Source organism: Gastrolobium bilobum, unplaced genomic scaffold (genome assembly GCF_033153095.1).
Source record: "Gastrolobium bilobum isolate Gb01-03AN ecotype WA unplaced genomic scaffold, APGP_CSIRO_Gbil_v1 utg1383, whole genome shotgun sequence".
Lineage (NCBI taxonomy): Eukaryota > Viridiplantae > Streptophyta > Magnoliopsida > Fabales > Fabaceae > Gastrolobium > Gastrolobium bilobum.
This window is the reverse complement of record NW_026899537.1, coordinates 421,619-565,797: the sequence shown is the minus strand read 5'-3', so window position 1 is coordinate 565,797 and position 144,179 is coordinate 421,619. Positions and strand designations below refer to the sequence as shown.

Genomic DNA, 144,179 nt, shown 5'->3' with positions numbered 1-144,179 from the left:
CCTAAAGTTTCATATCACGATCATTATATTTTTGTTTGATCTTTTGTTGGATAATAATGTGTCATTTATTATTTTTTATATTAAAATATTTGAAATATTTATCTTTCTTTTAGATATTTGAGTATGTTTATAATCTTTTAATATAAATTATAAAATTTTATACATTTATCGGGTCATGCGGTTGAACCAGTGACCCACTGGTTGAACTAGTGACTCAGTGACCCAGAATCTCGACCGGGTCAATGAGCGGGCCGGTTTTAATAACATTGGTTCCAAGACCCAAAAAGAGAATCATTTTTCTTTTTTTCTTTTTTTCATTTGCTACTCTCAACTCGTTCTCTAAAATTTTTTTGAAACAAAATTAAAATACAAAAATTTAATTATTATTTTTTTAGAAATCCAAATCCATTTCCCCTTCATCTTCCTCTATCGCCTAGCAACCCCTACTGTCCTTCATCTCCAACAACCACCGACCTCCATAACCACCATATAAGCCAGCCATCACCTCCCATCTTCATCGGCGAACCATATATCCACCACCGTGCCCAACCAAACCACCATCGACAAACCTCATTCTCATTGGCATATCACCATTCCACCTTTCATTGAAACCCCAAATTAATATCATCTTCTCCGCCACAAACCTCCACGACCACCACCAATTTCGTTCGATCAAATCCCACCAAAACCCCAACCCTTCGACCACTAGCCTCCACCACCGCTGAATCTACAAAACACCCACCACCGACCCACAAGCAAGTCTCTCACAACCGACCTAGCCATCTCTCCTCCCCTTTGCCAAAGTCATCATTGTCTTCCTCCATCATCCTGTCATTAACCCTACCAACCAATTAAGCACCATCGCTTGCAAGCCATAACATCTCATCGGCCATCCATCTCTTTCTTTCTCTCTTGCCCATCGATGCCGACAACCACATTTATTGGCCAAGCACCTCGGTTGTATTGTGTTATTAAACGTAATTCTGATTCTCAGAATAAAAAAAAAATATGATAACAAACGTAATTCTAATTTTTGAAATAAAAATTAAATGTATGCTAACAAACGTGATTTTGATTCTCATAACTCTTCTAAGGTATAGAATTAGAAAAAACTGTTTCATCTCAGAAACAATGTTAAGGAACTTGAACGTGTCCAATATAACTTAAAACATTGATGTATGGACTTTCATCAGCTTAAACAGCTGAATTGGGATATTAATGAAGAAGTTTAATATAAAATTATTAATGGAGGAATTACTTACAAGATTAAGTTATTAGATTAAATTTGTTGCATTATACCATATTATCCATTCTTCAAATTTAATGAATTCTTGAATGAAAAGTGTTAGAAAAATGTAATATAAAATTATTATTGTCTATCAATAATCATCCATCTTACAAGTAATCTTTTTTTAAAGAATTTTTTTAAGGGAAAAGTATTTCTCCAGTCACTGCAGGGATAAAATTATCTCTAGTGAGCTCAAAACGACGTCGTTTTGGAGTTATAAGATTAAAAAATTATAATGATAAGGAAAAATATAACCCTGCAATATATTAAAATTATAAAAATACCTTGATTTTCATCCCAAAACGACGTCATTTTGGGCTTACCGGAGATAACTATCTCCATTGACTCGGAGAAATCTTTTACCCTCTTTTTAAAGCATGTTTGTGTGAAAAAAAAATTATGATAATTTAAAATCTTTTACCCTCTTTTTACTCACTATAGCTAGCCACAAGCTCAATTTAAAATATTATTATTATTATTATTAAAAAATCCAGTAATTTGTAATTGCATGATTAAACCAAGAATGTGACGGAAAATTTTCCTTCCTCCTTTTCAAAAGTAAACATATAAAAAGTTTGGATCAGGATCATTTTACACCGTTGTAAAATTAATAAGTTTTACACTACATCTCAGTCGTTGATTTCCGTGCATCCAATGGTTACGATTTAGGAAGTCATACAAATTAATTAATATTAATTAATCATTAATTACATTACAAATATCAACCTATGATTTACGTCCATCAACGGCTGAGATGTGGTGTAAGACTTATTAATCTTACATTGGTAAAAGAACCTCCCCAAAATGTTTTTCTATTTTTTTAATTTTTGGCAATGCAAATAGGGAAAGGTTATACGTACAACCTATTTTTGTTTACAACCTCTTACAATCATATCTTAACCGTTGATTTCCGCCAATCAACGATTATCATCTATTGTGATTAAATAATTAATTAATAAATTTAATTTGCGAAAATCTTAACCGTTGATTGACGGAAATCAACGGTTAAGATATAGTTGTAAAAAGTTGTGAACGAAAATAGGTTGTAAATATAACATTTCTGTTATCAAAAAAAAAAAAATATAACATTTCTCATCCAAATATATAAAAAGTGAAATAAGAAAACGTGTGTAATAATTCGTGATGGTAATTAGGTTATCATAATTAATTTGGCAAATTTGAATAGTCAAGAGATCTCTTTCATGAAAATTTCATCAATACTGTCATAGCAGTGAAGACCGTCTTCGGTGGATCGCTATCACATGACTTTTACAGTTCCACCACCTACAACACGTTATTTAAAATGATGTTCTAAACGGTGCTATTTCAACAGCGTCACCCTTAATACAGTTCCGATTGAAATTCAGGGAGTAACGCCTAGCAACTACAGTTCATGTGTTTCAATTTCCCTCTTTTTCTTCGTCTTCCTTTCTTTCACTCTCTTTCCCTCGGTGTTGCTTGTTCTCAATTTTGAAAAGTGACACGTAACACATTTTATGTCATGCCATAGATACAAAAATTGTGGAATCCACATTTTTTTGGTTTTTTTTTCATTAGGACCAGCACCTTTTTGTGTTCTTGACATAAGATGTATATATCATATAACATGACACTCACATTTTTCAATAACAATACCCTTGAGATATTTAAGAGTGATTGAGTTTTAAATTGATTGGTTATAATATAAGTGAAGACCATATATGTGGGATCATACATAAATTCAACCATTTAAGATTTTAAGTTGAGAGATAGTATTTGGCTTACTTGTTATGATTAGTTTAAGTTAGCCTATTGGCAGTGATCAACACTAAGTTTGACTCGGATTAGATGAGTTAATTATTTGGGCCTGGGCATTGAGGTAGTACTTAACCCTAAGGTATTCCAAGAGCTTCCATTGAGGAGGAGCATAACTCACAAATGAGAAAAACTTCCACATTGGTCATATGGTAGGACCATGAACCAATAGTTTAAGGTTTCTGACCCAATTGTTATGATTAGGGGTGTTCATCAACCGATTCAAACTGTGGTGACCGAACTGAAAAATCGATAACCGAATAAACTGAAAATTGAAAAATCAAAAATAAAAAAAAAAATCACAAATTTTAATTGGATTGGATTGGATCGATTTTTGGATGAACCGATCCAATCCAAACCGATTCAAGATATTAATTTCCCTCTACCTACTTGGGTCTTTCCCCAATTATAGCACAAAAATTTCTAAACCCAAGATCCATTGGGTATCAACTAAACTACAAAAAAATCTAGTTACATCTCATCAACAAAATTTTATCTTTGTAGAGTTTCATATTTTATTGTCCAAAAAAAACTATATTATAATTTACTAATGCTTTTGTATTTAAAAAAATTAATTTACAAAGTCAATATATACAAAAGATGCTATTTGTATAATAATCATGAAATAAATTTTAGGATTTTCAAAAAACCGAAAACCGATTCAATCCAAACCGAAAAAATTTGGATTGGATCGGAACGGATTTGAAAAAAAATTCAAACCAAATGTATGATTATATGATCAAACCGAAGGGATTGGATTGAATGATTTTTGCTTCCAAAACCGATCCAATCCAAACCGCGAAAACCCCTAGTTATGATTGGTGTAAGTCAAACCGTTGTTGATCGAAAGTCACCTAAAAAAAAATTATGACAAATTAATCAGTGGTCTTATATAGGCATTTTTGTCCGATAACTGATGATTAAGACAGATTACCTACTAGTCATATGAGAGCATCCATAATAATTTATAGATGACATATCATTTTACTAACCACATAAAACGTGTTTCGACAAAAGAAAAGTGTCCAACCTAAACAAAACGTTAGGAAAAGGTTAATTCTAGTACTATTCAGATGAAATTAAAAATAAAACAGTTGAATTTGTGAAAGCCAAGTGAGGCTATGTATCTTAAAAATTAAAGTCACTTGGATGTCATTTTTAATGTTCTTCACGCCCATAAGACAGGGCCCGCAGTATTTAAGATTCCTTAACGATAAGTATCAAACACCAATAATTTACCTTGGAGGTGCACATGATAAGGACATGGAGAAAAGGAAAAGCTAGTGAAGGAAAGAAAAGGGTTCTTCAATATATGATCATGATGTTTTCTGATTCAGAATGAGGTTACGACAATGGCACGAGACAATTTTTGCTGTGTAATTGAAAGAAAGTTGCTCATTGGTGGGTCTACATATGAAAGGAAGTAGTACCTTTCTTAAGATTGAGCCGTGGATGCTGTCTCCTATTTCAACTTTTTGGTAATCAATTACGCCAACAGAGCAGTGAAATGAGTCATGGGGTTCTGACAGATAGTGGACAAATCGAGACTGTGAGGTTTGAAGTGCAGATTTTGAATATATATTAGGTTGCTAGTAACAAGCTTTTGTTCATAGGTATGGTAGCCATGATGGAATTCAAGCACTTAGTAATTGTTAAGTTCAAGGAAGGTGTGGTAGTTGAAGAACTCACCAAAGGGATGGAGAAGTTGGTCTCGGAGATTGATGCTGTCAAGTCCTTTGAATGGTATGTTTTCTGCATTTATTTGTTTGGTCACTCTTGTATAGTTTGGAGAAGAATAACTGCTTTGAGAGGTCAAAAGCTAGAAGCACTATAATAACTTGAATAGGGTTATATTAACAAACTTTTTTTTACAAATTTACACACTACATTATGTCTGACTGGTAATACTTTACTCAAAAGTGTATTACCGGCTAGACATAATATAGTTTATAAGAGTTTATAAACAAAATGTTTGTAAATATAACATTCCCCTGATAACTTTAGTAAAATATAAGCCCAAGCAGTTAAAGATTTTATATTTCTCATATACTTACCATCATATTATATGCTTGCATTTGTGTTAAACAGGGGAGAGGATATTGAAAGCCTAGATGTGCTGAGACAAGGTTTCACTCATGCCTTTTTTATGACATTCAGCAAGAAAGAAGACTTCGCTGCATTTCAGAGCCATCCAAATCATATTGAGTTCTCGGCCACATTTTCAGCAGCTATTGAAAAGATTGTGCTGCTGGATTTCCCATCTACTCTTGTCAAGGCACCAGCATGATCCTGAAGATATTCCAGCAATAAAGATTGTGTCTCTTAAGAGTTAAATCTATTTAGTGTGTGTATGCTTGTGTCCGCTATTTGTAGTAATTTAGTTATGGGTTGTTTGTTCCTACCAGATCTCGTGCAATTTGAACTCGTGGTGTGACTTATGAATGATAAACTCTTTTTGCCTTCTAGTTGATCGATAGTTCTAGGAGTTTGTATTTGTTAATGCTAATTCCCACTCGGTTTCTACTTCATCTAGTGTGTATTATTAGCACATTTTCTGGGCCCATAAAAAATAAAAGAAAACCAAACACTCATAATAAGCTGTATAATAACAAAACAAAACAAGTAGATTTAATATATTTATACAGTCATCACTTAATTCATTTTTATTGAATTAACCAATGTGAACCTTTATTCTCACACTTTTTTCTCAATAAGGTTGAAGTGTGAGGAATGTGTAGTAAGCACAATACTGAGAAAATATCATCACCACTTTTAAAACCTTGTAAATAGGCTATGCCCCAAGTCAACAACTGCATCTTCCCCTTTTTGGTTTCTTAGATTGATCAAGTGAACGGTTCTGATTGACAACAAATAGCTCTGGTCAAGGCGTTCATTAACTTCTACAGAATAACATCACTTGCCTGGCCTAAAAGAGCCTAAACAGAAAAGCAACCTTAACAGGGAAGAGAACGAGAAGATAATCAATGGTGAGGAACATGCATAGCTTGATAATACAATTATTTATGAAGGATGACAACAAGTCATATTCCATGCAAAAAAAGCAAGGCAAATCACAAAAATAAAAGGCCACAGATTCCCACAAAAGCAATATATGAACTTTTTGAAGTGGAAAAAAAAAAAAAAGGTAATTAATCAGCCATGGGGTCAATTTGGAAATCCATTTTGTAAAGAACCTTGGGATACACCATCCCAAAAGCTAGCTCAAAGGGTAGGAGTGTCCAAGTCCTTATAAACTCCACATTAGTTGCTCACACAATCAATGTGGGACTATATATCTCAACACGCCCTCTCACACGAGAGCCCATTGGGCTTGAAGAGTGAACAATGGAACAGGCCCAGCTTACCTGTGCTAAGAAACGCCACAAGAGAACGTGGGGGACGGAGACTCTGATACCATGTAAAGAACCGTGGGATACACCACCCAAAAACTAGCTCAAAGGGTGGGAGTGCCCAAGTCGTTATAAACTCCACATTAGTTGCTCACACAATCAACGTAGGACTATATATCTCAACACATTTCAAAATAGTAGATTCTCGAAATTCCAATATTATGCCTTGCTATCTAGTATCATCCTGAGAGAAGAAACCCCACAGGTTTCAAAATTTGATAATTCAAGCATCTTTTGTTGCATTTATAGAGAAAAGGGGTGAACATGAAGCCATTCAAGAAACTCTATTTAGGCATAAATGTGGTTTGCATTCCATCATTCAAGAAACACATAAGGCCTAAATCACTTCTTCTTTTCAACTTCTCAAGTTGAAGAGTTTCCATTCCACCATTTATGCAAACATGCACATGCTTGCATAAATGTGGAGCTGCTGCTTCAACATCTTATAGGATTCACGAGCAAGAGAAAAAGCCTTATGCATGTTTCGTTATTGAAGTTCTGCAAAAAGTGGATAAGGGTTTTCATCCTGAACATTTGAACTGCTCTCATTACAGCTGGGTACATAGAAGTTCTTCAGGTGGTGAAGTTAAAGGATATGAGTTGGGAACAAGGATGTTCCTTGACATTCCAGATCATGTACAGGATCTTTTTAAAGAGTGTGAAAAGCCTTATGGCAACTATGGTGTTTGGTTAAAGTGTTTATGCCACACAACACACTGCACTGTACCTTGATCTCTGACATGTATAAAACTTTTTTCTTTTTTTTCTTTATTTTGCTTCCATTTGTTTAATTTATTTTGATGGCTTGGTGACTTTGATGATGTTTTTGAAGAAGAAAAGCTCATCTCAGAAAGTGGGTCCATAAAATCTGTTGTTAATGTTTTTTTTCTCTTCAGGGGTGTTTGGTTCAAAAGTTTTCAAAATTTTCCTATCTAAGTGCATGTAGCAATCTCCATTCTCCTCATTTGGTTGAAGGATTCCATTACTTTTAGCCATCAAACACACTTGGGGGTGTTTGGTTCAGGAGATATTTTTTTTACTAAAGAAATGTAAATACAAGGAAAAACATTGGAAAGTAAGTTTGGTAGAAAAGTTTAAAAGAAGTTGTTTGGTACGGTAAAATATTAGTGGAGAAATTGGGTTAAATATGCTGAGTATATGTTTGGTTGAAAATAAAAATTTAATAGGAAAATAGATAAAATTTACGAAAGTAACCTTTTTTATAAAATTTTGAACCATTAGAACATATATCACAAAGGGGTATTAATGTCACTATCTTCACTCACTTTTTTTCATTTCTCCAGATTTGACAGAAATACCACATTGGAAGAAGCATTCTTCAACAGTGAATTTGTCCATTTTTAACACGCTTTTGTACTTAGATAGCATTACTTTCTTTCATTGGTGTAGTTGCCTTCTTCATGGATGTCTAACCAAGCTTCTCTAGGGACTGAATTCATAGGTTAGAGACTTAAAGAGTACTTTGTTTATTTATTATTTGCTGTATGTTTCATAAAATTTCAAGTAATCTTTCTATTACAGACCCTTCCCTGATAAACCACTATACCTCTAATTCACATAGTGTGCCTGTTTTTTCTTTTTTGGTTACAAGGAGAGGCCAAGCCCTCCAAAATCTTCATAAAACCAAGTTCAGCATGTTGTTCATATTAAAATTGGGCTTCTGAATAGCAAAGTTCTTGGGCAGTTGCTAAAGAGTTGTCATATTGCTATTAAACTTGGGCTTATTATGCTGTATTGAGTCTGGGTCAATGAAATTAGGTTCAATTTGGAGTGCTGAGTAATTCATGCTATTTCAGTTTTCTTTTTTCTTTTTTCCTTTTTAGTGCTTGTTGGAGGTTCTAAATTAAAAGTAGAAAAGGAAAAACACTCACTAATTATCAAGTTGATAACCACAAGGCCTAGTTCTTTTTTAATGTTTTGTGCGTTTTCTCATATATGATTCATTTAAAGGCTTCGCGTAAAAATAACAATTTAAGCTTAAGCCACCCAAAATTAATTAAATACAAAGGAATCAGGTTTATTTAATTAAAGAAAACTAATAGAGTGAAGTGAGAGAGAGAGAGAGAGAGAGAGTTATTTAGTTTCTTTTAAAAGAAAAAATATGAACCAAACTATAATATATGATACATGAGATAACAAAAAAAAAAAAAATTACTCATTGCTTTAAAGAAAGAATTAATGCTTTAAAATTAAAAAATTAACATGATTTTAAAATTAAGTGTTCATGTTTTATGGTGCTAACTGCTAAGAGCACAAAGTCAAACTGTTTATTTATTATTATTATTTTTTATAAATACAAGTACTATTTATTACAACCACTTACTAAAAGCAGAAATCAGTGCACAAAACCGAGCACATCTTGTGGGCTAAGGAAGTACCTACTCTCTTATTAAAAATGAAAAAAAAAAAGGAAATATATATTTTTTTCCATATTTGGTCAAGAATGCCCTGACTTTTTTTCTCTACGACTAATGCAACTAAAGCACAACATTCAGCTATGGTACGACGTATAAGGCATGATAGTATAAGCTTATACTATACGTTATGATATTTTCAGTTATTTGGTGTGACCACCGTATAGTATAAGCTTATACAACATAATCCCTTAATACATCAAAACGATGTATAACTTAATCCGGCCTAAGGGTGAGAAATAAGACCTTATAAAAGATTGATGTATTAACATCGTTGACCAATATAATTCTCAAAAATTAATATATTATTTTAATATTAATCTATTAAAATAAAAAATTATTTTTTAATATATTAATTTTTAAAATATTGAATATTTTCTTTATAAAAATTAATTTATATTTTGGACACACTGATCAATAAATTTTTATAAAAATTAATATCATATGATATTTTTTGAAGAATTATATAAATTTTTTATTAAAGGATATTTTTATTAATAATATTTATTTTTATCATATATAGTATTATACAGTGCATTACCAAATACTAGATGATATTATCTTATACAATATATTATTTTATACAATACCGTGCCAAACGCTTGATAGTATTAAAATTCAATCAGACCTTATACTATCATGTCTTGTACTATCAAGCCTTATCCTATACTATGCACCAAAGATGACCTTAGTAATAGTAAAGATTGACAATGTGTAGTGAGTAACGCACACTTTATTAGCTTCACGATTAAGAGTAGTTAAGAGCATTTAAGAGTTTGACAACCGACGAAGTAACACATACCGAACACAACCTAACATGCAATAAGCATTATAACTACTGTATGATGGGATGATCCTAAGTTGCAAAAGTATATAAACATGCTCTTAAATAATTATATACTCAGTCAAAGGACATAATTGAAAGATGATACCCTGCAGGTAGATACCTATTACCTAACACATCTTTGCACTTACTGAAAACAAAAGGGGAGTGACTAAGTACAGAACAGTAGAAAATAATAATAATAATTGTCTATGTTCTTTTCCATTTATTCCAGTATAAACCCTTATCTTGCCCAGAACGATCATTGTTCTTGCCTATCCATGCAACAGGCGGTGCTTGTAATCATTGATTTTTGCTAGTGGACTTGAGGATTGCAGGGACCAAGGAGTCACAAACACATGTATAGGGGTCCAAGGACAGAGGAATAGACCATCATGGTAGTGAAAGGTTACACCACGCCAGTAAAGACAAGAAGATTATTTAAAACGTTTTAAGGTTGGTTCGAATGATTTTGATATGAAAGTGACCCAATAACCTAGCTTAATTATTTTCCTTCTAGACCTGTTCATGCCTAAGTGCTCAGTAAATTGCTATAAGTTTGATTACATTTAAATATTTATACCTTCCGAGTACTTGTCTATATCAATGGATGGTTATCATGTAAAGCTTTTTTAGCAACGTTACAGTTAACAGCTACAAACAAAATTGTAAAGAGCGAAGGAGAATAATGTGGTCAAGATATTGTTCATTGGTAAGATTCTCAACTTTATTCTCCTATAAAGGCTAAAAGCAATTCAACTATGCCAACCAAAATCTCAATTTCACTTTTAGCAAATCTTCACCGATATCCATGTCTTAACTCCATACTCCTTTCTTACAAAGGAAAAATAAAAATAAAAACAAAACTTCGAACATTTTTGTACTTCTTTTCCTCATGACCAATTGACCATGCTAATCTTTGGTAGAAATCCAGTATTGAATTGAACACTACTCAAGGAAAAATGCAGAGAAAGAAAGGACACAAGCACAACCAATTTTTCTGTTACAACTAAAATATCTGCAACTTTAATTATTTTCTTTGTTTCCTATGATAAAAAATAATAATTAGTATATATCCTTTCAAGAATAAAGGGAAAAAAAAAAGAGTTAAAGCAAGAACTAAAAAACAAAAAATCAAAAAAAAGAAACAAGAAAAAAGGAGTTAAAAAAACTAAGATGAACAAGTTCCCTTATCTGCTCTTACAGGCATAGATCAACAAGGAAAATTCAACTCTATCTTTATCTTTCAGTGTGCTCTTCTCCTCTAACCACAACCTGCTATCCAAACCGCTCCTTGTCCTGAACATGAACACTGCATACCCAGAAGCAGGGTTGAAAAACCAGTTATGAACATCCCACAGCAAATCAACCAGCAACCCATCAACAAAAATTGTCTGGTTACCCCTGAAGTTCCATTGCAGCCTCTTCACACGAATCACTGTCTTCTTATCAATACAAACCGACAGAACAGGAGACTTCAACCCTTCATTTTCTCCACTGCATCTGATCAAAATGTCGTGCAAAGTGCCAGTGTCACAGAACTGAGCCTTAGTTGTGTAAAGGGTATTTCCTGAACAATGCTCTCGTCGTGATAACAGTGATACTTTAGCCAAAAGGGTTCTAGTTTTTAGCTTCTTGGTCACAGCTTCTTCAGCCATGTCACCAAGAATCAGACCTAGTTCTGCATCAACGAGAATTGCAACATAAAACCCATCAACAGGTTCAGGACCAGTGTCATACTTGGCATTTGAAAGATCCCAGAAGACTTCAACCTTTGACTCATCAGATTCCAGCAATTTGCTTCCTTTCTTCTTTCTGAAAAACCGTGAATTGGTGTTGAGTCTGAAAGCTGCTGCTACTGGTTCTTCATCGCCAAAGCTTATGGTGAGTCCTTGATTGGAGTGACTCTTACACCAAGTTACTGTGATCAAAAGCTGCTTTTGGTTGGAGATGATTGTTTTGTAGACAGAAGAGACTGAATTCTGAATTGAAGGTGCAAGGTTGGGAGAGATGCAAGCGTTGTTTGAGTAGCTAGAACATGAGGAATGTGATACATTCACTGCGTTCTCGCTAAAACAAGAAACTAAGTCTGATACATTCATTTTGCATAAAGATTCTTCAGAGAAACTGGAGGTAAAGATCTGAACTTTTGGAGCAGATGGGTAATGGGTGCTTTTTGTTTTCGGGTTCTAAGAAGAAATCATGAGTTCTAACGATGCTGGAGATGATGGCTGCATTTTCAAGTGTCTTCTTGGCTTTCTGAAGAGGAAACAGAGAAAGAAGAAAAATCAATGAAAGGAGGAGAGCCTAAGGCAAAACAATCTTGTTTCCTGACAGGACCATTACCATTTAACATGACACACACCTATACCTATAATAATAATATGCATCTTATCATAAGGAAAATAATAGAAAATTTAGGTAGAAACATACGTGGTGTGCTTTTTTTAATCTGTTTTGCCAGTTAATACTAGAATTTAAATGTTGTAAAGGAAGAAGAAGAAAAAAAAAAAGCTTACCCAAAAAGTTGATCTACCTCTTACCCTTATATTTCTTTTCAGCAGTCATAGTTTAATTTTGCACATATATGTATTGGTGATTATTAAGAATCGCAATAAGGAGAAAGAGTTATCCTAGCTTATGAGAGACTAATATCATTGATGAGTTCTGCTATATTTTCTGGTTTACAAAGCAACTAGAGAACTATTGAAGTTTATTAATTATACCAACTAGTGGTAGTTCAGTTGGCGCATGAGAACTGAGCAAGTGAAGGTGAAAACATGTGTTTGGGACTCCCTAGTATTATTTTTGGAAGGGATTTAAAGCATTAATCCTTGACCCACCTCGAATCGGACTAATCGCGAAGCGATGAACCGATTCGAATATTTCCAAAAAAAAAAAAAAGTCTATTAATTATTACACTAATTTCTTTAAATTATTTTTCGAACTACCAAAAAAAAATATTTTAAGATATTGTTTCTGAGATGTTTCTTTCATTTTTTTTTTCTTTTTTAATCTTTGAGAAGTGGTATTACTCGTATTTGCCAAATATGGGTACGGCTTAGCTACCTTCAACGCTTTGCTGATTCAGCTTATTATTTAGCAACGCTAACCACTTGGTACCAAAAAATATCAATTTTGTCAGAATGTTCTACTACGTGTCGGACTATGATTAAAATTCATAATCCTTCTAAATTTAAGTCTCAAGATAAAGCCCAATTTTCTGCATGAGTTGGTAAAGCATCTTGAAAACGCTTGAATAGATAGGCTAAATTTTCCAAGGACCCATCAACCGGAATCAAACCCCTCAAAATTTGGTAGGGATTTGGGACTTTTGAGATTGCCTGGTACCAACTTGGGGGATCTTCCAAAGGGACCATTGAAGCCAACAATGTAATGGGATGGAAGATAGATTTATGGTTCTTTTTCTTTATGATGTCAAAAAAAATTTGTTAGGAAATGTTATGTTTAAAAATTTAATTATATATTTTGAGAAATATAAATAACTATGCGTGTATTCTCCGAAATACATATTTAAATTTGTAAAAGTTTATAAATAAAAAAATTATAAATATAATATTTATTTATTTTATTATAACCAAAGAAATGAAAAGAGCAGTGTGGAAACCATGAATAAATGTTGGCCCACAAAATAAATTTGCCCTGTAGTGTAGACCCACCAACTCCTACTCCCAATACATCTATGATTAAAGGCACGATACGTGCTAGACATGGTAATGACTTTCCCTAATGTTTCCCAACTATTAACTCTCGATGATAATAAAATCCTGAATAAAATATTTAATATCATTAGAATGGAGTGTGTCTACTATTTTAATTAGTTGTACTCTACTTCTTAAAGACAAAATATAATATGGTTGCAGTTGGGAAAGAAAAGCATTTCAATGAAGGGTATGTCACATAAGAAAATTTTTATTTTTTACTTTCATTTCGATTTCCGTGCTCTATTTTTTTTCTTTTTAAAAAAATAAAAATAAAGTAGGTTCCATTATTTGTTGTGAGAGTAAGAGAGAAGATTTATCTTATGTCACATAAGAAAAATAAAACCTTTTAATCAATACAAGGCAATGAATTATTAAAGCTTTGGTCTACAGTTTCAAATTCCATCTTCTCTTCCTCTCAACCTCCCTTTCTTTTTTGTTTTCTCCCATCAAACTTCCATCATGAATTGTGAAACCTAAGCTATGTAGTGTCACTAAATAAAAGATGCCCGAAAGGTTTTGGAGACAGAAAAAAGTTTCGTGAAATTAAGGTTTTTTTTTAGTAATATTAAAAGTATCATCCGGCCGTAACCGAAGATTAATTTCCACTCGAGCACTGTTAGACCCCCTTTCGAAGACAGTTCTTCCAAATTCTTTTTTTTTTCATTTCTAGGACTCGAACTCAAGACTTCTGATTAAGGGATCAGGCTCCTTATCACCTATGCCAAAGAAGTTTAGTTGAAATCAAAGTTTTAGCACGAGGTGAAAATAAAAATTAGAAAGTAAAAAAAGAGTACCCTCGCAGATAAAACAATTTTTAAAAACAAGTGGGCATGATTTGTAGATTGAAAAACTCATATGAAGGTACAATTGAAAAGACTGCAAACTATTTTCAAAGCCTGAGAAGTGAGAACTGAAAGAACATATAGGTCTTATGCTCTGATTAAGTTTTAATGCTAGAATACATAAGAATGTAATCAGATGAAAGGTAATTAAATGAGGAATAGGTAGGAATAGGAATCTGTCATACACAACATAAACTGCAAAACAGGGGCATCATTACTTCACTGTTGATGTACAAGTGTGAGGGTATTATTTTTGGTGTATGGACCCCCCAGTAGGTCTGGTCCTGGAACATGCCCAGCTTCCTCATTAATCATCAAGTATTATATTTTTCATCATGAATCAAAAATTCAAGCTTGCTTATGGTAAACGAAAGGATTCTGTGTGTGTAATTTAACCTCCACAATCACACTGTAAAGTGTAACTAACACACACACACACACACACATAAACTTCAAATATTTCGAAAATGAAAAATTAGTGAGAGATTGAAGCACATAGCTACGTGGATTTAGTTGATAATTTGGAAGAAAAAGTTTTTTGTTAAATAAAAAAATAAAAAACTAAAATACAAAAGGTGAATGAGAACTCATGCTTCTTTTTTTTAATATCCTGGATTAGAAAGAAGGCATGCTGACTTGACTTTTCAATTTTCCTTAATAAAGTAGAATAATCATATTCCTTCCAAATTATATAATGTTTCTCTGAACAATTCAACTTTTAATAATGTTCCTGCCTAGTTACAAACTGCATTGCAATTCAACTTGCGCTTCAAGCTAGCTGGAGTTGCCAAATGCCCTCACTTCTGCTATCTATTTACAAACCGCATTGCAATTATATTACTTTTAACAAGTTTATTCTATGGTCTGATTTAGTTTTTTTTTTTTTCCTCTCCTTCCTAAAGAATTAAATTTTGTAATGGCTTTGAAGACGAGTTGGATCCCATTGTTTTCCGCTTTCTCTTTTGATGCTAATTTAACACTAGCTGAAGAATTCAAAGTATGACATACAACTAAACTTGAGGGTGACAATTCAAGAGAGATAAAGAATCCAACTGAAAAGGAAATTCTTGTGTCTTGGCCTTATGCAATGCCAAGAAATTCTCTTCGGCCTAAAGTCCTTGGAGGTCATCTTTTACTGTCAAAAATTGCACAATTCCATTTGAGCTTCTTTTGTTACATACATGAGTAATTCTTAGGTATGCAAACAAATAATTGACATATATGAAAATATTTTTAAAACTATGTATATTTATAACATGACACACAATAATATGCATGTTAACAATAAGTATGATCAGTGTTATAGAAGACCATGTCTCCTTAAGAAATTTTTCATGGAATATACCAGGTAGCAATAAAGTTCACATCTTAGCTATAAGTATTAGCGGGAATAATGGGAATTGATGGTTTGAATGACCAATTAGGCCAGCCGGCCAAAAAGTTTTGAACTTGATCCAAAAGCAATATTAAATACTGCGTCTGCATGTTAACAAGTTGCAACTGATGACAATGATAAAGATAAACTATCTCATAGTCAACTCTTTCTCTTGATTGAGTACAAGCTGCAAAACGAATGACAGAGTGCCCCTTTGTTTTCTAATGTGAATTTTATTATTATCTTCATCTATAAAAGTTTAGTCATATTCTTTTGAGGGTTTTTTTATCAAAAGATCTAAATTATCGATCATCTTAATCTCATATGTTCTTCACTATACATCTGTATTTCTTTTTTCGCTGAAGTAGAAGAAGAACTGGCCCTAATTCTTTTTTCGCTCAAGTAGAAGAAGAACTGGCCCTAATGAAATATATATATATATATATATATATATATATATATATATATATATGGAAAAAGTACACATTATATCCTTTTTAGTTAAGTCCGACCAGTAAGATATAGTTATAACAATAAAGTTATTCTTCTTCTTTTTTACTCAGACATTGTTGGTTGATATGCGGAAAGAGAAAATGCAATTTTTATATCTTACTAGTCAGACTTAGTCAAAAAAAAAAAAAGTAACTGTAGACAATCTTATCTCAATAAATGATAACCGTTGATCGGTAAAAATTAACGGTTAGGATTTGGTGTCAAATTTCAAAGTTTGACATCGGTATCAAAGGATCCTGCCTAATACATATAGAAATAGGATCCTTTGATACCGGTGTTAAATTTTGAAATTTGACATCAAATCATAACCGTTCATTTCCATCAATCAACGGTTATCATTTATTGGGAATCAAACTCATTAATTAATATTAATTCTCAATAAATAATAACCGTTAAGTGGTGAAAATTAACGGTTAAGATTTGATGTCAAATTTCAAAATTTGACACCGATGTCAAAAAATTCTGCGTCATATATATGTAACTTAAAAGGGCTTAAAATTTCTGCAGCCGCCGTAGATAATACTCTCTACAACTAACATAAAAAAGTGGGCCCCACGACATTTAAATAAAAAAACAAAAACAAGAATCTGGACGCGGATCCTGACTAGCTGTAAGTGCAGCCACGGCAAAAATTATTTTGCCAAGTTAAAAAATCTTTTAAAGTTTGGCAGTTGGCTCTCTTAAAGAAGCATTGCCCTTTCCATGTGAGCCAGAGCTCATGTGCCAGTTACCATAATTGCGCACAATTGTTAAGTACAAGAATCATACGTAAATATAACTTCAAAAATATTCTATCGTGCTTTATTCAAGAGAGTAATTCTATTAAACAAAAAACATAGCTTTTAAATTTATGCTTGTCCCAATATCTAGAACAATCTGTCTTTTAAAAATCATCAGAGCAAAAAGCTGTTTCGTTGACTGTACCATAATGCTCTGAATTTGATGCAACTTTGTTTTAACATTATGGTTATTGAAGTACTAAACAATCTTTAAGTTATTAATGTTAAGTCACGTGGACCTTATGCAGTACAATTTAATTTATATGAGCTTCGTATTCAATGCTGATGGCCGATACCATGGCTATATGCTTCACGAAAGTCATTGTCCATATACTTTTACTGGGAAGGTTTCAGCTATAGGCCCAAACAAATTGCTTAGTGCCCAGGACACCAACTTAGAAAGCAAAATTAAATAAATGTCCGTGTATTTGTTATATGCAATATGCAATCTATAAAAGTTTATAGCAGAGGAAAAAAAACTTTTGCACTTTTGGTAATAAAGAAAAGCGTTTCCTTCAAACAATAAACATGGCTAGCTAAAGATATACGTTTGTCAGAAGCATATTACCAACATGCTTTGGGTACTAACTATGATTTCTGAGAGGAGAACAAGCAAATGTTATTTCTTTCATTAAAAAAAGAAAAAAAATAAAAGTGAATTCAAACCAATACTGTCCCGGCTGTAAACCAATAAAGTGAACCGAACAATCAGTTTTTTTTTTGTCATAATCAGATGAAAGAAATGTTTTTTTTGTTACAGAAAAAATTTCTGTAAAAGAGAAAAAATTAGTGAGATCCATTTATTTTAGGGAAAAGTTCACCAATGCACCTGTGGTTTACTTCAGAATCACTTATGGTACTATAATTTTTTTCTTATCACATATGCCTTGTGGTTTGTAAAAGGGTATGTTTTTTATCACATATACCCCTGTGGTTTCTTATTTTTTACAAAACACAGAAGCATGTGTGATAGAAAAAAAATCACAGGAACATAAATAATTCTGAAGCAAACCACGAGGACATTGATGAACTTTCCCCTTTATTTTAATGTGAATGTGATAGAGAAATTTTCTTTATAGCAAAAACAGAAATATTAGACCATCTTCATACATGCTGCTTTTTTTTATTTGCATTTGGTAATTCTTTGTATTGGAACAAACAATTGAAAGTATTCATATGCTACTTGTGTACTTGGTGATCATGAGAAGATACCAAAGTGAATTAATCAACTCTCAGTACGGGTGCCATCCTGAAACTAACTGTGGAATAAGTAATAACAACTATTTTTTTCTTTTCGTTGCAATTCTTTTGCTGATATTTTCAGACATTGAAACTTATAGAGGAAAGAAAAATGATGACAAGAAATATCATAAACAAAATAAAGGGGCCGAAATTCTCAACCAAATTTTCGATTATCTTTTTTCATAAATTTTTTTCTTTAAAGAGTTCATAATTTCCAAGCCAAGATCATATATAGTGGTGGGTCCCGACGGGTTCATTAAATATATTTCCTAGTATAATTGATAATCAAGACTAAAAAGACATCCGATCTACTTAAGCATGTGCAATTTTAATCTTCCAAGCTAATCTCCTTCAAAGATGAGTAAAAAAATCAATGCACTAGCTACATAATAATGTCTTTATTTCAAAGAATATTAAAAAAACATATAGACTTTGATGGACTTTGTTGTTTCTTGAAAGTTTGGTGAAAGAGTCCCTTTTTTTGTTAACAGAAATTTACATTAAATCTATTTGATGAAAATGATACTTAAGAATTCCGATGAATTCTTTAATTCTCAAAAGAACAAAAGAAAATCTATATATCATACCTTACTCTGTCGGCAACATCAACAATCGGTTTCGTGTGATTAGACGGAACAAATGATATATGAAGCCATTGAATTTGATATGTATATTCTTGAGGACCGACACTAACACGGAATACGGGATATGACATGACACGTTAATTTTAAAAAATAATATATTTTGACACGTTGTGATACGTTTTGATATTAAATAATATTTTTAATATATATAATATGATTTATATTTAATACATATAACAATTCATAATAAGTCATATAACCAATCAAATATTCAAATTTCATAACATAAATAAAAAAATAAAAAATAAGATTATACCTTGTTAATTTTTAATGTCAAATTTAATAACAGAAAAAAATTGATTTATAAATGATTTTTTTTATTTTTAGTTAATAAAATAAAATTAAGACTTTAAAAAAAACGTGTCGGAGCATGTCGGAAAGTTGACCATGTGTTCTAAAATGTTGACCGCGTGTCGAAATGTGTCGGAGTGTGTCCGTGTCAAACATGCATCTTTTTTGAAAAATGTTGTGTCTGGGTATCTAAGTTCTTAACAGAGTAGCCAATCCATTAGTTGAAATATATATATATATATATATATATATATATAGGGATAAACATTTTTACATCAACTTTAGATAAGGTTATTTACAACTACCCAAAACTTTAGATAAGGTTATTTACCACTACTTGAAAATTACGTCGTTTTGATTAATGAAGGGTGTTTCTGTAGTTTTAGGTGAATTAGTGAAGGGTGATTTCGTAATTTTGTTTTTTTTTATCATATACATCTTACTGAAACATCCTTCATTAATCAAAACGACGTAGTTTTGGAATAGCTGTAGATAACCTTATCTAAAGTAACTGTAGAAATATTTTTTCCATATATATATGTATATCACTCTGAAAGAAAAAAAAAGGCGTTTGGTAGAGGAGAAAAAAAAACTTATCCAGGAATCTCAATTTTCAGAAATATGATAAAAATATTCAATTTACGATAATATCCAAAAATTAAAAATTTTAAAAAATTCAGTTTCCCGAAAATCCTAGTAAGAAAAAGATTATGACAGGAGTGATTTATGTTTCAATGGATTAACACTGTAAAAAAATTGAAGGACAACTAAAGATTCAGAGACTTTAGTATTTTAGGCTCTGTTTGATTTCTATTTCATAAAACAGTTTTCTTGTTTTAAAAATAGAAAAACAAAAAATCTTGTTCGCTAATTAGTGTTTTGTAAAAGTAATTCTGGTTTTTAGTTTTTAAAACTAAATTTACAGAACACATTTATCATGTTTTGATTTTGTGTTTCCATTTTTTACTCCCGAAACAACAAAAACAAGGAGAACAAGAGCTTCGTTAATGCCATAATGGTAATTGTTTGAAAATGAAAAAGCAAAAATTAACATTGTGCCACCTCATATAGATCTCAATTACAAGCTCCGGTAACCACACGATGTGTTCCTTTGGTTTTTGGTCTACGATGTGTTTGATAATTTTTTCTATTTTTCTGCTTTAAAACCACATTCTGGAAACAAATTTATCAACCAAGTTTTTTTGTTTTTTAACTTTTAAAATTATTTTCAAAAGAATAAATGGATCTTTTTCATCTTTTATTCTACAAAACAGTTTCTAAAAGTTACTTTACAAAATAATTTTAATAATAAAAAATCCATAACACAATCAAACAGCCCTTAGTCTTTAATTCCTTAAATAATTTTAGAACATACAATTAACCCAAAAATCAACATGTACAATTAAAATTTTTAACACAGTTTATATTTAGACTAATAAAGTCGAAATTTTAATTTTTTAGAAAATTGACTGATTTTTTATAACAGGTCCAATTCTCAAAATTTAAGTGAATGAACCACTTTGGCGATTTTCTAGACTGGGAAGAAGACCACCGGACAGTTCAATAAAGAAATGAATACCAAATCGAGACGCCTTAGTTACATTATTCACAGAATAAGGCAAATTTAGTATTCAAAAAAAAAAAAAGAGTCAAATTTGCCACTATCACATACACCAACAAACTATGTCCGATTAATATTAAGATAACAAAAATTCACATTCCTGCAAGGTGTTAATGTTTTACGAGAATCAAAGAAGTAATGAATTAGCTGATTTGATTAACAATTTTCCCCCAAACACGATCTGCACAATTCCCAGGTCACATAAGAATGACCTCTGATCTTTAATTCGCTTAATTCTCCCATGTATAACACTTCTACTTATACCAGCCGTATTACACAAGGAGCAGAAAGATAATAGTAAAATCGAGCCTTACCACAAAAAGCCATAGATTAATTAATGTTATCTTCTTTACTTTCACATTGGTCCAAAGGGAGTGATCTAATTCTACAACTTGTATGTAACTCTCAATGATACCGTGAAAGTTATTTCAAAGTCAATATAAAAGTATAAAACATCATTAGACTTATCAAAGTTACAAATTTACAATCATGTAAGAGTGGCAGAATTTGAAGACGGGCAAAGACATGTAGCAAACCTGCTCAGCACTTAATCCAAGAAATCTGAATTTCAAATCTTAACAAGGAGAGAGATAAAAGGGGGGGTTTCAAAAAAACTAAGCACTCTAATAATTATAGAAGAGGATTCCTCGTGTGCGCATTACCCACTACTAGATTGGGCTGATATAGTTAGCAAATCTCCCTGTAATCAAAGAGAAACAAAAATGTCACATGCTCAACAATCCCTAAATTCTGAGGACACAAGCTAATCCATGGACCTAAAGATTTAATCTACACTTAAATTCCTAACCTCAGCAAGGTAATCTCCCATTAGTTCTGTTAAGAATATTATTGCGCATTGGGTGGGTGAGGATCTTTTTAATGAGTTATATTATTCTTTAACACACACCCTCACACAAGAGCCCTTTGGGCGAGGTGTGGATATTGCACAGGCCCAAATTTTTTATTTACGTTTTTCTGCTTTTTTTTATTTAATTCCACAAGTGGGGGATCCAACTCGTGAGTTTATGATCACTAAAATTCGGATACCATATTAAGAATCACTTCGACCCAAAATCCACAAGTGTGAACGTCTTTTTTAATGATTTATATTATTCAAAAAAACAATGGGGATTCAAATATTGTATTCTTACATTCTCCAAACATAAACATCGCGCAATAAGCCCTCTGTTTAATTACTCAAGCTTATGGACAACAACATAATAAAAAGGAAAACATCATCGTCATAATTCATCAGTTTAATATTATTGTACAGCTAAAAATTAAATATTAGTATTACTATACCACTTGAGAGTGTTCAAGGCTGTTATCAATAATCAAGAGAGAAAGATAAAAGAGAGAGAGTGTGAGAGAGACCTTGGGTGGAGGTGCTGGAATCGCTGGGAAGCTTGGAAACAAGGTAAGCGGATGCAATCGCTGTATGCAAGGGTTTGAAGGAGCTCAATTCTCTTCGGAACAATCTCGGCGTAGCAATAGGGTTCTGGCGAGGAGTGAAATTCGAAGCACGCAAAGAGAAAGAGGGTCTCCTTGCAATCGAAGCTCTGCATAGTGTGCGCACCATTGTGAATCTTCCTGCCATTGTCATTCAACCTTGTGTTGGAGCTTCAACCGATTCGAACCCTAAAACCCTCTGCAAAACCCGCGCCACTCCAACACTCACTGAAGTCTGAACCTCTCCTCGAAATGGGCCCAGCCCGGCCCGTGTGACAAGCCCGCAACTTATTAATACAAAATTATATATTTGTAGGATTCGCTTTTTCTGCGCAGATAAGTTATCTGCAGTAAGCTCAATACGACGTCGTTTTGGGATTGAGAATAAATGCAGTAACCGCAAAAATATTTTTCCAATATTTTTATATATAAAAAGTTATATTTACAAAAAAAAAATTTACAAACTCAATTATATATTCCAGAAAATAGACTCCATTAGAAATGCATTCTGGCCCTAGGAATACATAATATAATTTGTAGACAAAAAAATTATAAATATAATGTACATTTTTTACATTATCAAATAATTTTAGCCATAAAATAAGTTTTTTTCCTAAAATTGTCTTTTTAACTTTATTTTTTTCAATTTTCATTTGCGCAGAAAGCTTTTACATATACAATGATTTGTTTCACACAAACTTCTTTTAAAATGAAAATGAAATAAGAAATAAAAAAATAAAAAAAAGGAATGCATATCCCTAGTATGCTTTTTACTACCGTCATAGAGCAATATATTAGACCAAGAAGCTCAGCATTTTCCAATCATAAAATGATCACATTCTCAAGTTTTTTGGTTGTACAACAATCACCTCACAGAATATGCCACGTCCAAGGAGAATGAGATGACACAACAAACGTTTACCCAAAAAATTTGTTTGAAAATCACATCGTTCACGTTGATGATCACAAGGCAACTGGTAATTTGGACCTTACAGGTAATTAATCTAGCAACAAATATTATAAACCGGCAAAAAAAAATAAAGTGCAGCGTTGATAGATTAATCACTCTTCCATGCGAGGATTCTCCTCTGATTGCTTTTGGGAAACCTTGACTTTGATCTTTGGTAAAGTGAGAGATGAATCCTGTTGAAGCACAGAAGGAGCTTTGACCATACTGATACCCTGTTCCAACTCCCTCGCTGCCTCCCTCTGCAGCTTTTCCTTTTTGCCTTTCATCCTATTAAAGGTTTAACAAAATGTCACCAGAAAGCCAAAAGAAAAAACACCATGTAAAGCATTCCAATATATATACAAGGGTGGAGTCAAAGAATGACCTATTCTTATGGTGTTTCTCCTCCCTGCTGACTCTGATCTTATCAATCTTAGGAATGGCCTTGAGGACATTCTCCGCAAGATTCCTGTCATATCTTTCGGGCCTGTTTCGCTTTCTCTCAAACTCAAAGGTTGAATCCTAAAACAAAATATAATAGTTTTGAAGATTGTCCAAACCAAGACAATTAAATTTAATAGATATCTAATACCAAGATAATTACCTGTGTCATATCCTTTCCATGCACTCGCCGATATGCCTTGGTCCATTTTACTTTACGAGGATTCCTCTTCATTTTAAAGTTCTTGTGGCATTTAGATCTACAAAACCGAAAAATCTGCACAAATTGGTTGTCAGGAATCTGAGCTACAAAGGCCATGTAATGTGGAGCCTCACTTTCATAAAACATTTAATCTCATCTGATCCAACAAGAGAAATCAATTACATAATAATTCTCTAGAAGCATTTACAGAAATGGATAACCACGGATGGGAGACAAATTTCTGGGGACACGGTAGTGAATTTATTTATTCATTTATTTAATATTTATTCTTAGATAAAAGAGGAAATTCATTAAGATTACGTGAAGTGATTACAAAGAGTTAGGAGGAAAAAAGGAATGAATTTCATTTTACCTTAGCATCATTCCGAACGAACTGGATTCCATGTCCAGGGTATACGGTTGAAGAACAAAACCAGCATTTCTCCAATCTCATTGTGCCTCCAGACTAGAACAGTACTTCACTAGAAGAAAATGGTGCAAAAAAGAAAACAATAATCAGGTACAAAAAATTATTGCACAAGCCCCCCCAGACGATATACTAAGAGACACGTACGGTTAGCACCTACTTATATCATCAAAGTATGCAAGCAGAAATCTTATCAGTAAAATAAAATAAGGAATCAATAAAATATCAAACAATGCAATAGAGTCAACAGGTATTAAACCATTATCATGTGCAATAGAAATCAATAAGTGAACAAATAACATCCATTCCAACCTATCCTTCAAATAGGAAAACACTGCAAAAAACTAGAAAACTATGCTTAAAAGAACTCCAAAAAAGTTACAGAAAATTAACGAAAATCCCATATGATTAAATAAAAACAAAAAGTCATGTTTAAATTAATTACGAAAAACTTATTAAGATTGAATAAAACCAACATACTATATCAGCCATGCAGTCTTAAAAATTATAGTAAGCATACTTGATGCAATCCTTAAGTACTGATTGGAGACAAAAAAATAATAATTGCCATCTGCTAAATAATATAACTCTTATTTTGGTTGTGACTCCAACACTTCAATTATTTGAACTGTTGCTCAATCACACACTGTAATCATGAAAGGTTTGTACTTAAAATCTAATATCATATGTCAATTACTATGAAGCAATGGTAAATGCACATCTTTTTTGCTCCCTTTGATCTATGGAAATGTATATACTGTCTCTGATACTCTCTGCCTCAGCACCTTAATAAAAAAATCATATAGCCCAACATCAACATCAACAACACCTTTATCCCAAACTAGTTGGATCGGTTTCCAATGAACCCAAATGAAAAGCAAGAAAATATTAAAAAAAATTATATATCCCAAATGCCACCAAATTTTCTGAGCTGAAAATAAAGGAAAAAATAGAGACTAAGGTGTCCATCTTGATGAAGCTTCTACTGCTACAATGATGGAACGTCCACCCATACCATCTAACTCTTCGGATCATTGTTATTCCTTCTAAGAGAATATTAAAGGCAGTATCTTCATTACTGGATTTGATTCCTATAAAGTGAAGGGTGTACTTTAGAGGGAAAAGTACTGAGGAGTTATAACCCAAAATTGAAAAATCAACTGTTTAAGATTGTGAATTTGTGATAACATACATGGACATATATAACAAACCATAAAGTTGTTAAAAATCAACAGTTATAACTCTGCACTTTTCTCTCTAAAGTGCACCCCTCACCCTAGAGGGGCTAAATTCCTGCATTAGTATGATTCTACTATTATCTATCCTACTTAGCATCTTCTCAACTTCAATTATAACATTTTAAAAAATGTTTATGTATATAATGATTCGGCCATCTAAGGAAACCAATATAACATTCCACATATTTAAATTTCCAAACTCCACCTAAGTTAGCCACACAATCCAACTAACTATAATTTTGAGGCCAAGGCACCAACCACAGTGGTGTTATCATAATTTTTTTCCTTTCCTTAGTTTCTTTTCTTTTTTCTAATACTATCGTTTGAGCCATGGAAACACCTCCTTCGCCAAACACAAACACTGGGTTTAAAATAACTTGACCCAATTAGAATTAAAATATCAACGTTTTTAGAACTTTGCACTTACATCACTGATGCTGTTTGAACTCTTATTCCGCCCACGCCACGCCTTGTGCCAACAACTCCCGGTGGCGGTGGGTTTAGAAGATTCAGAAACGTATGCGGAAGAGAAAAACCCTAAATCAAAAACCCCTTTAATTTTGTTTTATTAATTTTTGATGGGTTTCGGGTTAACCCGTTCAGCTAAATTAACCCGAATATATCTCACAGGTCTGATTTAATAACCGAACCGAGAAACCGTACCTTCTTTCTTTTTCTAGCAACTGGGCATTCCCAAACCCACTCAAACGAAACTTATATATTAAAAAAAGGGAAAATTGTTTGTGATTTTAAATGACAGAAAGTTATGTTATTTTAAAAAAGATATAGACACAGAAAATTTGAATTTTAAATTAAAAAAAAACTACCACTTTCTTTCTCTCATGATTTCTATTTTTTTTTGTATCTATCTCTCTCCTAAAATGATATAACTTATGTCATTTAAAATGACAAACACCAAACCCTTAAAAAAATTCAAAGCATCCAAGGGGCCGAACTATTATAGATGGGCTTAGTCCAACTTCCATGTGAGTATGCAATAAAATTTCACAAGTTGACAATGGCCCATAAGGAAATAAAATTGAATAAACAGACAGGACATGGCCAGTAATAATAAGACCACAAATTTTCATGAAAAGATAGAAAAGAAAATAACATAGCAATATGATTTTCTTTCTAAGAAAATTCAATGAAAGGCTATACAACGTATATTTTTTTGTCCCATTTTTTAAGTATTTCTTAAGGATTGAAGTGGTTACAGAAATGGTTACCCTTATTGTTGTTATTTATATTTATAGATCTAATTCAAAATAGATATTAGATAAATTATTTTTACACGTTATCTTGTACACATTAATTAATTGTATAAAGTTTAATATGAAATGTAGTCCTGTGCCTAACGTGGACGCCATAACTTAGCACATTGTTCCATTTCAATTTTGATATTCATAAACCAAAATTTACAAATCATTTTTATATGAATTAATGATATATGAATTTTGAGTTAACAATTTATATTGTTTGATTGATGGAAATTAATTACTATCCCGTTAACCATGTACATTGTTCATTATAGTTTTTTATGTTATTAACAAATATAAAACTAATGTAAGCAAAATGGTACTAACATTCATTTTATATTCCATTTTTACCTAAAACACCGTCAATCCTTCTTCTTTTTTTTAATTAACAGCAGAAGATGAGATAAAGGTCGAATCATAATGAATCAAGGAATTTTTGAGTTTGTCGGTCTAAATTACCAGAATTTGGATTCTCTTGTATAAAAAAGTGGTAATATAATCATATATTAATTACAATCATTTATTTAAAAGTTATATATATTTTTTATCTTATTATCAATAAAAAATTATGATCAAATAACATTACCATTTTTTGTATCAGGGGATTCAAATCCAAATTACCTAATGCTTACAAATTTGGTGGGTCAACTAATTTGTCAATTCAGTTTAAATTATTGAAATAAAAAATAATAATATATTCTTGAGTAATATATAGCTTACAGAATAAAATAAATAAATATAAATAAATCTATTAAACTCAACTAATTCAACTACGGGCTCAACTAAGTTCAGTTAAAAAAATTACACTTTATTTTTGTGAATCAGCTAATACATTTTATCAAACTTTAAATAAATCTAATAAACTCGACCTAATTTAAGAATTTGTAGTTTGCAAAAAGGGTTCATTTGTTTTGCAGCAAGACAGAAATCATAGTATTTTTATTATTTTAATTTATTTCATGATTATTATAATTTTTATAATTATAATATTTTAATCTTAAAATGACATTATTTTAAAAATAAATACAGATAATTTATCTCTAATAACTACAGAAATATTTTTTTAAGCCAGAAAGTCAGTTACATTGAATACCTGAAAATATTTGTTGTCAGATTCGCACAACCTTATATTGAGATTAGTTGGAATTAAATAAATGGTCTATTTTACTAATTAAAGAAAAAAAAACATAAAAGGTCAAAAAAAATTATTTAAAGAATTGAAATTTTGTTTGATATGACAATATGACATTTTCTTTATTTTTTTAAATATAAACTTAGAAAATAACTTGTTTTATAAGTAATCATGGTTCCGATTTCCAGACCCGTCCAACGAGCACAGCGTAAACAAGAAACGAGAATGTGCTACAGAGAGAGGAGCGGGTTTGGGTTGGGTCATTGTCAGACAGAGTTAGACCAACTCACAACATAACTCCGTCGCTTTCATCCTCAAACGGCTAGTTGGCGTTTGGGTATTATACACTGTGCAAACAAACACGCTCTTCGAACCTTCCAAAATTAGCCGTTGCCTTCTACTATAGGAGTCTTTGCACCATTCCTCCAGCTAGCATTTTGTATTTTCCATCTTACTTTTCTTTCCTCACTTGTCTCTATTTTATTATTTTTTTAATGATTATGGTTCATGATAAGTGGTAACCTGTGAAATGAGGCCCACCATGACTTCATTTTGTATATGTCTCACTCTCACTTGTGACATGCTTGCCCATCATTTTTAGAAATTTTAAAAAAAATGGTAATAATATATATTTTTTATTAGTGAGTGGAATTTTATATTGATGTCACTAAATAACATATGCCTATTTTATTTTATTTTTTATTAATGAGCCCGACATAAATTTTATCTATATTCAGCCCAAGACAATAAATTGAGTGTTTATTTTATGATCTGAGATGGAGTATTGAAACCGATCTTCTTAGGATTCAATTCAATATGTTTTAAGTGAATCTTCTACCATGTGTTACCGTGGAAAATAGGTTGGTGATAGAATGAATCAGCTATGGGCGTTTGATCAAGGAGAAATTTTTTGAATACTAGAGAAATGTAATTAATAGGTGTTGAGATATATAGTCCCACATTGATTGGATGAGCAACTAATATGGCCTTTATAAGGCCTTGGGCACTCCCACCCTTGAGTTAGCTTTTGGGGTGGTGACCTCAAGGTTCTTAACATGGTATCAGAGCCCCACAGTCCCCCGCTTTAAAAAGTGGAATTAAAATAAAAATAAAAAAAAGCACAAAAAGGTAAACCAAAAATGGGTCTGTGCAATTTTCACGCTTCTAGCCTAAAGAGCTCTTGCGTGAGGGGACGTGTTGAGATATATAGTCCCACATTGATTGGATGGGCAACTAATATGGCCTTTATTAAGGCCTTGGACACTCCTACCCCTTGAGCTAGCTTTTGGAGTGGTGACCTCAAGGTTCTTAACAAAAATGGTTGGAAAGTGAGTTTGGTAGGAAAATGTAAAAAAAATTGTTTGGTTGAAAAAAAAAAATACTGGAAAAATTTGGTAAATAATATAAAGTTTATGTTTGGTTTGAGTTAAAATATTGATGGGAAAATGAGTTGCAATTATCAAAATAATCATATTTTTAAATTTTTTGAATCTCATCATGTGGTGTCTATGTTTGATTGTGTGAAGAGTACTCTCGTTCAGTGTCATAAATCTATCAGAAATTGTCACATCATTTTAGACTATTCAAACCTCTAGAAATTGCCTCAGTATTCATCGCACTCTGCTTCCAGTTAAGATGAAGGATGAAGGTAGCTTTATAAGAGGGTAATTTTGGTAGTTATGGTGTCAAATTTTTTTCATTTACCTAGCTTTTGTGAAATACCACTTTGAAAGTAGAATTTGAGTACCATGCATTTTATCAGATTTTCAAACAATTATCAATGACTAGGCAAATCACTTAGCTAGAAAAAGTTTTTTAATACCATGTACCAAACATAGACAATCCCAAATGCCAATCTAATATGTCTAGGTAAATTTCTAGAAAGCTGCTACCAAACACAACCCTAATGTCTTGTAGCGATACTTCCAAATAAAACAGCTCATTCAAACTCGACTTATACGTGAACAATAACACTTGAAATATAGGATGTACTGAATGACAATGTGTGCGTGTAGAAAATTATTTCCAAAATCATTAGTTTAGAATCTCAACTAATTTTTTCTTCTTCTTAATATTATGATTTAACGATACTAAAAAAGAAGAGATAAAATAGGCATAAAAAATGTAAATCTAATATTCTATCCCATATAAAAAATATAAGGTAATGATTTAAAACACTGTTGTAAAACCCGGCATGACCTGGCCGGGTCGACCCGGAACCCGGTGAACCGGTCATCAGACCGGTTCGGGTTAAGCATTGGACCGGTCATGAATCGATCCGGCCAAACCCGGTGACCCGGTCGGATCATGCATTTAAAAAAAAAACCAAAATTATTTCATCTTATAAAAAAAATATATAACTCATTCTAAAAACTTTTTGTATTTTTATTTGTTAGTATACTCTTCTACAATGACCTCTTAGTTTCCAATACTGAAGCAATTTGTGGAATAATAAATTAGAGAATGTTACATATGTCATTTTATTGTAGTTAAATTTGAAAAATATGAGTTCAATGTCATTCAGAAGTATGTTTATGAGAATTCTGAGTTGCAATTTAAATTGACATAGTAATAGCATGCACTTTTATTTATTTATGCTTCATGATTTTTAACTTATTTAGTGAACCTTGTTTAATTCAGTTTAGATATGAAGAATATAATTGAATTTATATGTTCATATTTATATATATTTTTTTATATATCTATACTTATCCGGGCCAACCAGTGAACCACCGATTCGACCAGTGACCCAGTACCCCGACTGGATCGATGCACGGGTCGGGTTTAACAACACTGATTTAAAAGACCGCAACAAAATATCTTTTTTCAAATTTCTTATTTATAATTATAATTAATGTAAAATTAATTCTAATAGCACTCGCTTAGCAACTAGATAGTAATTTTTCGAACCTTATGTCAAATTTAGTTCAGTCAAATATATCTAAACACAGTCACAATTGTTCTTAGCAGTGACTAGGACGAAATCTTTGTGGTCTTAAGCCCAAATGGCAATATATAATACCTCTGGAATAATAATGCTGCCACCAACGATAGCTGGTCTTTGACTCCTTGTTATGAAGTTTACAAATTCCTCATGATCATCAGCATGCAATTAACGAATTTAGATATCATCGTGGGATTGAATCCTCCCAAAATATACGATTAAACCATTATTCACCTCCTGCGTGATTGCGCCATAAATTACGCAATGTGGGAATCCCTTGATGCTATCTCTCCGTCCCAAAATGTCTCACCTTCACCACCAATTAATTTGAAGCTCGTTTCTTATACGCTTTGACACACTGTTTCAGCCTTTTGATTGGACTGGAAACAAATTTGACTAGACGGGAGTCATTTGGGTAATCCACATCCAAGGAAGGCATGTACTTTGTTTATATAGATTTAATTATTCTTTATTAGTAAGTTATTTTTAAATTATAGCTTTCATTGAGGTTCTCTCTGGACTTGAATTAAAAATTATATAAATAATCTCCATTAATGGCCCCCTTATTAGAGCACTTGCTTATCATACACGTTACCTAACCATACTTGTTGGCACACATTTAAGATAGTTTGAATGAAAAGCTGGTGGAATTGGCTACGAGTCTTTTTCCGAGCTTTTATTTTGTTTAAGGCTATCTATGTCCTCATCCATTCAACGAAGAAATCAAACTACCAATACTTTGGAGCCTACAACATTTCCCATTACCCTTAAACCCCAATAATCGTTAAGAAACAAAATTTTTAAAAAAAGAATGATAATTTCACATCCACATCATTTTCCTTAGCATAAAATACATATTATCTCACATTATGAGATTCACTTACTGCATATGTAAGTATTGTACATTTACATTATATGAATCAGTTTTCCATGGAATATATATTTATTTTTTTTAAATTCATTTGTTAAATCGTATAACATTGTTATGATGATATAAAATAGGAAGGATATATTTACAACCTTTTTTTATAACCACTTACAACTATATCTTAACACCATTGATTTTCGTCAATCAACGGTTATCATTTATTGTGAATTAATAATTAATTAATGAGTTTAATTTGCAGAAATCATAACCATTGATTGACGAAAATCAACGATATTAAGATATGGTTGTAAGAGGTTGTAAAAATAAGGTTGTAAGTATAACCTTTCTCTATATTAAATATAAGATATATTATTGTTAAGTCATGAAATTTATTTATATTTTCAAATATATTACGTATTTAAATTCATCAGTTAAATAAATTGAATTTAAAGTTGATAAAAATATTCAATGAAGTAACGGAAATTATATATATGTATGTATCTATTGCTTTAAAGAAAAGTGCTTGTATTTATTTACCAAAAAAAAAATGGTTGTATTTGCTTCCTTAACAATTGTGAAAGTATATTTTTTTAATAAAGGAAGGTTCCTCCAATTAAATTCAACTAATCATAAGACTTTATGTCACCTTTTCATTTACTTTCATGAAAATAGATAGAGCTATCAATTCAATGTCTTCCTTTGTGCATTTTTTAACAAATTATTCTATTGTGATTTTTTTCATTGGCCGACACTAAAGGTTTCCCTTCTTGTTCTTGAGAAAATTTTCAAGACTTTGTCAACAATTTAAAAAGAGGTTGCACACACACAACAAAAAAAACAAAAAAAAGAGGTTGCACATATTAATTATATAATTTAATAATATATTCACATATAAGTTTAATAGAAAAAAGTATGGTTATTTGAATTTATATAGGCGAGAGCTCAATAATAACTTGCATATTATTTTTAGGATTTTTTTAAATTGAAGGTAACACTATTAATTATGTCAAACTTGATGATTTTTTTTTTGTAATACTTCAAGCACCTCAAAATTATTCTCTCTCAAACACATAACCTCTAACAACAAACCTATATAAATTAAACACTTCTATAACTAATCAAGATGATAGTGTCAATTTTCAAGGCGTCCAAAGTTATGTTTTCCTTTTTTTATTTTTTCCAAAGCTTTAAAACAAACTTTTGTGATTTATTCTGTTGGCTTTATCGAATAGAAAACAAGGTCATCATTTCATTACTATGGTGAAGTTTTCATTAAATATATATAAAGTCTTTCGAGCTATCTTCATCTTTGACATCTTCTGTCAATTTTTTCGAAAATGTAAAGAGAGTAAAAACAAGTTGAATCATTCAAGAATTGATTCCCCCCGCCCCCCTTTTACAAACATGCTATTATTCTATCGTTCTATCCTTTTCTTTGCGCTCTGTGGCACTCTCTTTTTTAAGCTATTTAGGTGCAGTAATTTAATTTAATAAAACAAGCAACACTCTAATTAAAAGGTCGTTGTACAAACGACATTTAAACTAATATATACACAAAAATATGAAAATGATTAAAGGATAGGGGATGCGAATAATTGTGAAATATCGGAACTGATTCGTTTCAAACAAGTAATTAAGATCAATATATCAAAAATAAAAATACACGTCGTTTTTTCTCACCACTGTATATTAGTTGAATTAGTTGGCAATTCAATTGTTAAACTGCTTATATCATGTAATCATGTATGAATATGGACGAGGGAAAGTGACGAGTCATCCTATATCAATGCCATAAAATAAGTATTTGCAAACTCAAAGTTTTAGCTTTTTATCCAAACAAAAAATATGTACAATAAACAACTTGACGTGTTTTACTTTTGACTAATGTTGTTATAATTGCTAGAAATTGATATTTAACTGGAACAACGAGTTATTATTTGAAGATGAAAAGTTGGATAACTATACAAGAATTTTAAATTTTCTTCAAATTAGGAGAAGTTCCAATAATTAAATTAAAAATTAATTCAACCATTAATTTGAACTGAGCACAATGCACTTTTGAATAATTTAAACTCATGCAGTCTAAGTAGAATTCACCCACATTCACCAAATATTCTAAATATTTAGGAAAAAAAGTATAAAGAACATCATTTTCTTTATGGCTATGAATGTTCAAAAGAAGCATACATAATTCATAACATGCAAATATAGTGTACAAAAACTTTTCGTAATACTTTTTTTTTAAAGAAAATTACTATTCATATATTTAAAAAACAATACTTACCCGGGCACTTTTTATTTATTAATATCGTATTTTTTAAGTTTGTCAAATTATTTTTAAGCTCTCAATCATAAAAAGATTATGGCTTGATATATCTCGTAATATCGTAATTATTATTCAAAATAATTTAGACGATTTTTTAGAAAAATATTTTTTTTATATTTCATGATTTATTTCTTCATTTAATAAAAATTTATAATTTATTATAAATATAAATATAAATTATTTCTTTATAACTTATATTATAGGGAAAAATGTTTCTGCAGTTACTGCGGATAAGTTATCTGCATTTTTTCCAAAACGACGTAGTTTTGGTATTGAAATATTAAAAAATTATAAATATAAAGACTATTATAACCCTAAAATAAATTAAAATTACAAAAATACCATGATTTTCACCCCAAAACGACGTCGTATTGGGCTTACTGCATATCACTTATCTGCAGTAACTGCAGAAAAAACGAACCCTATATTATATCATGATATAATAAATTAATACGATTTTCATATTATTATTTTCTTCCATCTTTACTTAAATTTCTATAATTTCAACTGATAATATCAAATTAAAAAATATGGCAAAGCTTATCATATAATTTTCATAATAAACTTTAGGTGCATGGGTGTATTTGAAATCTCATACATGTTATTTTAAGTTTAAAGTTTCTAAATTTGATTGAGAAAATATTAATATTAAAAATAATTTCATTTAGTCCCTAAGATTAAAATATTTGATATCTCTCCTAAAATATAATAATTTAATTTTGATTAACCTTATAAAATCCTGTTTAAAGTTGTACTAAAAATACAATAAATAATTTTTATCTTATATATATATATATATATATATATATATATATATATATATATATGAAAGGAGAGGTTATAGTTACTACCTGTTATTACGAAATTTTAACCGTTGATTTTCGTTAATCTAACGGTTGTAATTTATTGGGTCATACTTATTAATTAATTATTAATTTAATAAATTATAACCGTTAAATTGACAAAAATCAACTCTTAAAATTTAATAATAAGAAAAAAATAATAACTATAACCTCTATAAAAACATAATAAAATGTTGGCGAACTCGTACCAACACATATAATATTTGGAGTAGAAGATGAACTATTTTGCAATTCTAAGAATAAAAACAAAAATCAATTATAAATCTTTATATTTAAGTGCAATAAAATTTATCAATTAAGTTATGTGACACCATTTTCATATATATATATATATATAGGGCTTATCATTTCTCAAGCTGCTTGAGACAATGTTATCTCCGGTTACTAAATCATAACCGTACAAAAATAGATCAATGGTGATAAAGGAAGAGAGAGAAAACATGAATCATAACCATTCAAAGATGAATAAATTAATATAACGAAATAAATAAATAAAATGAAGTAGTTTTGAGGTGGTCGGAGATAACATTGTCTCAAACAACTTAAGAAATGTTTTTCCCATATATATATATATATATATATATATATATATATATATATATATATATATAAGGAATGATCCGTTTATAATTTTTAGCAAATTATACTATGTACTTTCGGAAGTACATAATTTAACTTGTAATATTTTTGAAAGTAAATAGTATAATTTGTATAAAAAATTTATAAATATAACCCTTTTATATATATATATATATATATATATATATATATATATATATATATATATATATATGGATAATGTTTTCCTCCTTTCACATGATACAATCAATTTTTCTACATACACATAAAATTAGGTCCATTAATTCTTTTATTTTTCTTTTATTTTAAAAATAGTGTCCCCCACAATTAATTATCTCTATGACATGACCTAAAATTTTTCTACAACATAATACTTGTTTTTCCCAGTATATATAATATTTGATAGTTGCATAAAAGGGGTGTTAACGGGCCGAGCCGAGCCGAGTTTTGGTCTTAAAAGACTAAGCTTGTATTTAAATGTGTCAGCCTGACCAAGCCTGTTACCTGTTGTAATATAATTATCGGCCTTTGGCCTGACTTATTTATAAAAAATAAAAGCCTGATTTAGACTGTTTAAAAAAAAATTACAAAATTTTATTCAAACATAATATACAATCGACAACACTAGTAATTTCATAAATACTCATAAATTCAATGTATATCCAAACAACATAATATAGAACAAAATCATTTCAAAAAGTCTGTTTAACCAATAAAATAGGATGAAATAGATTGAGGAGAAAGAGATGACTATTACAAGTAGTATAAAAAATAATATACTAGGCCAGCCTGAGAGGCTCTAAGACCGAGCTTTTGAATTGGAGACTGATGCCTAACTTTTATACAAGTTCAAGCCTGCTGCCAACAATTAATTTTTGACATGTAAGTTCAGACCTCCACGAGCCGATCCAAAGACGTTGAAAAGTCCCTGTTTTGTTTAGCAGCACTCAGTTATACCATCGTTTAGCTATTCTCGAAGCAAAATGAATAAAATGGATGGCAAAAAATAAATTGTTTAAAAATGACATATTAAAAAATGGATTTAATCAGCCATAATCCACAATGTCACTCCGTTAAAGCAGGGGCATTAGAAAATCTCGGGATTGATTTTGTTTTGTTGCCATTAAATTTTCTCACGCTCCAAAATCCAAACGCTTGTCAGTGACATCAGCACACCACCGATTGTTTCGGGAGCGAAGAAGATAACCGAGGGAAAGAAGCATGACAACAACTGAAAAGTCTGAAAGAAAGAAAACAACCAAACAGAGAAAGGAAAATAAATTAAAATTAAAATTAAAATAATTAAAAATAAAATTTGACAACGCGGTTTCAGCTCCTCTCCCCTCTCCACTAATATTTGGTTATTCTTCTCACTTCACTTCTCACTGCACATTTATTTTCTCTCTCTCTCTCTCTCTCTCTCTCTCTAACGCCGGAGCTTTCTCTCTCTAACCAAACCCTAGACCTTCAGTTCTGCACTGATCAGATCTACAACTACAACCATTCAAGCTATGCGTTACTAGTTTCGTTCTAAATGTCTGGTTCCGATGCCAAAACCCACCAACGTCCGGGACCATGGCCGCCGGCGTCCTCACCGGACACCAAGGCAATGCCGCCTTCTTCCTGGGCTAAGAAAACGGGCTTCAAGCCCAAGTTCTCCGGCGAGACCAATGCCAGAAACTCGGGTCAGATAAGCTTGCCGCCCAAGCCCAGAGAGCCCGACACTCAGGTTGATCTCGAAGCGGGTCGGGCTCGGACACTTCCGCCGGCGAACGGTGTGGTCCACCGCGAGAAGGTTCCACCACTTCCACCGTCTAAGGATCAGGTAGCGAAGAAGCGCAAAGACTCTGATGGAGTCCCCAAGAGTTCGGTTCCCAGCACCAATGGCCAGGCTACGGCTGTGCCGGCGGCTGAGCAGCCGTCTCAGCCGCCGCGGAGAACGGCGAGGCACGAGGAAGTAGTGGATGCGTTGCCGCAGACTGTGGATGATGACGGGTTCGTGTCTAGGCATTCGCATATGAAGTATGAGCTCAGAGATTCACCTGGTTTAGGTAAGATATATGCTTATACTTTCTTCCATGAGGTTGAAAATTTTGATGCATTGTTGTGATTTTTGTTTATGGATACTGTAGTTCCCATTGGTGTATACGGTATCCAGCATTACGTTTCGATATTAGGTTCGTTGATTCTCATTCCGCTTGTCTTAGTTCCTGCGATGGGAGGTTCTCAGGTAAATGATTTTCAACTAACTGAATTGGTTTTTTTATTTATTTTTATCTTTTTGGGGGGTGAGGGGTTATGTTTCGTTTTTGTAGCAAATTTGTTGTGTGGATACTGTTTTCTGATGTGTTAGTGGATATAGGAAGAAACTTCTATGGTGGTATCAACTGTGCTCTTTGTGTCGGGAATGACTACACTATTGCATACTACTTTTGGGTCCAGGTTGCCCTTGATTCAGGGCCCTTCTTTTGTTTATCTGGCTCCGGCTTTGGCGATCATCAACTCCCCAGAGTTTCAAGGATTAAATGGAAATGTATGAATTTCTTGCCATTTCTGTATGTTTTAGATAATGTTCATTGTTGTCTATATCATGGTTCCAATTAACCAGAGTTTTTGGTCTTACAATGGTTTTTTCCATTGCTAGTTATTTGTGAGATATCATGGGTTTTGTATATTTTATTATAAGTTTTTTGATGGAATAATTGAAAGTAAGATTGCTGATAAAATTTCTGTATCAATTTACAGAGATTCAGACATATAATGAAGGAGCTGCAGGGGGCTATAATTATTGGATCAGCTTTTCAAACTTTACTTGGATATACTGGACTTATGTCTCTGTTGGTAAGGTAAGATGATTTTCTCTGCTTATTTGTTTGTCTTTTTATTCTTACATGCTTCATTGTTTCATCAAACAGCATTTATTCTTTTGGACTGAGGCAATGTATAATGTAGTACTAACTGCTAAAGGTTGAGGGATTCAAGGAGAATAATCATAGGAGATAATGCAAGAACGATGTGAATGAGAGCAATTAGGAAAAACAAAATTACATAGTGCTTTATAATATTATATGTTGTATACTTTTAAGTCATTTATATATGTTTTTGAAAGGAAATGATATATTTTTCATTCATTATTAAATAAAATTGATTTTTAATAATTATTACCCGTAAGAATTGATAGCTTCCTGTTACCATCTAAAATGAAGATTAAGAAGCTGAGAGAATTTTTGCATGGACACATGCTATGTTTTAATTAGTTTGATATGGTCACTTCTCATTGTTCCTTCCAAGTCCCAACCCATCATGTGCACAATTCCCCTTGATTTAATTTTGGACAGTACAGAGCTAGTTTCCGTGATTCCATACTATATTGTCTGTGTAATATACAGGAATATTACACAGGAATTTTTTTTCTATTCTTTGATATAGTCAATAACTGTTGGTGAATCATTGTCTAGAATGAGGAATTATATGGGTTATATAGAAAAATTGTGAGAGATTAATTACAAATGAAACCGGCTATATGTGGTAGCAGTCAGGAGGGGGTGTTGTTTGGAACCCCCCCCCCCCCCCCCCCCCCCCCCCCCCCCCTCTCCCTTGGCCTCCTCTTTGAGTGGCTTCCACTGCACGCCCACCTAAAGATTCTTCCAAACACAGTTAGTAGTCCCCCTTCCCCTCCACCTGCTACATCTAGTATTCAGATTGCATTCAAAATTTCAAATGGATATCATATGCCAATATTAGTCAGATTGTTGTGAGGTTCAAAACCATTTCATAGGTGTCAAATTAATGGAGTTACAGCAACTTTTTGTAATGAAATAAGCTGTATTTCTCACCGATTTTGGCAAGTGTCTTGAATAACTCTTGCTTGGGCTAGCTGTGATAAGTGTGTCTAATGGTACCATGTCAGAGGATGAGATCATTTTTATGAGGTTCACTGGGTGTTTTCTCTTGGGGATTGTGGTATTCCTCATGGTTTAACCACTTTAGTGTCTGAGTTGCCTGAAATAAAAAAATTATGTTTCATATCTAATTTTTCAGGTTGATCAATCCCGTGGTTGTATCCCCGACTATTGCTGCAGTTGGACTTTCATTTTACAGTTATGGTTTTCCACTAGTTGGTACATGTCTTGAGATCGGTGCAGTACAGATATTAGTGGTTATTATTTTTTCCCTTGTAAGTTTGTTGAATTCAAGTTCTGTGTCTATGGTATTGATCATTGCACTGTGCTAACATACTTAATCTAGTCTTTCTTGCTTTCTGCAGTATCTTCGTAAGATATCTGTTCTTGGACATCGCATATTTCTAGTATATGCGGTAAGTTTAATGTTATACTTCTTATTTACTCTTCGGTAGTGAACGTAAAATTCTGTGATGTAGCAAATGATATCTGAAGTGTGATGTTTTTTTTCTTCACCTAACTACCAGGTTCCTTTGGGTTTGGCAATTACTTGGGCATTTGCTTTCTTGCTGACTGAAGCTGGAGCCTACAGCTACAAAGGGTGTGACTTAAACATACCTGCCTCAAATATGGTTTCAGAGCACTGTAGAAAGCATGTTTCAAGGATGAAGCATTGTCGAGTTGATACTTCTCATGCATTAAAATCATCCCCGTGGTTTAGATTTCCTTATCCACTGCAATGGGGTACTCCTGTCTTCCACTGGAAAACGGCTCTTGTGATGTGCGTGGTTTCCTTAATCTCATCCGTGGATTCGGTTAGCTTCTTGTCTTTTTCTATTTTGTTTCCTGGACTGTATTTGTATTGACTCTGAATATGTTGATAATTTAGCTTGATTGTATTTAGTAAAACAAAGTGACCATCTTCTGGGTCTCTTACCATCTTTATAATGTCCTAGCAATATTATATATGAAAAGCTGTTCTCTTTCTTACATATGATAAAAGCTTTAATTAAAATTATGGTTTGGACCTAACAAAATTATATATGTTTCATAAATGATGGCTTGCATGCTGGACAGCTGGAGTGAGAAACTTGAATATGATATTCACTTCAATACTAATGTCACTTCATTTTAACTGCAACCTTTGACATCAAAGGGTAAAAATAGGTAAAGAGACTGAACATAGGCATATAGTTTATCAGATCCAAAGTTAAAAATAATAGTTGCCAACTTGTCTTATTGTTTTCATTTCACCTAATCAAATTAAATTTTTTCCATTTTCTGTTTTCATTTTAAGCGGATACCAACTGTAAGGAAGAGTAATATAGTATGGGTTCTTTCTGAGGTTAGGAAATCAGTGCATCAATGACACTTGTAATCACTATGCTATATCAAAATTGAAATTATATTTCTTTGGACCTTTCTCTAAATGCAGGATTATCTAATCACTGTACTCTGTTGTTAATAGGCCTATGGGTCAAGATAATAGCAGGCCCATAAGAGAACCCACAACAAACAAACCCACATATGGATTATGTGAGGAAGAGAAGTGGGGCCCAAGGGAATCATCATGAGAGAGTTGAGGTGGCTGGTCGTTAGGAAATGCTTGCCCAGCTTTCTGTTAAATATAGGTGCAGGGGGTGAGTGCTGAGAGACCGTTGTATTGAGTATTATTTTGTTATTTTGGGAATTAGTAGCTTGTTGCCCTGGATAGGAGGTTCTGGTTGTGTTGTCTTTCTGCCATTGTAACCCAAGGAAATTCCTTTCTATTAGGGGGACCTTCTCTTTAAATTTGTAAATAATACCTTACGAGTTTACATTTTCACTTTTGAATCCATCAATTGTGTTGTTGATATTCATTTGTTTTAAACTTTGAAGGTTGGCTCGTATCATGCATCTTCATTATTGGTAGCATCCAGACCTCCAACTCCCGGAGTTCTTAGTCGAGGAATTGGTTTGGAAGGTCTTTCTAGTGTCTTAGCTGGTCTCTGGGGAACGGGAACTGGGTCTACAACTTTAACAGAAAATGTTCACACACTTGCGGTGACTAAAATGGGAAGCCGCAGAGCAGTTCAATTGGGTGCATGCTTTCTGATAGTATTGTCTCTCGTGGGTAAGTGTTTATTAGCTTTCTGTTCTTGCATCTACCTTCATCAGTATATCTTATGATTAATATCCATTGAACCGAAGTACATTTGTTATGAGACATTGGAGATGAAAACCATTTGTGTAATAATATGCCCTGGTTTTACTCTTTTAGAAGAATTAACAAAGCATATGGTGTTTCTAAGCATCATCTCTGTAACTGGGTCTTTCTGAAGAATGAGAGGCAGTAGAGTAAATTCTTTTGATCAATCTCATTGTAGCATTCCAGCGAATTCTTAGTTTTAATTATTGTCCATAGAGATCCCCTAATCCTAAACTTTAATGGTTACTGCAATTTGTACTCATATCAGGTTTTGGGAGGGTATTTGGGTGGGGCATGTTCGGTTTTTAGAGGCTTTCCCATGTCTTTATTGCATTTCTTCGAAAATAGAAATTCAATAATTTTTTTTTTTCTTTTTTAAATTTCAAGGATGTATTCATAGAATTTTGACTTCAGAAATTGAATGGTAGAGAAAGTAGAGTCAATCCCTTCTGCTTTAGGGCATGTTCTTTTCATGCTGTGCTCATGGCTGTTTTATGGTAGTTTCCATCTCCAATAAGATTTGGTGACATTGCACTCTTGAGCTTCTCTGTCTTCTGGGTTATTTTATTTATTTTTATTTGGAGGATGCATTTTCCTCCCTCCGAATAGTACGTCATTACTTCATATTTCTTTTGTCTAATGATATTTGTTTACCAAAAAAACTCCATTATTGTGTTTTGTTTGATACTTGTTGGACACGGAAACAGCTGCTATTTGAAGTGTATGTGCTTCTTAGATTGTTACCGCTAGTTGTTTCAATTTGATTTATCTATCTTTCATGGCAAACTTAAATAACTGCGTGCTATTAGCTTTTTTATTGTAATGCCTTAACGCAATATAGTTGTTATGATTGCATAAAATTTCATCCCAAGGCAGATAGTGTCTATGATGGAAGTGGTATGCTAATTAACAGATATACTCTACCAGTTTCCCTATCAATTTCTTTGGCATGTAAAAGTTGTTATAGGTTAGCAAGTTTATCATCAAACTGCATGGAACAAATAAGGTGTTGATTTCTTCTCCTGATTGTTTCTGTTTTTGGAACTTGATGAATCATTGGATAATTAGATATGCAATTTGTTCCTAAATTGTAGATTGCTGGCTTCTTTTGTGATGCTCATTTTTATTTTTTATTCCATCATCTTAGAAATGTTTTTATTACATATATAACATGCTTAATTTTATTTATACTGTATAATAGGTAAGGTTGGAGGTTTTGTTGCTTCAATTCCTGAAGTCATTGTTGCTGGTCTACTCTGCTTTATGTGGGCAATGCTTACGGCATTGGGCTTGTCAAATCTACGCTATAGTGAGGCTGGAAGCTCTCGCAATATCATCATAGTTGGGTTATCATTGTTTTTCTCTCTTTCCATACCTGCCTACTTTCAACAATACGGCATCTCCCCAAATTCCAATTTGTCAGTGCCAAGTTATTTTCAGCCCTACATCGTGGCTTCTCATGGGCCTTTCCGAAGCAAATATGGAGGGGTATGCTTTCGCATCACCCATTTACTATTGTGAACTTTAGCTTGGTTTTGATGCCGTCAAATTCTATAATTGAACTTCGTTACTTACTATAAGACATACAGAAAGATAATTTTTTTTTTTTAAAAAAAAAAAGCCCATTTTCATTTGTTACAGTGGGTGTGGCTATGACATAGCATATCTATGTCCATTATTTTGTAAAAGTAAATAGAAACTACCCTCATATTCAATAGTGACATAGGTAGTTGCTTGAATACGTATGCTTTAAGATCAATTGTCTACTATTTGGTTTTTATTAGTATTTCTGCCTGTATGTGCTGCATCTTTTTCGACAGAATCCTGTATTTCGTTTCATAATTGCTAACTAGCAACTGCTGCATAGTGATTGTGTTTAATAGATATATTTAAATAACTAACACACACACACACACACACACACACACACACACACACACATATATATATATACATATTTCACATAATGAATTCATGATGGAGAGTCTTTTTTACTCATGTGATTCCCTTATAATTTTTAGCACTTGAATGCTGGTTAGAAATTACTGTAGTCCTTCCTTAGTACCACTTCTAAGAGAGAATTTTTTGTAATGTTGGTTGAGATGTCAGGTTTTTCTAAAACATCACTTGTGAATCTGTTCCTTTCGCAGTTGAACTATGTGCTGAACACCATTTTTTCACTACACATGGTGATAGCTTTTCTCGTCGCTGTTATCCTGGATACTACTGTACCTGGAGGTAAGCAGGAACGGGGGGTATACATTTGGTCGGAACCTGAGGTTGCTAGAAGGGAGCCTGCTGTTACTAATGACTATGAATTGCCCTTCAGAGTTGGTCGGATTTTCAGATGGGTGAAGTGGGTTGGCCTGTGAAAGACTATGAGTTTTGTCGGCTGACTATTTTCAGTCCGCGTCTAGAATCACGTGTTGTTTTGCTCAATGATGGATAGTATAGTTGATCATGTTACAGATTTAATTTGTGTACATTGAGGTTCTGGAGGGGTCTATTTGTGTTAAAATTTATTAGATTAGCCATGTATCTAGTTTTGATTCATTGAAAATCTCCAGGTGGAGTTTTTTTCCCTTGCTTCAAGGGTGGGCTTTGAGAAATCATACTGGTTATGTATATATACACATTATTATACCTGCTCAATCGGGACTGGAATCATTTTGTTTAGTATATTCATTCCGATCCACCTATTATCTTTGTCTTAGCAATCCTTGTCAACCATTTAACGGAGCTTGTACAATTTTCTGAAAGCCACAATCACAATTGATGGGTAGCCCTGTGGGGATTGCTCAAAGCTCTACTCACATGGAAGAGCAAGCTCCAAGTGATATGCAAAACCGATTTTACCCAAGTTCTTGAGGAATGACAACCCTTCATTCCGAAAAGAGCCATCAAAATTTATGTAGCATTTTACATGATTGAAGGAATTTGATACCAATACTTAAACTTCTTAGATACCTGAGGATATGTACGACCAAATGCCTGAAAATGACTTTTTAACTTCACCGTAGTAAAAAAAGGTAAAATGGTTGCGGTTTGTCACTTGATTGATTTTATACTTGATGGCTTTTTGCGGATCCCATATTCGTTGCATAGGTTTATAAAGTCTTGAATACTCTCATCTTTTAAGCTAGCTTTTGGGGTGGTGATCTCATGGATTCTTATCATTTGGTGCTTTCATTGAGAGTTGAGGCCACAGAAAAAGTTACCTATAGGCTAGATTAAGGTCCCTTTAGACACTGAATACTAATAGGTGGGCTGCCGTCGACCGTGGACATCAGTCTTAAAAGTTGGTGGCAATTGGGTTTTATAAAACCTTGAACACTTTCATCATTTGAATTAACTTTTGGGATGATAATCCTATGGATCCCTATCAATTGGATTTTCTTGTATATATCTAAAACCCATAATGGATTGATACCTACAAAGATTAGGCATTCATACACTTGACACAATAAGAATACCGATATTACTATATAACAGAATTTAAATTGTTTTGTTAGCATTTGAAGTGTAAATTACGTGTGTTCCGGATGGCCCATATCTGAGTGGCCCAATGACTTAGGCCCAAGCCCCCCTTACTCTTTCCACGTCAGCCTTACTGACCAGTCTCTACCAATCCGCACCCCTCCCTGTCTACTGGGCGACTGCACCCCTCCAGATGAGACACCAAAATGTCTCATCTTGGGATATCAACCCAGCAGGAGATCGCCCCAGATACCATAAATAATAACTTTCTATCTGTAGAGGCAGCATCAGACGCTGCCACCTCCGATGCAAAAGCTGCCCCACTGCAGCTGCAACAGTGTCAGCCACCCTTGGCACTCCCTAAGGAGGGTTGACCTCCCTTCACCTACCTGCTCCAGGGTGATACTCCATCCTCTTATAAATACCCCCTCAAGACAAGAGGGAAGGCATCTTATGTATCGGTACCCTGTTAGTTTACGAGCCCAGAACCTTATACATCTCCCCCCATTTATCTGATAGTATAATTCATACTTGGGATAGTACTGTCTAGCTTGGTCTCTACCTGTGCTAGTGGTGCAACCCATACAGTGATCTTCATTCCTAAAGGAAACATATTGGGCTTGTAGATCCCAATGGTACATTGGCTCCATCTGTGGGAAACTATAAACTCAATTCTCACTCTCTTTCCAAAGATCTACAGAAGGCAAAATCTTAGTTCCTGAGCGAAGCATGCGGTCACTACGAGGAGAACACACCAACCCAGAGGGTCAGGCTCGAACAGTGCACTCCAGTTCCTCACCTTCTGTACAATCAGCCCCAACACCGCATGCAGTTGCTATGACCCTTCCACCAATATTGCAATCTGTTGGCGCACCGTTACCTATGGCCGATAACATTAACCATCATGCAGGAAACGAGATGCACAGAGAAGCCCTTAACCTGCGGCGAGTGGCACCGATAGACCGTCACGTCGCCATTCGAGAAGTTCAAGAAGAAAGCTCGGCTCCAGCCCCTCCTCCCCCATCGGAAGTCCATTACGGTATGACCATACCAGTTACAGCCCCTCAAAGAGTCCCACCTACAATCTACCCACAACCACTTCGAAGCCAACCGGTCGTTGTTTACATTGACCAGGGAATACCAATAGCCACTAGATACCCTCCAGGACCTCACATCCACATAGGCAGGGGCCCTTACCCCGTGGTGCCCATAACCCCCGAAATTCCATTTCATGGATACACGGTACCACCACATAACGCTACTGTCGCCCAACCTCAAGGGTCATATATGATCCTAGCACCACCACCACCACCACCCCCACTTGGCGTGCCACATGCTCTAGCACCTTCGTACTCAGTGCATCATCAACCGGAAGCACAGATAGCACCCCGCCCACCCCCAGAAGCACATGTTCAGAACCTGAACACACGAACTACACCTGTTAACCCCTCTGGACGCAACAAACCCCTGATTGATAGTCTTCGCCTCACTCCTATACCTTTAGGTTTCAAAGGCCCAACTAACATGACCACCTATGTTGGCGACACCGACCCTTTTGAGTGAATCCAAAAATTTGAAGCAGCAATGACTTTTCATGGTGAGACGGACCTCCTCATGTGCAGAACTTTTCCAACACTCCTTGGCGGGCGAGCGTTGGCCTGGTACACCAGTCTACCAACATGAAGTATCTCATCTTGGGATGACTTAGCAAACAAGTTTCAACTAAAGGAGAGTTAGCAAAAATAACAACACTCATGCAAGAATTCATGTGTTATGCATGTGATGTTAACTAACTCTAGTAACTGAATAACAAAGTAACTAAAAATTTTTATTGGTTGGAGCTAGCTGGTAGCTTGCTGTTACTCTCATTCACGTACGTTTATTCAATTGAATTGCATGCTTTATTTGTTAATGCTATGTGTAGACTATATGGTTTTGATATCAGATTCTGTGATGTCATCGTCACATAATACAGTAATTAAAAATGTCTAGTCCAAGTGATTTAATTCTCAAGTATGTGGATAAGGATATGAATGGGAGAAAATCTTCCCTACAACCACTGTAGGTATATCTATACTAAAACGAAAAATTTTTTTGGGACTTAAAAGAAATTAAAAAAAAATACGGGTTAAAATAAAATAAAATAAAATCATTTTTCAGTAAAAGGAAGTACCGAATTAAAATTCGGTACTTCCGTTGTATTAAAGAAATTTTCCTGAATGGATCAGGTTTTCTATCATGGATATATAGTCTAACCTGACTTATTTACTAAATAAGATTTGACCTAATATAAAATCTCTTTAAAAATTAGGTCATGGGCCAATGTGTATTCAAAATATGGGAATAAGGGTGTTGGGAGAAAGCAAAGAAAATTATTTTCATACAAAAGAAACATGGTAGTGGAATGTGCAGGAGGTAATTAAACAGAAGAATGGATGCTTTTGATCTTTGCAAAAGTTTAGATTGACGAGAAAAAATGCAAAGAAAGCAGTGCGAGAAGCTTGAGGCAAGGTTTTCGTCGATTTGAATAAAAATATTGGGAGCAAGGATGGTGAAAAAGGAATATATAAACTTGCAAAAATGAGAGATAAGAAAAATAAAGACCTCACCCAAGTTATATGCTTCAAGGCTGAAAATCAAAAACTTTTGGTAAGAGATGAAGATGTAATGAAAGATGGATAAACTACTTTAACAAACTGTTTAATGGGGATGGTGATAAAAGCGAGGTGGACTTGGAGGACACTTATGATGATTTGAATAGAAGATTTTTACGCATAATCAATACACATGAATTTAAGGAGGCTTTAAAGACGATGAAAACTAATAAAGCCTTGGGACCCGATGGTGTCCTTATTGAAGAGTGGAAAGGCCTGAGGGATGTGACAATAAAATGGTTTACCAATCTTTTTAATAAGATTCTTCAGACAAATAAGATGCCTAATGCAAGGAGAAAAAGTATGCTTGTGCCTATTTACAAAAACAGGGGAGATATTCAAAGTTGTTCTAACTATAGAGGCATTAAGCTAATAAGTTATACTATGAAATTGTGCGAGAGAGTTATTGAACATCGCTTGAGGAAAGAGACCAAGGTTTCTGTAAATCAATTTGGGTTTATGTCAGGAAGATGTACCATGGAAGCCATTTTCCTAATGCGATAATTAATGGAAAGATATCGAGAAAAGAAAAAGGACTTATATATGATGTTCATAGATCTTGAAAAAACATACGACAGGGTCCCAAGAAAAGTTTTATGGTGGGTTCTTGAGAAGAAAAAAGTACAATCAAAGTATGCAAAGACAATCATGGATATGTATGATGAGGCTACAACATGTGTGAAAGCTTGTAATGAAACATCAAGTTATTTTCCTATCACGATAGGTGTACACCAAGGTTTGACTCTAAGTCCTTCTCTTTTTGCCTTAGTTATGGATGAACTAACAAAAAATATCCAAGAGGAAGTGCCATAGTGTATGCTTTTTGCATATGTTATTGTGCTTATTGATGAGACCAAAGACAGAGTTAATAGAAAAATTGAACTTTGGAGAGGCACGTAGAGTCTGAAGGATTCACGTTAAGTCGGAGCAAGACTGAATATATGAAGTGTGAGTTTTCTCTGGTAAGAGATATAGACCAAGATCCTGTGCATCTACTTGGTCAAGAGGTACCTAAGAAAGAGACTTTTAGATACCTAGGATCCATTCTGCAAAAAGAAAGAGAGATTGATGAGGATGTAACTCATAGAATTAGAGCAGGGTGGATGAAATGACGTAGTGCTTCTGGGTTTTTGTGTGACCACAAAATTCCCCTTAAGCTAAAAATAAAATTCTATAGAACAACAGTAAGGCTTGCAATTTATATGGAGCTGAATGTTGGCCAGCACATAGGCAATATGAACATAAAATGAGAGTAGCAAATATGAAGATGTTAAGGTGGATGTGTGGTTATACGAGGATGGATAAGATAAGAAACGAAGATATTCGACGTAAGGTAGGAGTACTACTGGTGGATGAAAATATAAGAGAACATAGATTAAGGTAGTTTGGGCAGGTAATGAGAAGGCCCTTAGATGCTCCCGTAAGAACAAAAATTTGTTACCAAGAGCTTGACACAAAGAAAGGTAGAGGTAGACGAAACTTACTTGTGGGAAGGTAATAAAACAAGACTTAATGGAGTGGAATATAGTTTGGCGGACGGTGTGCCTTAGGATGGAATGGAGAAAAGCTATTAACATGGTGGAAAGTTAGACCCGTTGTTATTCTTATATTCTAGATGGTCCCTTTTTAATCTGTTTCCTCTTCATCTCCCCCTTCTTCTTATTTTCCCCTTCTTTTCCTTTGTCTTTTTTTCCCTTCCCCATCTTCTTCTTCTTCTTCTTCTTCCTTTTTTTAGCACCCCTTATATATATATATATATATATATATATATATATATATATATATTCTTCTTATTATTATTAGTATTATTATTATTTATTTATTTATGTTTATTTTACCCCTTCGTACATTTCATTTAGATTCATCTACCGCCAACCCCAATTAGTTTGAGATAAATGTGTTGTTGATATTGATGTGTAACCTATTTTGCAAAGTTTTATCTGTGAGATTCCAAGCGGACATATATTTTAAATAATTATTTTTATTAATATTTACACATGATATCATTAATTGAATAAATTCCTTCCATATAGAATGATGGCCCTATTTGTAGTTTTTAATTTATACATAATAATATTGATTGAATAAAATTTAGGGGTTCAGTTTACAAATTGTAATGCATGCTTAGTTGCTTACCCTTGAAATATGAGGATTGCCAAGGTTATAAACTAGCCAACATTTATTTTTCATATGTAATTTATTGCGATTAAAATTTGCACATTCACTGCACATATAATTTATTTTCCATATGCAGTTAACATTTAATTGTTTAATAATTTCAGGGTATAAACTTTTGTTATAGAATAGTGGGATTATGAAGTTACACTGTCATAGGAGGGAAATAAAATTTTAAATAATCTTAACCAATGTTATTAAAATCGGCTCAGTTATTGACTTGGTCGAGATACCGGGTCACTAGGTCACTGGTTGAATTAGTGGGTTATTGGTTAAACCGCATGACCCGATGATTATATGTAAATTTATATTAAAAAAATTATAAATATACTCAAATATATGGAAAAAATAATATATTTTCTTAATATTTTAATATAAAAAATAATAACACTACAAGAAATATGATTATTTGTGACAAAAATTTAGTGATGAATATACAATTGGTCACTAATAATATATTATCTGTGACCAAATTTTATTTTGTCACTATAATTATTTTTAATTATGACAAAATGATAAATTGTCACTATAATTTCATTAATAGTGACAAATATATATTTATCACAAATAATTCGTCACTAATAATATATTATTTGTTGCCAAATTTTATTTTGTCACTATAATTTTTTTTAATTGTGACAAAATGATAATTTGTAACTAAAATTTCATTAATAGTGACAAATATATATTTATCACAAATAATTCGTCACTAATAAAAATTATTAATTAAAACACTATTTTCACATAATCATATCGTCATTGATATAAAATTTTAAAGATGCAAAAAAAAAGTAATAGTAACAAAATTGTAAGTTATTATTAATTCTATATCATAATATTGACAATTATAAAACTTATCAATCATTTTTTGTTATTAGTGACAACTCACAAATAATTCATCATTAATGATTTGAAACATTTATATCTAAAATTATTCGTCACAAATATTTAATATCAATATATTGATAATGGTGAAAATTTTCTCACTACTATTATAAAAAACTATTAGGGACAAAAACTAAACTTTGTCATTAATATTATATTATACTATATGAAGACTTCTTATTCCCTCGTAATAGAGAAATCCTTAACAAAACCAAAAAAATTATACTAAAAACTAGAGATATATGTTAGTCTATAGATATTTTGTTCGTAACAGATATACTCCCTCACACATCCCAATACCAATTTTAAAAAGTTCTCACTTATAAAATAAAAATAAAAATCTCCTAATGGTTTCAAATTGCTAATTTCACGCCACGAAATACTAACCAACAGTTATGGCTTATGGCACGTTCTACGAAAACAATATTCAAGTGAAAAGAAATTCAAGTAAGTGATGCACGTTTCATAATTCAACTAACAGTGAATCATTTAAATTAAAAAAAAATAGTGATTGAAACGTAAAACACGGAAATCAAGCTACATGAATATCTTGTGATTTCAAGTAACTTCAACTACATAGCATAATAGTAAATCCACGGTCACTTCTAGCATATTCTACAAAAAAACAAAGAATGTCAATTCTCAAAAAATTTCATCAGCGTGTCTTTTGGTTGGGTTCTTAAACAAGATGTCAAAAAGAGAGCAAGCTTCTTGATTGAAGATTTGAAATAATATCTGTTAGAGATTTTGAATAGTCTTTGCTGGATTAAAGGTAAGTTTTTTTACACCTTCTGCCTCTAATGGTGTAAGTTTTTTTCAGTTTAAAAAAATCTGAAATATAATATATGGTTTTGCCTCCTCTTTTTCTAGAACTTGGTAGAAAACGAAAAGACTTACTTAGTTCAACTCTTGTTTTACTTTTACTTTTTTTAATTTTTTAATTTTTTTGGCCAATAGTTCACCTCTCCCATCACCTGTATGTTCCTTTTTCTTTTTCAGTTAGAGTATGAATATCCCCCTGTCGTGATATTCTTTTTTTATCTTCAAATTGTAAAAGAAAAAAAGTTTGAGTTTGTTATTGTTTCTGAAATATTCTTTATATTTATTAAATGATTTAATTTTATTTGGATTTTTGTGTTTGATTTTTGTAATTGGTAGATGGTGAAATCACCGAGACTGAATTCTAAAAGGATTTCTATTGATCAACCTTTATCCCCTCTTCTTGAAAAAGAAGTAAGTGACTCCCAACCTAATGATGCTTGTATTGCCTCTAAAACTATCCATGAAGAACAAGTTGAAGTTGATAAAAGTAGTCTTGCAATATGTTTTTCTATTAAAAAATCTATAATATTATTAATGGAGTTGCTAAAGTTCTAATTTTTTATTTTATTTTAGGTGATCATATCCTTAAGAAGAGACGTGGACATACGATAAATGCGAAGCTTCAAAAGAGAATGGCAAAGGGAAAAAGTTTAGGCATTTAGTTTTTTTTTTTTTAGTTTAAGAATTCTTCAGTGTTTGTTGTCATTGATTTATAGGTATTTGAATTTGGGAGCTTTGTTGAATATATTTTCTTTTGTTTTTGTTGTTGTAAGTAAATATATGTACTGGATAATTTATTTTTAAATGTTAGATTTGAATTATTGAAGGTTTATTTTTTTAAATAACAATTGCTATCATTTCTATCTACAACTAAAATAGATGTCACAATTCCAAATAAATTTGAATAATAAGAATTATAAATCATTTTAAGAAATTTATAACAGTGACAAAAAAATTGGTAATTATTTGTAAAATAATAGTGACAAATAATTTGTCATTATAGTTATTATTATAATGTGACAATTAAATCATCACTAATGTTGTAAATATCTGTGACAAATTATTTGCGTCATTATTATTTACAAATATTCGTGAAATAATTTTTTATCACAATAAATACCTTTTATAGTGTCATCAAAAAATATCGTCACTAATTTAACAGTGACTTTAGCATTAGTAACGAAAGTTGATGAAATAAAATATCGTCACAAAAGTGATCTTGTGACGATTTTTATATTCTTCAGTGACAATTTTTGTCATCACTAATAGTGTAATTTTTTGTAGTGTAAATTACACATTATTGTTGAATAAAAGATCAAACAAATATATAATGCTTGTGATATTGGTGTTTCAGGTTCTGTAAACGATATCTCTAACTATAAATTAAATTAAAATTTCTTACATAGTGCATAATTGAGATAATATTAATATTGCAGGTACATAACCTATGTAAGCAGTGGCAGACCCAGGATATTTTCTTTATGTCTGCACAATTTTTTATTTTTTATTTTAAAGATCATGATCATGATTCAATTTTTGCTTCCACTTCAAAAGTAAAGTTTTGGTGAATCAACCAAAATTTTAAGGAAATAATAGATAATGATAATTAAAAAAAATTAAACACCACAAAAAGACATTTTTAAAATATAGTATAATTGTAGGAGTTAATCAATCAAAAACCCATCTTTGTCAATGTCTATTTGATCCAAAGTTGGCCACTTTTGTTTCACAAAAAAATGTGAAAAATCTCATGCGATTCTCCTCCACTTGATGAAGATTGAATTTCAGGAATGTTGATGTTTATTAAGATTTGGAGCTAATATTGTTTATAAAAAAAAGAAAGAAAAAAAGACAAAGCAATGAGCTAGGGTTTAAGCTTTAAACTTTTAATTGTAGGAGTTGGTTGGGTTGGATATTATTTTACCTTTTTCCTTTAATCTTCATATTTCTTTTTTTTTCTTTTTACTTGACTTGAATCACCCATCTCATGTGAATTTTTTTTTCCCCAACTTTGTGTCTGCAAGTGCATACACTTGCACTCACCTGCGTTCGCCATTGTATGTAAGTCAATAAGCAACAGATCACTCAAATATGTCAATTATGATTATTATTTTTTGGAATTTTTTTAAATAAACTGAGGTGGGTCACCGGTTAATCGATCAAGTCAGTGGTTTTTACCAAAATCGGTCGGTCGTACCGGGTTCAATGCATGATTGATCTATTGCTTCACAGATCGATTATACGACCGGTTCACCAGTTCCCGGGTCGACCTGACCAGTCCGGTCCGGGTTTATTAACAATGATGCTAACAACAATATGGGTCAGATTTTTTTATCTTTTATTATTTCTACATGTATCTTTATAATCATATATCATAAGTGCTTAAGATTTAAATATTATGTTAGGCGCCAAATATCATATTACATTATGTTATGTGTCTAATATTATATTATATTATTTGCTTAATATTATATTATATTGTGTTAACTGTTATATTAAAGTTATATTATATTGAAGCAGTTTTGCTATTGTTATTTGTCCTAGAACAATATCTTGCTATGGAGTTATTTAATTTTATTTTTCAGATCAAATGCAAAGAATGATATAGAATATTTCATTGTAAGAATAGATAATCTATCTCAAAAAATTTGTGGCGTGTAGTTTACATGGGCTAAATAACATTTTATATTTTAGGACCCGCAGGAATATATAAATCATTTTTATTAGTCTCATTAAATTTACATTTAAATTTCAATTAAAATTTGCTAATTGTAAGAAATTTTAATAATTTGCATTTTATTATAAAAAAAATTATGATAAGATCTACGAAAAATATTGGACAATTTACGATATATCATTTTAGTGGATCAAGAAAGCCCGTCTAGGCCTTGTATTTTTAAAAAGCAGGCTAGACTACGCCAATATTTTAGTTTGTAAGGTTAAGAATTCAAGTCAAACTTAAAATATTTTATATAAATTCAAGATGAGAGATATTTTTACTACCAAAATCTTTCACTATCAACTTACTACCTATCTAATCACCATTGAATTAACATTTTCTCTTTCTTTAAAAACTTTTTGACATTCTCTCTCTTTGATCCAATGATAATTAAATGGGTAGTAAGTTGGTAGTGGAAAATTTTAGTAGTAAGAATATTCTTCCTATAAATCCAATTTATTTAAACTAAAGTCTAACATAACTTGACTTGCCCATTTACATGGAAAAATCTTATCCAAATTTTACGGTCAATGGATTAGTAGGATCATTTACAGTAATTTTTGCTGCTCCATTTTACCGTTTGGCATCATATAAACAATACAATGTCACTAAGGTTGCTAAACGAGTTAGGGGTCTTTGGCTCGGCTCATGAAGACCTGAGCTTACATGTTTAAAATTTGTTGTTGGCACCAGGCTTGAACTTGTATAAAAGTTCGTTTAATAAAAAGGTCTCAAGCTCCAATTCGAAAGCTCGACCTTAGAGTCTCTCAGGCCGGCTAGTATATTATTTTTTATTTTTATTTTTTATATTACTTGTAATAACTCTTTCTTTCTCCTCAATTCATTTCATCCTATTTTCTTGGTTAAACATGATTTTTGAATGATTTTGTTCTATATTATGCTGTTTGGATATATTTTAAATTCATGAATATTTATGGAATTATTACTGCTGTTGATTATATATTCTGTTTGAATAAATTTTTATTGTCTTATTTTTTAAATCATGCTAACAGGCTAAATCATGTTTTTATTTTTTATAAATAAGTCGGGCCACAGGCCAATAATTATATTTATAACAGGTAACAGGCTTGATCAGGCTGACACATTTTAACACAGACTTAGCCTTTTAAGAGTAAAACTCGGCTCGGCCCGTTAACACCCTTAAATGTCACTGCCTTAAAAAAAAAATTCAACGCAGTTTGCGTCTTTGCGACCATAAATTCTTCTTCTTCTTTTTTTTTTATCTCAAAAATCAAAAATCAAAAATCAAAGACCAATTCTATAAAATATTCTAAATTTTTAAAATATTCTAAATATTCTAAATGAGCTGTGAATGAAACACTCAGGATTTTAGTCATTTATTTATATTGTTCGAATCTTTAAAAAACATTGTTATGAAGAACACAGAAATATTAAAAGATATGGTAATTGCAATTGGACTGCAGCACGCCATGTTCACTGTGACTCAATGATAAAAAATAGTTGATTCAACCAGCTAAGATAAACATTATAAAATATTTTCTTGGATAGATATATACACGTGCATAAAAATTTCAATATATATATATACATATATATATTTAGAGTTGAAAAGAAGTCAAAAAAAGAATACGAGTAATATTCTGACTTTTAACTTTTATTTGGCCATAAAATAGGAGTTGAAAAGCGAAATACGCGCATTATGCAAGTGGAACTCAGGGTGTTCGTTGTCAAACATCATGTAAATTAAGGAGCTCGTTTACATATGCTGCAACGTTGCTATCGTTGTCTAAAGATCTGTTTGAACGAGTTTTTTTTTTTCTCTAAAAGTTATTTTTTTTTAGAAAAAAAATATTTTTCATTTTAAGTTTGTTTGGATGTCTGCTTTTAAAAAAACAGAAGTCATAAAAAAATTAAAAATTTATTTTTTTATAAGTTAAATAATTTTAATTTATAAAAAAAACAGAAGTCAAAAGTTAATTTTTTTCAAAAATTAAATATTTTTATAAAAACATAAATAACTTTAACTTTTGTAAAAAAATATTCTTAAAATAAGAAAGAAATAAAAGTTATTTTTCTTAAAAGCCCTAAATCTAATCAAGAGTCATGTTCACGAGTGTTCCAAATTATTAGAGGTGGCAAAGCGGGCTGCCCGTCCCTGCCCGCCAAAAAGCGGGCTGGCCCGCCCCGCCCCGCCATCGAAGGTGGGCTAGATATCTCAGCCCGCTCCGTCCCGTTTGGGCGGGCGGGGCGGGCTGTCTGTAAGCCCGTCACATTTTACACTAAAAATTTAAAAAAAAAATAAAAAAATCAGCCCGGGCGGGCTTGGCGGGCAACGAGTTTAGAAAACTCAGCCCGCCCCGCCTCGTTTGGCGGGCGGGGCGGGCTCGGCCCATTTTGCCAGCTCTACAAATTATGTCCACTTGTCCAGCAAAAAGAAGTTTGGTGTGTTCTGGATTTTTATATAATTTTTAGGGTTTAAAATTTTTGAGAAAATATCTTCTTCTACATGCATAATAAACATGTAGGTATCGTTAAAAAGAGAAAAGAGACAAAATTATAATGAAATCCATATATTTATTATGTGTAAAGCAAAATAAATTTTTTTCATATAACATCAAAAGTTTTTAACCCTTCTTATTAATTTTGGGTCATTGATTTGCCGACAATTCATTTTTACATTTTACCCTCTTCCCACGACCCACGAACACATACACAAAGCTAAAACTTGAACTCTCAAGTATAAGGTGCTTCGCATAAAAAAAAAAACGTAAGATTTTGATGCAGATAGTGCAAACTGGCTAACAAGTACTATAAGTCATTAAATATTAATGTACGCTAAAATGAGGAACATTTTTCTTAAGCTTGCTTATACAACATCTTAAAGGTTACTTGAGGGATTTGATAAATTAATAAAACTTCAACTAATTAAGTAACATTTATAAACTTTGATGGTTGCCACATGGCAAGATAACTACACAAATAAATGGATGTCTGTGTGAATTGTGACGCACTTCGCCAGAGAAAAGAGGTGGCGTGATTTTTAATTATATTTAATTTACACTTACCTACTTTCAGCATTGTTATGTGCTCTGATTCATTATTTAAAAAGCATAAATGAAAGGTGTACAGCAAAAGTAATTCACATAATTATCATAACCATTGAATGGGTTGTTGATTTTTTGTTTTTTAATGTAATTATGGTATTCTTTCTAATGAGTAGTTTAAGAAATCCTTGGTCATAGTTGTAATTATGGAATTAGTCCACTATCATTCCTGTTCTGCCATTTGTATTAAGCCAAGTGATAAGAGTGGAAAGAAAATTAAATCTAATATTCTTACGTGAATCTATGTTTCATACTTAGATTTTTTTTTTTTAGTACAATCATACTTAGATTTTAATACTTGTTATATCTCTACTGCTAATATTTGATAATAAAAGTATTTCAATTTTATCTTATCCTTGCAAATTTTGTTCAAAAAAACTATTTTTTAAATTTTAATGTGACCGAAGTGAGTAACTTTATCGCTTACTTTAAAACTCACTCTAATTTTTTTAAGGGATTATATTTTTTTATGTAATAGAAAATAAAATATCTCATGTTGCACTCATAAAATTATGTGGGTTCCACTGTACAGGAAAAGAGAAAAAAAAAATTGAAGTGGACTCCACACCTTTTTGAGTGTATAGGAAAAATTTGTTATCTCCTATCACATGAGGTTAATATTTTCATTTTTTTAATTGATAGAATTTTTTTGGGTACAATATTTATTAAATAACGTGAACATGCATGCACATTAATAAATGATTTATGTTCATTTTCTCTATTATTTTCACGGGAAAAATCTATTCTCATGCTATATGATATAAGTTTCTCTCTTACATACTCTTCGATAACTGTGTTACATTTTTCTTTTCTTTGCTTTTTATTTTTTTAGATGATCGAGCCCATAAATTTGTCTCTATGACATAAATAACTTATTTTCTTTAACATGAGATCAATAAAACCCTATTTCTATAGACTCTTTTAATGAAAAAATATCGCAATTAAACAAAGAAAAATAAAAAGAAAACACTTAACCACACTTATATTAAATAATTATTACAACCTAATTCATCGTCACATATCCATCCATTATAAATAACATTACATCTTTTAAATGAGATCAAAATCATAATTACAGAGGAATCATCAATTCACAATATAAAAATATTATAATTGTGTGCTAATTAACTATTGCGCTACAAAACCAACCTGTTTTATAAACTGAATTTTTTTTTTTTTTTTGGAAAAAAACTAAACAGTAAAAATAAACTACTTGCAAAGCCTCGGCCAAACTACTCCATTAGAGTCCCTGCTGAGCCTATCATAACAGCATAAAGGAGGTGAGACAAACTCCTGTAAGGACCAATCAAATAGGCAAAAGAAGTCATTCAATCTGCAACTCCGTTTCCCTCCCTATGAATGTGGGTGATACTTATCCTCCAATCCAAAGTTAATAACTTCTTTATTCTCTGAACCAAAATAAATGCTGGATGACTAAGATTGCATCCCTCTTTAATAAGCTGCTGGGCTACTAGGGAATCGCCTTCAAGCCAAACAAAGCGAAAACCCCTCTTCCAAGCAATCTCGAGGCCAAAAAGACAACCCAACAACTCAGCCATTAAAATATTACCACTTCCAAGATTCTTGCAGAAGCCCATTAGCCACCTGCCAGATGGATCTGTAATAACTCCACCACAAGCAGAGACCTCTCCATTGTTAATACAAGACCCATCAACATTTAGCTTAACCCAGTGCTCTTGAGAAAAAACAAAATTCCGACTTAAACCCCTTTTTTTCTGTTTTGGGATCTTCTCCTGTTAAGGAGGTATGTCCGTATGTGATCAATTAAACTTATTTCAATAAAAAATAATAATTCTATGTTTTTTTATGTGTGCATATGTTTTTGTAGGTGTTGACCATGTGCATCATGTTGAAACAACCGTGATCTTGAAATAAATAAAAAATTAATAGAGGATACCCAAAGGGTGAAGCAAGGAAAAGCTTAAGCAATCCAAACGAAAATCATGAAGTCATTGAAGTTGAGATTTAAAACAAAAATGGACCCACGGAAATCTTATTATTAGTTAATAAAAAAGGGATAGGTAGAGCATCTTGTGGCATTTTCGAAGGATGTCCAGCTTTCTTTTCCTATTTTATTTCTAGTTTTGACTTATATCTACAGACTTTTTATATACTAATTTTTTTAAATAATTTAAATTATACACATGTTTCACAATTTCATATAATATGTACAACTATCTTTTCTGGGCTGGATCATTTCTATTGACTATTGCTATAATTTTATTTTTATCTATTCCAAATTTAGTTTAGCCCAAAAATAAGTTAAATTTTAATTAATTGTGCATTACTCTTACAACAATAAATTTAAGAATTTTTTGAAAAGATAGTTCTTATTATTGTTTAGGCAATTGAATGCTACAAATTTACAATGACAACAATCAGACCTCATTTCATTAAATAAAATTAATCAATAACAATAAATTGAAAAATACTAAATGATACAAAAAAAAAAACACTGAAATAATTTATGAATTCAAATAGTTAAAAAACTACTGCGATTAATTACTTACATATTTACTTCTTAATTTAATTTTTTTCTAACCATAAATAATTATTAGCCATTTGTAAATTTTCATAATGTTTGCGTAAGAAATATTACGAGAGACCTTGCCATTCCTTACGAATGAATTTCCACCAATTCATTATGGTTAATACTTTTCTCATTTCACATGAGATAAGGATTACTTACTACAGAGACAATAAATAAGGAGAAAAAAGAGAGAATAAAATGAGAGAAAAAATTTGCAATGAGACCCACGTTTGAATGTGTATGTAGAAATATTTTGGTCTTTTATGTAAAAAGAGAGACATTAACCCATTCATTATTCATTTAGTAATGGCTAAATGCATTTGTTTTTATTTTGACGATTAACATATAAACAAAATCACCTAATAAAACTGAGATTGATTAGTTTAGTCTTTTTATTTTAGATTTTAATAAAATTAATTTTCAAAAAATTGATGTTTAAAGAATTGGTTTATGTTTGAAAATAATATTTTAAAAATAAGTTTAGAAAATTTATTTTGTTTAATTGGTAAAATTAAATAGTTTTGAAATGTAAATATAGGTATATTTAAAAAAAATATTATTGGTAACCCATGGCGATGGATCACTATCAATGCGCTAAACTAGATCAATTACATCAAGTGAGTTTAATATTAATGTGAAATTCCATCACACTTGAGTATCCCAATAATTTTTTTCTCAAGTGTGTGAAACCTCATACATTAGTATACTCTTCTCGAGAGAGCCCATGGCGGGAGATCACCAAAAAAAGGATTAGGCTAGACCAACTAGATTAGGTAGATCCCATATAATGTCTCAATTCAGAATCTTAAAATATTAAATTTTTAGATCCTCTCATCTAAATATACTTCACTTAATTTATTATCAATCAATGTGAAATTCTATCACACCAAACACATGTTGAATTAATTTTATTTACTTCGGAAAGTTGAAATTTTTTTGCTGCTTTTAAAATTAATTCTATTTGTTCACATTCCATAACTCGAAATTGAATTTTCTCATACATAAAAATAGCACTTGGCAATTCGAAGGGGTGGCACAGTTGATAAACATATTATACTCAGGGAGCGGACTGTTGTAACTAAAAACATATCGTACGAAAGTGATAAAAACATATCGTACTAAAAACATATTATACCTCATACATATTAAGCTTTAGGTGGTGTTTGGTTGAGGAGAAATTTTTAAAATATTAGAGAAATTGAATTGATAGGGAAATGGTAAGAAAGTGAGATAAAGTGAAATAGATAGGAAAATGTAAAAAAAAGTAGTTTGATTGGATAAAATTTTACCAGGAAAATATATGAAAATTTTGAAATTCTATGTTTGGTTTTGAAAAAAATATAGATAGGTAAATGATATACAATTACGATTTTATCCCCATACCCTTATCTTAAACAAACAAACAGCCGTATGCCATTTGTATCATATCTCATTTTGTATTCAAAGAGTATATTGGTTACAAAAAAATTAAGCAAACAGTGACTTTGCCGTGGTTTTACAAAAACCCACATACAAAAATGGTTTTCAAACAGTGCCAAAAGCCATCTTTTTTGGATCCAAATCAAAATTGGATGGCTGGTTTTTTGTCTGAAAGAGCTTCACCAAACACGTCGTTTGTGGAATCCTTTTGTCACTTGCCTTGGATAGTTGGATAAAGACGCCAACCAAACGCCACCTTAATGTCAGTGATAAAAATCTTTAACCTTTATGTCACAAAAGTGATTAGTCTCATTCAAATGCATATCGACACCTTTAGAAAAAAAATAAAATAGCACTTGCCATATCGTACGAAGTGCATTATTTTTGCAGTTATTGATATTACCATCATATCTGTTTTTATATTTATTTAATTTTTTGCGAACACAAGTTGGCTCAAATAGTTTAACCATTCCGAATAAACTTATGAACTTTCTAAGTTACACATATGACCCATTGGTGTTTTTTGAGATTTTAATTTATCAATATGATATTTGATTCACAATATTTATTAATGGGAGTTATTTAATGACGCAAGGGGATCCAGCATCACTGAGTGTCGCGACCTTCCCCTGCGTCACTCATACATTCTTTTCTTTTCTTTTTCAATTCAGTGACGTCCCCTTCCATGGGTCATTCATAGGATTGTGCCAAGTGACGCAATCTCGTTAATCTTTTACCGTAAAATTTCAGAAGATCATAACTTTTGACTTGGGTATCCAAATCAGATGATTTTTTTTTATTTCACATAACTTTTCGAGATCTACGGAATGACACTTCATTTGACATATCTTATCTTCCATTAACATAATTCAAATTTGCAACAATAGTTCCACTTTTTTACAAATTTGAACTATGTTTACAAGAGATAAAATATGTTAAATGAGGTGTCATTGCGTAGATCTCGAAAAGTTATGTGAAATCAAATAAAAATCATCTGATTTGGATACCCAAGTCAAAAGTTATGGCCTTCCGAAGTTTTACGGTAACGGGACTAACAAGATTGTGTCATTTGGCACAATCCTATGAGTACTCCAGGGGAGGGGAGACATCACTCAATTGAAAAAAAAAATGAAAAAAATATGTGAGTGACACAAGAGGAGGGTCGCGGCACTCAGTGCCGCTGGATAATGACCCCCATTGGTAAATACCGTGAATCAAATATCAGATTAAAAAATTAAAGAGATAAAAACCTCAAATGGGTCAAAGAGTCCATATATTATAGTACACCTATTCTGTGTTATTGTTTTTATTTTTAAACAAAAAATATATATTAAGTTAAAGTGCAAAAAAAATTATAATAATCAAATGAATTTTTGACAAAAAGTAGAAATTCTAGAAAAAACAATAGTTTTAATATTTTTTTTCATATGTTAACAATAATATTAAAAAAAAATCATAGCATAAAATCGGTTTTTTGGAAACTTATTTAAAGGCATCTTAAACGAAACCCATCTTATGGAATTAATTAACCAAGAGCACCAGTGAACCTACTAGCTGGTTTAATTGATATTGTTCCTCCAAATAGAGGCACCGAAAAAATATGTACTGCGAAAACAGAAGGAACATGTAAATCCACGCCAAAAAAAAAAAAAAAAAAAAGAACATGTAAATTACTGATCATGTGATTGAATAATTATAATCCGAATAGAATATACGATGCAGAGATTTATAAGAGAAGCTTCCCTACGATTTGGGTTCTCCCTCTAAATATTCCTTTGAAGGCGTAGTAGACCTCCTAAACTATTCTTAATAATAATATGATAGAGGCGCGGGTTAAAGGGGAAGCCGTGGCGGAGGATGATTATTAGCCTATTTCAATTATAATAAGTGGATCAAGTACAACATCTTAACCAAAAACTTTAAAATATTAGGTTTATGGGTCCCCTTCAATTCAGTACCCCACTCTAATACGACTGTCACATGGAAAAGCTATAGTTGGGGACAACCACCAATAAGCTAATTTAGCCTAAATAAGTGAATCTGATATCACATCTCAACCTAAAATTTTAAAGCATTGGATTTATAGATCAATCATCTTATATTCAAATTATTTAACTCGTTACCAATCAACATATAATTCATCACATTTGAATAGTTGGGCTAACGTAACGATTATAATGGCTACCTTAACCTTAATTTTCAAGTCTTCTCACATAAATAATTAGGCCCTTTTAAACTTTGGGATTAATGTTTCTTCTTTTATTGTAAAATTTTTTTATCACACTTAAATAAAAGTGAGAGAGTCCCACTAATTTTTTTTTATTCTTTTCTTTTTTTCTTTACAATAGGATTCACTCATTTCTACGTGAATATGACAAATTTTTTTTACAGTAAAATCAAAAATATTTTTTCCCTTAAACTTTATTCTAATGCGAGTTCAAAATCTTGAATCCAACATAAACTTCGACATAGAAAAATAACTCCTAGTCCTAGGACATATGGTCTGACAGCTGAAGCACATGGCCTTCATGAATCAAAAGCGAAATGCCAGATCCGTTTCAACCACACAAAACAAACGCCATAAAGAAAACTTGTCAAAAGAGCAAAAGCAGAACAAACCTCCATGATCACTATTACCCCTCAGCAAGGCGTGCAAAATGTGCATTCACAGAAGAGTTCAGGACCAACATGAGTGCTTCCCTATACTGGCTTATATCGCATTTATCGGGAACACCGACCAAAATGTCACTATTCATCAAGTTTTTTACTTATATGTCACGCGAATAATGTTATTTCCCAATTTGTCAGGGAGGCAAGTTCACTACCAGATGTAGCGAACTCAGCTTGCTGACGTGTCACATTTTTAGTGGATAACAAGTACCAAGTTAATATATATATATATATATATATATATATATATATATATATGAAGTTCGCTATCGAGTTCGCTACACCGGGTAGCGAACTTGCCCCTGTGACAGATTAAAAAATAACACTGTTCGCGTGGCATTTAGGGAAAAAACTTGATGAACAGTGACATTTGGTCACTGTTCGCCATATGACTTGTATAAATAAATTAAACTAATTAATAATTACCGGCTTTTTGACCGTTATAATCTTTTAGTAATAATTAATTATTAAATTGACCTTCATTATAAACTATTTCGAAAATTTAATCCCTTCAAAAAATATAACATCAATCTGTTCCTGTTTGACCGTTACCACCAAGCCTACCCGGGTATACCCCTCCCTACCTGGGTATTTTTTGAATTTTCTTGTCTACTCGGATAGAGAGGAGTGTACCTGAGTATTTTTCTTGGCATCTGAAAAATTACTTGAATTATTTACCCGAGTAGGGAAGAGTGTACTCAGGTAGGCCTGGTACATAGCATATACAACCACTACCCAAACTTTAGGAGTGACTGCATCCGACGGGTTTTAGTCTCCTGAGTTCACGGGGGATTTTGGAGCCGGGCTTTTGGACCTTCATGCTATGGATGATACAGAGCTGTTGTCTGAGGTATGAATATGATTACGAGGTATGAATATGATTCGTTATATCATAGTGGCCTGTTCATTCAAGTAAGCCAATAGACTTAGTTTGGCTCATTTACTACAGTTTATCGAGAAAATATGTTCTTAATGTTGTTATCTATGTGTCACAGAAGATTAACCCAGTATTACTAGCAGTTTTTCATGAAAAGTTTTGCAACTATTTATACCATCTTATGCAACAACTTGTGTTGGTATTGGTGAAAATCCTAGGTTGTATAGCCAGCAATTTTGACAGTAATATTGGATCTGAATGTCTGAACCTTTAAGCTTTAGCACTTCTGTTTCAATTATTATTCTTATTCTTTTAATTGCACATGTTTATTCTCTATAATCCCTTATATTCCTGCATTTAGCTTAACTTTCTCGCAGCAGAAGTTTATTATCTGTGCTTGCATGTGTTTGTTGGTATAATTTTTTTTCCTCTTATCAGCATGTTATTTCAGAACCTTTTGAACCATCACACTTCATGTGAAAGATATATCCGGGTACACCCTTACTTATCCAGGTAAATAATTCAAGCAATTTCTCAAGTATCAAGAATAATATCCGGATACACCTCTCCCTACTCGGGTAGGCAAAAAAATTCAAAAAATACCCGGGTAGGAAAGGGTGTACCCGGATAAACTTGGTGGTCAACGGTCAAACATGAGCAGATTGATTGATGTTATGTTTTTTGAAGAGGTTAAATTTTCGAAAAAGTTTATAATAAAGGTCAATTTAATAATTAATTATTACTAAAAAGTTATAAGGGTCAAAAACTCAATAATTACCACATTATATTTTTATATTAAATAATTACATAAATCATTGTGTAACATAATCATTTCGCATCCAAAGTGATACTGTGTTAATAATTTATTAGTTTAATTTATACAACCTGGACAAAATCTACACAAAATATTTCTCCATGTCGCGTTCTTAAAATTTAAATGGTCCTCAATTGAAAGCAACTTTTCTCCGGGTCTCACGTGGCTTGTGTCCTTTTTTAATCACTAGTCACTATTCAACAGTCCAGTTAAGCTTTTTAATTTTTATTTTTTGAAAATTGTTTCTTTGTAATTCATTATAAAATTTACTTAAGAGTTATATATGTGGTTATGCAACATATAAAATTAGCCATCAATAGCGTGTGTCTTTAAGTGCTATATAACATAATAAGCTTACATCTAACTGTTGAGGCGTTTTATAATATTATGAGTTCAAGCTTTACAAAAAACACTTATGAGAAGGAATTTGTCCTGAATTGCATTAGTCGTGAAGTGATGAATCGATTAGAATATTAAAAAAAAAAACAAAAAAATATTTCAATTTTTTTTTTCAAAAAAGAAGAAGAAGAAAAGATGTTTCGTTTAATTTGCACAAAAGTATTTCTCTTATTAGCATCATCAAAGATAATTTTATTATAGAATATTCCACCTACTCTCTTTTTTGCTTATCGTACTTATTCATTTTTAATATTATTAGATCAAAATTTCATCCTTTCTCTCTTCTTTTGAGATTTTGATACAATAATATTAAAGATAAGTAAGTAAGATAGGTAAAAAAAAGTAGATAAAATAACCTATCTCTTTATTATAAACACACTACATTACAAATTTCAAATACAAGTTTAACATATTTTTATTTATGTGATGGTGAAACAAGATACAATCTTATTTATTTCGAGAACATTAGTTAATTTAAGGAAAAAGTATGTATCATTTTAAAGGATGTAAAATTATGTCATTTTAAGTGAGAGAAATAGATAGATAAAGGAGGAGAGAGAGTGGATAAAAAAATATAAAGGTGTGGATCTCATCTCTTTATAAGAGTGAAATAATACAAATTATGTCATTTAAAAGGACAAATAATTTTCTTATAATGAAAAAGTAACGGCCTAGCTAGTGACTAAAAAGCATGTAGAAAATATAATTGAGCAACTCAAGCATTATCAACATGTGATAATGGTTTACTATCTCAAGCTGATTTTTATTATCCGAAGCTGATTTTTAAGTACATTTTAGTGATTTTACCAATCACTCAGTTTTTTTGTACTCAATTTTAAATAATCATTGTCATAGTATATCTTACTACTTTATCATCATACATATTCTTCTATATTTTTACTCTATTATATATTTTATATATACTTTTATGTTTATTCTACCTATTATTTTTCAATACTATTATATCAAAATCTCAAGAGAAAAGAGAAAAAATTAATATTAATAAAAATTCTGATCTAACGGTATTAGAAATAAATAAATAAAACAGACATGAAAAAAAGAGAGCATAATATTATATCCTTATATTAAAACCTTACTTTGATCACGTGAACAATGTGATGTAGTCAATTATTAAAAATAAGCACATCTGTCTTTGCTACCACACACACCTCCAACCCCACCTCCAACACACACAAACCCACGGACACAAATATCGATAGGATCGTTCAAAAAATTATACGTATATAATTTTATTGATCCTATACGTATAAACAAAGAAACTACGGACATGCTCGATCGTGTTTCCAATCGATGTGGACAATGTGATGTAGTCAACTATTAAAAAAATAATTAAAATATCGATAAGGATCGTTCAAAAAATTATACATATATAAATTTATTTATCCTATACGTATAAACAAAGAAACTATGGACATGCTCGATTGTGTTTCCAATTTTTTTAAACCATTTTGATGAGTAGTTTTAAGAGTTGATTTTAAGAATAAAAGAATAAAAAAAATTTGGTAAATTTATTTTAAAAAGAGTTTAAAAAGTTAAAAAACATAAAAAAAATCTGCTTGGAATATTTGTTCCAAGAACATTTAAAAAAAATGTTTGATTGGTAAAAAATTTCTTGTTAACTTCTTTTGATAATCTTTTTAATATATGTAAAATTTAATTAAGATATATTTTAACGGAATATATTTTTAAGACCAATGCAAATCATATTATGAATTCATCCTTTTAAGATGTTATTTTCTATATAATTATCAAGTTTTAAAGATGTTATAAGGGTTAATTTTATAAGAGTTATGTTGTAGGAAAAGTGATTGTATAATGTTATAGAGATTCGTTTTGCGTGCTTTAGTTTTTTTTTTTACTTTAAAAAGTGCGGGCCCCACAAAATATAGTGTGTGTAGGAATTTTTTGTGTGTCATGTGACATAATATATGCAAACCCATGTTATAATTATCAAGTTACTATAACATGCATGTAATAAACCAAAGCTAATACGATAAAAAAATCAACATGTTTAATAAACAACAAATATATAAAATAAGTTAGATTTTAATATGTTAATAAGCAACACATATACAATTATCCAGTCACTTGAAAATTAATTATCCAAATATGAAGTCTACAATTTAACAAATCAAATAAGCCAAACTAATAATTGTTATGTTGTGCCCTAACTAATTTGCAATATGATCATAGCATGCTAACATTTTCACTGCACCTTCATCATATAACCTCAATAACTTGTTATCATTGAAAGCTTGCTAGAAGTTTCATTCAAAGTCTCTATTTTTGTAGTATCCATGTCTTCCCACTTTCTAAATAATTCATCACATAAATTTCACTTGTCTATATAATAATGAATAACACAACACATTATCACTATGAGTCGTTGCTTAAAAAGTTTATATTAAGACATTAACTTTAAAATGGAAAATCTATTCTTTAACTCTAAAGCATAACTCAATTGGCTTTCTTAAAAATGAATGTTTATAATTGAATAACTCCTCACGATTCCTTGGTGGTATTCTCTTACGTAATATGCATAATATCTTTTGCCCTTAGAAAGGGAAAGGAAATCTCTTGTGCAAGGAATCATGATAATAAGAATCTAAATACATATGAATCCCTAGAGGAAGAAGGCTTTCAAGTGGTTTGCAGTGAATGCAATGTCTTTAGATATTCTAATTTAGTGGAAAACGTAAATTAAACAAGCCAAAGCAAATCTAAAAAAAGAAAAATGATATAAAAAATGGATTCAAGCAAATCTAAAACATGAAAACCATGTTGAGTTTGTGCTCTTTTATTTAAGCCCAATTGGGTTAAGAGTATGAGAAGATCCCAATAAGTCTAGAGCCTATATAGAGCTTAGGGTTAGGATTTCTTGGCACCCATATTGTAAATAACCTTGGGATACACCACCCCAAAAGCTAACTCAAAGGGTGGGAGTGCCCAAGGCCTTATAAACTCCACATTAGTTGCTCATACAACCAATGTGAGACTATATATCTCAACACGCCCCCTCACACGAGAGCCCATTGGGCTAGAAGAGTGGACAATGCAACAGGCCCAGCCTACCTGTGCTAAGAAATTCCACAAGAGAAAGTGGGGGGCGGCGATGATCGAACCCGAGACACGAGGCTCTGATACCATATAAAGAACCTTGGGATACACCACCCCAAAAGCTTAAGCTTTTGGGTTGAATTGATTCTTTACATGGTATCAGAGCCTCCTGTCCCGGGTTCGATCCTCGCTGCCCCCTACTTTCTTTCAAGTGGAATTTCTTTGTTCGCACAGATAGGTGGGTCTGTGCATTGTCCACCCTTCAAGCCCAGTGGGCTCTCGTGTGAGGAGGCGTGTTGAGATATATGAAAACCATTAATGTAGCCTCACCCAACAGCTTAAGCTTTTGGGTTGAATTGGTTCTTTACACATATATATACTACCACTTAAGGCATCATCATCTAAGTTCATTGAACAGAAGAGATAAGTTCAGATCTAAAAAATGCCCACACACTTTCCTTTCCCCTCGAGAGATAGCTTGGAAGGTTTACCATAATTTAGAGAGATTTGTTTGTGGTATAGCCCAAGGAAGATTGATTCGAGAGTTCGTGCTGTAACATAAATAACTCTGTTAAGGGATGCGTACCCTTAATGGAACTTTCAGAACTTTATTGATTATTCAACTGACTACACATGTCTCATTTTGGAGTATTATACTTACAACTTAATTGCCTATGTGTCTTAACTGCCCAACTCTAACAGCCAAACCCACGTGTGAGTCACAATCCAAAACTACTACTAATCTATCAGTGGATTACCCTTCTATTGTATATAGTCTAAGGCCCAAGATTGACAACCTTTTATCCTAATACTCTTTTCTTCTGCAGCCCCACAACATTACTTCTAACATTTTCCCCCTTTTAAGAGCCACTTTGTCCCCAAGGTGTAATTCTGGATATGCTTGTTGGAGCTCTGTTACATCTTCTTAGGAATCATTTTCAGGAACTATAGACGACCACTGCACTAAGTATTTGAGGACATGTTTATCACTCTGCAAAACCTGTTTGGAAGCTAACACAACAATTGGCACCTGAATAGGTTTATTATCCATACTCATGGCTAGCAATGCCTCACAACTGACTTTACTGAGTGATTGAGACAAACTTGAAATTAAGGAAAAATTTCTCTCTCTTTCTTTGTGAAAACTGATTGAGATAGTGGTGGTAATAGAAGAGGGATGGAGGTGATATGCCTCCAGCATATATATGATTTTAAGCCAAAAAGAAAAATAATCTTGATCAATCTTGAATAAAAAAGGCTAGAATTGTTATTAAATTGATAAATCTTAATCAGATATCTTGTCATTAATTTTCTTATGATTTTGTAGGAAAACAGGACAAAAGAAGCCCAAATTGGAGGCACGTAATTATTTTAAAACTTGATTCAGACTATATCAAAGGAGATTGGACCAAGATATACAATGAAGATTCGATCAAGATTTCTACACAAGGGCACAAAGTCTATAAATAAAGACTCAGACCCTAGAAGAAACAATCTTTGGCTGGAGAGAATTCTTGGAGGCTCACACTGGAGATCAGGATTCTGACGAAATTGAAGATCGAAGACTATTGATCTTCCATCTTCTTCTTCTTCTTCTTTATTGTTTTCATGAATACTTTTTATTTCTTTAATTTGTTAGAGTCAGCTATGTCTGGCTAGTTTCTTTTTGTAGTTGGGATCACGGACCCGATGTGAATCCTTTATATTTTCTGTATTGTTTTTATAATTTAATTAGTTAGTTTGTTTTATTCTACCTGTGTTAATTTTTTCATATCCTGATTAGAATTGGCCACTCTAATTATAGGGCTTTGAGGGTTAAGACTCACAATAGACATATTAGGGTTTTAGTCTGGATAAGGGTAGAATAACAATTTGTGCATGACCTAGACATAGGCTTACATAGATTGCAGACTTATAATTCATTTGCTTAATGCTTAATTCAAGAGGGATTACTAAGACATTAGAATTCTAATTGAGTTAAAGGGTTAAAATCACTAAGACATTAGGGTTCAACTATTTTATAGGAAAATAATGAATTGTTTGAGCAAACCAATTAGTTAATTATAAAATACAATATAGGGATATAAGGGAGGATCGGAGGAGAAGTGCATCCTGGCTACAGTCTTTTTACAAATTTTTCACCAATATTTTCTTAACGTTCTTGATACTCTTGCATGCGTTCAAATTAATTGTTTTTAATTTTCTGTTTTTAATTATTATTTATTTTAAATTCTGTTTTTAAATTATTTTCACAAATCAAACTATTTTTTTATTTTCCAACTTAAGGGAAATAGTTAAACTAGTACTTGGTGCATTAATCCTAGAGGGAACGATACTCTATTTATCACTTTATTACTTGAAACGAACGGTATACTTGTCGATTTTGTAAGGAGGTGTTAAGATGATGATGATGATAATAGAAGAAAAATTAAGGGGGTGTTTGATACGAGATTTTATTTTGGATTCCCAGGAATTTGAGATCGGTAATCTTATTTAGTAATGTTTGGTAGAGGGATTTTGAAAATTTTCCTGGCAAAATCAGATTCACATAATTTTTGTTTGTGAAGGAAAATGCCAAGTGAAAACATCACCGGGTGGGTGGTATTTTCAGATTCCCACCCGGTGGGAATATTTTCTAAATTATTTCGGACAAAATTACCCTTGCTTTCCCACTCTCTTTGAACTTGTTCTTTCTCTCTCTGTCCAACGCTTACCCCTTTGGGAGGAGACATACACCTTTGTCTCTATTTCTCTTTATGCCAAATTGATTTTTTCTATTCAAAATAAAAAAATAAATAAAAATTTGAATTCTTCTTCTTCTTAGACTGAATCATTCGTCGTTGGGCTTTGGGATGAGTTCATTCATCGATACCAAGAGCTTTGAATCGAAGAAACAAAGCCGTGACTATAAAGGAAGAAGATTATTGATTGAAACATGGTTTACACTGCATCACTCTCTATCTGATTTCTTCTTATATTCTCTACATCACCGTGCATAGCTATGGCAGATAATGTGATGTGAGGTTGAGCTCTTGGGATTTAAAAGATAATAACTTTAATAAATGGTTTGGAAAACTAGTAACTTGTTATGGAAATGGAAATAGGTTTCCCTCTTTTGTTGTTCTTGCTGTTGGTTTATTCTTTTTGGTGCACTGTGTTTTTGGCATCGATGTTGAATGTGCACAGTAATTGCATGTATGTGAGAGAGAAGGAGTTAGTTTTGTAAAATCAATCCATATTTCCAGCAATATTTGACAATCAGCCAAACACAACATAAGAAGAATTGACCAAACATTCTCAAGAATATTTTGGCCAATCAAATAACTTTTTGTAACATTTCCGAAAAATTTAATTTTCCATCATATTTCTGGGAATCATGATTCTCGGGTAAATTTTTTTTTTCTCCACTTACCAAAAAAAAAAAAATTCTCCTTTACCAAATGCCCTTTTAAAGATTGAGACGATGGTGGTCTGCAAAGTGCAAAAGATTGGGATGATAACGCTATGGTGTTAGAATAGTATATATTTACAATAATGTCATCAATGAGAAGGGAAAATATTTATTCTTTTAAAGGATATAACTCTGTGTCATTTTAGATGTTAATCATTGATTTTCGTCAATGAACGGTTAGGATTTATTGAGTCAAACTTATTAATTAATTATTAATTCACAATAAAATCCGATAAATTCTAACCGTTAATTGACGAAAATAAACGGTTAACATTTAAAATGACACAAAGTTATATCCTTTAAAAGGACAAACATTTTTCCGAAGAAGGGAATTGATTATTCTCCGCGTTTTACCTTTTTAGGAAAAAATATTGAAAACCAAACCAAAAACATATCAAAGTATTTTGAAATATCTATTTTAAAGACGGCAAACCAAATATTATTTTTATAATTACTTTTATAAATATCCTTTATCAATCAATTTTTTTCTGAAAATCAAAAATTATTTTATATAGCAATAATCAAAAAGGCCCTATAACGCTTTATAAAACAAGTAGTATCTTGTCTTGCGTATTTCTTTTGCTCTCCATGTAATTATTCATTCCATTTGAATAATGTTAAATGACATGTAAACAATTTTAAGGGTAAAAGATTTCTCCGGTAGAGATAAGTTATATCTGGTGAGCCCAAAACGACGTTATTTTAGGACAGAAATCAAAGTATTTTTGTAATTATAATATATTGCAGAATTATATTAGTATATTTTATTATAATTTTTTAATCTTATTACTCAAAACGACATCATTTTGAGCTCACTGAAGATAACTTTATCTCCGGTGACTGAAGAAATACTTTTCTCCAATGACTGAAGAAATACTTTTCTCCAATTTTAATTTAGATTTTAAAGAATAAATACGCAAATTTATTGTCCTGCATATAATATTGTCAAAAATATTAATGCAATGTCATCAAGTTTACAAGTAACTTTGACTGTATCGAATAATATAATAGAAATAAAATCTCCCAACCCTAACTAGTAAAAAAATAATTAATGCAAACATTTATGCATAAAAATAAAAATCTGAATACGCAGATTCAGCAAATTGATTGGTAGTGTTATTACTTTTAGTTCAATTAAGTGTTATTAATATTATAATAGATAAAAAAAATCCATATATAATTTGATGCTGTATTATATATATGGTAAGTGGATATAGTCCTTAAATATGCACTAATTTTAGTTTTCACTCTTTTATTATTAAGCTAGTGATTCACCATTCATGTACTACCTCCCTTTTATAGTTAACATATTGCATTAAATTTCACTCTGCCTCTTCCTAGCTCTCCCTAATCAACCAGTAACCCTTTGGGTCGTCCACTAAACTGCTCAGTATTGTTTAGTCATTTGCACCTTTGTCCGTCTCAAATCAACAAAACCATTGGCATGAGAATCACATAATAATAAGAAGAGGGACCAGACAGCAAAGCAACCTTGACACATCCTTTGTTCCGATTTAAGGAGGGTTCAGGTTCACCTGATTGGCTTGCCCAAGTTTTCTGATTTTTTTTTTATTTCAATCGATTCATCGTCTCGTGATTAAATTAATTTGCAATGGATTTCGAAATTAAAATTTTAAATTTTTTCTAAAAATAATTCTAAAAAAAAGATCGAATTCATGTTTCATTATATTTTGACTAAATACCTTTTTCGTTTTCGGTCCTCGACAAATTTTACGATAACTGTTTTAGTCTGTAATAAATAAATAGGCTATTAGTGGTTCTTAAGAAATTCAAAGTGGACCCATTTTAGTTCTTTTGAGGGACTAATGTGAGTCTTTTTTGAATTTGTGAGGGATCAAGATTTCAACTAAATTGGGTCATTTTGAATTTCTTAGGAACTACGAATAACTTTTTTATTTGCTAGGAACTAAAGCGGACAGAGGACAAAAATGATATTTACTCTTATTTTTTTAAGAGTAAATACATTTTTTTGTCTTCAGCAAATTTCACGATTTCCGCTTTAGTCCCTAACAAATTAAAAGACCCATCATGGTCCCTAAGAAATTTAAAATGGACCCATTTAGTTGAAATCGTGGTCCCTCATAAATTTAAAAAAGACTTATATTAGTCCCTAAAAGAACTAAAATAGATCCATTTTGAATTTTTTAAAGGTCATGATATGCCTTTTTATTTGCTATTGACTAAAGCAGACATCGTAAAATTTATCGAGGACCTGTATTTACTCTATTTTTAATTCAAGTTTGCTTCAGTGTGTACTTTTGATCTAACCGAATATGATGACATTAAAGACATAGGATAAAAGTAAAAATAAAAATATAACGTACGCATAATTTAGGTTAGATGTGACACCTATGTATAGAAAAAAAAAAGAAATGATGACAAAAGAAACGTAGAAATACATGTATATGAATAAGAGCGTGGAAAGATAGGAGGGTAGGTGTGAGATTTTGACCAAACGATCTCAAACACCATACCCACAAGACTTGGTATGCAGCTTCACTCTCATTTCCTGTGCCTGCCAACTCCCCTTTGCCTTAATATTTAAAGACCTCAACAACCTCATTTTCTCTTCAGCTTGAGGTTCCCTTCTTCAAAGAGAACACACAAGCTTCTTCTTCCGAAACAAATCAATTTTTTGTTTTTGTTTTTTCCTAATTTCTCCTTTTAGTTCAATTCTTTCTTTCTAATTCCTCTCAAGTCCCCGCATCAATATGCAGACTCTCTCACCGTCCTCTTCCAACACACTAGGGTATTTACTTCCCCCGCGTCTCTCACGGAATCGGGTTTCTCCGACCCGATTTTCCGTCAAATGCAGTTTCGGGTTTGAACAGGCGAATTACGGATTCGGATTCGGATCCAGCCGAACTGACTGGCAAAGCTCATGCGCTATTTTAGCCAGCAAGGTCGTTTCTCAGGAACAATTTTCAACTGACCATAACGGTGGCGCCGCCGCCGATCACGTTGCATCCATCAACGGCCACAAATCCGCAGTTAGCGACCTCAAGCTCGTTCCAATCGGAAACCTCGACGGCGCCGGCGAAGGCGAAAATCTCAAATTGGTCCAGCCGAAGCCCCTCACCATCTCAGATCTCTCGCCGGCTCCGATGCACGGTGCGCAGCTCCGCGTGGCTTACCAAGGCGTACCTGGCGCGTACTCCGAAGCCGCCGCCGGAAAAGCCTACCCGAAGTGCGAAGCCATTCCCTGCGACCAATTCGAGGTGGCGTTTCAAGCGGTGGAGCTCTGGATAGCCGATCGTGCTGTTCTCCCGGTGGAAAACTCCCTCGGCGGTTCGATCCACCGGAACTACGACCTCCTCCTCCGCCACCGCCTCCACATCGTCGGCGAGGTCCAGTTCCCAGTCCATCACTGCCTCCTCGCTCTCCCAGGGGTTCGAAAAGAGTTCCTGACCCGCGTGATTTCTCACCCGCAAGCCCTCTCTCAGTGTGAGCACACGCTCACCAAATTGGGCCTCAACGTCGCACGTGAAGCTGTGGACGACACCGCCGGTGCCGCGGAATTCGTAGCCAACAACCGCCTCCGTGATACGGCGGCGATTGCGAGTGCACGCGCCGCTGAGCTTTACGGTTTGCAGGTGTTAGCAGATGGAATACAGGATGACCCGAGTAATGTAACCCGATTCGTGATGCTGGCCCGAGAACCCATCATTCCCCGAACGGATCGACCCTTTAAGACAAGTATTGTTTTTGCGCACGATAAAGGGACTTCAGTGCTTTTCAAAGTGCTTTCTGCATTTGCGTTTAGGAACATAAACTTGACGAAGATTGAATCAAGGCCTCATCGCAACCGTCCAATTAGGCTCGTTGATGATGCCAATGTGGGAACCGCTAAACACTTTGAGTATTTGTTTTACGTTGATTTTGAAGCTTCAATGGCTGATGTTAGGGCACAGAACGCGTTGGCAGAGGTTCAGGAATTCACCTCTTTCTTGAGGGTGTTAGGGAGTTACCCTATGGACATGACACCGTGGACTCCGTCTTCCCAAGGAGATTAGCAAGCAACGCTCTTATTTCTCTCTTTGAAAAAAAAATACAAAAAATACAAAATGTGTCATATCAGTTCTTAATTTTGTGAATAAAAGAAAAAAACCCGATTATTTTAATTCTCTTTTACCCCATGTATTTTAATTTGTATTCTTATACTTTTTTTTTTTTTTTTTGTTTATTTAGATCGTTGGATTTGAGGGCTTTTGTTTATTAGGATTTTCAAATGAATCAGAATTATTATAATATGTATGTACATTTTGGTAGAGAGCTTGAAAATTGAGACGCATGGTAGAGTTTGATAAACAAATGGTATTTATGTTAGCTGCCTTTCTAATAATTGTGTATACGCAAATGACCTTATATTTAATATGTTTCTGTTCGGCGATTACTTTGTGTTTGTACATGAAAAAAAAATGTACGTGATATAGAATCTAGACTATTTCGGCTGACATCTTATTGGGTGTTTCTATGACTATACCCAAGTCATGTATTTGACGAGAGATGACAAAGTTGTATGTTTCTAAGCATTTCATCTTATTTATTTGATTTTTTTGCCATCTTCATTATCTTAAAAGTTGCTGTGGCTCTTTCATCTGTTCCCCTAATATTCTTAAGTAATTCAATAAGAAATTTGCATAAAGAAGAAATGGCTTATTCAATGGGAAAAACTAGCTAGTTTGAAAGTATTTGCAACGTTATATGCTAGTATAAGCAATGTGATATTTTCAAATATTTCTGCTTCTTTAGATATTCTTTCTTCAAAGGTATTTTCAGAAATATCCTCTTGCAAGTAATTTTAGTGCTAGAGCAATTTTGCCTGTTCGAGCAATTATTTTCAAAGACAATGTCTGTCTTCATTTTAGACGAGAGTTAAAAAAAAACACCCTTAGATTTTATTATGACGCTACAGCTAAGCATACAAAAGTGAAATTATCATCATAGGCCATGGCATAATCAAGGCAATAAATCCGATTGAGGCAGCTCATGAAAGTGGCCCATATTTGTATTTTTGCTTAGAGATATTTCATTCCATGGTAGCTCTTAAAGGTTCATCAAAATAAAGGAAAATTTCAAAATTTGTTTGAGCTTTAGGGACAGGATTAGAGGGTTCTTCCTATCAGAGCTCAAGGGAAAGAAATTTGTAGTTTGGGATTGTACTGCGCCATAGACGGGGAGGGATTTTAATTTCCAAAATAAACTTTTTGCGATGAGCTATACTTTCTTAAAACTTAATGTGAGAAACATGAAATAGTTTGTTGGAGTAATTTGTGTTTTGGTCTTTACTGCCTAACCTAATATTAAATCTTTACTAATTAAGTTCACAACTAACCTATTTCCAGAGCTTAAAATCAGTGTTAGTGACATTTTTTTATATTATCTCTTTGTTTATTGAACACTCGACTAGTTCGATTTGAGCTAAGTAAAATTACATGAGCAATGTTGAGATATATAGTCTCATATTGGTTGTATGAGCAACTAATGTGAAGTTTATAAGGCCTTGGGCACTCTCACCCTTTGAGTTAGCTTTTGGAGTGGTGTATCCCAAGGTTCTTTACATGGTATCAGAGCTTGAGTGATTACAAGGTCACAAAGTTCGATCCTCACTGCCCCCACTAACCAAAAATTGGGCTTGTGTAATTCCACCCTTCTAGCCCAAAGGGCTCTTGCGTGAGGGGGTGTCCCCACTAACCAAAAATTGAGCCTGTGCAATTCCACCCTTCTAGCCCAAAGGGCTCTTGCATAAGGAGGCGTGTTGAGATATATAGTCTCACATTAGTTGTATGAGCAATTAATGTGGAGTTTATAAGGCCTTGGGCACTCTCACCCTTTGAGCTAGCTTTTGGGGTGGTCTATCCTAAGGTTCTTTACATGGTATCAGAGCTTGAGCCCTCACCGCCGCCTCCTACTTTAAAGTGTTCTAGCCCAAAGGGCTCTTGCGTGAGGGGGTGTTGTCCATATTGATTGTACGATTGTACGAGCAACTAATGTGAAGTTTATAAGTCCTTGAACACTCTCATCTTTTGGAGTGGTATTCCAAAGTTCTTTACAAGCAATAAATTTCTCTCCACTAAATTTTAATACAACTATGTTATAAGGGACTCGAATTCGATTCCACTGATTAAGGAAACGCTTGTGAGTTGATCCATACAAAATCTCTTGCCTACACAATAGCTGGCCTGCCACATATTTCGATGCAAAATTTGCATACTTGTCCCTTTCAAACAAGTTTGTGCAATAAACAGGTGGGGGAAATGGGCCACAGGCACCACAACTTGCCTACATGAAAGCGAGGTGTTAAGTATAATATAACCCCGAAATAACAATACCACTAATGCGGTTGGTTTGGATTATTGACTTCAATGCATGACTAAGCTTCAAAGCCTAAGGAACATCTGCTCAATGCTCACCAACCCATGGCGTAGGATGTCCAATTTGCACGATGCACAATTCAAGATTGATTGCTAAAGCAAACACAAGTCAAAACTTGAAGTGCACAATGACTTGTCTTCCATGGGTTGGTCGTTGTTGGTTTCTTACTTTTGCACCAACCAATTGAATTTTTTATAATCCAAGCTTTGGAAACTATTTTTAAACGCCTGCTTTTTTTGAACTCATCAATCCCGAAATGAAACATTATGACATCATTTCTTAAATTCTCTTTTTGATATGGAATTTTCTTTAATACATGTACAGAACTCTTTATTTTTCATTTTCTTTTTATTTTGGAGGAATTAACTCTCTGTTTATTAATTGTAGTCATCACAATATAGCTAGCTAGCTAGCTAGCTATGAAAATTTCATGAAGTGTTCGATATGGACTATTTTAAGTCGGTTATCCTTTTAAGTTCTGTGGTCAAGCACGACTCGGTGTAGGTGTATCTTATGAAAATTCTTATTTTTTGGTTGTGTTGACTATTAAACATTTATAAACACAATGTATGTCTATTATAAATTTATGAAATTGCTGCTTCAAGAGTAACAATTATTTTTATTGTGTTCGTGAATCAATATTTAAAAATGCACCACCTAAATTAACATCTTATATGAAAAATTGTCACGTTGTTAATTTTTTATTTTTACATTCTGTAAACACTCTTGCATACACACCCGAAAACATAAATGGAAAACCCATCCTCCCACACTTTTTCTTATTGTCAATTTTTTTTAGTAGCAGCTCTTGCAATTTTTTTAAAGAGAGATTTCGTCAATACAAGTGATATTTGACATCACCTGAACATTGAGACGTCCACATAATCAAAACCACTTCATTTCATTTTAATTAAAGTAGTTAGAACTTATACTAAGAATAATAAGTCATAAACTCCAAGGGTAGCTAATTTGGTAATTGAATGTACAAGGATTTGCTTTGGTCAAATAGTTCAAATATTGACTAAAGTAAATTCTTGAAATTTTTTGTGGGCCTCAGGTTTTAACGAGGAGCTAGTTTTAAGGGTCGTATGGAGGAGGTGAGGTTGTGTAAGGATACCTCCCAATTATCTATTAAAAAAATAATAAATCATATATGAAAAAATATTTTCTCATGTTATATGAGAGTTATTTTCTCCTTCCAGTGACTCTTTGATTTTCATACAATATTCTTTTTTATTTTTTATTTTTTTAATAGATATGACCTCACACAAGATGTGTCTATAACATGAGATATTTATCTTCTATTACATGAGAAAATTAAAACTCATCATATATACATGCAGATTGCAGAGATTTACTTGTATGTAATGCTTTAAATTTATTAATTAAGTGAAAACAATTAATGTTAAGAGCGTAATTTACTTCATTATAAAATAATGCAGCCGAATATATATAATAAATATTTAAATGGTCCAAAAGCTAGGTTTGGTGAGGAAGGGAAGGCATATGCGTGTGGTGGTAGGTGAGGATGTGCTTTGTTATGTTCATTTTGTGATTTGTGGTCGAAACTCGATAGCATTAACGACCGACGCTCCCATTACATCTAACCTATCTTTATGATGGTCCTTATTGGTTGGCCTTTCCCCTTGCAATTTTTATTTTTCATTTATGGCTGATTTTGCGATGTAGTGAGTTCATTTTCGATATACACTACTATGGCATGATTTTTAAACTTGAATGGGACATCAATCAAATGATTTGTTGGACCCGAGTGTTCCATGAATAGAAAATTCCAGAAATGAAAGTAAGTATGCTCCACTCAAATAAGTTTTTCTGAACTTCACTTTTCTATTTAAACTTAATGTAAGTTAACTTAGATTTCCTGTGAAATGGTGTTGTGGATGGCTAAATTTCATAGAAAAATGTGGTAGATTTTTTTTTTTTTTTTTGGAGTTACCTCATCCTAATTACCTCTTTGAGGCGAGTTGGCTCCTTCCGGTATCCCCACAAGCTTCGACTCTTTGAGCCGGCTATGAGACTAATCCGGAGTGCGGGGGTCAGTGATGGCTAAAGGTTTAGCCCCTTCCCCAAGAATGCATTCAGCGAGAATCGTAACCAGTACAGATTCATACAGTATTTTTCACAATAAATTCTTATGGTTTAAGATTGCGTGGAGTATTTTAATTAGAATAAAATCTATCTGCATAAAATTTTTTACATGATCAATTTAATTTTTTCTTGTCAATTTATAACGTTTAAATACATTGAAAATTTAAATGCGCATGGATTTTATCCATATCAAAAGACAATATAATTTTAGTTCTCGAAGTAGAAAAATTTACTCCCAACTACCGAATTAATGATCTCCTTTCGGTTGACTCACCAGGATCAAAACTTTCTCCCACTATATTTTCACATGCAGTCAGGGGAGGGGAGGGAAAATATTTTCAAGCCACTAAATTTGTTCTAGTGATAAAGATTTGAATAAGTTGTATTAGATTATGTATTCAATTCTCACATGTATAAAATATATATATTTTCAAAGATACGAACATATCAACTACTCGATACATTCTTTATTAAATATGAAAAATAATAACACATTTACGATATTCTTATTGTCATAATTATTTTCTTTCGTATCCCATTTTTTTTTATAAGGAAATATCTATTCCCGTTGTATAGGAAATTCCCTCGCCGAAAAGATACTTTAGGTTTGTCTTTAAAATGAGAATCTATTAAATATTTTTTTTTTCTTTCTGCCTTACTAATTGTATTTCTTGTCATAAAATGAGAGAAGGAAGTTCAGGTTCTATTTTTCATTAAAACTCGCAAATCCTTTTTTTCTGAAGGGAAGAAAAAGGGAAAATATATATTAGAGATATAATATATAAAATTATAAATGTTGTCTACATTTAACTTTTTTTGTTTGAATTCATTTTTGATATGGTTTGTGATCAAGTAGTTTAGAATTCAATTTTTGCTGCCCAGTTCTTCTAATAAAAAAAATTGAATTTTAGACCAAAATAATCAAAAAATAAATATAAAAATGGGTTTATCATTATTCACGCTTCTAAATTCAGAAAAGTTCTCAAATGAAAGAACTGTTAAAAAATATTATAAAATTAATTCATGTATCTTAAATTTTTGAGTTTAATTGTGACTTAATAAAATAAATAGCAAATGCTCAAAACAGATTGCCAAACTTCGACAGATTTAGTAGACAGATAAAACCATAAGAACTGATATTTACTCAAAATAAAAAAAACCATTGAGCTTAGTTATCAAGTGAAGTTCCATCAAAGATAGTTGAGAGAGTGAAATCGGGACCCATAATAATATGAAAAGCATTTTTCATCTGAATTAATTATGCGCAAAATAAAACCGAAATTCAGATTTTTGCAAATAAATTTCGTAGAAAATGGAAAAGTACCATTTCGAGAGGGCATTAATTATCATTTACTTTTATTAATTTGTTAAGAAAGTTTTGGTTGGGGGGTGCAATTATTTTTTTCAGAATTAAGTTATACTAAGCCTAGTCTAGTGATAAGAAGTTAAGGGTATGTTTGGAGCACCTGGTAAGAAAGATAGAATATAATAATTTATTATATCTTACTTTTATCTCTTGTTTGGTGGGTCAATAGGATATGATTAGTTTATTCTATTGTCTCATTTTATCCTATCCAATACATGATTTCTTATCATATGAGAGGAGTTGAGTTAAGATTCAACAGAGTAGGATACCAATATTGGATACCTAATATATCCCCACGCTATTCAATATATCACCACACCACCCAATATATTTGTATTTATTGCATTATATTTTGTTTTTCTTTCTCCTTTCTCCTTCTACGTAATCTTATCAGATTGCTAATCAGGACTCATCAAACACAGGATATGATATCGGCTTATCAGCCCCATATCATATCCTATACTTATCCGTCTCATAACTACCATTATTTTATCTTATCCACCAAACGAGCCATAAGTAGTTTGTAATAGGTTATCTATTTAATTCCCACCAATGTATATATATATATATATATATATATATATATATATATATATAAGAATTAAGTTGTACTTTTATTTTTTGGTGAGGTAGTTGTACTTAAACATGCAATCAGTCACATGCCAGTTACGTTGTAATTCACTGGTGGTGTTTTGGAAAATAGGCTTATTGGTTTTATTTTTTTTCGAAAAAGTGAATGTCAAACCAAAATTGTGGTGGTTGCAAACAAGTTTCATAAAAAGAAAAAGGAAACTGTACCATTAAGGCTTATTGGAATATGCTGGTTACATTGTAATATGCTGGTAATTTCTACCTTTGGAAAAAAGAAAAGGAAACAGGGGCAAATAAGGCTTATTGGTTGAAATTTATTTTTTAGAAAATGAGAATGTAAAAACGAATAATATATGGAAATACGATAAAAACAAATATAGTATCATCGATTTTCTCTCATGTTTGAGGGATTCATTTTCAATAAAAGCTAGTATAATATGGTTTAGGACATCTTTAAGACCAGGCCTATTACTAAACATTCTTTGGGTCATAGTTGTTGCCTTGGATTTAATATGGGTATCAAGGATTTTGCAGATGGTCTATGCACATATCAAACTTAAGCCCATAACATCCATGACAGAAAACAAGGAAGACTTATAAAATTTAGGAAGAAGCATAAAATGAAATTTTTGTTGAGAGTGGGATTTGAACCCACGCCCTTTCGGACCAGAACCTTAATCTGGCGCCTTAGACCAACTCGGCCATCTCAACAATTGATATTGCTTCAGTCACACATCTCGTATTTGATACTTTGAAAATAGTAGCATACCAAAGTTGTTGAAAAACTACTACTTACACAATCAAAAACACCGCTTTATTTTGCATCCTTTGGTAAAGTCGTGAAGGTGCCTTGCATTGAAGATGCGGATTCATGGGCCCTTATGGTTTGGGCCTTTGCGGGGTTTGGACAAAGTTGAAAAAGTAAAGCAGCGAAAAGCAAAAGCAAAGTTAAACTAGAAATAAAGACCACAATAAACTAAAATGACTACATGGTCATGAGGAATACAACACATGCTCCTCAGGCCTCAACAAAATTTTCAGTGAGACCGTAGTTCATTTATAATAAGATACGTAGGGAGATTTTAGAATTTAATTTTAGAAAGGGACAAGATCCGTTTACAAACTTTTTTTGCAATTACACTAATGTAGGACCGGTCGTACACTGTGTAATTAATGTAGGACCAGTCCTACATAATATAATTTATAAACAAAAAAGTTTGTAAATATAACCTGCCATTTTTAGAAATTTATACAAAATCTATTTACATATCTAAAATAAATGAACTTGCATCAGTAGTACCGACATTTTTTTTCCTACCTAGAGATAATACCAGTTTACCCGAGACTCATTACTGACAGTATGGCCCACCTAATTATTCTCCCACACCCGTTTCTTCTTTGGATTTTCACAAAGGGATCTAAAAATAGTACACTAATTCAATCAACACAAAACACATAATTATTGAAATAAAATATATATGATGTTGGATCAACTTTTCTTTTTGGTGATCAATGTTTGATTAACTTAATCTTATTATCTCATGCATATGTAAGATTTAAAATGTTGAGAATATTATTTTGTAAATATTTTCTAATAAAGGATATGAAATTAAAACTTTGACCTAGATACAAACAAAGGTTTTGCGTAGGGGTGTCAAAACGGGTCGACACGACACGAATACATCAACACTAACATGACACGACACGAATTTTTGATGGGTTGACACGACACGAATAACACGCAAAACAGGGGTCAAAATGATAATTGACAAAAAAAAATTTAAAAAATGGATCGATATTAAAAAAAATAAAAAATTAATAATAAAAAATAAAAAATAAAATAATTTAAAAAAATACGGGTCGACACGAACACGAATACATCAGCACGAACACAACACGAATTTTTTACGTGTCATTTTTTCCAACACGAATACGACACGAATTTTTTTGCGGGTCAACCCGAACACGAATTTTCGTGTCGTGTCGCGGGTCGACCCGCGTGTCAAAACCTATATTGACACCCTTAGTTTTGCCCGATAGATGAAATTAATGTACTATTAATTTTTTATTTTATAAACTACAGGTATTCTTCACGGGAAGCAATCATGTTCGGGATTAGTCCATGATTAAGACTTTAAATTTCTCCCAAAGATAATATTATGGAATTAAACTGTATCGTGGCGTGTGAAACAAAACTTTGGTCCTTTTTTCTTTGGAAATTGTGGTGAAAAACAGGTGATTCATATCAGGATTAAGGAATATTTCTTACAGTTGGGCATTAAGTAATTGGTATAATTTTAATTCATACAGTTAATTATGCATGTACTTGCCTGTTACAAAATTGTTAATCACAAAATCAACCTGCCAGAGTTAAATTAAGGAATTTATTATGTATACATAAGATTTATATTTGGATACAGCATATATAAGATTTTTCATTTATATAGAAAAGAATAAGATATGAGAGTTTGCTTTTAATGTATATTCGTTGTCTGAAAAAATATGGTTGATGATGGCAATGGAAATAGCAATAGAAGGCAATGTGTGTGTGTGTGAATATCATATTATGAACTTACGACAACATATTTTGTTAGCCTTCAATGCCCATGCCAGCCAAACCCATCTCTATTTTCTTTTTTTCTTTTTTTGTAAGAAGAGATTAAATTAACTCATTTTATATATATCCTTTTACTTTTATTGAAGTGCTAACAGAACAGAACAGATGTTATTCCCCACCTTGGAGAATCATATTTCATTATTCAAAATGATAAAAATACAAGATTTTTTCTTCAATAATGAAATAAAAAGAATTGTTTTAGAGGAATCTACCCTGAATTAAGCTATTGGCAAGAGGACAAAGTTTGGTGTGTCTTCTTGCACGCATGAGGCAAGACGTGCCATGTGAAATCGAGGAAAACTGCAGACTGGAGAGTCAACGTGACTTGTCCAGTATGGCACTATATGCCATTACCAATAGCAAATATCAAATCAACAGCAACTATAACCTTTGAGGTACGTTATTCCCATTTCCCAATGGAATACTGCATTGATTTTTCATTTTTTACGTTTTTTATGGGGGAGAACGACGGTATTGTCATATTTTAAGCAAAAATTTACTAGATTGTCGTGTTAGGAAAAAAATTTGTCAAAATATCACTCACAGTCACGCTAATCTGACAAGCGAAAATGGACTTGACACGTGACAATATCTGAATGATCAACTATTATAGCTGAGTAACCCAGCGAAAATGACAGAATGATGACACGTGACAAAAGTATAAGCATTCTATGCAAAAATGATTGACCATTCAGACATTGTCACGTGTCTAGTCTATTCTCACTTGTTAGATTAGCAGGATGTAATTACTGACATTTTGTAAAAAAAATCTTCCTTGACATCGCAATCCAATAAATTTTTATTAAAAGGATGTAATTTTGATCAATGTCCCTTGTTATGGTCCCCCTTAGATGTTTGACTGTGGTCCATCCAACCTTATTTTACATGGATGAGGGCATTGTTCACCTACCCTTATTTTACAAGACATCCATAGAAAGAAGAAAGAACCATCATATCATGGTGGCTATCATGCATGATCAGCTTTAGAATAATCCAACTCATTTCCCAAAGGAATTACTCTACGTAATAAAAAAATATGCCTGTGCCGAATCCCAATCCGACAATGGTTATTCTTTTAAGTTCTTTATGTTTAGAGCAAGAGAACCAAGATTCAAATCTTCCAAAAAAGAAGCATAAACTTGGCTTCAATCTAGTTACCAATTAATAACATGGAAACGACAAATCACAAATGAGACCCCCTAACTCGAAATTCCAAAGTGGAGTAACAATCAGCTTCACCATTTTCTATAACACCTAGCACTTGGTGAGAAATGGAATCTACCATATTTTAGAGGCCCGCACATTGTTATTGATGAAGCACTATTAGGATAAAAAAATTTAATTCAGCATTAGATGACAGAGATATTGAAGGTTCATAAGCTAGCCAAGTATCACAATTGAACTTGCACATCACATGGTAAATTATAATTAAATTAAAATAATCAAATGGATTAGCTCATAAGTTCACAATTGGAAACATGCATATCAGAGTCGTGGATGAAGCAAAGACGAAGGAATTTGAGCATTCGATATAATACTCTCAATAAAGATAAGAAGAAAGGGATTCAGTGTATAGTCTGACGATGGCACAATAAATGGGTGGCTTTGCCACTGATATTGTTTTACTTAAAGTGGGAAATGCACCAACATTAGATTAATTCTTTTATTGTTTGAGAAATTTTGACTTTAGGATAATTTTTTTTCATGCCTTAATTCACCGGCGAGTGGTGGACCCAAAATTTTTTTATAATAAGAGCCGAAAATAAAATTTTATGTAAGTATTATTAAAATTCATAGGAGATGTTAACTATTATAAATATTTTTTTGGGATGGGCTAACCATTAGTACTAATGGCCTATTATTATTAAAAAAAATATTATTTTATAGACAAAATAAAAATTTAAGGAGAGGCGACCACCGATGCTCGCTTTTCTCTCTGAGTTCCTGTGACCACCCAATGTTAGAAAAGTCTAAAATAAAATAATTAATATATTTTAATTTAGAGAAAAATGTTTGTCATTTTAAATAACATAAAGTTATGTCATTTTAAAAGAGAGATTGACACAAAATAATTTTTTTATTTAAAATTTAAATTGAAAAAAACCACTCACTTTCTCTCTCCCATGATTTTCATTTTTTGTGTCTATCTCTCTCTTAAAATGACATAACTTATGTCATTTAAAATGACAAACACCAAACTCATTTAATTTACTAACTTGAATTTGAGTTATTAGGTTCAGTTAGTTGTATATATTGTGATTAAGTGGTTATAGATTTAATTTGTTGGGACTGAACACAAACACATGTGACCACGGTAGTAAAGAAAGAAGGGAAGAAAATAGAGACACATAATTTATCCTGATTCACTCAATATGAGTTATATTCAACAACTTCCCTGCACTCGTTATAACACTCTGATTACGGGACAATATAAATATAGTTAGTAACTCTAAGTAACAATGTTATTCAAGCGCTCAAACCAAACTACTAGAAAAAAGAAAAAATATAATAAATCGAAGACTCACAATAATATTAGACCTATTACTAATAGTGGGATTCTATTGACTTTTTATGTATCTCGCCAATAAAAATTGTCATCTACACAATCCTTGTTACCTTATTATTTTAATAAATATTTTATAAATTTTTTTAACAATATGATGTAGATATTATTTTCTAAGATTAAGTTTTTGAATTGAATTAAACACAAAAATATGGAAGAAAAATTTCTATGGTCCAGCCCATAAAATTTATAAATGCCTCTCGAGGATACAAAAGGAAAATGAAAGAAAAACAGAGATAAGATGGTCAAAAAAAAATTTGATTGTGAGTGGAACTAAGGAAAAATTACATGGGCATGTAAATTTTTTCCAAAATATGGAAGTGTTATAAACGTGTGGCAGCAGTAAAACATGGGGTTGGATAACAGCTGTCAGCATGTCCGAAAGGTTGACTTGATAACACCGTCAACCACTACCAATATGATTCTTTGAAACGTGTTTCAACTTTCAAAGACTCTGCTTAGACCACTATATGGTAGACAATGACCAAAGCACTTCTGCACACATCAAATAAAAATAATGGTCTGGTCTGGTCTCGTCATATGAGCATGGAGAGTAGTATAATAAGATAATGGTGAGTGGGCCCAAGTTTTGAAGTGTTGTACTTGTAATGGAACAGCTTTCTTTTTAAGGAACCTTCATGTGAGTAACAGTGACTACTTTCCTTGCATGTATTTATATCTACTTTCGGCAGCTTGTTGGAACCAACACCCAACTATCCCCTCTATCCTCCATAGTCTCCATTTTCCAAAACCCCTTTTCTCTCTCTCATTGAAGTGAAGAATATGAAGTTAAGTTTTCAATCTGGAGCTCTACTTTTTTTCCTTTTCTTCCTAGTTTCCTCCTCAAAACTATTTGCCCGGCCACTGATCAATGAGCAAGGTAAGCAATAGTTAGCTCTTAATTTTAATTATCTCTCTCTGGAATGTATTTTATAAAGTAGAAATTGGTTTCTTCAGGGCAAAACAGAAAACTGGGTGAAGTCTCAGGGGAGGACTTTGTTTTGGAGTTGGAAGGAAGCAAATCTTTGAAGGTAGGTGCCATTTGTTGATTGCTTATTTTCTCCACTTTCTGAGTAAATTAAATCACTAGTAAATACTTTTTTTTTTTGTTACTCGACAAATTTTACGATGTCCGTTTTAGTCTCTAGCAAATAGAAAGACTATTGGTAGTTTCTAAGAAATTCAAAATTGATCCATTTAATTGAAATTGTGGTTCCTCACAAATTCAAAAAATACCCACATTAGTCCCTCAAAAGGACTAAAATGGGTCCACTTTGAATTTCTTAGGGACCACAAATAGCTTTTTTATTTGCTAGGGACTAAAGCAGTCGTAAAGGATCGAAAATGGTATTTACTCTTAAATCATATATACCTCACAATTTTGTTTGTTCTGAAATCTAGCAGCTGATGGGGGTGGAAGACTGCAATAGTGGAGATGAAGAATGTTTCAAGAGAAGAATGACTTTAGAAGCTCACCTAGACTACATCTACACCCAGCACCATAAGCCTTGAAATCAGAAATCTTCTTATTTTATACTTCGAATATTATTATCTTCTTAATTTAGCTTAGATAATGTTAAACTAGGATATCTCCTATTGTTTTTAGCTTCACTACAACATTTGGGGCTTTGCAAAAAGCTACTTAAAAGGTGGTATGGTATATGATGGTATCATCTGTTTTGATACAACTCAACTGCTGAACATATGTAAAAGAAACTTACGACTTTTATTATGTTATCTAGCATGTAATGATTAGTTTGTCAACTCCAACAATTATATTTATGCATTTTACAATTCTTAACTCTTAGGAGTTAAGAAATCTGTGCTTAATTTCAAGGAGCGGATTCATTTTAGATAAGAACACACAAGTGGATTGACAGGGGGATAATGATATGATCCATTAAGCAATTCAATGAACAAGCTCAATAATTTTTTAACAGAAAGGGATAATAGGCATATATAATCATAAAACCATAGTCCATGAGTACATCCTACCAAATTCTGGGAAGTTTTTTCTAGCAGGCATGTATTGAACTATGAAGTACCGACTCCGACACGGCGATTTCGATATGTTTCAAATACGTTTTCGATAAGACCATTAATTTGTCGATACGATACAATACATTTTCGATACGTTTCCGATACGGAAAAAAAATTCGGATAATATCGGTGCTTCATAGTATTGAAGAACTCAATTCCAATATATATATTCATAACATGCTACAGGTTGACTCAGTGAATTCAAGCAACAACATTAGCTAACCTTTGACTGCGTTACAGAGTATAGAAATTAAGAAAGATGCACAAGGATCTATTCTACAGAACCGCTCCATTAAGGGAAAAAAGACTACACATCGTAAACTGTTCTGGGCATTGTCATTTTCCAACCTTGCTGGGCCATGTAAAAGCTCAACTAAACATTAAATCCATATTTTAATTTTTGGTTGACTATGTATCTAGATTTGTAATATTAGACATCAGAAAAATTTAAGTTCATCGTGTTCTGGCTCAATTTAATATTACTTTTATCTAACATGTCAAGTGATAATGTCTGCACTCGGAAAGCAGTGATGCTGATAGTAACAGGTTCCATAAGGTAGAAATCAGTTGTTTTGATGGTTCGGGTACCCCAACCTCCATCTCCATCCTATTGAGATTTTTTTTCTCTTGTGCTACATGTGAGTACAAAATTTTACCCTTTCACAACTATAGTGTTTTTTAGGTTGTTTCTCTATTGTAAATAATTATTTTAACCCAAAAATTTAATATTTTGAGTTAAATTAGTTCTTTATACAGTATCAAAGCTTAAGTGACTAAAGATCACTAATTCGATCATCACCGCCTCCACTTATGAAACCAAATAAGCATAAGGTAAAATAAAAAAATTGAGTCTATGCAATATTCATATTTCAAGCCCAAATATAAATCGTTAAAAAAGTCTTCACCCAACACTTAATGACGCCGAAAACACATAGAAAAGTGGCTAAACATAAAGTTGGAATTTTCTCAAAAGACTATCCCTCATGTTCTCAATTTCATTTAACAAAATAACAATATTCAACTCCTAAAATAAGGGTCATAAACACCCTTTTACAGACTAATTACAAATTGATTCGAAATTCAAAAATAAAAAATCCTAAAAATAATAAAACTTCTTAAAATAAATATAACAGTAATTAACTTTTAAAAATAAATAAATAATTACAAATAAATAAATCAAAATACATCTCAAATCTTCAATTTCAAATCACGCCAAATGTGTTGTTTTCATTTTCTTCCCAAACAAGGGACTTGGATTCAATTGTAATTTGTTATATTTCCTTTCCTTTTTCAACAATTGGATCATTCTTATTGGGCCACAACTCTAGTCGACTTCGAGCTTCTTGAACCAATGGTTAAGTCATTTACAATGGGCCAACTGTAAGTGCATCACTTAAGGTCTTGGGTTGAAATGATTCTTTACATATACCGAAAAAAAAACAATAAAAAAAGGAGCATTTAATTATATATTTTAAGAGTTTGATGTTTGTTGTTTTTTTTTGGGTATCCTGGTTGGGGTTAAAAAACCCCAACACAGGCTAAAAAGAAGAAATACAACGAGTTCTACTAAAACCACTTAAATCAGCTAAATACAAAAGCCTAATACCCGGGGGAGGGGCCCCAAAAGAACAAAAATCAGCTTGATCCGGATTAATCAACGGAAGATTTGAAAGCCAATCTGCGCAGCAATTTCCTTCCCTATATGAGTGTTGAACTTTAACATCCCAGTCTTTATCCAACCATGCCTGTATGCGAGCTACAAGATGAGACTCACAGGCTAGCCCACCCCTTGAGTTGAGCCATGTGACAGCTGTTTTAGATTATCAAGAAATCAAAACGTAGAAAGGAGTTTGAGTAATCAAGATGTAGAAATGTGTTCTTAGCTATATAATATATTATTATTAAATTATATAAAAAAAGTATAGGAGAATAAATCATCTATATTACAAAAAGCAGGGAAGTGTAATCTTCCGTATATAAAAGCAAGGAAGTATAAATCTTCCGTATATAAACTCAGAGAAGTATAAATCTTTCGTATTACAAAAAGCAAGGAAGTATAAATCTTCCATATTATAAAGCAATGGGATATTGGGGACTATAAAGGCTTCCGAAATAGTCAGTGAGATACAGGCCATGAGATATAATAGTTGGATATACAAATAAAATTACATGTTGTATTATATGCTTTATATCTGACCTTTCATGCAGAGATTGAACTCTTGGGTGGAGACTACTCCATAAATTATAGTCTTATTGGGATTCATTTCTCACCCCATCGTGGGGCTGTAATTTAAATTACAGGTACATCGGCAGCAGGACGACTCAAAAGGCAATGGACCATTTCAGTGAGGATAGAGGACTCTAGAGGAGTGGACACTTGGCTATTTTGAATGTCTGTGTAGACATGTTTTGTTAGTCAATGAAGTATACCATCATGCATGTATATAGTTGATTATCTTTTTGAGAGGCATATGTTTGCCTAAGTGTGTATTATCAAGTCATGTAGTTTGATGTTGTATTGGAACAGAGCCATTTGCAGTATATATATTGCATAGACTCTTCTGTATTTCAGGAACATGTTAAAACAGTGAGATTTAATCTCTGGTATAGTCCGATTTACAATCGTTATGTTGTCCGTTAAACTATATATGGAATGGTATAAATTATCATATCAGGATAGTATTGGGTCATTGATTATGATCTCTTAGAATTTAATTTGGAATTTGTATAGGTATGAGACTGTACAAATAATTATAATAAATACTAGAAGTTTTCTGAAAAGAAAAAACTATACAGCAGAATAACATCGGATAATTAGAAATTTTTTATTAAGTCTTCCGCTACTTTAATTTAGTTAGATGTGAATAGTATGACCATATGTAGTTAACAATCCGATTATTAAATTGAGGCGTTACAGTCCACATTCCTTAAGAATATCCAAAGCAAATTTTCTTTGATTGAGAAACAGTCTTGTGGAGCTACGAGCGAGTTCGATGCCGAGAAAGTATTTAAGTTTCCCAAGATCCTTTATTTTAAACCAAGTATGTAAATGAGGTTTGACTTTAGCACAAAGGGAAGAGTTGTTTCCTACCAAGAGAATATCATCGACATATACCAAAACTTCAACAAAATCATGACCTTTACTGTAATTGAATAGTGTATAATCAGCTTTAGATTGTTGAAAACCAAAGGAGATGAGGGAATGACATAATTTAGCAGACCAATTGCGTGGAGATTGCTTTAAACCATAAAGAGACTTTTGAAGCTTACAAACATCACCTGGTGAACCATTGGAGAATCCAGGTGGGAGGCGCATATAAACTTCTTCATCCAAATCCCCATGGAGAAAAGCATTTTGAACATCAAGTTAGTGTAATTTCTAGCCTTAGCAACGACCACTGATAAGAATGTACACATGCTAATTATTTTGGCAACAGGCGCAAATGTCTTAGTAAAGTCCTACCCTTCGTTCTAATTGTTGCCAGCAATAACTAGGCGAGCTTTATAACATTCAATTGACCCATCTGATTTGTATTTGATTCGAAAAACCCACTTACAAGGAATAACCTTCTTTCCTTTGGGAAGTTTAGTGACTGTCCCTGTATTATTAGACTCCAAAGCATCAATTTCCAGCTGCATTGCATTGCGCTATTGTGGATCTTTTATAGCTTCCTTAAAAGTATTGGGTTCATGAGCTACACTTATTGTTGCAAGGAAATGTTGATGATGCGATGAAAAGTTTTGGTTAGAAACAAAATGCTTAATCGGATATGGCTTACATGAGGCGACAGAAGGAGAGGTGATTCGTGAAGAAGGTGTAGTAGCAAAATTGCACTGGTAATCTTTGAGATAACTTGGTGGCCAGTAAGGTGTAGACAGAACTGCACTCCCCTGACATCGGACAGTGGTGCAGGTGAAGTATGAACAAAAGCATTAGAGCTCCCCCTATAGCACATTGAGGTTCAGCCAAAGTAAGAATACAAGGGTCTTCCATAGGATACTCAACCATAGGCATATCATATATTGGTAAAGAAGATGGCAACAAGGGCAAGGACGAGTTTGATGAGGCGAACAGAAATATGTCCTCGTAAAAAGTAACATCACAAGAAACAATAACTTCATTGGTTTCGAGGTCCAGGAGTCGCCAACCTTTTTTATTGGAAGAATAACCAAGAAAAATACACTGACGAGAGCGCTATGCAAACTTGTATGATGGCTTTGAAAAAATCGTTAACACAAACAACCCAAAATTCGTAAATGATCATATGTAGGAGCCACGCCGTGAAGGACCTCAAAAGGTGTTTTACCTCCAAGAAGCTTCGTCGGAGTTCTATTAATAAGATGAGCAGCACTAAGGTTACAATCACCCCAAAATTGAATAGATAAATGGCCATCAAGACACAGTACCCGCGCCACATTGAGAATGTAATGATGTTTTTGCTTATTGAGGTGTGTAGGAACAAGATTGTTTATGAAGCACATCACGATCAGCTAATAAGAGGCGCATATGAGAAGGTAAAAATTCACCCCCATTGTCAGTTTGAATGCATTTAACATATAGTTGAAATTTATTTTGCACCATAGTTAGAAAATTTCGAACATAAGAACAAATTTCATGTTTATCTCGCAAAAGAAAGACCCAAACATTGCAACTGTAATCATCCAAAATAGTCAAAAAATAATGTGCACCAATAAATGAAACAGTGCGAGATGGTCCCTAAAGATCACAATGTATTAAATCAAAAGCGTTCAAACAACATGTCTTATTAATTGGAAAATGACTGCGAGATTGTTTGGCCCTAGAGCAAATATCACAATGGTTAGTATTATTTGACATAGAAACAAAAGGAAGCAAAGATAAATAATGTCTGGAGGGATGGCCATGCCTTCTATGCCACAACTGAGAGGGAGGCGAGGCCTGCATCGCATGTGCCGAGACTAGAGAAGACCTAAGCACATACACCTCTTCACATTCATCACCCCACCCAATTGTCATCCTTAAGGGCCTGTTTGAAGAACTTGATAAAGAAGATAGGATAGGATAACTATCATATCCTACTTTTATCTCTTGTTTGGTGGGTCAATAGGATATGATTAGCTTATCCTATTGTCTCATTTTATCCTATCCAATACATAATTTCTTATCCTATGGGGGGAGTTGGGTTAGGATAGGATACCAATATTGGATACCCAATATATCCCCACGTTACCCAATATATTTGTATTTATTGCATTGCTTTTTGTTTTTTGTTTTTCCTTTATCCTTCTACATAATCTTATCAGATTGCTAATCAGGTGCTCATCAAACACATGACATGATATTGACTTATCAGCCCCATATCATATCCTACCCTTATTAGCCTCATATCATATCCTACCTTTATCCTATCATGTCCACCAAACGAGCCCTAGGTGTCAGTCCTTCATAATACAATGGCGATCGGCAAAGAGAACGTAACAAATGTTGGACTTTATCGATTGGAAGACAGATATAAGGTTTCATGTAAGAGATGGAACGTAAAGCACAACGAACAAAATTAAAGAAGAATTCAAAAGAACCATTCCATTCTTAACAGCATGAGTGCGAACACCTTTGGCAAGCCAACAATGCAAGGGGATATATCATGAACATTAGTAAAAAAAGCAAGGTTTTCAGTCATGTCTTGAGATGAGTCACTATCAATAAGCCAAGAAATAGGAGTAGATGCCTTACCAGACAACTTGTCAGGTGGTGGTTTAGAGCAATCAACCAGGGTCTGCAAGTGTTGAAGCACCTCAGGAGTGAAATCAGCTAAGAAGGCAGTACCATTGGAGTCACCTTCGACCAGGGTTGTGAAGGCATACGTTGCATGGGAAGAGCTAGGAGCAGACGACCTCCATGGTGTCAACCTCGACCTCTTCCACGACTGCCAGGACGATTAGGATTGCCATTTAACCGATAACATTTGGAATTATCTTATAATTTTTCTATTTTTTTATATTTTCTTTTTATCTCAAATTAAAGGGTTCTCATTTTAATTTTTCCTAGTTTAAATTTGGTTCAGGACAATTTATGGTTACAAATTGTACACTATTTTATTTAAGATACAATAATATGGCTGCATTCCTAAATAGAGGTATTTTATACCTTGTTTAGTTAAACTGTAAGGTAAAATTGTTTGTACATTAATTAAGATTATGATTTGAATTGGAATAGGAAAAAAAAAAACTAGACTTGATGTTATAATTGGTGATTTAATAAAAAAAAATTATAACTATAATTGATTGTATCGATATAACTCTCTTTTTATTAGATCCAATTATATTTGAGTTTGGACTATCCCGCGTCCATAAATTTCAAAGGTGGGAGAAAGGTATTAATGGAGAAAATTTAAAGTGCTCCCATCAAGAGAGTGACATCTGGATCAAAAAAAGAAAATTTCTCTTTTCTCTCTCCTCTCTTTTGAAGTTTTTTTTTTTTTTTCCCTTAGTCCCACCAAATTTTTTCGGAGCACACAAATAACACTCCTATTAAATATTAATGGCAGTTGTTGATGACAACATAAATTTGATGGAGATCCTAATCACTGACAGCATTTGCAGTCACGACTCCATTATTATTGTTACAAGAGTTATGTTTTCCTTTACCATTAACTCTTTAGAATAAAAATATAGAACCAAACATATATTTGTTTTCATAATTATGTAAGAGTCAATATTACCTCTTAATTATTTGCAAGTAGTTGGAATCTGCCATATATGAATTCAAATAAAATATTAACAAACAAGAGAGAAAACAAATAAATAAAAAAATAAGAGAAAAATAACTAAAACATAAAAATAATAAAAAGGCTAAAAAATATCGTTTAATCAGAACATCAAAAATGTTTAAAAGAACTAACATTTCTTTGTTGTTAAAAATATTTGTATATCACAATTATTAAAAAAAAAAATTGTAGATCACCTTTTTCGTATGTCTCATGATATGTATGACTTTTCATTTTTTTCATGATATAACCACCACAATAATTATGTGTTGAAATGCAATTATTCCCGAATTCATATTTAAAGTCCATGACTTTTATGAAAATTTGTATTTTTAATGGATTCAAAACTGTGATATTACAATGCTTTTCAGAGAGCTCATACTTTAATTTTTTCTGTCTCTATATTTATTTATTTCTCTCGTTATGGTTTAAAATATTTCTCTCGTATCAATAAATATAATTTCGCAACATTCTCAAACTATTTTTAAATTATAATATTTTTTTTCTCTGTTTACACCCTCTTCTCTCCCAAAATATATATAATCTAATTGTTAGATTGACGGGTCTCATGAATTAAAATAACTCTAAAATTTTTCATTGAATTTTAAAACTAATTGATATTTCATCATTACATCACATTATTTTTTATTTATTTTTTAATTTTATAGTGTTTTCTATAAAAGGCTGGTGTTTTATTGGTGCATGAGAAAGAAAATGAAGCTATTACCTTTTCTGATATTCAAGGTTTTATTATTTCAACAACAGTTCATTACATAACATAATATAATTGGAGTCCTTGAATACTAGAATACAGTATATATAGTAGTCTGCCTATTCCACCAATGTATCTTTTTTTCCCTTTCCATACTTGGCGGTTGTATTGCGATGCACTGAATCTAATAATTGGCGGGGAGTTCTTGTGTGATCAATTGCTCTCACGCAAACAAAACCTATAAAAATACAAATAAGCATTATATGTATTTTCAGCAAAGAACACTATGCTTAAGTAGAAATTTGTATTCCATCAATTGATATAATGTTTTTTTACCTTTCCAGAAACAATCGTGAATTTGCTTCAGTGACAAACCTGCATTGATATTTAACATATGAAATAAAATAAATATTTTGTACATTATATTATTAAGTCAATACATGATGTTCATTTACCTTTCATTATCGATGATGTCGCAGCTCCAAAATATACTATCCTTTTCTCTAGATTCCACAACCATTTTCTAGGAACATTGATTGGCTGAATCATTGAATCGTAATCAGCAAACACCTATAGAAAATAGCACATATTACATAATTAGATAACAGAAAGCAAAGACATTATGTAAATTATGTGCCAAACATGCAATAGTTTTAAGTATTCACCTCGTTAACTTGAAAGTATGTTCCGTTTAGTGGAAAACGCCCTTCCATTGCTGTTCGACATGGTATCTGTCTCACATATTCTTAAATTTAGTTCTTTTATTTGTAAAGATATTGTTTAAACTTCAAACAATGGGAGTTTCATAGTTTCACCCACCAAAAGACTTCCAGCCACTGTTTGACTGTTATCTTGCTCTTGGTAGCTGTTGTTGGTTGATTCACATGATCTTCCTAATTCTCCTTGTTAATACACAAAAAAAAGAGAGGTATTTATACTTGTAAAAACTATAAAATAAAATAGAAGTGTTTCCACATGTAATAAAATATCTGCTTTTTTTATATGATATTATATACCTGTTTGAGTGTTGACTTCCTCTTGCGAGTTGTTATTGGTTGATTCATTTGATCTTAATTCTCCTTATTAATACACAAAAAGGAGGTGTTAGTACTTGTAAATACTATTAAAAAAAAATGTTTATACATCGTAATAAAATGTCTATTTTCCTTTTATGATACTATATACCTGCTGTCCATATAAGCAGGAGATAGGGGGAAGGATCATCAGGTTCTCGTGGAGTACGCTGTCAATAAAGAAAAAACCTCAATACATATAACATATATATGAGATTTATTACTCTTATGTTGCATAAAATATAATCTATCTCCTACACACAAACTCAAAATGGGTCCCACTTTACTTTTTCTCTCTCTTCCCCTAAAAATGGACCCCACTTGCACCAATGAGTGTGTAGGAGATAATACATATCTTCTACAACATAAGAAAACTATTACCCCATATATATATGGGTCATATTCAAGGAGATAAAATTATCTGTTACACATATATAAAAGTGTTTGGAGTAATATAAAGAGAAGGAAAAAAAAAACTCATATATTTTTATTTATGTAAGAGATAAAATTTATCTCCAACAACATAATATCTTGATTAATTCGTAATATTTGAGGGGCCAAAAAAAACTAAGCCTACTCACCTCAGCTAGGAGTGGATGCTTATCCGGAAGCACATAACTGCATTTAAAAAAAGAAATGAAAAGCAAAAAAGCTTAACACATAAAGTAATGAATTATCTAATGTCATGATTGTAGAAAAGCAAGGGAATATTTTTCAAAAAGATGGCGTGTACAAAAAGATATGGTCAGAGTCAGTCAACTACTAATAGAAAAATTCATATTCTCTTTTAATAAAAAATAAAATAAAAAAGGTTTTGAAGTTGAAAAACATGACATTGAAATAATTATCGGGAAGGAACAGTAATAAGACGGTCTTTATAATATTGTCATATTTAGAAGAGATAATAATATGGAAGTGTGGAAACAAAGATTTAGAAAAATATTAATTTAACAGAGATAACGCAGCTACAAAGAAAAATTAAGAATATAAAGTTTTGGAGGGAAATATAGCAGAAGAGTAGAGGGAATAAGTAAGAAACTTACACTAGGCGCTCAGTCTTCAAGCGACTAACATTTTTCATTTTTGGTACAGGAATGTTTGCAGCATCTGCATGGAATGCAACTAAAGCTGTTGATGTGTTCATGTCATTCTCAGACTCCTCAGAATATGTTTTTGACAAGGATTCGAGTTTATTGAGCTTGAATGTTAGAATGTCCCCAATGTCCTCAATGTCCTCACAAACAACTTCCTTGTAAAACTCTTGATCATTGTTTACATCAAATTCAACAGATTCCATGCTTTCAGGTTCTGGTGATGCTGGCATCTCAATGATAGGCTCACATTCTTTACCCTCTTCTGTGATTAAGGATTTGTTCACCTCAGAATTGAATGTCGGTAGTGTAGAGTTGCTTGGCAAAGTAGAGTATTTGAAAGAATTATCAGGATGCATTGGTGTCACTACTATACTCTCATCGCTTGGTCTTTGATCCGGTGTTGGTTCAGGTAAAGCAAGCTTTGTACTGCATATATGTATCACATTTTTATGTTGTATAGTCTAATTATGCCAAATTTAAAATAAAGGAATCTCCATATATATATATAAACACTTTCAATTAAAAAGGACCCTTAACTCTTTTGTAGACAAAATAACTAATTTGCTAACCAACTAGCATAACTATGTTTATTTTAGTAATTAAATGAATAAACCTTTCTCATATCACAATTTTCAAAATTCAGAGTCTTAAAATTAATAGATTATAGTAGACTAAAACAACATTAATAAAACATAAATATTAAATATGATGAACTATATGCGCAGATATTTAACAATAAAATTTGCTTTAAGAGTATAAGGGAATGCTTCCTCAAGGTAACTCCCATGAATTTTACTTAATATTTTTTGTTTTAGGTTTAGAATAGTGTTCATTTCATTCACCAAAACAAAGTAATCTACATTTCTACTTTAAATATTTTTTTCCCTGCAAAATGATGTATATGGATGGGCTGAGCTGTCAAAGTTAGGGGTATATATAAATGGGTCAAGTTAAGTCAGGCTTTGACTTTGATAGCTTAAGCATATATAAAATATCTAGAGCTTATATTGACTTATAATTAGCTTATTAAAGACTTGATTTATAGTTCTGCCCTGTCATATTATAAAGTATTAAAAAACCTAACACGATCAGTAAGGCCTACCAAGTTACAAACTAAAGTTTATAGGCCCAAACCAAACTGAATATAAAAGATAAAATTTCTTATCCACAAAGATCATGTGAAATAATATTTTCATTAATAACACATGAAATAATATTTTCATAAATATCACATGAAAATGTTCATAAAAATCATATACAAATTTCATATATGTATATATACATATAATTTGCACTTTCTTTACTAATTTATTTAAATATTAAATAAATTAAAAGGCTAACCTGCAAGCTTTTTAAGTGAGCCTGTGTCCTATTTTTAAATGTACTATTCTAAAAATCTAAACCTACTCTATTTAGAAAATAGAACAGGTCATGTGAGGCCTAAGGTAGGTCAAGTTGTACGCCCTGATACGCCGTCTGCCTCCTTTACACCTTTTAGTCAAAACTATATATTAGCAATCACGTAATCTTTATCATTAATACGATTCCTACTGGCATCCAGCCTTTAAGTATTCTCCAAATACAATAAATTAATGCTACAAATACCTTGCAAAAGCACTTGCAAAATGTTTGCACTCATTTCTCATTGGACAAGCATTGCAATTTGGGTTTTTCTTTGTGCAAAACACCTGCAAAATGTTTGAAGATGACTTAAATTTTCTTGTTGAAAAGGTAAATAAATGTTATTCCAAATAACGTTGATATTTACCTTTCCAAAAGTTATCAGCTGATAATGCAGTTCATACCTGTACAAGAAAATATAACCAAAATGTAAGATATGTTAATACAAAGTTCAAATAGATAAAAGATACTGGATAATAACAATGTAAGCTGATCAAGAGTGCATAGTCGTGGCCAAAGATATTGTTGAATTTTGTTGGAATCTGGAAACCTGTATTATTAAAAATAAAAAAATTAAATAGTGTAATTAGTGAATAGTGATGTAATTGTGGACAATTCCATAATAAAAATTGTTCAAAGACTTACTCCTCTAAATTATGTATTTGAATTGGTTCAGGTAATGGTTGGAGGGGAACCCACCCCAAACGTACAACAATTCTTCCAACATTTACATCCACCTTACAAAAGTGATGGAAGATTTAATATTAACAATAGTTGTCTAACAAACACAGCTTCATTCAATAAAAGAAAAATTTGTGTTTTCTTATGTTCTTACTGGAAAAGCAATATGCTGAAGTGTTAAAAGCCGTATGCATTCAACACTTTTCAATCCCAGTCCATGTATATTCAATAGATATTCCCTATAACATGAACGGTTAGCTTGTTCAAAACAAATGATTTTGATGAATAATAAAGGCATAATTATTTATACAAAAAAAGATCTTGAAAAGTAAAATAGATGTGTAGACCTACTTTGCTTCCTTTGGTGGAGCATATCTTAGCCATTCTAAATCCTCGCTTCCATTTGAATCCTTTAACTCATTGAGTAAACGCTGCAAATATACAATGTAACATAATTACTTCAATAATAACATGTTGAAAGTTACTATTATTGAAAAACTAATTTTTTTTTGTACCTGTATTCTTCCAGCAATAATGTTGTGTTGGCCACGAGATGCAATAGCTTTAGCAAATTTACTAGCTGGTGCACATCTTACTGCTTCCCAATCAACAGAATTCACATGATCACTATGTCGTGTGCTTCTAGTGTGGATTTTTCTTAGTGTATCCCAATGTCTTTGCTTTTCCAATAACTTCTCTTTTTCCTCTTGACTCTTATTTTTCTTTGCAACAGTTGACTTTTTCTTATTAGAATCATTTTCAATTCCCTTATCATCAACTTTGGAAGATTGATCATTGGCATTTTGAGCTTCCATTTCTTCAACTTTGCTATTTTCCTTTTCTTTATCAAATTTAGGGTCAGAAAAGGCCACATTGTTTGTAATCGATTCTTCTGTATCAGGAGTATCCGGATCCTCACTTATTTCTTCAGAGCTAGTTCTTTTGTTAGGGAACTTTGCAGCAAGTGACATGAAGGCAGAGCTAAATGAATAAATTAACAAGGATAAGCATTAATATTTAATAATAAATAATTAGATAAATAATTTATCTATTTAACTTTACCTTGACAAATGGTCAGACACATTTTGAGTTAGAAAAGCTCCAACCACAGAATCCATAACTGAACCTTTCCATGGTAAGAAACGCCTATCACCTGTAAAGTTTAATAATCTAACAGTAAACACAATTTGCACGAAAAAGAAAAAAAAAAACTTGATATATAGCAAATCTGTTCTTTACATGCTATAACTACACTTTATGCTTTTTAAATAATGATAAGAAATATTATAATTTTGAACTTCATAGACCAATAAGAAACCACACAACTCCCCGTTAAATTCTGACTAACAATAATGGGACGAGGACAATTCTTATATATAATTTTACTCTTACATATTTGCAAAGAGACTGTATCCTAAATTCGAACTGATGACCTTTCTTTCTTTCTTTTTGGGGGGATATTCCAATCCGATTCGAGGCGGGTCTTAGGATTAAGACTTTAAACTCCTTCCAAAGACGCTATTAAGGAAGATTGAACATATGCTCTCATCCTTACCTATTCAATTCTCTGACAGCAACTAAACTACCATTATTTGGCTGTATCCTAAATTCAAATGATCTTTCGGTAAACAAAGGAACAATTTTATCAATATTGGAGGCTGGCCCTCTTTCTAGACCAATAAGAAACATGAAATCAAAAATAATTTTGAGAATCTTTAAAAATTATTATGATGAAACATGAAAACATCTTGGAAAAACGTACCTTGGATAAGATGCATACAAGATATGAATGACTCAACCGTGTCACGATACCTTTTTCTTATCTCATCCCAATATCTTCGCTTCATCTCATCATTCTCCTCATGTCCTTTTTCATTCTTAAGTAAGTCCCACACTCTTAACGTCTCTTCATCAAGTGGAACATCAATAGTCATGGAAGGTCTTTTATAAACAACTAATTCTCCCGATTCTTTGTAGACAACCAGCTTCTTTGTATTTTTTCGAGCTCTCTTTTTCTTCATAGATCGAATTTTGTTGATTATTAATCTCATTTTTCTCTTGATGATAGTGTTGCCATCTGAATTGAAAGCTATCCAACATCTTTTCTTCCTGATGAAACCTTTTGATCTCTGCCCTTTCACAAAAGGGATCAAGAACTTTTCTAAACGAGGCTTTTTTCTAACAATTCTTTTCTTCTTACACATTTTTGAAAAATTTGGACCAATTAATCTGCTCTGTACTAGACAGAGACATGACAAAGATGTCATTCCATGATAACTTTGCAGAGAATTATACTCAATGCCTGATTCATTCTTAAAGATTGAACTCTCAGTTCCACCTTGTTCAACTTTCAAGGCATTGAAATTTTTCAAAAATGGTAGAGAAACTTCCTCTTCAGCGAACAACGTTCGTTGGCATGAAGGACCTTTTCTTACATAACTCCTTTTCGGTTTTGGAGTTGAAGGTTTTGGAGTGTTACTGCTTTTGGAGGGAGATTTATACATTCTCTTGGTTGTTTGAGATATCACTTTAGGACGATATATCTTCTTCTTAGTTGCATCTCCCTGATTGTTCTTTCTTTTCTTTGAAGGAGATGATGTATCAAGTTTAACGTCATCACCTGCATAGATGAAAAAGAATAGAGTATTAAATTAAATATTTATATTTACAAACTCTTACAAACTTATATCTGCCGGTAAGATACTCTTAACTAAAATTTTACAGGTGAGACATACCGCTTACGGGTTTGCCAAAATAAAAAGTTTGTGAATATAATCTTCGTCTTGTAATTTAACAAAAAACTAAAATCATTTAATATTATTACTATATCAATCACATAAAAGTGAGGGTTGTCGTGTTAAGCTTTAATTAGTTCTCAATAATTTATTCAGAGTTATAGAAGATAACTACTAACATATATATTGACATCACAGCAAAAAAATTAGATCAGTCATTCAATGAATAAGAAAGAGTTTTAAGGTAAAGATCCAAAAGGAAAATTAATAATGAAAAAAAAAAAACGTTAACAATCATTCATAAAAAAATAAAAGGAATAAAAACATATAAAAGTTAATTGATACTCATAAAATATTATAATTCTACACGTATACAATTCAATTGACACTATCGTGATTCCCAAAGAAGATACTGGGTTGACCACTTTTATTCATTCTGTACATAAGAAAAATATTCATGTAATTTGTAAATAAATAAAGGGATGTATACTAATATTAAAAAATATAAAGAAATTAAGAATCGAATCAGATTAATTTGATTTTTTTGTTTAATTGGTAGATAAAGTTCTCAAAAGCACCACAAAATGATAGTAACTCAGTTGGTGTATGGTAGCTAAACAGATGGAATGAAAACATGAATTCAATCCTTTCAATTATCATTTTTGGGAGGAGTTTAAAGTTTTGTCTTCGGTAAAAGACACATATGATTTATCCCCAAAAAAAAGTTTGGAAAAGCACCTCGTTCCCATAGATAAGTATTCAATTACATCGCTGAAATAGATTAGTAGTTCCATCTTCCAATAATTCAGCAAGAGTTTAATTTGACGAGCATTATATGAATTAAATTCGAAAACTTGATATTTACCTTCCAATTCATCGTGAATCAATCCATCAGGTAAATAGCAGCCAACATCTATTATGGGTTCTCTCGTAAGATCAGGTTCTGTAGGAGTTTCAGGTGCCCGTAAACCCTGTTTTTCCATCTCATTCCTCATTGTATTCTTCATGCTGCCATTCTTTGCTTCGATCCCAATGATCTTCTGTGATGACATGATAAAGAAATTATATGGAGTTTTCAAACTCAAATTTTCTATGTCTAATCTAAAGGAGCCTATGAGTACCTATATCTTTCAAGAAAGAAATGAGAAGCTCATTGTGATTGAAATTTGAACTAATATGATTTATCGCTATCAATATAAGGTAGTTATAAACCAATATTTTCCACGATTTTATAATTATTAAGTATTCAATTAAATATTAAATAGCCGTTATGAATATGAATTTGAATTCAAAATTAAAATTGAAATGGTCATAATCTTATCATATAAAAAAAAAAAAAAAAACTATTCATTTGAATTTAAATTTAAATTTTAAATGATGAGGACTTTTTCAAATTAAAGAAAAGTTATATTTTAAATTTATTAATAAATGAAACTAACTATTTAAGAGAGTTGAAAATTTTAGACTTTTTAATTATCTTCGTATAATATTATTAAGTATTAATAATATTTAGTATTTTTAGTAATTATATAACTAAATATTTTTAAAATATTATATTAATAATATAATTAATTAATATTTTTGGGTCTTATTACCTCTTTGTTTCGTATTTTGAAATCACCCTGTTACTTTTTCTTCACAAAAATTACTTTTATAATAGCTTTTTAAAAATAAATAATTAAACTATATTTTTTTGGATAAATCACAAGTATCCTCTCTACGGAGGCAATTCTATTTCAAGACGTAAACATTCACATCATGATAGGGCTAGCTCTCTAAATGAAATTTTTCGAATTCACAAGTATATAAATCCGAAACATAGCTTAAACGGAATCAAGCATGTACCAATTAAACTAATACACTTGTTATCAAAAAAAAAAAAAAAAACTAATACACTTGGTAATTAATTTTTTTATTATGCGAGAAGTTATACTTTTAATTTATTTTTGCTTATAACCATTTTCTTTAATTTTGGATCAAAATCAAATCAGTGGTTATAAAATGATATCAAGTAAGAGTTGTTGATTTGGTTTTAACCCAAATATTAAGCAAATATTGTAAGAGATAATAAGTAAAAATAAATTGCAAATATAACCCATTTTTTCAGTAACTTTTCTCTTTTATATACTCTGAAATATTTTATTAGTGGACTTTTAAATTTCTTTATCATTTTTCTTCTAAAAGAGTTTGATTACTCATTGACTTTTTTTTATAATTAATTACTCATTGACTTTGTTAAAGAATTTGTCACGTCATTCATAAATTACTGTGTCTGACTATTTTTAATCTTTAAAGGATCAAATTTTTATTAAAATAAAGTTTAAAATCTCAAGCATGAAAATTTTAAATCTTTACTCTTCATAATTTTAATTTATCAGCTATCCAATTAAATATTAATTAATGATTATGAATTTAAATTTTGATGATAATGATTTCCCAATAAATAGTTATGATTAGTGCTATTAAAATCGGACCGATCCGACCGAGTCGATTCGGGAACAGGTAAACCAGTCATATAATCGGTCTGGTTGAAGCAACGGACCGGCCATGCATCAAAACCGGTGCGACCCGGCCGGTTTTCATAAAAACCAGTAACCCGGTCAGTTAATCGATGACCCGGCCAGTCCAAAAAAAAATTCCAATTTGTTTTTTGAAAAAAAATTATAATTGACATATTTGAATATTTTTTTGGTTATTGAGTTACATAAGTTATGTACCTACAACCCCACGGACACTGACACGGGACCAGTGTTATCAAACCCGGACCGACCCGGACGGGTCAACCCGAGAACCGGTAAACCGGTCATATAACCGGTCCGGTTGAAGCAACGGACCGGTTATGCATCAGAACCGGTGCGACCCGGTGTGACCCGGCCGATTTTCATGAAAACCGGTAACCCGGTCGGTTAACCAGTGATCCGGTCCGGTCCAAAAAAAATCTAAATTTTTTTTTCAAAAAATAAATCATAATGGATATATTTGAATTTTTTTTGCTTATTGACTTACATAAGTTATGTACCTACAACACTAGTTTTATCTCAATTATGCACTATGCAGAAAATTTTGATTTGATTTATAGTTAGAGATGTCGTTTTTTAACCTAAAGTCCTGTATCACGATTATTATATATTTTTTTTATCTTATTTTTGTTTTATCTTTTATCATTTTTTTTAGATATTTGAGTATGTTATATTTTTTAATAAAAATTATAACATTATATATAATTACCGGGTCATGCGGTTGAACCAGTGACCCACTGGTTGAACCAGCGACCCAGTGACCCAGTACCTCGACCGGGTCAATGACCGGGCCAGTTTTAATAACATTGGTTATGATGAATTTTTGTTAAAAAATTATGAATTTGAATTTTTAATGATAATAAATTTTCATAAAAAGAAATTTTTTAATTGAGATTGACTTGAATTAAAAAATAGAACTTTCTAATTATCTTTATTCATTAAAATTCAATTAAATAATAGATAATATTTAGTATTTCACAGACTACATAATTAAATAATTTTAGTTTAGTATTTCAGAAATACCCAATTTGATTTGATATTAGTATATGAACCAAATTTCAAAACTTGATTTTTACTTTACAATTCATCATAAATCAATTTATCAAGTATTGCAATTGTAACACTAACTTTTGTAGAAGTCCAAGAGCACACAAATTATGTTTTCCCATTAGGGGTGTAAATAGGTTAAGTTAGGTTAGACTTTTGCTTAAATAGCCTAGGCCTGTGTAAAATATTTAAGCCTAACCTCGCCTGTTAGCCTTACATATCCCCAAATTATAAGTCTGACATGACTTATATTTTAAAAACAAAAGTCTTGTTATAAGCCTGTTTAAACTTATTAAACATTCAATAATTAAAATAATATTAATTTATTATTCAAAAATATTAAAATAACAATAATATATTATTCAAAATTATTAAAATAATAATTTTATTTATTTTATTTGAATAAATAATATGATATAGGATGTCTTGAAGGCTTATAGGCCCGGCATGTAAAAGAAAGCTTATGGCCTATTTTCTAATGAATAAATAATTATTTGAATAAATTTCTAATGATGATAACTTTTTCATAAAAGAAAAATTTTATTTTTTATTTATTTATGAAGATTTAATGTTTAATATGATTTATCCCTATCAAGGAAGGGTAGATATAAATCTTTATTTTTAAGGATTTTATAATTATTAAGTGTCCAATTAAATATTAGATAATCACTTTAAATTTAGATTTAAAATTTGGATGATAATGATTTGTATAAAGGAAAATTCTATTCATTTGAATTTTAATATAAATTTCAAATGATGATGACTTTTTCATAAAAAGAAAATTTTATTTTAAATTTATTTATGAAAGATTTAATGTTTAATATGATTTATCTCTATCAAGGAAAGGTAGTTATAAATCTTTATTTTTAAAGATTTTATAATTTTTAAGTGTCCAATTAAATATTAGATACCCGCTGTGAATTTAGATTTAAAATTTGGATGATAATGATTATTTCACATAAAGAAAAAAATCTATTCATCTGAAGTTAAATTTAAATTTTGAAAGATGATGACTTTTTCATAAAAGAAAAATTTTATTTTTAGTTTATTTATGAGGAGTGTAATGTTTAATATGATTTATCTCTATCAAGGAAGGGTAGTTATAAATCTTTATTTTTAAGGATTTAATAATTATTGAGTGTCCAATTAAATATTAAATAATTGCTGTGAATTTTTATTTAAAATTTGGATGATAATGATTCTTTCTTGTAAAGAATAAAATCTATTCATTTGAATTTAAATTTAAATTTTGAATGATGACAACTTTTTCATAAAAGGAAAATTTTATTTTTAATTTATCTATGAAGGGTTTAATGTTTAATATGATTTATCCCTATCAAGGAAGGGTAGTTATAAATCTTTACTTTTAAGGATTTTATAACTATTAAGTGTCCAATTAAATATTAGATAATCGCTGTAAATTTAAATTTAAAATTTGGATGATAATGATTCTTTTGTTTAAAGAAAAAAATCTATTCATTTGAATTTAAATTTAAATTTTGAATGATTATGACTTTTTCATAAAAGGAACATTTTATTTTTAATTTATTTATGAATGGTTTAATATTTAATATGATTTATCCCTATCAAGGAAGGATAGTAACAAATCTTTACTTTTAAGGATTTCATAATTATTAAGTGTCCAATTAAATATTAGATAACTGCTGTGAATTTAGATTTAAAATTTGGAAGATAATGATTCTTTCGTATAAAGAAAAAAATCTATTCATTTGAATTTAAATTTAAATTTTGAATGATGATGACTTTTTCATTAAAGAAAAATTTTATTTTTAATTTATTTTTGAAGTGTTTAATGTTTCTAATATATCCTTTTCCATTATAATTTATTTTATTTTTAATTCTTTATCATTAATCTCAAAATATATTTTTAAAATATCTTTCCTTTCTATTTTTAAATTTTTGTTCTCTCATATGTAGTGTGAGATGGCATTTAATTTTTTTTGGAAGTCTACATGTAGAAGCAATGCATGTATGATAAAATAGCTCATGCATGGAAGATTATTTGTGTCATAAAATTTATATTTGACTTTAAAAGATTATGAATATGAATAATCTTGTAAGTTCATTTTAAAAAAAAAATTAATTATCTTATTTCATAAGCGATGCATCACTTGTTTATTATCATTAAAATTAGATGAGGTGTTGGATCCAACAAATTTTTCTTTTTTGATGATGACAAATAATTGATGCTATAAATAGATACACCTCTTTTAGGCAAAATAATAATAATTCTAAGGAAAACAAATTAATCGTGGCATTCAAAACTCTTTCCCTTTTTGACATTATCGAAAAAATTTAAAATGAGTCATCCTAAATAAGATAAAAATACACAAAGCATATATGAGAGAATCACAATGCACTTTAACAGTAAACATATCAAGATGGTGGTGAAGTTGTTGCAAAGCATGGAGTAAGAAATAAGTAAAAAATGGACTATGGCAATCAAATGAAAAAGAAAATCATGCTTGAATAAATTCTCGAGAGATCACGAGTTAAAAATATAATAAATATTCACTCTCATGATTTTAGGAATCAATCAAGTGTTTGTCACTCAAAACATTCCATAGGCTTGTATGTCATAAAGGTCTGTCATTCATGGTGATTAAGTTACTCCATGAGACTTTGGTGACTTATAATGCAAATGCTAGGCGAATATAAAAACAAAGTGTGAATCTTAAAATAGTGGTGTTGAAGTGTGGATATGCATAGCTAAAGAACTAAAAATATATAAAAAAAATTTGGATAATACACAAGTATACTCCATTAAAAGATATCTTGTTCAAGCCGGGAACATCCAATCATGGTGGGGTTAACTCTATAAAACGAGATTTTTTGCATTTATAAGGATTTGAACTCAAGAACTAAAAATATTGATGTAATCTCACATTGACTTGACTTTACACAATTTGAAATATTTTGTAACTTAGCTAAATTATGCAACTAATGATAAAGAAAAGAAGACCTCTATTTTTTTTACTTTTGATACATGTTCCCCCTAACTTGAATATGTTATAAACGACGCTTCCATACTTAAGAAAGGAAAGGTGAATTGAGTATTACAATTTATTTTGCAAAAGCCTCATTCTTATTTCTAAATTACCTTTTCATACACACTTTGATATTTGAAAAGATTTTCAATACATCAAACCTAACCAAGATACATAATCTACCATAATTATACAACACGTACTAGCACATACATGATATTAAAGAGAAAATTAAAGTGATAGAAATAAAGAGTTTAGAGTTTAGAGAATTGCAAACACAATATATCTTAGTTCGATCACCACACCTGTGACATACGTCCAGATTGAAGTCGCTCGATCAAATCTTTCACTATTTATCAAAGCTTCATGGGTGCTTGACAAACCGCTGCAACCTCCAAGCTTTCGGATGCTTGAAAACCTTATAACCTCCAAGTTTATGGGTACTTGGCATTCTTACAATTCTCTGCAAATTTACTTTGGTATTTGGCTACCATTTAAACACAATGAGTCTCACAATCCTTTCAACTCAAGAATACAATAAGGAAGTGTTTAAATAAATATACACTCTTATAGTGTGGATATACAAATTGAAGCACTATGGATATCTGTATTTTGAAGACATGAGCTTAAGAATGTGTGATCTTTGAATGATATTGAAAGATATGTAAATGATGATCAAAATGTTCTCAAAATATGTTTAAGATGTGCAAAAATTATGCCTTAAACATTTTAGAGCCGTTGGGAATGCATATATAGTATTTTCATTGAAAACTAGCAGTTATATAGATTCTGGACAGTAAGGACTTAAATCTTTTTTGTAAGGGATCTGAGTCTTTGTTTTTGGGGACAAGGGATGTAAATCTTTTTATGTGAGTAATTTGAATTATTCTTTGACAGCAATAACATTGTTTGGTATTTTGGACACGTTTTGAGTTATTCTTATCGAATTAATGTTATCTTGGTCTTGTTGAAAAGATAAGAGAGAGATCTAAAACTTCTAAAAAAACACAAATCCAAATCCATCATCTTTGATACGAAAAATTATCCAGAAGATAGCTTCATGAAAATCTTGACTTGATATAAAAGATATTGTTTCAAAATGGATTTCAATCACTTTTTATGAACGATCTTGACTTGACAAACATGTTTTGAAGTTATAAAATATGTCAAGGATATTTTCTATAGGTTTTTCAAATTCTTTCGAGTATCTAAAGGTCATGTATCATGCAATTTGAAAAACACGTTTACTTTGAGAAAAACTTTGATCTCGTGCAATGCAATATACCATATACCCTTACAATCATATCTAAGTCCTAAAATAAGGAATTGGACTTAGTTTGTTGCATTCAATCTTGGATATTGACTCTTTACTTGATCCTGATGCTTTGACTTGTTGATTTTGATACTTTTTCATCATGGTTGTGATTTTGAGCTCGTCTTATATGTTGTCCATGATTTGTTGTCTTTTACCTTGGTGTTGCTCTCCTAATTATTCCTTGCTGCTCATGATCCAATGTCTTGTCACTTTGATATGTCATTACTCTTCTTGTGTAGCTACATTATACATCTTTAATATCCACATATGGTTGATTGTTTTTGCTCTTGATCAATACTCTTCTCCTTTTGTTGTTGCCACCTTGTTATTATCAAAACATACTTTGTATCTACAGAATATGGATGCTTTTTGAAGTATATGATGTTAGCCTTTATTTTTCCTGCCTCTCCTTTAATGTGTGATTTTTTATTGATCTTAATTTTATTTTTTTAAAGAACGCTCCTTTGAATATTTTTTTCCTAGCCCTTGTGGTGATATATTGTAATATGGTTTCATAGATGCTGCATATCTTCACTTGCGGAAAATTTTGATAGAGTAAAATAGATATATTTATTAGCATAAAAGAAATAAAATGGCTTAAGGCTCAAAATAATATCTTGATATGAATGTGTTTGTTCTATAATGCAATGTAAGATCTTTGTAAATGCTTATTGCATTAGTATTATCACATAATGGAGGCATGCATCCTATACTTACACTAGATATATTTATTAGCATAAAAGAAATAAAATGGCTTAAGGCTCAAAATGATGTCTTGTTATGAATGTGTTTTGTTCTATAATGCAACATTGGATCTTTGTAAATGCTTATTGCATTAGTATTATCACTTAATATAGGCATGCATCTTATACTAACACTAGATTCAATTAATTATTGTTTTACCCATAAAAGTTGTGCACAATTTTTGGAACAACATAATCAGTTTCAGTAGTTGATAAGGAACTTTTGCTAATGTATATTTGTTCCTTTCTCATTTTGGATGATTTACAACCCTAAAAAGTAATTCAGTTTTCCCATTATGCTCATTTTGAACTCTTTACTCTTAAAGCTACAAACTCTTCACACAAACGAAAAATTATATCATCAACATAAACTTATATTACTAATGAATCATTACCTTTAACTTTCAAAAATATAGTTTTATATACCTTTTTCGCATTGGAACTCATTACATAGGAAAAATTTAAATAACATTTACTACAATGCGCTTGGGGTTTACTATAATCCATACAAGGCTTTATCAAATTTATACACATAATATCCAATTGTAGGTTCCTCAAAATTTGGAAGTTACTTAACATAGACTTCTAATGGTCCCGGATGAACTCAAGAGGGGGTGAATTAAGTTTTATAAAAGTAATTTGATAATTAAAAATTAACTCAAAGCAATAAATCAAGATAAGGATAGAAAGATATTGACACAGTAGTTTTATGTGGAAAACCCAAAAGGGAGAAAAACCACGGCCCTAATATCGAATATTTAAATTCGACGGACAACTCTACTGTGAAACTTGTGTACAAGGAGTTCTCTAGTATCTTAGTTCCTAGTCTACCTCTTACACAAATTTCCAACTGGTATCCTAGTTTCCCAATACGAAGCCCTAACCCTTTAGGATTCTGAAACCTATCACACAAGGGTTCTCAAGTTACTCTCAATTTCCAAAGAAAAGAGATATGTTGGTATCAATGTTTTCCAGTACAAACCTTCAAAAAGGTCGAAAAGAAAATTACAATTAAAGTGATTTACTTCAGTGCTTCTTTTCCCCAAGCAGATAGGTAATATGAATTCCTATGGAGAAACATTCACTTTGCCAAAAGATGAATGTATGAATGAATGTTCTTTAGAAAGCTTTTCAATTAATGAACAAGAATAAATCTTAATCTTGAAAATCTAATTCTTTCTTTTCTCTATTGTATATTCTTCTCTCATTAATATTGTATTTTCTTCTCTCGTGAATAATATGCAATAAGCTCTATTTATAATAATAACATTTTCTCTCTCCTAAAAGCTCAAAAAAAATATATTAAAATTTGAAATCTTTTCTAAAAACTAACTAGAAATTTTTTACCCTTAATTAAAATTATAAATACAATTTTCAAAAATAAGATTTTTGATTTTTAAAATAAAAAATGTGTAAAGCTTAAATATTTTATTATATTATGTAATGTAATTCTAATATAAATTTTTGACAAAGAATATTTTATTTCTCTTACATGAAATCTAAAAAGATAAAATATATCATAAACTTTACTTAATCCCATGCTTTTCTCTCTCTTCATGCAATCTTCAATTATCTTGAATACTAATTCAAATCAGGATAAATATTATTTTGAAATCTCAAACAATCAGTTCATTAGTAATTTCAAGATAATAAATTATTATCAATTAAATTAATATTAAATTGATTGTAATCATCAAAATATATTTTAAATCAATTAAACAATTGGGGTATAACAAATATCCAACAATTTCCCCTTTTTGATGATGACAAATAATTTATGCCATGTACCAAGAAAAAATCACAAATATAACATGAATATTCAATCATGATTGCATGAATACTATTTCACTTGTTAGATGGTTTTGGTGAAATGAAGAATGAGCTTAAGAACTTCTTTAAGGCTAACAAAGATCTGAATAGATCAAATGATAGTCTTGAGGAGGAAATCATTAGGCCTAAGAACATTACTTTTGAACTAGAAAGCAATAATGCCTCTTTGATAGAGAAATTGCAAGAAACTAAGAAAAATGAATGTGTTGTAATAAATGTGTTGTAATAAGTGATACTCAAGTGGATAAAGAGATTAAGCGATTGGAGGGCAAGGTAAAAGAAATGACTAAAGAGAAACAAAACCTCCAAACTAGGTTAGAAACTTCCCTTAGGATTCAAGAGGAAGATAAACCCATTGTTGTTGGTTGGTTAAACAAGAATTGCAATAAATCTAAGTATGGGTTAGGATTTGAATAAAATAAGAAAACTCCTTGGAAAACAAAAACTAAGCATGTAGATGTGTATGAGAAAAGAGTATGTTTTCGTTGTGGTAATATAGGACATTTGAAATATGATTGCATGGCTAGATTCAATGCTTATGAAAAGAATATCTCATACATTAAAAATAAAAATTCTATTTTTGCATGCAAAGTAAAACAAATCTGGATTAGAAAAAGATGAGCTTTCTAATTTTGTTGCAAAGAGAAAGGGACCCAAGCTAGTCTGGGTTCCCAAACCTAACAAGTGAATTTAATAATGAAGGTTGGAGTGAGGGGGAACAATTCATAGTACCTTGACAATGGTTGTTCTAAGAATATGTCAAGAGATGTTTTCAGATTTTTCTCACTCTATCATTCCAATATAGATGTGTGACTTTTGCTGACAAATACAAAGGTAAAATTATGAGCATAAGTGAAATTGATAAGTAGCCTACACTCTCCATTGATAATGTTTATTATGTCAAGAGCTTGTGTGCATAAAGTTAAGTTGAAAATCATTGTTGCACATGAGCTTAAGGAATGTTGATTACTCTATTTTTAGATAACATACTTTAACTTGTTATATCTTGAGTTTTAGAACTCCAATTTCAGTGATTTATACTCTGTTGGAAAGCTTGAGATGTGTACTATAATATAAAAAAATAATTGAGAACCTTTTTCCTCTTCAAATGATTGGCTAGTTTTGATGATAGATAAAGATCTCTTGATATTTGTTGACTTATTTTCTTCTTTACTACCATATTCAATTGTATTTGCCTCACCATTCACTTCACATGATTTCTTGTTAAATGCATTTTGAAGTGTATATTTTAACTTTGTGGTGTTTGTTATGTTTGTGAGGATATATATCTATGTGTGACTTTCTTTGTGAGGAAGCAATCTACAACTTGTATGAGTGAAGCTCAAGGCTCGCTAGTTAGGATGTTTCATGAGTAACTAAAAAGGATATAGGCCTTCTTTGGTCGTTTGAGCTTTTCAAGTCAACCTTAACAGTAATTTTTATCTCTAGTTATCCTATTTGAGCCTTAAGCTTATTTTTTTTATTAAATTTTATATGGAGCCCCTTGTGTTTTGATTGTTAGAAACTTTTTTGATGTATATGTATGCATAGTTTCTAGATTAAGTGGATGAATTGTTATAGTACAAAAGAAAAGTACATATGGGGAATGAGAAAAAAAAGGAATGTAAATGTGAATGAGAAAAAGAAAGAAAATTGAGAAAGTGAGAAATAGAAAAAGAAAAAGGAATGCAAAAAAAAGGAATATAAAACTCAGAGGGAATAAGTTTCATTTGAGTTTCAAAGTAAAAAATTCGATTTTTGAGTGTTAGTCATATGAAAATGGAAACTTAGAAAAGTAGAAAAAGAAAAAGAAATCTTTATGATGAAAAACAGTATTGAGAATATCAAAAGATAAGATTTAGGGACTATGCATAACTGTACTATCCCTTCTTTATTTTCTATCTACCCTGATACTATTTTGTTTTCGTTCATATCCACCTGTTACATTATAAGCTTTAAAGTCATATTGGTTTGATAGCTTATGAAACATTCCAACACTGAGAGTGGAGAGCAGTCATGAGGTACAAGCCTATGAAAAGCTTAGAGAATAAGAAACACGAGTGATTCTAAAGTTGAGGCAAAGACAAATTACTGGATTGTTATTGTATATGCTTTGGAATGTTTTCCTTTGTTGCCTTTCATAATCTTCTATATTCTTATTCTTCAATGTTTTTCACTATTGAACTATTACTCCTTATTTATGCTACCTTGACATCTTTTCTTCCTTATCTTGAGTGTTTACTTTTCATTTTTTCGATGATGCCAAAAGGGAAAAAATGGATGCCATATTTTGTGATTTATAAATTCTAGTTGTAGCTTAGCAAAGTCAAGGGGAATAATGTTCATGAAATCATGATTAAGCATTCATGTTATATCTGTGATGAATTAGTTTTTCTTGATACATGGCATAAATTATTTATCATCATCAAAAATATATTTTAAATCAATTAAATAATTGGGGTATAACAAATATCCAACAACAACTTCTTAAAGTAGACTATTTAAGCATATGATCTTTATATCAATTTGAAAGAGCTTAAATCCCATGTAAAAGACATATGCAATGATAATTCTTATGGCCTTCATCTAGCCATTGGTGCAAAAGTTTCCCCATAATCTCTTGTTAATAAATATTTTATTCTAATGTTGAATATTAAGTTTGATTTTTTTTAGTTGATATATTTTTATTAATAATTATAAAAATATCACATTATTTTTTTATTTTCAATTCTTTAAGAAATTTTAATTTCTTTAAAAAAATAACGTAATCTGATTTTTATCATTTTCTTCACAACATCTTATCAACAAAAAAATTATATAATAAGCTTATTTTTTTGTAAGTACAAGTATTATTAAAAAATAAAAACTAAAATTTCTTTAAGCTGCATTTTTTTTTTTTAATTCAGTTAAGTATTTTCATAAATAATAGTAAAAAATATATTTTTATTTTTAAAATCTTATAAAAAAAATAATAGAAATAAAAAAAATTAAAAAACTACACTTTTATGTTTTATGATTTTTTTCGGTCAAAATATTTTTATTAACATTTTAGGTGCTTTTATTTTTTTATGATTTTTTTTTATTACATATTTGTGTTTTACGTTTTTTATCCCACTCCAAGTAAAAACTCGATTCTCAACCGAGGACAAAAAAGAAGAGCAAGCAGGGACTAAACGACCACTAGTCGAATAAGAGAAACGGCAACAAATATGTCCCGCATGTTGTCGTGTCGTCAGCGCAAGCAAACGACGAAAAGTCACAAAACCCTCTCTTACTCACTCTTGTTGAGACTTTGTAATGCTCGGTAGCACTTAATAACAGTAGCAGCAGCAACGTGCTTTTTGTGTTCCCGCACTTACCTTATCTTATCATTTTCCTTCCCACACACTCACTCACTGCTCCCAAATGGCGAACGAATCAGACTCAGACTCGGAAACCGACTCGGACTACTCCTCTTACGACGGCGAGCCAGCTGAAGACGGCGATTTCCGCCGCGCGTTTCGCATCCGTCGAAGCGGCGATCCTCTTCCCGAGAAGAAGACCGACCCGGAGACCACCTTCAAGGAGTTCGCGCAAGTGCTAGATAGCCCCATCGTGCAGAGTATACATGAAGAAGAAGACGAAGATTTTTTGGAAGAAGAAAACCCATTTGACTTCCCTGAAGACCCTGAGAAATGGACCGAAGAGGATTTGGAGGAGATTTGGGCTGATGGACCCAATGAAATTGGTGGAACTGGTTGGGACCCATTTTGGGTTGAAGAAGATGAGTGGGAGTATGTGCAGAATGAGATTGCTGAGGGAAGAACACCACCCATTGCTCCCTTCTATCTTCCTTATAGGAAGCATTACCCTGCTATCCCTGATAACCATTTCGATATTTCTAACCCCAAAGCTGCCATTGAAGAATTGGATAGGATTGAGGAGTTTCTCAAATGGGTCAGCTGGATTTTCGAAGATGGAAGCTCGTATGTTTGTATTTGTATATTCATTCTTCATGCTAGATCTTTTTGTTGTTTTTGTTTTTTGTTTTTTATTTGATTGATATTTTCTTTGTTCCAAACTTTTCAGGTATGAAGGCACTGTTTGGGATGACTATGCTCATGGAAAAGGTGTTTGGTCTTCCGAAGACAGGCTTGTCAGGTTTGTCTTTGCTTGATTATGGCGATTGGTTGGTGTTGTTACTTAGACTTGTACAGATTTAAGTTATATTGGCAGTGACAAACTTGAACAAGAATTAATTCTTGTAATAAGCACATAATCTAGGCCTTTGAAGAGGTTTTGATACTATCTAAATGAATTTATTATCCTACATTGTCAATCTCTTAGTCAGAGAGGGGGAGAACAAATGTTGAAATTGACAATGAAAATAATTTAAATGTGTTGTATTCGGCATGTAACTTGGATAGGTCTTGCAATTTTCCATTGCGGTTAAATAGTTTTTCCAAGTGCATGGACTATCATAAAAAACGTGACAAAACTGGAATAAAGTGAGACAAACCCTTATTAGTTCAGTACTGTCTTTCTGTTGGCAACAACAGATTATACAAAACTATTGTTACAGAATGAGAGGCATTTGTTCCTTTCCCCCCTTGAGTTCATACTGAATCAGTTGGCCATATATGTTTAATGTTCTGGCATTCTCCTGGTAGTTGTTGGGGTCTTTGATTCTTTCTATTTCAACTAGTGTCAGTATCTTCTTGTCTTCCCCCTTTAGATTTATCAGCTCATCATTTCTTGATATGTAGTATATCATGCAACTTCTTTTTTATGTCATATTGTCATTCATATTTCACAATGTATTTTCTTTTCGTAGGTATGAAGGTGAATGGCTTCAAAACGACCCAGAGGGTCATGGTGTAGTTGAAGTTGATATACCTGTTATAGAGCCCGCTCCTGGTTCCAAGTATGTACCTTATTTCAAAATGCCCCCAATATGTGTCAATGAAGTCTCAGATTGTGTCAAATTTTGATTATCATTCAATTTCTTGTAATCAAACCTGGACTGCTTTTATCCATACCCTCAGGCTTGAAGCAAAGATGCGCGCTGAAGGAAAGATAATAGCAAGGGATTTTATGTCCCCAGAAGACAGAAAATGGCTTGAAATGGATATTGAAGATAGTTATCTTCTAGCAGATGGAAACTATGAAATCCCTTTTTATGAGAGTGAAGAATGGGTTAGGCTTTTTGGAAGAAAGCCGTAAGTTTATTTATTGATCTTTTTGTAGCCTTTTTTCTATATTTATCTTTTTGGTATATGAGACATTGCAACTCCTCACCCTAGATATGACATTTCTCTGCATTGTCTCTGTATATATCTCTCCACCTCTGGTACATTATTACTGGTCTAAAAAGACGGTTTTATTATTATATTTTATGCCCAGGGAGAAAGGTCGCTATCGTTATGCTGGTCAGTGGAAGCATGGGAGGTTTCATGGATGTGGCGTGTACCAAGTGAATGAGCGTACAACATATGTAGGTGCATGGATCAGACCAAGTTTTGTGTTTCAACTTTTTAACTCCAATTGACCTCTTTCTTTTCATATTTTTCATAATTGGGGAGAGAAAGCTGAACTTTGAAAATGAAAATAATTGCGTTAATAACATATGATTTGCTTTAGCTTCCTGGATATCGTCCTACATTCCTTATGTTTATTGAGATCTTTATTTTTAACTCTAAATACTGCAATTTTAAGTTGAAGTTGTACTATCTGCATTATTTGGTTGAACCTTGCAATTAAATGCGAAGGGAGGAAAATGCAAGTCATCTCTGCATAATGGCCAATGGCATTTTCATTACAACATCACACTTGAATTACGTAGAAGACCTATTTTCTTTCCTAGTTACAAAGTCTGTGTGCATGCAGGGTAGATTTTATTTTGGAGAATTGTTGGATGATTTTGAGGGATGCGATGACGAAACTGCAGGGGTACTAAGCACTCTTTTCATAAATTTTTTCACCTTTGCAAAAAAATTAAAAAACTAGGAGCTGTGGCAAAATCTCGATCTTTCTGACATTCTGTCAATTTCAGCTGCATGCTGGTATAGCAGAAGTTGCTGCTGGAAAGGCTCGCATGTTTGTGAACAAGCCAGATGGAAGTATGCTGTTTTACCTCTTTAAAACTTAATTGAAACCTTATATTCATTTTTATTTTTTTTGGGGGGTGGGGTGTTCCTGACTTTCAGTTTGGCCATTTATCTGGTTGCTAGATCTTGTAAATATGTATTATGGATTTAGGAATAAAGGTTAGTTCTGTTTTCTTCTTCCTCCTACATCTCCTTACCGTGCCCATTTAGACTTTTTAAAACTGGATAAGATTTAAGAACACTCATCACCAGTTTTCTTTCCTACTTTGTGGCTTTGACTCCACAAATGTGTACATGATTGGATTAGCCTCTCTGCCCTTTGACAATTTCTCATCAAGTAAGCATGGTCTGGCATGCATATTGATTCTTGGCATACTGGTAGAGTCTTTCTCCTTTCACTATGCGGTGGAAAATTTATATCTGTGCTACTTTGGATTGAAAATTAATTATTGTTCTTTTTTTCCTTTCCTGATTGGAGCCATGCTGATTGTATCTTGCTAATTGTTACTAACCATTTAACACTTGGTCTGTGCAGTGGTTAGAGAAGAGAGAGGTCCATATAGTGATCCGCAGCATCCTTACTTTTATGAAGAAGAGGATGTGTGGATGGCGCCTGGTTTCATTAACCAGTTTTATGAAGTAAGGCTCACTGGAAAAGTTTTACTGTAATACATTGCTTATTTTCATTTTATGTAAGGAAATGAAACATGGATATGATTCTGTTGCAGGTCCCTGATTACTGGAAAACATATGTGCATGAAGTAGATGAGGAAAGAGAAATGTGGTTGAACTCTTTCTATAAAGCTCCTCTTAGGTTACCCATGCCAGCTGAGCTTGAGTACTGGTGGTCAAAGGGTATTTATTCTTTCTATTTTTCTGTGTGAACTAGTACATAGCTGATATAACTTTTATCATCCTCTCCCATCTGCCAATGAGGTATTAACTCATCCTCCAAATCCTTGATCAGCTGAGAATCATGAGACTCCTGAATTTGTCCTTATTAACAAGGAACCAGAGCCTGATCCTGAAGATCCGTCACAGCTTATATATACTGAGCCTCCTGTCATCCTCCACACACCAACAGGGCATATTATCAATTATGTTGAGGATGAGAAATATGGGTTACGATTATTCTGGCAACCTCCTTTGGAAAAGGGTGAGGATGTGGACCCAGAAAAGGCCCAATTCCTACCCCTTGGTTATGATGAGTTTTTCGGAAAAGATACTGTGGTTAAAAACGAGAGCATATGGATGCGTATTATACTTGCGCTTGAAAATGCTTGCAACCCATGGTTTGATAAACTTGAGAAATGGACAGAAGAGCAGAAGAAAAATAGTGAATTGAGAAAGAAGGCAATTGAGCAAGAACTTGAACTGATAGAAGCTGAATTGTGTCTGGAAGAGGCCATTGAGGATATGGAAGAGTTGTTGCAGAGAAGGGAGAAAGAAGAGCAAAAGAAGGTGGAAATGGGCTTTCCAGATGAAGATGATACGACTCCTGTAACCAAACAAGATGAAAAAGCTCCTGCAGAGGAGGAGGAGGAGGAAGAGGAAGAGGAAGGCGATGAGGAAAACGAGGATGATAATGCACAATCAAGTTTTGGGTCTGTTGACCAGAAACAGACAACAGATCAGCAGAAGGGAAAACCTGGGAAATCACCATTTTCTACATCTTCACTTGCATTTGCTTCTAGCAGCCTTATCTATGCGGTGAGTTATGATTCCTAACTTTCATTTGATGCATGTTTTTTCCGTATGACTGTATCTTACGTGGCTACACATGATCAAAACTGAAACAATGATTCGAGTATTCTTGAGTTTTATGCTTTCTCATGTATATCAGGTGCCAATGAATAATCAGAGAATTGTACTTTTCATCTCACAACATCAAATTTGAATTTACTCCCTTTCACCATCATTGAGCAATTTTAATGGAGTTTTAAAACAGTTTTTATGCTTCTGATTCTTGTATTATTCTTTGATTGAACAATTTAAAAATTAGCTGATAGGTTATTTGACTTATCTCATTAGATACTACATATATGTAAATTGTAATGAGTTCTATTTGCCATTCAGTTGGAAGACTTAAATCCTGTTTTTAATATGTGTCGTGGGAAATCAGGGAATTATAAGTATCGAAGTATAAAAACAACTGGTACCCTAACTTTTGTAAATATTGCTCATAATTTACAATTTTAAAGAACCAGATGAAGTATGATGAAGAATATTAGTTATGGATCCTATTTGTTGCAATATGACTCAAATGTATCCACCAAATCTATAGTTACTTATCAATTTCAGGTATCATGTAAATGCTCCAAAAAGCTTCTGAAAATGTTTATCTGGTCTGGTGATAGTGGAAACTAGGACAATGCTTCCCTGTGTGTTGGTCACAAATCATGCGCATGATATTTACCTTGCTATATATTTGATTATAAAGGCATATGAGTTTGCTTGTGGTTGTGTAAGTACCAGTGTGCTTTCATCACTTTGCAAGGGTGCAAAGCATATGTCCTATTAGTCATCTTAATTTCCCTTCATTTCAATGTGTAGAATTATTTTATTTTATTTTTTTCAAGTTTGGATTGATCACATGCAAGTTCATGAATCTTTTGTCTTTGTTGGTTGGCTTATCAGGTTCCAAACAAGCTGCAACAATCATTTTCATTCTGGAACAAAGGTGGACAAAAACCCGAGTTAGTTCCTCCCCTGTGCGTTGATCGCGTCAGTAATGTCAAATCAGTTGATTCAGTAAGTTTCCGTCCTTTGATTGGCCTGAAGGGTAGCTTGAAGGCTGTGGGCAAGACACAATGGAGAGTTAAGGCAATAAGCTCTTTGTCTCAGACTCGGTCACGTTTATTGGCTTCTCCAAATTCCAAAAGCAACTTAAAGGAGCCTGGAGTGAGTGGTGACGTGTGGTTGCATGCGGCACCAGAGAGAGATTTAGACAGCATATTGTCGTTGCATTCATCAATGTATAATTACAAAGAACATAGAGGGACTCTTTGATGATCATTATCCTCTCCATTTTTATCCAAATATCCAGAGAGGTTCACATCAAATCCAAGTTTTGAGTGGTATGGGGTTGGAGAATTTGTTCAATTCATGAAGGCTGTTATTATTGTTTTATAGGCCTTTCTATACCAACAACGTTGGAACTGCTGATAGAATGGTTGAATCCTGTTTCGTATTTGCATTTCCTTTTTTCTTTTTGGGTAGTTGCATTTAAGCGTTTCACTATTTTACACAAGGGAAATATTACTCTTTTTTTACATGAGGTAACTTATCTCATCTTCTCTCACTTTGATTTTCGCACCCCACTTATTTTTTCTTTTTCTTTTTTCTTGTAATGGTAGGATTCACCCATTTTCTCTCTACCACATAAGATAACTATCTTATGTGGAAGGAGATTAATAAAACCCTTTACACAATACTCAAATAGGAAAATTTCAAAGGCATAAATTGAAACTTAAACAACTAATCTAAGATCTTGGACCACACATTTTGAATTCTAATCTTTGTTTATTAAACTACATATATATCTTATGTTTGTGTTATAAGATTGATAACATAAAGGCTATATTAAAATTTTAATTTCGTAATGTTTTCTTTCCTTCTATTTTATTTTTTATCTCCTAACTTAGGGAATGAGAATTCCTTTGAACTTTTTCACATAAACATCCAAACAATCCTTCTCCCCCAAAGGCCCAAACATGATAAAGAAGGTGTCACGTGCCCGTTACTTCTTGTTGCTTTCCGTTTGAAAAGTTGGTGCTAAACAGCAATAGTGCATTACTCCTCCTCTTAATGAAAGCCATTTAATTCTTTCAAAAGTAAAGAGTAAACTTCCAAGTTTTGAATAGCTCAAGAGTCCAGACACGAAAGAGTTGCTTTTCGCCGTTAACATCATTCTTTGCAAGCAACTTATACGTTGACACAACTAGTGTATGACACCTTAAACGTGAAGGACCACTTGTCACATTCGACCATATTAATAGAGAAGGCGATGCATGCATGGGCGAGCTATCCAATACCCACGATATAGGAGTGATGGCTCATCCATTGCATCAATTAAGGAGAGCGACAAGAAAATCCAAATCCATCCAAATTTATTTACATATTGAATATTCACTACTCAAAATCTTTATTCAACTAAATTTATTAAACTACTATAGTGGTAAAGTAACTTTACCACTATAGTAGTTGCTAGTTGCTGCATTGTGTAAATGATCAACTCTCACACGACCTTTATATTTTTTATTCAGTTTGTTATGCTATCATATAAAATATTTAATTATTTATTATCAAGTTGTCAAAAGTTAAATTATTGACGCCTTCATTCTTTATAATATAGACTTAATAACAGTGTTTTAAAACTCGGACCGGTCATCGAACCGGTCGAAGTACTGGGTTATTGGATCACTAGTTCAACCGGGTTGAACCGGTTTTACTGTTCACATATTAAAAATATAAAAATATTACTTATATTAATAAAAATTCACATAAGAAAACTATCTATGAGGTTCAAAAAATAAATTGGTTTCAATGATAGCAAATATTATATACTTCTAAGCTTCTAGCTCTAGACCGTTGAGATGAGATCATGAGACCATCAGTGTTAATCACCACTTAACTTCACGAGATCATTATAAGATGCAACTAAATTACATAAACGAACTACACTAATCTAAAATACCTTATTATTTTCACCTTACTTTGAATCATATTCATCATAAAATATGAATATGATTTAATTCAAGAGTTCTTATCAACAAAAAAAAAATTTACCAAAAAAAAAAAAAATCGGTTTAACCCGAGTCAACCGGGTCGCCGGGTTTCGGCCGGGTCAACCGGTCCAATCCGGGCTGACTGCATAACCGGTCTAACTACCCGCTCGGACCGGGGAACCCACCGGGTCACCGAGTCCCGGGTCGACCCGGCCAGTCCGAGCTGGGTTTTAAAACACTGCTTAATACAGTAAAATAGATATGTGCAATATTGTATTGTTAAATTCTTACGATACAGTGGATTAAAAAAGGGGAATATGTTTCTAGATAATTTATTTTATGCAATGCATACAAAAGTAAATGGGATCCACTAAAAAAGAAAAAGAGAAATGAAAAAAGTGAGTTTCATCCATTTTTTATGTGTGGCACTAGACAAGAAACGTATTTCCCTTAATACTAAAACACCAAACAGCTTAAAAATTTTAACAAGAAAAGTTATTTACTGCACCTCATAACCCATTATGATAGGTTTTCCCTGCAACTAGATTGTATAATGACCCTCACATTTAATTATAGATTTAATATGGAAGGATAATTATAAAGAAAAAGAAATAAAGTCACATTTGGTGAAAAATGAGTTAAAATGACAGTTAAGGGGTAAAAATGCGGGTAAACAAAGTTATCCGAAAAGTGAAAGTAAAGTTAAAAATATGCCTGGAAAAATATTCTAGTTCATTGGGTAAAGTTTGGTATTGAATGGAGGTGTGTAGATAGATAAGTTGTTACCCAGTTAAAGTAACTTAACCTATTTGACTCTAAAACACAGTGACCTTGTTCATTTGTTCTCCGTCCCAGTACGCGTTCGTCTCCATTTTTTTTCATGCTAGGTTTTCTTTTTTTATTTTTTTTTATTTCTCTCTCCACACTCAACCAAATCCTTAAGTCCATCACATGAAATTTATAGTAAATCATCCAATGAATCCATCCCTCCATTTATTTTAGGCTGAAAATGCTTGTGTAAAAAGTTCTCCCTTTCCCCTTTTGCGAATCACTATTAATCAAAGAGAAGAAATTGGAGTTTTGGTGGAGCTTTGCTTGGAAGTTGTCCTCTAGGCTTTGTATAAGGGATTAGAGGTAATAAATCTCTATTTTCATGGTTTTATTTTGTGAATTAAGTCTTGAAAGTTTTAAGCATGTTTTGGTAGGAAATAATTTAGTTTGGAATTTGAAATTGATGAGTTGGAAAATGAAAATGACGTGAAAATTGTTGAAAGAAGCCTTGGTCCCCTTTATGAGTACCCACGACCTTATGAAGGAAAATGGCATGAATTATGTTGAAAATTCTCAAGTGGCTACTTAGTAAATTTAGGGAACGTTAATTATTATAAAATGGGAAATGAAACGAAATTTGTAAAGGCATGGTCTTGACTTGTAAATTGGTATAGGATTGGCATAATGTGAGTGAACGAAAGTGAGCAATAAGATGTATGCCTTGTGTAAATTTCATAGCATTACAACATTTTATTGATTTTTGTCTTGATTCCTTCTCTAGGTGTACCTAGGGACTGTGAACGTTTGGATTCTCGTGGATCAAGATAAGTATTTTGTTCTTCAAGTAAGCAAATTGTAAAGCTCTAAGAGGTAAGCTCTATGTTTATGGGGTTCGCTCCTACTTTGTGTTCCGCCATAGTGTACGGACTGTGGTCATGTTGTATGATATGTATGAGATATATGATATAGATGCATTCATATAGAGCTATATGATAATATGATATGTTTTGTCTTGATGGGTGTACTTTGATATGTGTTAATATGATATGTTTTATTGAGTTCCGCTTGGGGTCCACCCTTGAGAACACGTACACTGATTCTCACTTGGGGTCCTCCCTTGGGATTGACTGTGTACACATTTGTTATATGACTTGTTCTGATATGATTTCTGTATTGATCTTTGGCTGGGATTGACTTGTATGGTACACTGATGTCTTCTTGGATTCCTCTGAGATTGACAGTGCACGCCTCTGATATGTTCTGGTTCCGCTTGGGGTCCTCCCTTGGGAACACGTGCGTTGATTTCCACTTGGGGTCCTCCCTTGGGAATGACTGCGTACGTCTCTAATATGTTCTGGTTCCGCTTGGGGTCCTCCTTTGGGAACACGTGCGTTGATTTCCGCTTGGGGTCCTCCTTTGGGAATGATTGCGTACGCCTCTGATCTGTTCTCGTTCCGCTTGGGGTCCTCCCTTGGGAACACGTGCGTTGATTTTCGCTTGGGGTCCTCCCTTGGAAATGACTGTGTACGCCTCTGATATGTTCTGGTTCTGCTTGGGGTCCTCCCTTGGGAACACGTGCGTTGATTTCCGCTTGGGATCCTCCCTTGGGAATGACTGCGTACGCCTCTGATAAGATTTGTATATATGTTTTGCTCAGTGAAGATATGTTTTGGTTGGGGTCATCCCTAGGGATTGACTGTGTACATATCTGATATGTTGTTGTTTCCGCTTGGGGTACTCCCTTGGGGAACACGTACGTTGAATTCCGCTTGGGGTCATCCCTTGGGAATAACTGCGTACGTCTCTGATAAGATATGTGTATATGTTTTGTTTAGTTATGATATTGGATTATATGACATGTTTTATGTGATATGTATGATGATTTTGTAAATGATATTTGTTACGTACGTTGATTTTCGCTTGGGGTCATCCCTTGGGAACGATTGCGTACGTCTCTGATATAACATGTTTTGTTCTGATGTAAGTATTGTGATGATGTTGTAAATGATATTTGTTACGTGCGTTGATTTCCGCTTGGGTTCATCCCTTGGGAATGACTGCGTATGTCTTTGATAAGATATGTATATATGCTTTGTTCAGTTATGATAATTGCTTATATGATGTTTTGTATATTATGTATCTGACTGTCATGCAGGAAGTGAGCCCAGGGTATGGAGAGTTTTCCATAAACCTGGAGTTTACTAGAGATTCGTCTCTAACCCCATTTGGGGATATGATTTCAGGAACACAGTTAATTGAAGAGCCTCATGGGACAAGGACACTAACTGTGGCTAGAGGTACTAGTATGAGGATGTGGAGTTCTGGGTGGCTGGAGGCTACAATTTATTTTAGACGTATTTTTGGAAAAGATGTATTGTTGTATAGTGTTCATATTCGATGCATGTACATTTGTGTATTCAGGCATGTTGATATGACTATGTAGTATTCAGTTATGTTATGTATTGGATTGCATGCTATTAGATTAGTGGCACGAAGCCAAGTTCTGCATGCGCTCATGGATGTATATCTGAGTATATTTGCATAACTGGTACTTCTGGATATATATATTGTTTAAACTGTCTATCAGGAACTCTTGAGAGTGGGATTGGAAGATCCCCAGTTGTCCAATTTACAGAGGTTACTCTGTCCGATTTTCGTTTACGCCTAAGGAGAATTAAAAGGGAAAAAGAAAAAGTTAGCTCGTATTTTCGTAAGTTTAAGTCTTCCGCTGTTTCTGTTAAGTATTATATGTATGTTAATTGAACCGACTCGAAGCTGGGGATGTTACAGATTGTCCGGTGGTAGAAGAGAATTTAAATTCAACTTTTAGTTTTTTATTTTTTTGCCATATTCATACAAAATAAGTTTGATATCTTGACGTTGGGTATAGAAATATCACGAACAGACACTTGTTTTTTTTCAATTTAAAGTTGGGAGTTTATGAAAATGAATGAGTTGTTAAAAAACATGAAAACTTTAATTGATTAGTCTTGAAATGCACCTTAAACAGATATAAGACCGATGGAGACAAAGAAGAAAAACAAATCACAAAGTTTGCACCATAGTTATAGTTTAAGATTTTTTTTTCCTCATATATATCTCTTAGAACTTTAAGAATATTTTAAGGATCAACGTTTTCCCACTCCAAAAACATTTATAAATGAGAACATTATTTATGAACATTTATGTATTCACTTACAAAAAAAAGAGTGTGAAGACTAATAAAAGTACGAACTTTTTTTTGGTAGACAAAATTATGAACTTTAACTCAAGGCTTTAGTTGGATTACATTATTAGAGATTTAATATACCGGTAATTTACTAGTTAATTTTTCTTAAAAAAATATTTTATTACTGAAATCAGAAGTATTCTAAAAAATATGTTACATGTGATGATGTAAATACTGTTGGAATAGAAGATTCTATATGTTGTTATGATTTGCTGTGATATGTTGTAACCTGTAGTTTGTTAGGATATGTATAACTGAGTCCTATTGTAATTAGGTATAGTTATTTATCTTTAGGAAGTTGTTTTACTATTTGGTAACAGACTGTTTGGTAACAGCCGTAACAGCCTATTCTATTTAAGATACATTGATGTACAGTTTTAAATCAATGGAAATACTATCAATTGATACCATTTATCATGGTATCAGAGCGATCCCTTGTTAAAAAAAAAAAAAAAACTTCCGCAACGTGTAGACTCTGAAAACAGTGAGCAGGAGATAGCTTCTGTTGAAGATGGCCAATGAAAACAGCAGCAGGTTGAAGCCATCAGACCCTGGATCACCATTCTATCTGACTGGATCAGATAGCCCAGGGATTCTTTTAACAACCGTTATGCTGAGAGGAGAAGCCAACTACGAGAATTGGAGCAGTAACCCACAAGGAGGATTCCATGCAAAGCCATTTGGTGCACACGCAGCTCAAACGGAGGAACCACTAGAGCAAGCAAATGCATTCGCCGTTCTGACACCTGACGTGGTGACACAATTGTTATCATTGGTTGACAACCCGCAACGCTCAAAGGAAAAATTAAATCGTAAAGATTCCCATTGTCACTGGCTTATAGATAGTGGTGCATCACGCCACATGACAGGGGTATTGGAATTGCTGGAGAATGTTACAGATGTTGAACCTTTGGCAATCGGTTTACCCAATGGAGCTATTACTTATGCTGTGCAACAAGGATCTGTTTCGTTTACTCCTTCTTTTTCATTATCCAATGTCTTATTTGTGCCAAATTTAAAGTGTAACTTGATATCTGTATCTCAGTTGGTACGACAACATAATGTTGATGTGGTATTCACTAATAATAGTTGTGTTTTGCAGGACCGCAAGCTGAGGACGGAGATTGGATTGGGTGATCACAGGGATGGTGTGTATGTGTTTCGACCAAGCCAAGCAGCAGCTTTAACAGTTCGCTCCAGTGATACGCAAGAACTTTGGCACAAGCGGTTGGGCCATGCATCATCCGAAGCACTTTCTCTGATTCCTTTTTCTAGTAGCATTCGATTTGGCAATGTAAACAATAAGGCATGCGATATTTGTTATCGTGCCAAACAAAATCGATCCTCGTTTCCCATTAGTGATCGAAAGAGTAATAAAATTTTTGATCTTCTTCATTGTGATACATGGGGTCCTTACCGCATTCCTCTTTCTCTGGTGCTTATTATTTTTTAACGATAGTCGATGACTTCAGTCGTGCTGTTTGGGTTTGTTTGATAGGTGACAAAAGTGAAACTTTTGGTGTGTTACGAAAATTTCTTTTAATGGTGCAAAATCAGTTTAATACAACAGTTAAGAGTATTAGATCAGATAATGGAACTGAATTTACTTCCAACAAGATGATTGAATTATTCACTGCCAATGGTATATTTCATCAGAAATCCTGTGTTCATACGCCGCAACAGAACGGTCGGGTATAACGGAAGCATAGGCATATTCTAAATGTGTCTCGTGCTCTTTTGTTTCAAGCAAACTTGCCAATCAAATTCTGGGGAGAGAGTGTGATGACAGCAGCTTATATTATTAATAGAACTCCCACAAAGCTTCTCAATGGCAAAACTCCTTATGAGCTTTTGCATGGATCTGTTGCTGATTACAGTCACTTAAGGATATTTGGCTGCCTATGTTATGCGGTGACACAACCAAAACCTACAAACAAATTTAGTCCACGGTCTAGGCGGTGTATGTTTGTTGGTTATCCTCATGGGCAGAAAGGTTGGAGAGTGTATGATCTTAATACTAAGGAATTCTTTGTGTCACGAGATGTCAGTTTCCACGAAGATGAGTTTCCTTTTGTTGCTATAAGTGTGCCTACACCTAGCCCATCATTACCTACATTTATACCAATAGATTCTAATGATTCTGCCAATCCAGTATCTCAATCAACTTCAAATGATTGTGAGGCAGAAGTGCAGTTGGAAGATAGGGGGAGTGTCCATCAGTCTGAAAGGGAGCCGAATGAAGATTCTACATCAAATGCTGATCAAGTGCAAAGGAGTGAGGATCCAGCTCCTGCTCTCGTACAAAGGAATGAAGATTCAGCTCACGAACTTGTGCAAAGAAGTGCAAAATCAGCTCAAAACGATTCTCTTCGTCCAGCACGCACACGAAGGCCTCCGTCCTATTTGAGTAACTACAAATGTAATCTGATTGAGGCACATACATACACTCCCAGTCTCACCTCTTCTAGCTCCACCTCAGGTATACGGTATCCAATTGCCAACTATGTGAATACTAACAATTTTTCTTCAAAACATCGAGTTTTTGTTGCTGCTATTGATGCAGGTAGTGAACCTCGGTCATTTAAAGAAGCAATGACCAATGATGTTTGGCGTAAAGCTATGGCTCAGGAGATACATGCACTAGAAGAAAATAATACGTGGACTATCACTGATTTACCTGCAGCAAACATGCCCTTCCATGTAAATGGGTATATAAAATTAAATATCATTCCAATGGTAGCATCGAGCGCTACAAAGCAAGGTTGGTAATTGCAGGTAATCATCAAGTTCCAGGAGAAGATTTCCATGAAACTTACGCTCCTGTAGCGAAAATGGTGAGTGTTAGAACTCTACTCTCGGTTGCAGCTGCAAAAGGTTGGTACTTGCACCAAATGGATGTTCATAAGGCGTTTCTTAATGGAGAACTGGACGAAGAAGTGTATATGCGCATACCGGCAGGCTTTAATCAAGGACAAGGAAGAAAAATGTGTCGTTTGCAAATGTCGTTATATGGCTTACGACAATCTCCCAGGAATTGGTTTGCAAAGTTGAGTTCCTCACTTATTAAATACGGTTTTGTTCAATCCGAAGCAGATCACACTTTGTTCACTTTGAAGCGTGGTTCTACCTTCTTGACCATACTAGTCTATGTTGATGATTTGGTGTTGGCAGGCAATGATTCCCAAGCATGTCAAGAGGTTAAGATTTATCTTAACAAGTGTTTTAAAATTAAAGATTTGGGTCACTTGAAATATTTTTTGGGCATCGAGGTTGCCCGTAGCAATGAGGGTATCTTCTTGTGCCAACGAAAATATGCATTAGATATCCTCAAAGAAACAGGTTTGTTGGATTGTAAACCGGTTCAGTTTCCAATTGAACAGAATCATCGCTTAGCTCTGGCAGATGGACCTGACTATGATGATCCAGGTCGCTATAGAAGAATTGTCGACAAGCTAGTGTACCTTACGATCACTCGTCCTGATTTGAGTTATGTAGTGCACACTCTTTCACAGTTCATGCAAGCTCCAAAGGAAGCACATTATGAGGCTGCCATTCGGGTACTAAGATACATCAAAATGAATCCTGGCCAAGGTATCCTCCTTTCTTCCAAAAGTGATCTCAAAATTCATGCTTTCTGTGATTCAGATTGGGCCAGCTGCCCTTTAACTCGCCGGTCAGTTTCTGGGTTCTTCATTATGCTTGGAACCTCACCTGTTTCTTGGAAAACAAAGAAGCAACTCACTGTCTCACGCTTCTCAGCAGAGGCTGAGTACCGCTCCATGGCTGCCGCGACAGCAGAATTGATATGGTTGAAGTCTTTTCTTGCTTCACTTGATGTTATCCATGATGATCCTATGGAATTATGTTATGATAATCAAGCCGCTATACATATCGCGGCAAATCCTGTGTTCCATGAGCGAACTAAACACATTGAAATTGATTGCCATTTTGTCCGGGAAAGGTTGGTTTCTAAGACGATTCGAACTACTTTTGTTCGTTCTCATTTGCAACTCGCAGACATTTTCACCAAAGCACTTGGTCGTGTTCCATTTCTTGCCGTTCTTTCCAAGTTAGGCATTTCATGTCTTCATGCTCCAACTTGAGGGGGAGTGTTGGAATAGAAGATTCTATATGTTGTTATGATTTGTTGTGATATATGTTGTAACCTGTAGTTTGTTAGGATATGTATAACTGAGTCCTATTGTAATTAGGTGTAGTTATTTATCTTTAGGAAGTTGTTTTACTATTTGGTAACAGACTGTTTGGTAACAGCCGTAACAGCCTATTCTATTTAAGATACATTGATGTACAGTTTTAAATCAATGGAAATACTATCAATTGATACCATTTATCAAATACACAATCTATATATAGAAGAGAAAAACTATATTAATTGTTAATTAAACACTCAAATTAACTTATAAAAAATATACGGTACATCAAGTTTGTCTGTTAAAAATTTTGGACATTAATATAGCTCTCTAATATATATTGAGGCATCAATTTTGTCATTAAATTGATGATCATTACATATTATGAGGGACTAAATTAATGTAAAAAATATTCATTGGAGAATTTACTCTTAATCAATTAAAAAATTTACTAAACATTATAAACAAACTCCTATATTTAATAAATAAAAGTAATTGTAATGGGCAGTTGCATTGCACCCATCACTAATTTTGAATTGATTTACGAAGATAAGTGCCCTGTCAATATCCGGGAACATAAGATGCCATGTTTTCCTCAAACAATACATTATAATAAAGTAAGGAAAATTATTGTCTCATTTTATACGAGATAATTATCTCATGTTACTCTCACTTAAAAAGTCGTGTCATTATTTTTTTTTTTAATAGGTGGTAGGCCCCACCATATCATGTATCTATGATAAGAGATACTTATCTCCAATAACATGAGAAAAATAAAATCCATAAAATAAAGACAAAACTTATATTTTAATTCTTCAATACTTTCCTTATGCATAATATCATTAAAGTATTTTATTTTATTTTGTGCAAAATGAAGTGGCGATCTATGTTGCACCGACATTGACACGGGACATGATATGACATGACACGCCGACACGTTAATTCTAAAAAATGTTATATTTCGATACGTTAGGACACATTTTGATATTAAATAATATTTTTAATATATATAATATAATTTATATTTAGTACATATAACAATTCATAATAAGTTATATAACCAATCAAATATTCAAATTTCATAACATAAATATAAAGCAAAAATAAATTTTCATACCTCGTTAATTTTTATGTCAAATTCCACAATAGAAAAAAAATTGACTTATAGATTAATTTTCAGTTTTAGTTAATAAAATAAAATTTAGATCTAAAAAAAAAATGTGCCGGAACATTGACTACGTGTCTAAAAAAGTTGATCGCGAGTCAGAAATACGTGTCGAACGTGTCAGAGCATTAACTGTGTGTCATAAAATATTGACCGCATGTCGGACACGTATTGAAATGTGTCACAATTTTTTTTTCAAAATACGTGTCAGTGCTTTCTTAGTGACGATGACATGATGTTAATTTAAAGACTAGTTTAATAATATATATGATTGATAGGATGGGTTATATTTACAAAAATTTTTATTTACAAACTATACTATCTTCTCTGAAGAGAACACTAGTTTCACTATGTTCTCTCGGGAGAAGATAATATAATTTGAAAAAATTTGTCAAAAAAAATTGTCAAAAAAATTTGTAAACGAATGCTTCCCATAGTTTATATACTTAATTAGAGGATTAAATCAAAGACTCTTAAATTATTAATAGCAATGCCAAAAAAAATTAAAGAACCAAAGAGAGAATATCTTCCGTTATTGAAAAATTAATTTAATAAATAATCTTTTTTAAAATCTAAAATAATTATTCTCGTGTCGCAAATATATAATTTACTAGAATATTGTTGCCTTGAGTTTCTTGTTTGTTATATTTAATTATTGAATAAACAATGTGACCCCCAAAGCTGAGATATTTTGTTTATATCCAGAGCAGATAATCCAAATTCCAAAAGGTGTAATAATAAAAATATTGGTCATAACCTTCGTAATGGAATGAAATCAATGAATCCGAAGGACCAAAGCCATAGATTGCAATTCATTATGCTTTATATATTTCGCCTACCCCCACCCAAAACCCATAACGATAACGTCGGTAAAATATTGTATTCCAGACCCCTATTGGGCTACTTGCATCATGCGGAGTGATTCCTCCCATAGTGGAAAAGATATTTAGTGAATATTATTAAATATATTATCATAAATAGTATATAAATTAAGAGTTTGTTTTTTCTAAAGTTACTTTAGATAACTTTATCTAATGTTCATCGAAACGACGTCGTTTTGGGACGGAAATCATGGTGTTTTTGTAATTTTAATTTATTTCAGGGTTATAATAGTCTTTATCATTCTAATTTTTTAATTTTTCAACTTCAAAACGACGTCGTTTCAATTGAACAGTAGACAAAGTTGTCTAAAGTAACAACAGACACTTTTTTCCCATAAACTAAATGGGAGAATTGTTGCAAATTTAAAACTGAATAGTTAAAAAAATAGCTGTACGAGAATAAAAACAGAGGATCTGTTTGGATTTGATTTATTTTTTGGTCTTAAGAAAATTATACAAATCTTGAAAGAACAGATTTTGAAGAAAAAAAAATTAGAAAATGTTTTTATATAATTAGATCAGGAGATATATGTATAAAAAAGAAGAAGCTATATTTTGATAATTTTAGTATGAATGTTATTTATGAAGATATAATTAATCAATTTTTTATATTATAAGATTGCTATTGTAAAACAATAAAAAAATAAAAGAAGTTAAATTTATTTAAAAAATTGTTAGTAATAAATTTTCATAAATATAAAACTTATCGACACACAAAAAATACAATCCAGAAATAATTTTTGAAAATATATCTAAACTTTTCTTTAATTTTAGTTTTAAAAACGAAAAATTAAGTACTGTTTTGAAAGTTATTTTTACGAAAGAATCATTATCAAATATTTTTATTATTTTTTAAAATTAAAAACTGTTTCTGGAAATATAAATCCAACGGGCCCTCTGAGCTATATATAATTAAAAAAATTATAGATTGTCTCTTGTTTTTATATTTTTTAAGAAATATATAATTAAAATTAAACTTATGTAATTCACATTATGGACAGAAAGACAAAATCAGCTCAAGATAATTAAAAAGTGTGAATTTAATTTATTTATTTTTCACTGAAAATTTTCCTACCAGTTTATTGATTAATTGTTTAATCTGATCTAGCAAGAACAACAAAACTTTTCTTCCCAAATTTTAACGTGTATCATATTTGAACTTGAGATCGCTCATTAAGTTGAAATATGAATTTAATTTTGATATAATATTAATAAAAATTATACACTTGTATTTAATAATATAATGTATGTACCAAAATAAAATAAAATAATATAATGTTACATTATTTAATAAATTTATATTTTCGTGTAATTATTAATGTATATTATCATACTTATATATAACTGAAATATTAAACTATAATTAGATAATAATATAAATTAAGATAACAAAGTACACTATTTGAAATGTACACTCTTAAAATAATAGACACAATTTCTTTGAATGAGATTAACCTCCCATTAAAAAGTATGAGAATATGTCTAATCCCATTTAAACTTTTGTTATATTAAAAAAAAGTACGAGAATATTATGTATTGTATAAAGAAAATATTTCTCAAGTCACACACCCATACAGATTTAAACCTTGTTTTTTTTTTTTTTAAGTGTGAGACCTGTTACGTCTATGATAAAAAATTATTATTTTCTATTACGGGTACATTATCCCATATTTTTACGTTAAAAATTTAATAGAGGCATTTTTAAATAAATTAAAAAAAAACTACTGTATCACGTGACCTAATGAGAATCTAAAATTGCCAAACCTTATCTTCAATCAAATAAATAATATGAGTGCAAACTACGTCACCAGGCTTTTACTTGTCCTCAATTTTTTAACCATTTTTACACGAGGAATCTGGTCAAGTAGTGGCGTGGGGCTCGAGCTATGTAAGGCTAAAACCTTTCGTATATCACATATATTATTGATTGTACTATGATCAAATAATTAAACGTTTGATACTATTACATTTTCCTTTTCATTTTCAGCCAGCAACTGAGTGACACGTCATAAGATTAGGGGTTTTGAGGTCATTTTAAATAAATTGATTTCACGTAAAAGCAAATTTTTACGCGTGCATGAATATTTAAAAAAAAAATTATATTTAATGTTTTGGATATAAATTTAAGAGTTTCCATTCATCACTTAACATGACATAAAAAAGTCTTCTACACACACACAAAATTTCTACACGCACAACATTTTGTGGGACCCACACTTTTTGAAGCAAAAAAAACAAATTACGGCACGCAAAACGAATATCTATAACATTACACAGTTACTTTTCCTATAATATAACTCTTATAAAACTCATAAATTTATGTGTTATACATAAAAAAAATATAAGATTCACGTGGACATATGTTAGGAAAAAAGATAGAAAAAAAATATATGAATATATATATTTTTATATATGTATTAAAGATAAATGAAAAATATTAAATCCAAAAAATATATATATTTATAATGGATTCATTTTTTAACAATAAATACAAATAAATTATCTGCATTAATCTTAAAACGATAATGATTGGAAATAATTTATTTATATTTATTGTAGAAATATAAAGCCATTTATAAAAATTTACTTTATTTTTAAAAAAATATATATTTAAATGTTATATCCTATATTATCCATTAATCTCAATCAGTCGTTTTTTTTTTTTTGATAAATTTCAATTTTAGGTTTACTCTGTTAAAGGAGTTCAAAATTGGCATTTAGCTATGTCGGTCTTAAGTCTTAACTCTTAAGCAAACCACACCGAAAGTTTCAATATCAAATAATAAAAGGATCAATTTTATATTTTAAGAGGGTACATCTCTCACACATTCTAATTTTCTAATACTAACTCATGTATTTGAGTGCCTAGGTTCCTAGCTGAAAACAACTTTCAAATTTTATCCTTGTTTAAGAAAATTGTTTCCTTTCTTTATTTGGTTCATATTTTTGAAAATAAAAAAGCATAAAATGCTCTAATAAAAAAAAAAGTCAAAGGATTAAAAATTTCAAAATATTTTTAAAAAATAATATTGACAAATGAAAGGTAAGTATGTATGCCCGAAGAAGATTAATAAAAAAAGGAGATTAAACATATTAGTAAGCGAAAGTTTTTTCACACAAGAGAATCATTTTTTTATAACAAGAATTAATAAGTTTTATGATTTTGTAATTTTTATAAGGGATAGGATATTGTGACACCCAAGTTATGTTACACCCATGTGACACCCAGTCAATCTCACTGTTAGATCGCTTATGTTGATCCAACGGTTATATTTATTTCCATCTTTGTATGGTCATGATTTCTCAAATTTAATATTTTATATTTATTTCTATGTTTGTATGGTTATGATTTCTCATATTTAATGCTTTCACTTTAAATTTGAGAAATCATTACCATACAAAGATGGAAATAAATATAACCGTTGGATCAACATAAGCAATCTAACGGTGAGATTAACTGGGTGTCACATGGGTGTAACATAACTTGGATGTTACAATATCCTATCCCTTTTTATAATACTATAATTTTTATAAATACATAATTTAATTATTCAAAGGAGGCGATTAAGTACGTAAAAAACTATTTTGTGGTTGAGAAGGGGCGATTAATTAATCAGTGAAATTTGAAAAGATGAATTACAACTAATTAAATCGCATTTTCCCCTCTCCAACCAATTGATAGTGCCTTTTGGGGGAAGGGAGACCATTTTGTCACACTTGGCAAAAAAATTTACCAGACTGTCATGCCAACAGTAAATTTTGCCAAAATGCCACGCTGCATCCTTAGCCGTCGTTGAAGAAGTCTGAAAATAATTAAGAGTTAAGATAAGATAATGTGAATTAGTTATATTTTTAGACTTCTTCAACGACGACTAAGGATGCAGCGTGGCATTTTGACAAAATTTACTGTTGACGTGACAGTCTGATAAATTTTTTTGTCAAGTGTGGCAAAATAGTCACTCTTCCCCTTTTGGGTGGATGAGAATTGAGAAGCAGCCAAGAAAAAAAGGAGCAAACGCTTTTAAACATGTACTAGTGCTTTTAAACGCTTTTAAACAAAGTTAATGAAATCCAATTGGTTAATCACGCGACGTCGTTGAAACCAGCCAATGACGCGGGAGAAACAAAAAACTTTGCCACCAGTCAAACGGTCAGCAATATAATTTGAGCGCGTGGAGCTCCAAAACGTGCACGCTACCGTGGATTCTAATCGGAAAATTCTCGAACCAGAGTGTGCAAGAAGCCCCACACCAAACTACAACCCAACACTAGGCTTTTTCCATCGCCCAATTCTATTATATCCGCCGTCCCAATTAGATCCAACGGTTCACAAACCACACAGACCCAACCTTCCAAAATTCAAACCCGTTCTTTATGGCTCAGGCCTTCCCTGCTCTTCAATTCAGTTCAAGAAATTACAGTGATTTCAATTTCTTTTTTCTAGAAAATTCGGTTTCAGTTTTCTGAAGGCAAAATCGTGAGAAGCTATGGCTGCAAAAGGTGACGGTCCGGCTATCGGAATCGATTTGGGAACGACTTACTCTTGCGTTGCCGTTTGGAAGCATGATCGTGTTGAAATCATAGCCAACGATCAAGGTAACAGAACCACCCCTTCCTACGTGGCTTTCACCGACACAGAACGGTTGATAGGCGATGCGGCCAAGAACCAGTTTGCTATGAACCCAACCAACACTGTTTTTGGTAAGTACCTTCACATCATCCTCTGTTCCAGTTATTTTGTAAAACCGCAATTCTGTGTAATTTACCTCTGGCCAGTGCTCTGTTTGTATGCAATTAAGAAATTAAAGTAGGAAATTGAATTATATTTGGCTTAAATGTGTATTAGCTATGCGATTAGATTGTGCATCCTTTTGAATAAGGTTTGATTTGGCTTATGCAGCTGTTAGGTAGGAGGTTTAGCGATGCTTCGGTGCAGCGTGACATGAAATTGTGGCCGTTCAAGGTGATTGCTGGACCTGCTGACAACCCCATGATTGTTATGAATTACAAGGGGAGGAGAAGCAATTTTCAGCTGAAGAGATATCTTCTATGGTTCTGATGAAGATGAAGGAGATTGCTGAGGCGTATCTTGGTTCCACGGTGAAGAATGCTGTGGTGACTGTGCCTGTTTACTTCAACGACTCGCAGCGACAAGCTACTAAGGATGCTGGATTGATTGCTGGGCTCAATGTGCTGCAAATTATCAATGAGCCTACTGCGGCGGCTATTGCTTATGGATTTGATAGAAAAGCTGGCAGCTCCGGGGAAAAGAATGTTCTCATTTTTGACCTTGGTGTCAGTTCTCATCGTTGAAAAAGGTATTTTTGAGGTGAAAGCCACTGCTGGTGATACTAGCTTGGGAGGTTTAGATATTGATAATAGAATGGTGCATAGTTTTGTTCGGGAATTCGAGTGTAAGAACAATAAGGAAATTAGTAGAAATCCTAGAGCTTTGAGTAGGTTGAGAACTGCATGTGAGAGGGCTAAGATGACTCTCTCCTCTACAGCTCAAACTACAATCGAGATTGATTCGCTGTATCCGGGTATTGACTTCTACACAATTATCACTCGTGCTTGGTTTGAGGAGCTCAACAAGAGTCTGTTCAGGAAGTGTATGGAGCCTGTGGAGAAGTGTTTGAGGGATGCTAAGATGGATAAAAGTAGCATCCACGATGTTGTTCTTGTTGGTGGGTCTACTAGGATCCCCAATGTTCAGCAGCGTTTGCAAGACTTTTTCTGTGGAAAGGAGCTTTGCAATAGTATCAACCCGAACGAGGCTGTTGCCTATGGTGCTGCTGTTCAGGCTGCTATTCTCAGTGGCGAGGGGAACGAGAAAGTGCAGGATCTTCTATTGCTGGATGTTACTCCTCTCTCCCATGGTTTGGAGACTGCGAAAGGTATCATGACCGTGTTGATTCCCAGAAACACAACCATTCCCACCAAGAAGGAGCGGGTGTTTTCAACCTCCTCCGACAATCAGCCCAATGTGCTGATTCGGGTCTTTGAGGGTGAACGAACAAGGACTCGTGATAACAATTTGCTAGGCCAGTTTGAACTGTCTGGCATTTCTCCTGCTCCAAGGGGTGTCCCACATATCAACGTTTGCTTTGACATTGATGCAAACGGTATATTGAATGTCTCTGCGGAGAACAGAACCACTGGACAGAATAACAACATAACAATTACCAACGACAAGGGCAGGCTTTCCAAGGAGGAGATAGAGAAGATGGTGCAGGAAGCCGAGAAGTACAAAGCTGAGGACGAGGAGCACAAGAAGAAAGTGGAGGTCAAAAATGCATTGGAGAATTATGCCTATAACATGAGGAACACAATCAAAGATGACAAGTTTGCTTCCAAGCTGTCTGATGATGATAAGAAGAAAATTGAAGACGCTATTGAACAGGTTATTCAATGGCTGGAAGGAAACCAACTTGCTGAGGCTGATGAATTTGAGGATAAGATGATGGAGTTGGAGAGCATTTTTAATCCCATCATAGATGTATCAGGTGCTGGTGGGGGAGCGGGTGGAGCCATGGATGAAGAAGGTCCTTCTGCTGGTAGTGGAAGCGGTGCTGGACCCAAAATAGAGGAAGTCGATTAAGCAAAACATTCTTCATGGTCTTTTTTTTTTGCTAAGACCCTTTTGGGATAATAGCTTTGTATGCATGCTTTATTTGGGATAGCTGAATGTACTTTGTGTCTCCGTTTTTAAGTGTACTTTTCTCACCATTTCGTTGTATGCCATAATGTGAATTTGGTTTATTTGATCGTGATGTTTCAATACACTAGTGTTTTTCTCTGAATTATTAATACTTGTTGCCCTTCAGTTTGGAGAGTGGGACGGGCTGCAGTTTGGAGAGTGGGACGGGCTGCAGTTAGGGAAAATTGGACGCCAGTTTGAACTTGACTCTCTGCTATGAACAGAACAGCCATATAGGATACTTTGGATTTAAACTTATGCTAGTCAAAGTGAGTTTGGCTAGAGGGGGTCTCAACAGAGATGTACACTAACAGAGTCGTTTAATAAACTATCAATCATTGATAACTCATTCTATGTAATTGGCCTTGTGACCCAAAATAGCCTCTGCTTAATTTGAAATGACATTCAAATACAATGACCTATCGAAAGAGTTTCCAAACCATTTTAATAGATATAATGAGCTTTGAGGTCAATAAGAGTTTGGGCTTTACACGAATTAGTTTCGAATGACATCTAGTAACGGGTGTACGCTCACTTGATTCTTTCCAACTAAAATAAAGGGTAAAGTTCAAATTGGTTTTTGTTTTTCCTTATTTATAACGAGTAATTTTTTTTTTATGTTACCTACTACTTATATGAAAACAGTTCTATGAAATCCCATCAGTAATTGTGTAATATTAAACATTTAGCACGCTTAATCTCATTTATATTTTTCCCTCTTAAATTATTAATGCTACATGATTCTCAAATCTTTCTATTTTTTTTTAAATATTCCAATTGATTTATCGTTTTGTGACTAGTTCGATTTGGGGCGGGTTCAGGATTAAGACTTTAAATTTCTTCTAAAGGTAGTACATGCTCTCACCTTCACCTGCTCAATTTTCATGCGCTAATTGAGGTACCATCATTTCGTAATTCTTTCTACTTTTAATAATGGGGTATGTGTTCTAAAATACCTAAGATTTACTATGGCTTTTTTTTCAGTTAATTACTTGAATATATGTTTTTACCTTATACCATTTTTTATGAATTATTATACTAGATGCTATATTTTTATTTCATTAATCAAATAAGATTTGTTATGGCGTCTTAAAAGTATTAATTTATATTGAATTAGATCGTATTATTATTATTTTTGAAAATTTAGATCGTATTATTATAAATGGGACTCGCTCTAGGAGTGGCAATTTGGTCGAATACTTAGTAGGCCGTTAAAATTGTTGTAGACCAGCACATTGGTGGCTCAATTCAGCCTTA

General features: G+C 32.4%; 9 protein-coding genes, 1 non-coding gene and 1 pseudogene across 13 annotated transcripts; 7 read left to right on the top strand and 4 right to left on the bottom strand.

Annotated features, from left to right (window-relative positions):
- Positions 1 to 4,549: 4,549 nt before the first annotated feature.
- On the top strand, positions 4,550 to 5,547 carry LOC133291205 (stress-response A/B barrel domain-containing protein At5g22580). The gene is made up of 2 exons (XM_061489430.1): positions 4,550 to 4,825; positions 5,171 to 5,547. Exons 1-2 carry the CDS (start codon positions 4,698 to 4,700, stop codon positions 5,367 to 5,369), a joined length of 327 nt encoding a protein of 108 aa, XP_061345414.1. The 5' UTR covers positions 4,550 to 4,697; the 3' UTR covers positions 5,370 to 5,547.
- A 5,373-nt stretch (positions 5,548 to 10,920) lies between these two features.
- LOC133291217 (uncharacterized) lies at positions 10,921 to 12,022 on the bottom strand. The gene has a single exon (XM_061489445.1). The coding sequence runs from the start codon at positions 11,850 to 11,852 to the stop codon at positions 10,941 to 10,943; it is 912 nt and encodes a 303-aa protein (XP_061345429.1). The 5' UTR covers positions 11,853 to 12,022; the 3' UTR covers positions 10,921 to 10,940.
- An 11,025-nt stretch (positions 12,023 to 23,047) lies between these two features.
- LOC133291207 (probable ribosome biogenesis protein RLP24) lies at positions 23,048 to 26,035 on the bottom strand. 2 transcript variants are annotated; one of them, XM_061489432.1, is made up of 5 exons: positions 25,916 to 26,035; positions 24,197 to 24,305; positions 23,785 to 23,898; positions 23,566 to 23,702; positions 23,048 to 23,468 (listed from the first exon to the last, which is right to left on the bottom strand). In XM_061489432.1, the coding sequence occupies exons 2-5, from the start codon at positions 24,275 to 24,277 to the stop codon at positions 23,294 to 23,296; spliced, it is 507 nt and encodes a 168-aa protein (XP_061345416.1). In that variant the 5' UTR covers positions 24,278 to 24,305; positions 25,916 to 26,035; the 3' UTR covers positions 23,048 to 23,293. The 2 variants fall into 2 exon arrangements, with proteins under 2 accessions (XP_061345416.1, XP_061345417.1); XM_061489433.1 differs by having other exon boundaries at positions 24,197 to 24,300; positions 25,916 to 26,005.
- A 10,958-nt stretch (positions 26,036 to 36,993) lies between these two features.
- On the top strand, positions 36,994 to 44,162 carry LOC133291202 (nucleobase-ascorbate transporter 12-like). Of its 2 annotated transcripts, none has more exons than XM_061489427.1 (10): positions 36,994 to 37,510; positions 37,592 to 37,689; positions 37,822 to 37,992; positions 38,205 to 38,305; positions 39,501 to 39,636; positions 39,727 to 39,777; positions 39,889 to 40,176; positions 41,240 to 41,474; positions 42,751 to 43,037; positions 43,700 to 44,162. In XM_061489427.1, exons 1-10 carry the CDS (start codon positions 36,994 to 36,996, stop codon positions 43,919 to 43,921), a joined length of 2,106 nt encoding a protein of 701 aa, XP_061345411.1. In that variant the 3' UTR covers positions 43,922 to 44,162. The 2 variants fall into 2 exon arrangements, with proteins under 2 accessions (XP_061345411.1, XP_061345410.1); XM_061489426.1 differs by having other exon boundaries at positions 43,625 to 44,162.
- A 1,593-nt stretch (positions 44,163 to 45,755) lies between these two features.
- On the top strand, positions 45,756 to 46,589 carry LOC133291159 (proline-rich extensin-like protein EPR1). The gene has a single exon (XM_061489366.1). The coding sequence runs from the start codon at positions 45,756 to 45,758 to the stop codon at positions 46,587 to 46,589; it is 834 nt and encodes a 277-aa protein (XP_061345350.1).
- A 28,588-nt stretch (positions 46,590 to 75,177) lies between these two features.
- Positions 75,178 to 76,916, top strand: LOC133291180 (arogenate dehydratase 3-like). Its single transcript, XM_061489401.1, has one exon. The coding sequence runs from the start codon at positions 75,359 to 75,361 to the stop codon at positions 76,658 to 76,660; it is 1,302 nt and encodes a 433-aa protein (XP_061345385.1). The 5' UTR covers positions 75,178 to 75,358; the 3' UTR covers positions 76,661 to 76,916.
- A 6,802-nt stretch (positions 76,917 to 83,718) lies between these two features.
- On the bottom strand, positions 83,719 to 83,799 carry TRNAL-AAG (transfer RNA leucine (anticodon AAG)). Its single transcript has one exon. It is a non-coding gene; the product is annotated as a tRNA-Leu (tRNA).
- Positions 83,800 to 88,723: 4,924 nt separating this feature from the next.
- On the top strand, positions 88,724 to 90,046 carry LOC133291212 (putative phytosulfokines 6). Of its 2 annotated transcripts, none has more exons than XM_061489438.1 (3): positions 88,724 to 89,148; positions 89,226 to 89,299; positions 89,670 to 90,046. In XM_061489438.1, exons 1-3 carry the CDS (start codon positions 89,052 to 89,054, stop codon positions 89,778 to 89,780), a joined length of 282 nt encoding a protein of 93 aa, XP_061345422.1. In that variant the 5' UTR covers positions 88,724 to 89,051; the 3' UTR covers positions 89,781 to 90,046. The 2 variants fall into 2 exon arrangements, with proteins under 2 accessions (XP_061345422.1, XP_061345423.1); XM_061489439.1 differs by having other exon boundaries at positions 88,864 to 89,148; positions 89,673 to 90,046.
- A 5,811-nt stretch (positions 90,047 to 95,857) lies between these two features.
- LOC133291158 (transcriptional activator DEMETER-like) lies at positions 95,858 to 105,802 on the bottom strand. Its single transcript, XM_061489365.1, has 20 exons — positions 105,616 to 105,802; positions 103,778 to 104,635; positions 103,078 to 103,168; positions 102,531 to 102,996; positions 102,367 to 102,446; positions 102,170 to 102,254; positions 101,980 to 102,071; positions 101,816 to 101,884; positions 101,702 to 101,738; positions 101,539 to 101,621; positions 99,883 to 100,359; positions 99,421 to 99,457; positions 98,952 to 99,009; positions 98,783 to 98,845; positions 98,586 to 98,668; positions 98,432 to 98,497; positions 98,222 to 98,336; positions 98,103 to 98,141; positions 97,895 to 98,004; positions 95,858 to 96,214 (listed from the first exon to the last, which is right to left on the bottom strand). Exons 1-20 carry the CDS (start codon positions 105,800 to 105,802, stop codon positions 95,858 to 95,860), a joined length of 3,453 nt encoding a protein of 1,150 aa, XP_061345349.1.
- Positions 105,803 to 118,527: 12,725 nt separating this feature from the next.
- On the top strand, positions 118,528 to 124,570 carry LOC133291188 (protein TIC 100). Its single transcript, XM_061489409.1, has 11 exons — positions 118,528 to 119,177; positions 119,281 to 119,352; positions 120,026 to 120,115; positions 120,237 to 120,410; positions 120,595 to 120,685; positions 121,078 to 121,140; positions 121,244 to 121,310; positions 121,834 to 121,937; positions 122,027 to 122,153; positions 122,266 to 123,008; positions 123,936 to 124,570. Exons 1-11 carry the CDS (start codon positions 118,618 to 118,620, stop codon positions 124,305 to 124,307), a joined length of 2,463 nt encoding a protein of 820 aa, XP_061345393.1. The 5' UTR covers positions 118,528 to 118,617; the 3' UTR covers positions 124,308 to 124,570.
- A 15,871-nt stretch (positions 124,571 to 140,441) lies between these two features.
- Positions 140,442 to 143,154, top strand: LOC133291200 (heat shock cognate 70 kDa protein 2-like; annotated as a pseudogene).
- The last annotated feature ends 1,025 nt before the right edge of the window (positions 143,155 to 144,179 follow it).

Coding starts and splice junctions, on each gene's coding strand:
- LOC133291159 (XM_061489366.1), top strand. CDS start 45,756: ATGCGGTCACTACGAGGAGAACACACCAACCCAGAGGGTCAGGCTCGA.
- LOC133291180 (XM_061489401.1), top strand. CDS start 75,359: ATGCAGACTCTCTCACCGTCCTCTTCCAACACACTAGGGTATTTACTT.
- LOC133291212 (XM_061489438.1), top strand. CDS start 89,052: ATGAAGTTAAGTTTTCAATCTGGAGCTCTACTTTTTTTCCTTTTCTTC. Junction 89,149..89,225: donor GCCACTGATCAATGAGCAAG/GTAAGCAATAGT, acceptor TGGTTTCTTCAG/GGCAAAACAGAAAACTGGGT. Junction 89,300..89,669: donor AAGGAAGCAAATCTTTGAAG/GTAGGTGCCATT, acceptor TCTGAAATCTAG/CAGCTGATGGGGGTGGAAGA.
- LOC133291202 (XM_061489426.1), top strand. CDS start 36,994: ATGTCTGGTTCCGATGCCAAAACCCACCAACGTCCGGGACCATGGCCG. Junction 37,511..37,591: donor CAGAGATTCACCTGGTTTAG/GTAAGATATATG, acceptor TGGATACTGTAG/TTCCCATTGGTGTATACGGT. Junction 37,690..37,821: donor CTGCGATGGGAGGTTCTCAG/GTAAATGATTTT, acceptor TAGTGGATATAG/GAAGAAACTTCTATGGTGGT.
- LOC133291158 (XM_061489365.1), bottom strand. CDS start 105,802: ATGTCATCACAGAAGATCATTGGGATCGAAGCAAAGAATGGCAGCATG. Junction 98,498..98,585: donor CAGTGGCTGGAAGTCTTTTG/GTGGGTGAAACT, acceptor TATGTGAGACAG/ATACCATGTCGAACAGCAAT. Junction 98,005..98,102: donor TCACGATTGTTTCTGGAAAG/GTAAAAAAACAT, acceptor GTATTTTTATAG/GTTTTGTTTGCGTGAGAGCA.
- LOC133291205 (XM_061489430.1), top strand. CDS start 4,698: ATGGTAGCCATGATGGAATTCAAGCACTTAGTAATTGTTAAGTTCAAG. Junction 4,826..5,170: donor GCTGTCAAGTCCTTTGAATG/GTATGTTTTCTG, acceptor TGTGTTAAACAG/GGGAGAGGATATTGAAAGCC.
- LOC133291207 (XM_061489432.1), bottom strand. CDS start 24,277: ATGAGATTGGAGAAATGCTGGTTTTGTTCTTCAACCGTATACCCTGGA. Junction 23,899..24,196: donor TCGTTCGGAATGATGCTAAG/GTAAAATGAAAT, acceptor CAATTTGTGCAG/ATTTTTCGGTTTTGTAGATC. Junction 23,469..23,565: donor GAGAAACACCATAAGAATAG/GTCATTCTTTGA, acceptor AACCTTTAATAG/GATGAAAGGCAAAAAGGAAA.
- LOC133291217 (XM_061489445.1), bottom strand. CDS start 11,852: ATGAATGTATCAGACTTAGTTTCTTGTTTTAGCGAGAACGCAGTGAAT.
- LOC133291188 (XM_061489409.1), top strand. CDS start 118,618: ATGGCGAACGAATCAGACTCAGACTCGGAAACCGACTCGGACTACTCC. Junction 120,686..121,077: donor TGAATGAGCGTACAACATAT/GTAGGTGCATGG, acceptor GTGTGCATGCAG/GGTAGATTTTATTTTGGAGA. Junction 123,009..123,935: donor CTAGCAGCCTTATCTATGCG/GTGAGTTATGAT, acceptor TTGGCTTATCAG/GTTCCAAACAAGCTGCAACA.